This window comes from Acipenser ruthenus, chromosome 19 (genome assembly GCF_902713425.1).
Source record: "Acipenser ruthenus chromosome 19, fAciRut3.2 maternal haplotype, whole genome shotgun sequence".
In the NCBI taxonomy this organism is placed as follows: Eukaryota; Metazoa; Chordata; class Actinopteri; order Acipenseriformes; family Acipenseridae; genus Acipenser; species Acipenser ruthenus.
The window spans coordinates 5334933-5479111 of record NC_081207.1 but is presented as its reverse complement, the minus strand read 5'-3'; the positions used below and the strand labels follow the sequence as shown (position 1 = coordinate 5479111).

General features: G+C 37.9%; 2 long non-coding RNA genes across 3 annotated transcripts; one reads left to right on the top strand and one right to left on the bottom strand.

Annotated features, from left to right (window-relative positions):
• The first annotated feature begins 34365 nt into the window (after positions 1-34365).
• LOC117424574 (uncharacterized) lies at positions 34366-134394 on the top strand. 2 transcript variants are annotated; one of them, XR_004547911.3, is made up of 4 exons: positions 34371-36115; positions 94547-94668; positions 117342-117566; positions 133076-134394. It is a non-coding gene; the product is annotated as an uncharacterized LOC117424574 (long non-coding RNA). The 2 variants fall into 2 exon arrangements; XR_009307752.1 differs by lacking the exons at positions 94547-94668; positions 117342-117566; positions 133076-134394 and adding an exon at positions 65708-66216 and having other exon boundaries at positions 34366-36115.
• On the bottom strand, positions 96017-101640 carry LOC117424575 (uncharacterized). Its single transcript, XR_004547913.2, has 4 exons — positions 101336-101640; positions 100180-100279; positions 98096-98165; positions 96017-96293 (listed from the first exon to the last, which is right to left on the bottom strand). It is a non-coding gene; the product is annotated as an uncharacterized LOC117424575 (long non-coding RNA).
• Positions 134395-144179: the final 9785 nt, after the last annotated feature.

Genomic DNA, 144179 nt, shown 5'->3' with positions numbered 1-144179 from the left:
TTCACCTGGATATTAAGAGGTTATTTCTACTATGTGTTTTTTATATTTTTGAAATATATTTTATTTTATGTGTAAAGATAACATGTTAAAAAAAAGTCAGTGCCTTTAGCAAAGGCTAATCAGCAAAGACACTAAATATTTGCGGGTTTGCACAGGGGAGAGCTCTGTTAATGTGAAAGGCAGAATTTGTAGAGGCTTAGTGGTTTGTAAGTGCTTTCTTTGTATGGTTTATGCTTGGAATCTGGGGGTTAATTTCTCAGAACAAAAACCACAAAAGTTGCCTTCAGCTCCCTGGCCAATGAGTGCAGGTTAATGAATTGAACAGTACAGTATGTAAAAGAGGGAAATGTTAGAATTTCCTCAAAACTCTTGCTGTGCCTTGTAAAGACTGGTGTGCTGTCCCCCTCCAAGTGCTTTATGATAACTGGCTGCTCCAATGTGTCTGCCGGGTGTACTTGAGATTTCTTACTGCAATCTATCATGCCCGCATCCTTCATGTTTAAAATACCACAGCAGCTGGCTCATGTGGTTAAGTAGCTTGGCTCCATGTCATCATGTGTACAGCACATACATCATTTGCATTTCAGTAGCAGTTACAAGTTTCCTGTAATCATTAGTTACCAGATTCAATCTCACACTACTGTGAGTGAAATAACTTTAGGGCAGTTGGAAGGCATTGTTAACTGACTATAAGAAAAAGAACTGACTGTAATAAGATCCAAAATGGAAAATTACCTATGGGGTAACAGTATACAGGGAGGCAGTCAGCATGGTTTTAGGAAAGGGAGATCGTGTCTAACATCGACAATGGATAACTGCAAAGCATATGACATGGTTTATTTAGATTTCCAGAAAGCTTCTGACAAAGTCCTGCAAAAAAGATTAATTCTCAAACTGAACGTGGTAGGGATTCAAGGAAATGCATGCACATGGATTAGGGAGTGGTTAACATGTACAAAACAGAAAGTACAGATTAAAGGAGAAACCTCAAAATGGAGCGAGGTAACCAGTGGAGTACCACACGGATCAGTATTAGGTCCTCTGCTATTTCTAATCTACATTAATGACTTAGATTCTGGTATAGTAAGCAAATTTGTTAAATTTGCAGACAACACAAAAGGTCATTCAAAATTATCTAGACAGCATTCAGAACTGGGCAGATACATGGCAAATGACATTTAATAGAGAAAAGTGTAAGGTACTGCACGCAGGCAATACAAATGTGCATTATAAATATCATATGGGAGATACTGAAATTGAAGACGGAATATGTCAATACCCTGGGATCCTTCAAGAAGCTGCTTGATGAGATTCTGGGATCAATAAACTACTAACAACCAAACAAGCAAGATGGGCTGAATGGCCTCCTCGTTTTGTAAACTTTCTTACGTTCTTATGTTCTTATGACTCAAAAAACGATGATAAAGCTAAATATTAAGTCTTTTTTTGTTTTACAGAACATACAAATTGTCTTACCAAAAACTTGTTTTGACATTCTCTGTTTTAGGTTTAGATTTATATAACAAAATATACGCACGTAGAGCTAGTCTTCAGCGTCCAATTACAAGCAGTTTACTTCAACTTTTCTTGGATTTATATTTCAGATCAGGTTCAGTTGATTTCTTTCCCATCTCATTGTATTGGATAGAAACTTCTCTTTGGTTCTTTATATTTTATTTTCTTAGCAGACACCCTTATCCAGGGCGATTTACAACTGTTACAAGATATCACATTATTTTTACATACAATTACATTATTTTTTACACATTATTTTTACATAAAATTACCCATTTATACAGTTGGGTTTTTACTGGAGTAATCTAGGTAAAGTACCTTGCTCAAGGGTACAGCAGCAGTGTCCCCCACCCTGGGATTGAACCCACAACCCTCTGGTCAAGAGTCCAGAGCCCTAACCACTACTCCACACTACTGTGTTTGAACACACCTTACAACTTGCCGTTATAAAAGACATACAGTATATCCATTAGACTCGCCCATGGGAGTTGGCTAGAACATCTATAAAGGGTAAGACTGTCCTCGGGGAGTAAAAAGCCTACACAGTATCAACCCTTTAACCCCTGCAGAATCTGGGATTAGCGCTGGATGTTACAGGCTTTAGTTTTTTAAGATTGCCCTGTGTCAGCACTTTGAAGCTAATACACACAAGGGCCCCCAGCTTGGGACACATTTTATGAGAGGAATGAAGTAATTGTATATAATAGTACAGCACTAAATAAAAACAAGATAGTTGCAGGGTGGAGGAATTCTGTTGGTGTTCTGAGTAGAATTTGCTTGCTCTATACCATTAAAATGGATTTATTTATCTCTCGAAATTCGCCTTTGCCTTCGAAATATACCCAAGTTCTGGAATCTCAGGGTCAGTAGTTTGAAATCTTCACGAGTCTAGCAGTACACAAGGTTTGATTCATTTACTTACTGTATGTAAACGTGGGGGTAAAAAAGCTCTGGAGATGCACCATATCCTCTACAGAAATGGCAAGGAGTAGAGCCATTGTTATGTTGGACAAGACAAAAATAATAATCAATTTACCAATTAGTACAAATAATATACTATAATGTTTGGTAAGTCAATCAAGTCACCAATACCACATGCCCCAATGCAGTATCTGAAAACAAAAAATATAATAGTAATAATGTAATAAATTATCACAGTAACTGCTTTAGACTGATTTATTAAAGTTAAAAGTTGATTTGCACAGGCAGTTAATGGTATTGTAAAAGCAGTGAGGTATGAACTATATTTTTTTTTACTGTGTTTGTCTCTCTTATCGGTGAGGTGTATTTTACTCACACACAGTGATTAAGCTCAGCATGCGCACACACCTTCCTCTCTGTACTAGCTTACAGTCCCAGATTGCGTGAGGAGCTGTGATAAATAGAGAGCCGGTTGCGTGCTAAGCTGGCTGGGTCGAACAGGTAGGGCAGGTATGAAGAAGTGCTCTGGGGCCCCTGTGGTTTCCAAGCACTCTGCTTCCCACCTGCAGGGCCATCAAAAGGCCTGCCAGGCAGCTAAAGTGGGAAGCTGTGATGTAATCGGGCTCCCGAAAACAATCGGCTCTTTCATGGCATGTGATAACAATCAAAACAGTATGTAAGCCTGCCACGCAAGCAAGCAGATATACTGTTATGGTACCTATGAAATAAATAAGTAAAAAAAAAAAAAATATGAACATGATTTTAATAAGGGGGTTACCCAAAGCATATTTTGTTTTTAATATCCTTTAAGGTGCTACAGTGTTAGTAGCACCATCATTTCTATAAAAAATGCAACTTGCCATATATAAACTCTTTCTAGCACATTTCTAAAATCTTTTTTGATAGTTAAAAAAAAAAAAAATCCATGCAAACTTCTGCAAAAAGTTTTATCAATTGGCTCTTTGTGTTTTTAATTGAGAGCCAACAAGTCATTTGACTGACACATTACCTGTTTACACAGCAGAATCTGACAGTATAGCCTTGTGTGTACAATGTGCAGTGTGCATGACCTGTCAAACAACTTGTATTTGATCCATTGCATGCTGTGATGATCCAAATCAAGATCAGGCAGTATACCAGTTGTATTCTATGGACAAAAGTAATCCAAACCAATTAGCCATTTTATCAGAGCAGATGTTATCAGTTTGTGACTGTGCTTGGTTTGTAATACACATTTGCACTTGTAAAGTGGAAGATACCATTCAGGTTTCCAGTGAGGGGGGAGTGATGCCACAGAAGACGACCTGAGGGCAACTTTAAAGCATGTTTGTACATTTTGTCCGGTAGTGATTTTTCATTCGCTATGTGCTTCTCAAATTCTGTTAGAAAGAAAGTCATGTTCATGTCAGTAAGTAATATCTAAAATGTGCTATGCTTTCTCTTGGGAACATTTCATTGCTTGTGGTTCCATGGGGTCAATTACAGTCACTCAGTGGGAATGGTTCTAAATGACTGGTTTCTAATCTGGACAGTCATTAGTCATTAAGTTCTATAGGCTGGTTGGTTACTGGGCAGGAAATACATTAGTTGGCAGAGATGCCACGCAGTTCGAATTAGATATTCTGGGGGGGGGGGGGGGGGGGGGGGGGGAGGGGTTGATATGTATCATTAAAATGCACATTATAAAAACTTAAAAAGCATAGTGTAGCATGGCATTGGGTGAAAAATGCTTTAAAAATGTAAGCTTGCACTGTGGCTTTGACGTGGAATAGATGTACAGTATGCAGTGTAAGGGTTTTAACCTTTTAGCACCTGAAAGTCCCATATGGGTATACCAGAACAGGACAGGAACATTAATACTCCAGAGAAAGCAAACTGTGGTTGCTCACTTCTTGTGTTTAACATCATGAATGAACACTGTGGTAAAGGAAGGGGAGGGATCCCTTCTCTTGAAATCCCGGATTGCTGTCTGTGAGGAAGCTTGCGGCTGAACAGGTGGTTTCTTTCTGTAATTAATGTACAGATCCACATTTGACGTGTCAAGAAACACAGAAAGTGCTGCGAATAATGGTGTGGTTTAAAATTGCCACAGACCACATGGATTCTGGACTGTGTTAAACACTCTGTTCATTTTAATAAGAGAGTTGAGTGAGTTGGAAGTTGATTATTGTAGGATACAGATGTGAATCAGATTCTATCAATGGGATCTGTAGCACTGTCATTTCGTACAGTGCCTCATAAGTACAGCAGTCATTTGTGACAGCCTTACAGTCACCCAATGAGATGAGACGGGTCACTGTGGTCTACACCAGTAGTGCTGTATTAAGGGTTTCCTCTGGCCAGGACTCAACCTATTCCCAAATATCCTGTCATTAGGGAGCACCCGTCTGTTGCTGGGTGAGATGTTTAAACTATGGCAAATGATACTTGACTTACTTTTACAGAGTATTTTGTTGTTCTTTTCCAGAGCTGATGCGTATAGATTTGTCCAGCCCATTTCAGCACAATCCTGATGTATACTGTATGTTTAGCTGATAAAGTGGTAATTGTCAACAAGAAAGTAAGCCATTACATATTAAAGTGATCCTTTATCTATTTAAGTTGTAAAAGGTGCCAATACTAATGAGCATCAGTGGATGCTGCATATTTCAGCTTCAGGTTCAGGCACAGTCTTCCGGTTCTCATCCTTTCCATGAGAAGTTTTTGTTGTTACTGCTGGGTCAAAGGTTAGAGGTCACTCTGGAGGGGGTAGGGGCGCCTGCCCCATCAGTAAGAGCTCTTTTTGTTTCTCACAGAACCTCTCTTTCACAGGCTCTCTCCTTTCCCGGACGTTAATTTGTTGTGGTCTGGGGATGGTAATGGCCTCTTTGCACTGGAGCAGAGGAGGAACAGGCCCCAGACAGTAGACTCACTGTTTTCAGTAATGGATGGCTTTTCCTGCTTTGGGATAATGTTTGAAGACTCTTTTTTTTTTTGTAGCTGTTAAGAAAATTCCAGCACTTTTTTTTTCCTTTTGTGTTTCTTTCCAGTTGAGGAAGGACTTGTGAAGTTGTTTTGGAAAAAAGTACCTAAAATAGAGCAAATGCAACTTAAGGTTTTGGCAGGAAATAGTCTGCAGGACTGTTTTGTCTTTATATAGTTCTTGCTTGTAGGATATTTACAAGATATCCTTCAGTAAGTGAACAGTTCTGTGTGTTTTTCAATTCTTCTTGACACAACTGCCCAGTTATAAGTTTGCACTACTGCAACCCAGTCTGGGCCTTCAGACTGATGTAGCTGCAGGGATGGAAATAAGACCAGAAGGTTACTTGCATAGCAGTTTCACCCATTCCAGGTTTTGATATGAGTTCGATTAGCCACAGTGTATAGGTAACAAGGTCAGGATAAACTCACAGTGACCAGGAATGGATCAAAATGCTATGCAGTGGGAGTTTTATTTGGCAAGGTCTTTACAGCTTAGCAAATCCGTTTTTGAGTTGTACTAAATAATCACAACACATAAAAGGTACATAAATCCCTTTCAGATTAAAAGGAAATATGGAAAAATAACAGCAGCAGAAAAAAGAACACCTGCAAGCTGTATCATATACTTCCTTTACCTCTGCTTAATCCCAGTGTTGGGCGTTATTGCCAAAGCGACCTGTTCCTGAAAGCATGTTGTTTTAGATTCCATTAAACTCTTAAAATTATTACCTGACTCTGTCCCTGTAGACTTCAAGCAAATCCAAAATGTCACTTTCAAGAAAGTAGCTTTTTCTTTCTTTCTTAAAACTGTGTTATGTTAAAGGTATGCCTTTACCCCCCCACTGTAATTTACTGCATCCATAATGCTCTACTTATGTAGCATATTATTATTACATTGATTACATTGTTTTAAAAGGAAATGATAATACCGTAATGAGAAAAAGGCAAACAGAAAGTTTTTTTTATATATATCAGTTTAAACAGTCACTATGTAACACTGGTATTGTAGAAGCATGTGGTTGCGGTTCTCAGTGGGAGAAGAAGAAAAGACTGGCAAAACCAGTTATAACTGTTGTTTTTATTCAGCTCTTTCACTCATGATTTTATAGCAGCTTCTCTCAATCAGGCCCAATCAGGAACAGCAACAGAATGCTGACAGCATATCTATGGCTGACAGACTCTTATACCCTCTGCCCCTCCCCACCACGACTAACCTCTCACCAGGGTGCCAGTGCCCAATCAAACATTCACTACATGCTCCAATCACGTAGCTCGGGAAACCAACCAATGGCAACAGACTCACATGCGCAGGTTCACTTTTGGTCACAAACAGGCATTTAAAAGCCAGTACACAAACACGTTTTGTAGAATTATTTACATTGCAAACTCCCAGCTCCCCTTCTATCCCACATCAAGTCCAAAGTGTCAGGCATAAGTTGACAGGCTAGCCCACCATTACAATACATAATATCCCCAACACTTTTTAAAGCAGTTTCCAGAGTCAGTTGTCAAACAGAACCTGAAAGTCACGTATTAATTAGTTCTATAAGTTATTGTGTGACACCAGTATAGAATATTCCTATCAATAAACTATTATGATATCAAACTATGGCAAGACATGGGCAATTACACGTCCATTAAAAGCAGATGTGGGAAACTGCATACTGAAAGCTGGAAATGTGGAGTCTGACAGTCTGATGGCCTCAATGTAAACAAACCTGAAAGAAAGCTGTGCAACGATGTTATCAACGATTTTATTGTACAGTGACAAATACATTTTCTGAACGTCTTCAGAGGATCCATCTTCCAGTCTACGTTTCTTTGGAGGTGAAGGAATGTCAGCAAGGGCAGCGGGAGCAGAATTAAACACCTCTTTGAACTGCTCTTCTTTACGCAGATCACCAATCCTTGAAATCGTTAACTGAACCTACAAGGTGCAGTAATTAACATCAACGGCTTTTTTCTGAAGACCATCGTACAGAATGTCAGTGATGTTGAAGATATCACGATAGGAATATGCCAAGAAAAGAAGCTGGAAGCCGTTCAGTTTTGTGTGATATCCTATGGCTTGTTGCCTAGATTCTCCGTCCCCACCATGGCCATCGAGAATCTCCTGAAACACTTAACAAAGTTTGTCTCTTTCCGAGACAATGGCATGTAAAACTCTGCTGCTAGATGTCCACCGAACTGCACACAGTGTAGGGAATTTTTCTGCCCACGATTTGGTCCAGCAGCTCACTGCGTTTGCTGGAGTGTGTAAAAAATGTGGCGAAGCCTTGTAAGGTTGCAAAAAAGGTACGCGTTTGTTTTATACACTGAGCCCTTTGCTGGAGATTTAGATTTAATTTGTGGGCAAAACTGTGCACAAACAGAGCTTGGGGTGCCTCTTTTTTAATGTGGGCTTGCAGACCTCCCAGTTCACCATCCATCACCGCAGTGTCATCATACGATTGAGACACAAGTTTCCTTTTGTAGACGTATTTCAACAACTGTGAATCCACCACCTGCTTCAAAGCAACTGCATTCCGAGCTGCGCTGACATCTTTAAAACCCATGAATCTCTCCTGTGGGCTCCCCTTCCCATCCACGTAATGTAACACAATTGAAAGCTGGCTTAGTTTAGAAATGTCAGTTGTTTCGTCTATCTCACAAGCAAAGAAGCTGCTCTCTCCAATCTCAATGTAGGACGTTATTTCTTCAGCCACGCAGTTGATCAGTTTGTTTTGGATTGTCTTAGACAGGCCTGAACAAACTGCTGCATTTTTCTGCCAGTAAACCTTTAACTCCTTTTACATGCTGTTGAGATGAGCTGTGTTTAGTTAAGCTTTGCGATAAATTTTTCCAGTCGCTGTGACCTTCGCCAGACCAAATATGTTTTTGGGTGGAAAGCAGTAAACAAGGCCAGCTATGTTTACATATTTATACGCATGATTAACTGTCCTAAAATATGTAATTATTAATAATAACATATTTATTAATTAATTAAAAAAAAAAAGTTTTTTCTTTTATGATTCTTGGTGAGGCTGTGCCTCACTTGCCTGTACTAATGAACCGCCACTGCTCAGATCCACTTGACTGAGGTTAGGCCCCAGCGGGGGATCCAGCTGAGGTTCAGATATTTTTTTTTTATGACCTGAAGGATTCTGTCAGAAATCTGGAAGGAGTGATGTGTTAAACAGCTGCATCTTCTCTCCACCCCAGTGTTAAATTAACTGAGACTGCTATGATCCAGTAGCTTTTTCCAACCGGCATCTTCCCTCTTCAGCATTACAATTTGCTGGTAATGCCTATTATTAGTGCATGTTGCAACACTGTTTGTTGATTGAAAAATATATATACATATATTACAGATTCATTACATTTGTCAGGAATGAGTCTATATGCTTGACAAAGGGAGAACTACAGCACAATTACTCATTAGGTTGGGGTCCCCCTGCAAAAAGCCCTTGTCTGTTGTGTTTGGGTATTGGTTTGCTTTTCTGACGTTTAAGATGGGCATTAGAGATCGTCAGTCAGAACTTGGCCAGAGTTCTGATTCCAGCTGAGTTGTAGCATTGGGTCGAGCCCAGCAACAGGATTGTAGGGAGAAATTAAACTGGCTAAGCTAAAGAGTGGACTTGCAGTCAACAGCTGTACAGTTTCACACCTATTGTTGCAGCAGACTAGACCATTTATAAATGGACCAAGAGCTTCTGCATTAATCGCCTTCACTGGACCATGGGATTGAAATCAAATTGAGGTCACCTTTGCTCGAAAGAGGATATGCTGATTTGGCATCTTTTTCTCGTCTTTAACTGGGCAATGATATACAAAACCTTCCAAGTCAAATGTGATCAAACAACATCCAGGCAGATATTGTATCTAGTCTTCAGGCACTATATCATCCCTTCTGAGGTATATGTGGGTCTGAATTATGTTTTGATTAAGAGGTAATGTCTAGACTTCACAAGAAGTCTCCAGAGGTTAAACTTAATGAACTAGTTCAGTTCTGACAGTTGCTTCAGACTAGATGAAAAATAGAATTGACTTTGGTAAATTTAATGTTTCATCTTTTAGGTGTGTGGTGCGGCTTATATACTGATACTGGTGTACAGATTTGACTTAAGGTATGGGGCAGAAAATGCTTTAACAATGATTTTTATTTTTCTATGACAATTACATATGTATTTATTGCATATATTTAAATATTTTTTTTACATGAATTTAAGTAGAGTGTTGTCTTTATGTTTTAAAGTTGTTTACATTTGCTTGAATAAAGACGGTATGCGTCTTATACACAGTTGCGCTTTATAGACCAGATATTTGTGGTAACCAAATTTGTTTCAACCTGACGGGGAAAAACAATGTAATTAGCATTTGATCTCTCCTTCAGTGTGTTGCTCATGAATGAAGCCATATAAAGCATCTCATACTGTTGTGAGCTGAGCAGTTCCTGTCTTGAGTTGTTTAAAGACTTTTGATAGATGACATAAAATCTGCTTTTAATGAAAGGTTTCAATGCTGCTGTTAATGAAGACAATGCAAGTTCATGTTTCTTTCCCATGAAGCATAATTCACAAACTACCACCAGTATTACAGTATAAATACCTTTTTACATCTACATTTCGTATGGTTAGTGTTTCTCATTATTCACCTCAAAAGTCCAGTTGTCAAAGTCCAGCAGACAAAAAGAAACAATATCTAGACACCTTGTTGAAATGTTTGTCGACTTAGTTTTATATGGATGAGTGTTTTCAAAGTTGTGGATGTATTTGATTTTTCATCATAAAGTCAATGAAGCAGACGAAGGGCAGTCTTGCATTTTTATACTGTCCTCTACCAAATACAACAGCTATCTGAGTTCAGCTGGATGCAGATAGCATATAAAAACACACACAAAGAAAGCTCACATACTGTACACATTCACTCACATCCTCACACAGTACATGCGCATTCCCTCATTCGCATACAAGCTGCTGCTGCAAGCCTTTCCGTGACTAGCTGTCATTAATCTTCCTACTCTAAGGGCAGGATCTTGACTGCGTGCCAGCAGCAGTTGGGGAAAGCCAAAGAAATCTTCCAAAAACAGAGCTACTTTTTTCGTTTCCAAACCGTTCCCGGCTCATGCCTTGCTGGCCCCCAGGGCTTAGCTGCAGAACAAACGATTTTCTCTGGATGCAGCCGAGTGCTGCAAGCACAAAGGCACAGTCAAACAAACAAAATCGTTAACATCAGTTAGAACAATGTTGTTTAATTGCTGCCCTGGCTTGTTTTTGCTTGTACGGTGTCTACTGTACAGTGGACAAACCAGTTTTTTTTTCCCCCTAAGAATTTTCACACTATTGATTTTTTTAATGCAAGGTGTTACAGAGACCCCTACTAGAGCAGGTGGCGTGGCACAGCAATCATGTCACAAAGCCGCTGTTGTCACATTTAAAACACGGCTTATAATTTCCCCTATGGGCAATCACGAGAACAAAAACCCAATAAAGATAAGTGAAGGTTTCACAGATTGCTAATAAAACAGAACTATTGCAACTTGCCTCAGGTAAAATAACTTTGTGTCATATGCCATTAAGTTCCACTTAAGGTGTTCTACTAATCCATGGGTATCATTTTCTTTTGTTTGACGTGTTGACTCTTCCGGCTTAGCATTGTTCATTTAATTATGTATTTGAAGACACTGTAAGATACAAGTTACTTGCTGACTGTTTGCCAAAAAGACCCCAAAAATAATCTTGCACATATATGATTTTTCAAGCATGAACAACAGAAAAGATGCAGTGACAGCTGTAAAACAGAAACCATTTCTATCAGTTATGGATATAACTCAGTTTGGTTCTGAACCAGGCACGAGCAGTGAAGTCAATACATTTTAAATGGAGTGTCGAACTGGTGATCCCAAGGCAGGACTCGGACATCCTAGCTCTTGGGCTTGTGTGAATAACCTGCCTCCTTTTCAAGATCAGCTGCTGCGGTTAGGATTGTCACGATACAGGGGAAGAGTAATTGGAGCAGCAACATGACTAAACAGCCAGCTAACAAAACCACAGCCGCTGATTAACTTCCCACTACTCCTCAATTAGAACACTATGTGTCCCAGTACTGGGAGTTATAGAGACACACGATTGCAGGCTGTATGGCTGGTTTCACAGCCCCTGATTAGCACTAAGTATCTTAAATTACCTCATTGAACTTAGATAGTGTAGTCAAAATGTGTGCTAAATGGGGTCTCTGAAACTAGCACAAAAACGTTAATTATCTTATTAAAACACAATGTATTCAAGAAGTCAACATAGAAGGCTTTCTGGTAAAATAAATAGATGTACAGTATATATATAACATTAGCTGTTTTGACAAACCAAAATCTTTTGAAAGAAGAGCACTGTAGTATTTTTACAAACACAGTAAAATCCATTACACACACACACACATATATGTGTAATATTATGCAGAGTTGATACTGCAGATACTGCAACTGTGGCTGCCCTGTCTTACCCAGCAATGACTCAGCTAGAAAGATCAAGTCCAAGATAGACAGGCAGCATGAAGTACAACATTGTCCAAGTCACCTACTTCTGTACCAAGGCCACACAATAAACGTTCTATTACCTGTGGACTTTTGACTTTGTTTCAAATCTATTTCTGATATAACCCAGGTGAAAACAACATTAGCTCTAATAAAAGCATGTTCATTAGAAGAAGGAAAAAAAAAACAAGCTTGGATCCATGTCCGGTAATTTATGTGGCATAAAACACTTAAGTTGTATAAAACAATAGAGGGTAGTTTCTGTTGCCAAGGAATACGTTTTATGGTGCATATACACTTTGTGGTGTCGAGTGGTGGCTCCATTTCTGTTACCTTATCTCAGCAGTTGACATCTCTCTTTTCTCTTTCTACTATTGTCTGTCGTTTTTGAAAGGCCCAACATTTTTTGAGATCTTACACCCGCACTCTTTATAGAGGAAATACCAGCATGTCAGTGCTCCTGGTGTTTGGTACTACAGCACATAGCAGATTATTGTAGCAGTACTTGACATTATCTTTGCTGTCTAAACATACAGGCAACACTTATCAGACCACCTTAGACTGGATTGCATTTTTGGGGGGAATAGGGAGAAAGAACCTTACTATGTATCCAAATACTGTTTGCGAGAGCATCTGTTGTCCTTTTGGCTGGGGTGTGATGCGCACTGTGAAATTTCTTTAAACTCTGCATCAACTTGTTTTACACACCTGTGACAGGGTCGCTGGGCGGTGACGTCAGACAGAAGCAGGAACTAAAAACACTGACACCAAGTACTGCAGTTTCAAGATAATAGAGACGCGGCGGCGCCGTTTTTATTAAGCAAAAATAAATAAAACATTTTAACAAAAAGACTGTGCTCACAGAGCAAAATAAAAGTTAAAACAAAACAAATCTCGAACACAAAATAATAAATAATTCAGGTCAGGCTGGGCTGTAGCCTTCACTGTTCCTGTATTTTTTTTCTTTTAGTTTCGTTTTCACTCGCTCCTCACTCGCTCGCTCCGCTCTAACACTGTGTGCAGCGAGCTGCAGGCTTTTATGCAGGTGACCATCTCCCAATTTAGCAACAAATTAATCACTTAATTAATTCGGGAGATGGCCACCATCTGGAAGAGGTTTTCTAATTACTGTGGACGGGGCTACCCATACACACTACTAAACAAATACAATAACAAAACACGGCTACGCCGTCATAAATAAATCATAATATAAACAAACACAAAACAATAATCTGCACAGGGGCGGCGGGGGAGACCCCGTTCTAAAAATAAATAAACAAATCAATGTACAGGGCACCTCGTCCTGTTACAACACCTATGAACCCAAGTATGCTGTTTAGGTGAAAAAAAAATGTATAGGGCATTATTATATTTGGGGTAGTGAATCAGTCATCCTGCAATCTCACAAAAAATAAGTCTGCAGGACAGCATTTTCAAAGTTCTTTATGATTGATAAAATATTTCCTGTTTCTACCAGTAATGCCAAGAACTCTTCTGCAGCCATATCTGTAAGTGTGTTATTTTTCTGTCTCGTGTTATTTTATTGTCCTGTTTCTGCAGGTACGGGCAGCTGAGCGGGATGGTGGAGCCCGTGGCGGGGGTGTTGGGTGCCTTTGCTGTGGTCGTGGCTGAGCCACTGCACCCCTATGCTCTAGCTTTTGCTGCCAGAGCCATGGTGTACGTGGCAATGGACAACATCATTCCTGAGGCACAAGTCAGATGAGAACTGCTGCTGGTCCTGTGTTTGGACTTGTATTTTAAACATTATGAATGCAGAGCATGTTAATCAGAAATGTAAAAATGGTGCAAGCATTGAAGTGCAGCTTTGTAAATCTGCTCCAAACATGGCAAAAGAAACCGAATGAAACAGTCCTTGTGTTTTGTAGTGGAAACAGAAAGCTGGCCTCCTGGACCTCCATCCAGGGCTTCGTAGTGATGATGTTACTGGACTTCGGGCTTGGCTAATTCACAGTTATCCTGCCAGTTCCCAAACCAGGAAAGCTTACCCAGCCTTCTTCAGTGAAAAGGACCAATCTCTTATTGTCTTTCCTTCATGCAATTTGTTTACTGAAAAAAAAATGCTGGTTACTATTTTATAGTGGGCAATTGTAAAGGTGTTTATTATGGTTATTTTGATTGTATGTTATCGTTATCATTTATGTTTTATTTGTAAACCCATTCCATTTTACAGATGACTTGATGGGACAGCTTGCTGTTAACTATAAATAACCTACTGTACTGTGCGGTAAAGACTTCTGATTGCTGTACAGTAGAGTCACATCCATAGGGAGGCCCCATTCATTTATTCTGTCACATGTTACCTCTGGAGCAGAGACCAGAATAGTTCATGGCTCCTTTTGGCTGACCAGAGATCTGTCTTGTATTTATCTGTGTTTATACTCATTGTGTTTTTACAATACCATCTGGTCTATGTCTACATGAACTGTAATAAAATGGCATCTCAGCACCGTTATGAGTGATAAAGAATATGAATAGACCACAGTATAAATTAGCTTCTGCTGTTCAACTCAGATGCATTCAGGTTGGGTATTTCAAATCCTGCACTGGGGTCTGCACACTCACACATTGAGTCAGCTTATCAGCCTGATATAATTGAGATAAAGTACATTATGAGCATCCCACTAAAGGAGAACAAGGTTATTTTTTAAGAATAGCTCCATACATACCACACTTTATGTAGTGAAACAATAACATTTAAGTGTATATTATTTTCAGTCATGAGCGTAGGGTGGCGGGTGGATAACAATATAATTTCATGCACAATCTCCCACTTACTCACAGCAAGCCAAGGTAATGATTGTATACATTTAAAATATGAAAGGATTTAAAGGGCTGTTGTAGGATACGCTTGCTGTGATTGATGTAGTGGCAGGCTGCCAGACCATGTAGTTTTATACCAAACAAAAGCTGTCACAAGTGAATTGTGGCATCTGATAATAGTATTTGTTTTCAACCAGTTGTTTATCTTTGTATTACCAGTGGAAAGAACAATATAAATATGTCTCACTGAGACAGACGCACTAAGCTCCAGTGCAAAGATTTATATCATTTTTTGGAAATTGTAGATTGGCTGCAGGAAACGTCAAATTAATATTTTAAGTTGTTTTCATTTTTAATTTTGCACTGGAGCTGGAGCTTAGTAAATCGGGACAGCTATTTGAATTCAGTTCTAGACGGGATAGTCCAATTAGGGGATGGTTTCTTTAAAATGATAAATTTAGTCATATTAAAAAAGGGAATGCAAAGAATTGCATATTGGAGGGCGTGTGTGCTTGGGCTCGGATAGTGAGGTACTCCAGTCCAGCAAAGACTCCCAGCATTTGTCTAAGTTGTTAAGGTGAGCATACGAGAGGAACCAGGTTTAGTCATTTATTTTGGAAAGGGGAGGTAATATTGCATTAAGTGCTGCCACTGTCATAATACGCCATTTAAGCAGTCCCTCTGCCGGCTACATATAAATAAACTAATACATGTTAACAGCTTCCATATTGAATGGCCACAAATTTAAAAAGTCTCTTCTGATTGACCAAATGCAAAATGTTTCTCAAAGTAGGAGCCAAATCAACTCCGGGAGACATGCTTCATTGTTTCCGGAAACACAGAAACATTTAACATTCAGAATCATGTTTGCTTAGCAAATAAACAGGCCAGTCGGATTAATAAAATACAGAAAACAATAAAGTAATTGTTTTATCTAATTACTAGCGATGCAGTGGAGTAGTCTCTTGCTGAAGCTCCAGATCAGTGTGGGACAGCCTTACAACATATCTGATAGGCAGACTCATAGGCTTTCACATTTCAGTTCAGAAACTAGCTATACTGGGGTACACCTGTCACATTTATATCTCATATTGTTCTCAATGCTTCATACTGTATGTAAAGAGAAGACAGTTTTATGGATTCTAAAATGAAACATATGGCCATAGTTCTTCCCCCCCAAATGTGTGTTATCTATCTGAGCTTGGACATCATGATGCTTATGCTTGATTTGTCTCTACCTTTTTATGTTAATAGTGACGTTAATAGTTACTCTGTGATTTTGGTTTTGTAGATGATCTTGGTGCATAGTATACTTGAATAAAATACTTGCTTTATATTTAAAACTTGTTTTTGTTACCCTAAATTCACACTCATTTGCCCAGGTTTACTGTGACTGATCTATAATAATAATTGCTAAAGGGGTAAAACTTTCATGCGTATTGTTTCTTACTAGCCATTCTGACCACCACTAGTGTTTAAGCTTGTCATCAAAGCATGTCGAGGGAGTTGCTGTACTCAACTCAACTCAACAGCAACAGTGAGTGACAAATAGGACTCCTACGTGCACTCTTGTAAAACCAACCCAGAGAAAATCACTGACAAGATCATACAACACCGTTAATAAGCTGCGGAAATGGAGAGCTTCCAAAGAAGTGAAAGCATGGTGCTTATCACTGACATTATCTGTCATTCCTCTGATAGACTGCTAGATCAGGGATGGCACTCCCCCGAGAACAATGAGGAAATAATCCACAAACAACGAGAATGTCAAGGATTTAATGTGGCACACAACAGTGCTACAAATGTAAAAGGCACAATTTCAATTTTGACAGCACAGGGAATTTAGTCAGGCTCAGGCTTCCGAAAAATAGCTTTTATTTACAGTTTAATCGAGGATATCTTCGAATTGGGAACAATTCGAATTAAGTACACAATCTCGTCTTTCCTCATATGCTACAGGAACCCACAAAAGCGTGTTTATCGTGTGTTTACTCTAAAAAGCACTGGATGTTTTCAAGGTATTAAATTAGTACTGGATGTTTATAAGGTATTAAATTAGTACTGGATGTTTTCAAGGTATTAAATTAGTGCTGGATGTTTTAGTGGTATTAAATTAGTACTGGATGTTTTCAAGGTATTAAATTAGTGCTGGATGTTTTAGTGGTATTAAATTAGTGCTGGATATTTTCAAGGTATTAAATTAGTGCTGGATGTTTTAGTGGTATTAAATTAGTGCTGGATGTTTTCAAGGTATTAAATTAGTGCTGGATATTTTCAAGGTATTAAATTAGTGCTGGATGTTTTAGTGGTATTAAATTAGTGCTGGATGTTTTCAAGGTATTAAATTAGTGCTGGATATTTTCAAGGTATTAAATTAGTGCTGGATGTTTTAGTGGTATTAAATTAGTGCTGGATGTTTTCAAGGTATTAAATTAGTGCTGGATATTTTCAAGGTATTAAATTAGTGCTGGATGTTTTAGTGGTATTAAATTAGTGCTGGATGTTTTCAAGGTATTAAATTAGTGCTGGATGTTTTCAAGGTATTAAATTAGTGCTGGATATTTTCAAGGTATTAAATTAGTGCTGGATGTTTTAGTGGTATTAAATTAGTGCTGGATGTTTTCAAGGTATTAAATTAGTGCTGGATGTTTTAGTGGTATTAAATTAGTGCTGGATGTTTTCAAGGTATTAAATTAGTGCTGGATATTTTCAAGGTATTAAATTAGTGCTGGATGTTTTCAAGGTATTAAATTAGCTTTTTTTATTTGCTTCTTGTACACTTTGGGGATTTCCTAAATTAAGTATAGCCTGCCAAGACAGGTCCATTTAAATTGGAAAATCTACAAAATAGAGGAAAATGTTAAACTTAGTAAATACTAAAGTATGACCAACAAGCTTCCAGAGTTGGTTGTTACATAATGCTGAATCCAGCTTGTTTCAACACCTGGGAAGGAAGGTGTCACTGGTTTACGAGTTGTATAAACACAATTATGTATAAAATGTAAACAAAATAGCAGAGAGCCCATTTAATGTTTCTAGTGTTTGATTTATTCTTTTTTGCTTTATTTAAGCAAAGACCTTAGTTGAAGCTTCCAGTGAGAAAGAGATATGGGTTTATTGTCATGTGCAATGTGAAAAATAAAATTAAGATCTATGTACTGTAACTCTGCCACATTGAGTTTTTTTTTTTTTAATAAATTCCTTTTGCCAAACGAATGCTATTTATTTATTTTTTTTGCCTTATTTTGTTAATAAATGCTCACTGGTCTTCTTGTTTAAGGACCATGAAAAGATACAGTGAACGATTTAAGAAATAAACAGAAACTGAATGGTTTCTGTAGAGCATTGAATTTATGCTATTCAGAAGTCAAGCAAGAACAAGTTCCTGCCAGTCAAAATTCATGAATGTATTCTTTGCATCATTTACACAATCGATAGGTAACATGTTTTAACTTTAATTCTGATAACACTTTCCTCCAGTGTGGACCTTTAACCATTTAAATGCCAGAAACCTGTAGGCGCCTGTCTTATTGATTCTGAGAAATGATGTGGACATCCTTATCCTTTGCCACTTTATCAAGGCGATTCTTTCAGAATCATGCATGTTACAGGAATCTACATTTGCACAAATACCTGAAATCATGCACCGAAGTATAGATTTCCCCCAAAGTTACAATATACTCAGGAGGGGTACTAGACTAGATTATTCCAGCGGTACTGCAAGCAGGAGCACAAGGATGCACGTGGACAGAGGCTCCATACATACTGAGCAGGGAATTCTTCACATTTAGTTTCACAGCTGTATTTCTACAGTATCCTGTTGGACCAGGTATTCAAGTCCTGCTTTTTACTGGTTTGAAAAATAATTTTTCCTATTACAAAACTTAAACATCAAAGCTGAGTCAGAGTGTCTTGGAGGGGGGGGGGGGGGGGGGGTCGGAGGGGCCCAAGGGTAATCTGAGAATTGTGGTTTGGGTGTTTTTTGAACAGCTGAATTATCTTTTGAGTCAGGGCCTTATTATACTGTATCATTATAAAGTATATGTATTCGGTGTAGATCTATTAAGCATTTCATCTTTTTCTTTCAAGTTTTGTGGTATCCCGCACTTGCTTATTTTAGTGTTGTAGGTCTGCCTGCATGTTTCCCTCCTTGTTATTCTTCCCTCATTCACCCCCTGTTCAGCCTTTCTGAAGTCCTGCGCTTCAGGCTTTGGAATTCCTAGCTCAGTGGTGTTGTTCTGCCTTTGGAGTTTTTTTTACAATAATAGGATCCCTCAGCACCTAACATTTAGGCTTGTTAACACAACAGCAAATAAACTAAATAAATTCCCATATTTTTATGATGATGCACAAGGACACAAAACAGATGAAGGCATTTTCTCTTTCTTTTGTTTAGCATTGTTTAAAATGTATCTGTAGATATTCACTCAGATCCCATGTATAAAATTAAATTTGGCAACAACAGCAAAAAAAGAATCTTCGACAGTTTACCAATTGAACACCACCTATCAACAATCCATGTGTAAAAATGCTTTTTAATAGCTTCTTAAATTGACCTGCTCCTGGTCTATTATGTCCTTTTATTCACATAAGGGACAAGTAAAGTCCTCTTCAGATACTTTTAACGGACCCAAAACCTGCTACAGCCAAAGAAAACAGCTCCCCTCCAATATCTTCCTGCCTGACAACAGCTCTGAATGAGTTCATTGGAGGCTGTGTGGTCCAGTGGTTAAAGAAAAGGGCTTGTAACCAGGAGGTTCAAATCCCACCTCAGCCACTGACTCATTGTGTGACTCTGAGCAAGTCACTTAACCTCCTTGTGCTCCCTCTTTCGGGTGAGATGTAATTGTAAGTGACTCTGCAGCTGATGCATAGTTCACACACCCTAGTCTCTGTAAGTCGCTTTGGATAAAGGCGTCTGCTAAATAAACAAATAATAATAATAATAATTGCACTTTCAGACAACAACACATTTGGACAAAGTAAGTATGAAGACCCTGATTTTGAGGAGTTTAAACACACACAGCAGGAAAGGTGAGCCATTGAAGGTCAAAGCTGAACCACTGTATTTGTATTCTATATAAAGCCACTGAGTTCAACTTTCAATAGCATCTTTAACCCTCAGAATAACTCATCCATAGTAGGTGTTGAAATTGAAAAACTGCCAAGAGGCAGGCCTGCCATTGTTACGTTCTTTAGCTCTTGTACTGAGTTCTGATTATAGCTGATGAGTCTTTTCTTATCAAGCTTTCGTGATCCTGGGGGAATTGTAAACATCTATTTTAATCTTTTTATTGCAGCAGTGTTTCTAGGAAGGGCGAGTTTAAAATGAAAACCATTGTGTTCTGTGTTTAATCTTTCAATGCTTTAAAATGTAAACACTTACTCAACCTTTTAGTTATACAGTCCTTTAATGGACCTTGTTCCAGCCTTACTGTCTGGGAGTTTTGTGGGAACACAGGCTGCTAATCACTATTCATTATGTGATTAACAATTCCAGATGGATGTCGTCACATTACAGTATCCAATGCCGTACAGCTAAATTGTATTACCAGACATACAGTATAGATGCTATAGTACTATAGTACATACACATATTGGATACTGTACAGTGTAGTTAATCTACCAGCATTTTGATGTGTATTCAAACAATCATTTCACTTCCATGTACTGTACTGCAGATCAGTGGTCCTGGTAGTATTGACAGCAGCCCATGTAGATACTGTGGTAAACAGTAGTTCTGCTATTTATGTCTCGTTTGGAAATCCCCATCAGTTTAACAGCCTTCTGAAGCATTTTAACCTACAGTACATGACTCCTAAAGGACTGCTTATTATGACATTTATTCTTTCTCGTCAGAGAGCTAAAGCAAGCTCTGATTCAAACAGTTTACAGTATACTCCTGTTTCACGGACAGATTTTGTAAGTGTAAATTTTACTACAGCAGGGACGGAAATAAGGCTCCCATTGCAAAGCAGTTTGGGCCCTTCCAGGATTTACTTTGAGACTTTACATAGAAAATCGTTGCTTCATTTGAAATGGATTTTATCTTAAGAATATATTATTACATTAGAGTAACACCATGTCATTGTCATCAAGTTCAGGTTACTGTCATCGATGAAAGCTGCAATTTAAGTGAATAGCTGTTTCTGTGGGTGTGGGGGGCTGTAAATGAACTTTGTGGGCAATTTGTCATAGCTTGGAACAGTGCTACAGTGGAAACTATTCCGATGATTTGATATTATCAGTGTGGAGTAGTGGTTAGGGCTCTGGACTCTTGACCAGAGGGTTGTAGGTTCAATCCCCAGTGGGGGACACTGCTGTTGTACCCTTGAGCAAGGTACTTTACCTAGATTGCTCCAGTAAAAACCCAACTGTATAAATGGGTAATTGTATGTAAAAATAATGTGATATCTGTATAATGTGAAATCTTGTAACAATTGTAAGTCGCCCTGGATAAGGGCGTCTGCTAAGAAATAAATAATAATAATAATATTATGCTGACAACTTGGCTATTGTTGTTATAATTTTAAAACATTTTTTTTTTACGATGTATAGTTTTGGAATGGCATTTTAACTTTTAACCATACTGTAGCTGTGGGAAATCCTGCAAGTACAACTGCCTTCTCTGTACAGGTAGACTGCGATTTAAATGTCTCAGGCAGCAATACTATGCCAACATTTCCCTTTACAAAAACATTATATTCAGTATACTACCATTTGTTTCTTTTTTTTGCACACACATACCGTACAGAAAAACAATAAGCTCATTCAAACTTGTTTTAACTGGGCTATAACCATGGCAGTTAAACCATTTTAGACTCTATGTGGAGTTTATTTTAATTATATGATGACTGGGTATTTATAAAGACTTATTTTGAAACTTCATGCCAGCCAGATTCCCAGAAAACAAGCCGCATACCCTAATTATAGATCTAGGTAGTTCCAAACATTGAACACACAGTACTATCTAAAGCAGAGGTCATCCTCATTGGAATAATAAAGTGTGTGCATTCTCTGAACTTAAGCCACCATTTTGTCTGCAACTGGGACCGCCTGAAAAGCAATTTGAAATCAGGCCCATTCTTTTCCATTAGCAGCATTTGAGATTAAACTGATTTCACTTGACACTTTGCTAGCTCCAGTACCATAGTAAAAGCATGTAAAAGTGTAATAAAGCTTAGTGAAAGCACAGAAAAGCAGTTGGGATTTGTCTAGGCAATAAGGCGTGGGTCTATGGGAAATAAAAGACACTTGCAAAATAGGCCCTATTTTTTGCCATATTTAGACTAGATAAATGATATTGATTGAATTAATATATTTACTGCTACTATGATACACTAAATTATTATTTAACAAAAATCTAATAAATACAGTTTTAAAAATGTATTTGATCCAATACATCACAAAAAGAACATCTTAGATTGCCACCATTTCATAATAAAAGTTGATACTGTGTGCTACAGCAGCAGTCAGGTAATAATTACTTCCACCTAATACTTTAAACAAATGCAATGCTTTGCATTAGTCCCACATAGATTACAACAACTTAAATGCTTTAACAGCAGCCTTGAAGGTAAAACATTTCTAATTCAACATACTGTAGCTTTACCAAGAAGTTAATAGGTAATGATACAATATGAAAGTGTTTAATGTTATAGGGTAGGTACACCACTCTCTCACTGTAGCACAGGTGTGATTCAAGCATTTCTATACAGTATAAAGGGGCCGTTATTATACTTCTGTGAAGATGAGATCAGCAACAGCAAATGAAACTGGACATAGATGACTTAACACATTGTATATGAGACGTGCAAACCGTGCCCATTTCTATTTCCTGGCTACCTGCAAAGAAGGATATAAAGCCGGAACATTGACTTTTAGTTTGGCCTTGTTGCTTTTGCAGTCTGCATGTTGGTGCATCACCCCACCCTTTTTGGGACATGGATTAATATGTATTTGATAAGTGCCCTTTATAATATATCTATTGTATGAGCTTATTTTATTATTTTTATCTTGACAGCATGCTTTTTGTGATTTTACTGGGCCTTCTGTTGTCAAATTTCAAAGGCTCCCATCACTTTGAGTCATTCCAGGTTTTTCTAGGAGCTCAATTAACCTACAGCCCCTGATCTCAAAGTCTAATGACCCTGACAACACAGCTGCGTCTTGATGGCGCTGCTGTGTCTCAAAATGTCAATTAAGCGAGGGAACACTTCATATACAGCTATGGCCAAATGTTTTGTATCACCCTATAGGAATAACTAATTTTGCTTCATAAAGTCGGATGAAACCTGCTGAATAATGTTGTGTTAACATAGTGAATTACATACCGCTTTGTAGTTTTCCCTATATTTAATTAAAAACTGATGTGACATTTCAAAATCTAACATGAAATACTGTGCTACCATTCTGGCTTCCGGTAAACTTTTGTGATATAATTTTGTAGTTTCTTTGACACGATGTTAAATAAAAAAACTAAAATGATGTTAATATTGTTTTTTTTTTCAACCTAGGCCATAGCAGTACACTTCACTTCACGGTTTGAGGTGTATGATTTTAAAAACCAAAAAAACTGATTGGAGAACAAGTGACATAACAGAACTGATATCATAGACTGTAGGTGGACAGGAGCTGCCCAACGTATAGAAGAGGAAACATTTTGTGTTCTGACTGGTCACCACTATGGGAATCTTGTAAATTCAAGTACAAGTTCCTACTCAGGTGCTTGAAGAAAAAAATAAAAAAGGAAAAATACTGTATATAAATCAATGAGAAAAACTGCTACTGTAACAGTTTTAACAGAAGGGAGCACTGATGTGCCTGGGAAGATATGCTCATTAAGTAACTGTTTATGTTGCGAACCGCCAGTAGCCCTTGATTGAATAGGAGGATGTGGATAGGATGTGTTTTTTCTTTTCTTCTCCCATCAGAAAAAACATTCTGAACTGCCAACATGGTTATTAAATCCTTAGGGAGGGCAAATAAACAGAAAAAAGATGAACTTGAACCCCAAGTTTGAATGTACAGCATTGACTTTATATAAAGTAGTCAGCAGAGTGCATCCATTTGGCACAGTCCCATTTCAAAACCAATTAACCACCATGTGAACTAAGGGAAATTGTGACTGACTTGAATGCCTCGTCTTTGAACTGTCACTATTATGAGGGACATCCACGGTTTTATATCAAAAGTCCTGTTTGTTCCAATAAACTGATAGCCCATCATTATTGTCAGGAAGGTTACAGTAGAGCCACATCACCATATCCAGTGGGTCGGGAAGGTTGCTTTCACACAATGTCTTTCTAATCAAATTTTTATTTATTTATTTTATTTATTTACTTTCAATAGCACTTCAAGACTACATCTTCCAATTCTCCCAGGCTGTGTCTCCCAGCAGCTTCATGCCAAAGTGAATGTGCATGTTCTGTGCTCTTAGATGAGGTAAAATGCTCCCAATGTGAATGTGTGTTGTTAATGCAGTGTCAATTACTAGTGAACTGGAATAGGAGGACAGTGAGGTAGGTGTGATTCTAGCCAGAGTTAGCTAGTTTCAGGTGGATAACTCAGCTTAATGTAATTTCCATCACAAATGGCAGACATTGGCAAGGATTGGATGGACATGGAGTGAGTAGCATACACATTTATCACACCATACATTTGTTTAATTCATTCGGTGCTGTGAATGGCTTTATCATCCTTATGAATCACGTATGTATTGTGTATAATCATGGTAAATCAGTATGTCTCAACTCAGGAGTAAGTATACTGTTCTTACAGAGTCAATATTCTTAGCTTAAGTATTCTTTATCAGGACACACAGCAGAGACTAATGCTATTCAATAAAGGCATTGCACAGAGAATAATGAATATGGTTTAGATGCACAGTAAGTAGTGTAAGGGTCAGTGCTGGCTTGGATCTTACCATTCCAATCTCCCATTGGTCAGCAACCTTAGTTACCATTTTGAAATCAAGAAAAATATGTTTGCATCTGGAGGAGTGGGTTAGAACCCGATTTCGATCACAAGTGAAATTACTTTGCTGGTCTCAACTTACAGTAGCCCACAGTGTGCATCAGATCACCACAATCAAATCCCACAACAAGATTAAAGGTGAGATTTAAAGTACTTGGAAGATGTCCATGAATGGCAAGTTGGGGTCTCTTTGGAGTGCCACCCCACATCATGCCTCGCTGTTCTGACTTAGGACTTTGTGGTGCCATCATTTGGTTAAATCCATACCTTAATGGTTAACTTCAACCCAAAACTGTGGACTTCTTTGTGGAGAATCTTAGTCTCTTATTTTGTTTTATTATTAGTTATATGTGGGGGTGGTGGGTTAGCTCGATATGATTTTATGCTACAGCACAGCTCCTTGTCTTCCACTGCTGAAGGGAATTAATCCCAGGTGAGCTGCTGCTGCAGTTGCCGAGTCAACGGTTGATCTCACTGTTTCCTGATAGCTGCTGAGTCAGAGCTCAGGAATGTGGCTTTGTGAGAAGAATAAGGGAGAGGGTTGCCTTTGCTATGCATCTGTGTGTGAGAGAGAGAGAGAGAGAGAGAGAGAGAGAGAGAGAGAGAGAGAGAGAGAGAGAGAGAGAGAGAGAGAGAGAGAGAGAGAGAGAGAGAGAGAGAGAGAGAGAGAGAGAGAGAGAGAATATGAAAACGGGGCGGGCCTCTCCTGGGATTGCGTGCAGACATCAAATGTTTACCTGAAACAAAAAGGGGAAGGTGTTAAAAAAAAAAAACGCTGGCTGTGGTCTAGAGGAGTAGGCGGGGACCCAAAGCAGGAGCTTCGCACGCAACTTAACAATACTACCATTATAATACACACACACACACACACATGCAAAGGAGAGTGTTACACAGACTATAGTACCTGAGTCACAGCTTCTTAAGAAATCCAACGATCAACAAGTGAAGCAGATTACAGAATGAAGCTTTGTAACAATTAACTCATTGAGGGGATACTGGCTCCATCGTTTCTTAATGAAGAACATATAAACAGTTTGGTTATACTGTATAGTCATATGAATACTCCACATGAATTACTAAGTGGAGATTGTTCTCAATATGGTAAGACTATTAATACCCCTGCTGTGTGTGTTTTAAGCCTATGGCAGACAATGTTTGTTTTATTTCTGGATTGTACCACCCCACGTTTTTTAAAGTTGCATCTGGTATAACATATAAATAAATAAATACAGGGTGAATGGATTGTGGCCCACTCACTATACCTCACCCTCCCATCATACATATTCTTTAATGCCCCCTCTCACACACATTTAATACATTTGTTCCGTGTTTTGAAAATGTAGCTGGATGCCGCATGGTAAATGTCAGGTCTGTGGGGTAGGTGTGTAAACCCCTTTCCTACAGTAATGGGATGTGATTGTTGCAAATCAATTATCCTGATGGAGAGACTAGCCAAAATGTTTGTCAGTACTGAACCCAAGAATATTAGTGTTGTCATTTTTGTGTATTAGTTGTAATTAACTAAATGCATACCTGTTTATTACAACCATTGAAAGTGTTAACTGGAGATTCATGAAAAATGATCATTACAGTCGGGTACACCTTTTTATAGGTGGCCTTTACAGTGAGGTTGTCGGATTACTTTTCTATGATATTCTACAACATTAATGTGGATGAGTCTATATGTCTGTGTGTGTGGAAAATGCTTTGAGTAAATATTGAATAAACAACCTTGCACTGTACACACCCTAGATGATCTCTGATCAAGCAGAAAATCTCATGGTTTATTATCCATTGTTTAACCACTATACTATAGACTACATACTGAGTACAGCCGTTGTTCTTGCCTATGCATAGACATGCAGCAGAAAACTGCTACAAACTCCATTTCCCCTCTGATTAGCTGACAGCAGTGTCAGTCAGAGGCCTGATTGGCACCTTGCGTGTTAAGGAGAGCTGGTTGGGGATGGCCCGGGGCCGCGGCAGTCTGCACTGTGTGTGTATAATAAACAGTGTGTGTGTGTGTTAAAAGCACCAACAGGCTCTGACAGATCGGGCTTCCCAGTCAATAGCAAGGCTGCTATGAGAGTGCAGATACAATAGGCAGCATTGTTCTGCCTGGCAGGCCCCGGCGTGCTATGAATCTGCTTTACCTGAAGACTGAGACAGGTGTATCTCTCCTAGTCACGCATATACACACTGATAGTAGCCTGACTTCATCCAAACGGGAAACTCATTTACTGGATAAAGGATGAGGAGTCACTGTTCTGAAACTGCTAGTCCAGGGCAACATTTTCTAGACTTCTTGTCCCAGACATTTGTTTATTTGACGATTATTATTTTTCATTTTATAATTGTGTGTGATTGTACACTGCAGTGTATAATTGCTGCTGGTATCTATATAACGCCTCCACAAATGAGATGTTACATCTATGTGGGTACAGTATGTCAACAGAAGGAGACCCAATTTCTATGGTCTCTTTGTGACTTGCACAATATTTTCAATGTTGTTGGTCTCGTAGTTGCTGATCAGTGATACTGCTTGTTTAAAATTAAGAAATAACTCACTGTAGTGGATATCATACTTAAGGTTCTTTTCTTCTTAATATTTGCCACTGTGAGTAATGTAACTTTTTTATATTTTATGTTGCTTAAGTCCAGTTTGGCTTGAACTTTTGAAATCATAATGATGCATGAGATGAGAGAGTAATGATGGACAGAAAATTGGCACAGCGCACAAAAACAGAACAGGCTGTAAAAAAAAAACAACAAAAAAAAACATCTTAACATGAATAAACAGTGCTGGTATCAAACTCTTTTACATAGACACACCTCAGGTAACAGTTATCACCAGTCTCTGCTTAAGTAACCCATGCATTTTAACCTGAAATGTGTCTTTTATTTTATTTTTAGCGTATAAAATAAAGTCACTCTTGTTTACAGGATAGCACTGGCAAGGAAGTGTAGCTTTGTGTGGGAAATTTGAGGAAATTCTAGTATCTAAAACATCTGTGAAATAATTTGATACGGGCACCACATGTGTGACTTCACAACACCATTCTATTGTTGTTTTGTTATTGTAAGTCAAGGGGGCTATTTTTTTTTTTTACAAATAACAAAGCTGGTTTAAAATCAAAGTAAAGGGGTCTCCCGAGTGGAGCTTCCATTAAAGCTTTCCACTTGAAGTGCAGGATGTGCCCTGTAGCCTGGACGTCTATTCAGGACCCTGGACGGTAGTTCCCAGGGGGCAGCACACAATTGGCCGAGCGACCCCTGTAGTCTGGCCGGGCGCCTGGAGGCTTGCCTTAAAGCTGCCCGAGAGTTGTGTTGTCCACCAACGCATGGTGAGCCCGCAGTGTGAAAAAAAATGGTCGGCTGATGGCACACGCTTTGGAGGACAGCGCAGAGGTGGTAGTGGTGAGCTGAGCCTAAAAATAATTGGTCATTTCAAATTGGGAGAAAATAATAAATAATTGGCAACGACTAAAAAATTATATATATTTATATATACTATATATACATATGTGTGTATATATATATATATATATATATATATATATATATATATATATATATATATATAAAATCCAAGTAAATGCTAAAGCCCTCAGGACAGTCTATGTGGTAAACCTGCATTCTGCAGATACATTACCTCTATATAGTCTGAATCCTGAAGCTTGTGAACGACTTGGGTCATTCTCTGACACGGGGATACAAAGTCTAATACAACATTCAAACAAAAGTCAAAATATGTACCAAACAACTTTTCCCTGGCAAATAAAGCTGTCTATAAATCAAGTCAACAATTGTTTAGTTTAAAACAATATATAAAATTCAAAACTACTGTAGTATGCAATAAATGATGAAAGCGACTGCCAGCATTGTTTGAAAGAGAATGTTTATACATGACTCTTAACATGTACTGGCTCTTTTTGTTTGCTTTATTGTTATTGGTATGTTGCAATCCAAATTTTGATTATGAGTTACTTTGGACAGACATTTGGTCACACTTTTAGCAGAGAATGACCCATATAAATACAGCCCGACCGATAACTCAAGGCCCACTGTCAAATGCTTAGGACAATCAAACTACAATCAAGTCATGAAAAGAATACCTCCCAACTGTTTCAAACAAGTACTGTAGTTGTCAAGCAATAATCAATAAGTACAGGAACTCAAAACCAATTATTTGCTTCAAAAGTTATTAAGTCATGGAGTCCTTTAGATTAGATTAGACCAGGCTGAACTGATCTGGAATTCCAGGGTTTTTGGAACATCAAGTATAACAAATAGTTCCCAAGATAAGTACATCCTTTTTTTGTGTCTTATAGCAAAAACCATAGATAACCCTAGTAAGCCATCTATGACCAGGTCCTCATCAGCACACTTTCCTACGAGAAAACATGGGGAAATAATGGGAGAATATCTGATTTGATCACCAAAATCTTATCAGCACAACTTTGTAGGAAGTATTCAAAGAATTACAGTTTAGAGTATTTTTAGAGTATGGAGATCAAGGTTACCATTTTGTTTCAAGTAGTCCCAGAGATACAAGTAAATCACTTTGAAGTGGTAATGGACACAGTAACTTAAGCGATCCATACAAGCACCCCTGTGGAAATTTGAAAGCTTAGGTGTGTTGCATAGAAATGTAATACATTCATAGACAGCAACAGTCATCGAAGCAAAGAATACACCAAGAGAAACCAAGTGCTACTACCCTACTATGCACTTTATAGACTTAAAATTATGTAAAAGACGAATGCAAAAAAAGATGTGTACACAATAATTGTCTATGCAATAAGCACAGAGGAATGAGGTATTTAAAAATCTGTGTGACCCAGCAGTCCAGCTGGTGTTCTGCCAGGTCCCTCAAACACACAGCAGAGTCTAGTTGTTATGAGGAAATAAAGCAGATGTAGGTGAACGTGGTTATGAACTAGACAAGTTTACAGAAAGGTTAAAACAATCTGCTGTCAACTGAAATAAAACACCAGTCAGGGCCTTGTTTATTCACAACACCCTCAGTGTAAAAATATTTGAAATCCAGATTATTCAGTATTACTGTCTTGATTAATGGGTGCGGGTAAAGAGCTGCGAAACCAGGAAGTGATTGAGCCAAAACAAAATAAGTGTCAATAAAATGTTAAGAAAACCCAGGTTTGTGTGAGGAGAGTGTCATTATGTGGTGTTAACACTAAGAGGCTTTTCAGAAGGGGTCTGGATCGGCATGTTTCTGGTTCCTACAGAGCACACCCTTTATTCATATTTCATTCTTTCCATACATGGTTTTGCCTGAATAACTGTTTAACAAGCCCTTTATTACATGAGTAGTAGGCTTAGCTATGCAAAAGCTGCCTACATAATATGTACAGTTGACCCTCCCTATCTTCTATGGTGTAAGACTGTTTTAGGCGAGGCAGATTCCTTCTGTTCACATTATATTATTGTCATGAATCAGTGCGTTTTTTTAAACCACACACCCTCAAGTGTTGAAAATGGAACAGGTTATTTTCTCAGCTAAAGAGTGTAGTGTAAAAGCTGGGAGGGATGGGTCATGAAAACCATAATCCCCTGCGATTCTGTGTTATGTCAACCTAAATAGATAAACAGCTGTTTGACTCGCTAAGCAACTCTCCATGATTATAAATTCAGTTTTATACCCGAATATAATTATAATTTAACACAGCCCCATAATTTATTACAAAGTTGCATAATGCTTGAGTCTAGTTCCTACAAGTGAATAGGATGTTGTCATGTGACTTGTTTATCATTTCATTTAAGGAGACTTCCTCTCAACTCTATTCGATCATATCTGTAACCTTTTCTCATATTGTAACTAGAAATGACCATTTCACAATATCTGCTTAAAACAAACACGTGTTTGTTATTTAAAACAAATACAGTAAAGGAATACTAATAATGATAATAATTTAGTGGATATATATTTGTCTTCCCTGTCACCATGACAACAGCTGATATACAGATATTGGCATATTTTGTTAAAGAAATCTCCCCAGCCTTTTTGTGTTTTCGTGCCCTCGGTGCTTCCTGAATCTGGAAGCTGGTTAATGAATAACTATAGCGTGATATGGGCAGGCTCTCTTGGACTGTTTAACCACTGGGGTTTGTTCAGAGCTACATAAGGAAACATTTGTTCTTGTGCTATTCAATAGAGCCTTGTGCCGGAGGTAGGGGAAGATCGAGCAGGACACTAAATAACAAGGACTCTAAAACCAGCACTGTCTCTGTGCAGAATAATGAACCTCATATAGTCTTAATCATTCTCCCAATGCACTAGCTTTTGTTTGCAGAAGAGGTTTGCTTTTCTAGAAATGACTACATCCATTGTATATTCAATGGCACCATTTCAATGGCAAATATTAGTTTACTTTTAACTGCAAATACTACTGAAGCAGATCCCAAACACAAACTCATGCAAGGATGCGTGTAAATGGAATGTACATGCTAGGATCGTGGATTTAATAGATGTGGCAGAAATTAGAAATGCACGTGAAGGGAGGGGAAGAAACTTTGTTTAACTCCTTGCAAAGATAAGAGCATGTGTCAGCTCAGATTCAAACTACAAAGGTTAATTTAAAAAGCTTAATTGTGTTTATTGTGAGGCCAATTGTATGGTCTCTGCATGGTGTGAGAGCTGTGTGAACTGTACTACAGTACATAAGGAAATGTATCCTCTGCATGTGTGCCTTCTGTCTTTAGGGGCTGCAGGTTAGATTCCTGTATCACCCGCTTTTATTACTAAACATGGCTGTCATTGCAGGATTTTTGGTCCATGGTTCACATGAAGAAAAAAAAAACAACATTCTAGTAAAACTAATAACTGACAGCGTTGAGTATATTCAGCTATCCAGAAGTCAATCAATCTGATTGTCAATTAAAATGGAACATGCAATTTTAGTTTTTTAATCTGACTTACAATACAAAGGTTCATAACAGGCAGCGTCATGCTTTTAAAGCAGGCTAGGTACTTGCAGTTTTCAAACTTGTTACTCTCAGGGTGAGTTAATTATCTATAAAATTGGCTAACCACATCACTTCCACCCCTATTAATCCGATTCTATGGTATTCCCTTGAAAAAACAATATTTGATGCTCATCCACAGTGCCTGCCTGTATTTGTGTATTGTAGATACCTTGACAGTGCAACATGATTTTAACATTGGTGCGATGGGGAATTGGCATACTTTTGAACTATGACTTAAAGATGATGTCATCAGTGAACCAAGCGTGTTTTCAGAGGAGTGCTGTCCTTATGATGAGGCATACAAGTTAACAGTCAGCTCTTTGGCCCATATTCTTAGTTCTCATGGTGCCTACCTTTCACAGCACATCTATTGCCAGCATCCGAATATGAAAAGAAAGTATGCAAGAAATCAGAATGAGCAGAAAAAGTTGTAATGGCCAGCAAGTTTTGAACATGTAGAAACGGTAGAAAAATGATATTAGTCACAGCACATTTCAATTTATTGGGCATAGTTGTCTAACATTGTCACAGCTTCCACTGTGGTCCATAAGAAGCTTTGTCTATAATTTAGAATGATGAATGGTGTCCTTTTATACAGTAGTCTACGAAAAAGATTATTATGGCCATGTGGAGCCCATCCTATCGAAAGTTCAGTGTTCTCAACTTTTCTTTTCCAGCCATTGCTATTTAGTCCCAAAATGACTTCATAATCAGCCTGGTTGATGTAGCACGAGCAGAAAGTTTTCAACTGTCTACTTGCAGAGGATATTATTAACGATGGTGTTTACAGGGCCAAGTCCTTTAAAAAACTGCATTTTTGATCAAATAATGACGTACATGAAATGTAATACTCCCTTTACTCTGTATTACATTAAACCACAGGAATGTGTCACAGAGCCATACAAAGAGTAGAACTTCTGTTGACCGCAATCATTGTCTTGTCCTTTAATTATGTTACACAATGACGGTTATCTGTTTTAATAAAGTAAAACCACAGTGCATGTTAACTACCCACTAAAAATGTAACAGTGTGATAATACCATATATACTGTATATGGTCATTTGACAACCACAACTTTACTGTAAAAACTGATAGTTTACCTTTCTCATGGATACGCTGACGCTGTGTTTTTGTATTGAGAGAGGAATGAAATTACAGGGCAACGTGACTGGCAAACTGAAAATGTACCCCGAGTTCAAGTTGGCCCATACAATGAATACACTTTTTAAAAAATATATTTTCTGATATTTTTGTAAATGCTAATTTTGCACAAATTAAAGCTCAGTAATAAATCAAGGAGCCCAATCAATAACAACAATCTTGCTTTTATGCAGTCTCTTATAGGTTAAAAGTTAAAACATTTGAAATGATGTACTGTAGTATGAACTGGAATAAGATACATTAATTGCAATGTAAGCCACGCCTATAATAATAATAATAATAATAATAATAATAATAATGAAGAAAAATGCAAATGTTAATAATGCACAAGTAGAGTATCTAAACTGTTAACTGTTGTGAGCAATAATACATTAAATTGATCTGTATTGGATTACTTATTTAGAACATCAAACAGGAGAAGAAAAAATAGAGCAAATTCAGTTTTTGCAATACTGAAAAACAAGTATTAGCAATTTTAATAGATTGAATAAGGCGTGTTTCTGCGTTTTATAGCTATATGGGTAAGGGTGTCTGCTAATAAATAAATAAATAAATAAATAAATAAATAATAATATACACATCAAATTGATGTCCTAATTCAAACCAAGCAATCTGCAGAATTGTCCAAAACCGAGTAAGTTTGATGCTTGATTGATGGTTTTAAGCTCTAGATGGGGCCTATCTACCTCAAATCTTTCTTGCCAAATATTCCTTCCATAATAAAAACCCCATATATGTCTCATTAATTAAAACGTTAGTGCCTTTTTCATTCTCAGCAGTAGCGGCAGCGGCAACGGCTGAGGAATGCGAGACAGGAATGCTGTTTTGTTAAGGAAGGGGGTTTGATCGCTGAAAACAATGTCTTTGTGTTTTCTGCCCGAGCTCTAGTCACGCAACGCTGTGTGTAAAAAACTTTCCAAAACTTTTCAGCTCTGCACACAAGAAAGTGATCAAGTACCTGCAATTGACAGAATCGCGTGCAAACCAGGTACCTCTGCCTTGCTTTGGACGGCATCCAGACAGATGCGCGCGGTAAATCCCGGAGTGGATTCTTTTAAGGCTTAACCAGACACACTTGTAATGATTTTGCCCATTCTGCATGATTACGTATACAGAGACAAACCTCAATGCTGCATATTAAATGAAAGTAAAATGCATAAGATTATATTTTATTGTTAATTTCCAAGCTTTTGTGTGAGGGTTTTTTTCGTAAACATATGTTACAACAAACATAGTACTTTATGTCATAAATGGGACACACGGTGTCATATGGAAGCAGTGTGTAACTAGTTTTATAACATTAAAAGTTAGATTTTCCTTTCTGACAAAAAAACAAACAAACAAACAAACAAAAACAACAACAACAAAAAAACAGGTACAATTACACCGAGATAAATTAAGTTGGCCCATGGAATCCGATCCTGTTAGTCCAAAACTCCCGTCCTCGTTTTCTTAAAGTATTATTTTTTGCGTGCTAGTAACTTCAAAGATTCCCGAAATAAATAGAGCCTGGGGGGCCAAGTAAGACTTGATGGCGAGGTACGAGAAAAAAGCGGCGCTTTCATAGTGAGGTGATTCACAGGACGGATACTCACGCTTACAAGCAGCAAATAGTATTAACACTATTATAGACAGTCTAAACCATAAACCATAGCGTGACAGGAGGTTATTTCTGTGTTCTTCATACTGGAGTTTACTCAGCAGCAGACACATTCACAGAAACCAACATATGGTATTGTTATACACTGCATATTGTTATTTGCTGTTTGTGAATAACCTGGTGTTCTTTCATATTCAAATATGTATTCGTTCGAACTTTAGTCTCAATACTAAGTAACAGCGACATATAATACAACAGTGTGATGATTCTGAGAAGGCGAGATGTTAGAATTGACAGTATGTAAAGCGATATTAGGGTTTTAGTCGTGTGGTTTTGTTTGAAATGCATCTGGTCCCAAAGCAATTAAAGAAAGGAAGTAGTTTTCCATCATCCAATACCTCGAACGTCTGCCAACACGTTATTGCTGGCTTCTAAAGGGAATTTACATTCATTTGACAAAACAAAAATAATTTTGTGGTTCACTTGAGCATATGTAGTTTTTTTTTTTTTTTTTTTTTAATGCAAGCGATAAAAATACATGCATTAATAATATTAAGCATAACTTAAATGCTTTTGAGATACTAACATATAATGCACGATTTCGTTGCTTTAAATCTTAGCATCCTGTACATTAATTTAATTTAATTTAATTTAATTTAAATATCACATGCATTTTAATTATTGTTATTACAAGGGAAAGGGAAATAATAATGCTTAAACGTTTAACTGTTTGGGTTATAAAACTACAAATCCCGTCACCCTCTGCTCCCACATGTCAGGTGAGCCTGGTGATTGTAGTGCGTATTTAAACTGAGAATGGCACAGTCTGTAGCAGAGCGCAGTTATGATAGATGTTGAGGGAGGTTGCTGGAGCGCTGTACACGAACAGATGCATGAAACCGCTGTAAAATATCGACCGGATGACGGACTCTGCTGTATACACACGGATAAATTGGACAATGGGATGATCTGCTGTATAAAGCCGGGATCCGAAAAGTTTGGACATTTTTCATTTGGGATCTTAACATTATGGATTTCAGCACTGGATGTTCCGTAGTACCTGTGTGGTAACATTGTTAGGCTACTACTGTAACCCCTTACTGGAATTGTCTAGTCATTACATTTTTGTTTTATTTCAAATCAACAATCGATTTAAACATTGCAATGGATGCGATGTTTTTTTTCTTTCTTTTTTTTTTAAACGATCACAACAGTGTGTAAAGGTTTTAAATCTCAGCCATGCGCTGGTTTACACAATGTGTCGGCAAGATACCTGCATTTGTAACGTTTTCATGGATATAACTTAACGAATCCGTGGACCCTATAAGTGGTTCACGCGTTCTAATTACTATAACATATGATACGGTGCGGGAGGCACTGAAGATGACCAGTATTCACTGGAGTCATGGGTAACCTCAGTTTCTACGGATTACAGTCAGACTGTGGGAATGAATTTTCTTGATATCTGACTACATTATGTTGTTCAATTTACTTGGGATTATTTTCAGGAAGTTGTCGCTGATGCAGGTGTATACCTGGGGTTCGAGAATATCCACGTGTGTTAAATTTCACAATATACTTCACATCTGTGGATAGTCACGATCATGTAATCTACGGTATATAAAATATACATGAAATGGAATAATACCTTAATCACCATGTGGATTTAAATGGACAATCAAACGGATTCACCTATTAACAGGTAAGCATTTATTTAGTTGTTTTATTTATTTATTTATTTATTTATTTATTTATTTATTTAAGAATTGCCTTTACTTACTTTTGGTCAATTTGTGTTGAGATGTGAGAAAAAAAATCATTACAAGTTGCCTGATTCAGCAGTCTCCTGCTTTCTGTAGTGCATGCATTTTCACGAAAAATACATGTATACTAAAAAGCACACTCTTTGATTAACATTCGTCATGTATGTGCAAGATGAACTCTTCATATCATTTAAAAAAAACAACAAAAAAAAAACTTCTCAAACTTCACCAGGTTGTTTAAAATTGGGAACATGGGGGTTAAGTTTATCAAAATAGCAGGTGTTTAAATGTGATTTTTTTTTTTTTTTTTTTTAATGTTATTTCTACACAGTAAGTTTTGCACTTGTTACTGAGTGCATGGTTTCGAGAGATCCGTTAGTTTTGAGTTTAGTTTAGTTGTGAAACAGCGCCTACAGACCGAACAGGGGAGTTTTTGACTACAGGATAGAGAGCTTGGTATTGGATGTTGCACTCGCTGTATAAAAATAAAGCACCGATGGTATAATGGTGCGTTTACACTGGCCGTTTTTAGGATGTCTTTGGGTCATCTCAGGTCTTTTTTCTGCAGTGTAAACTCTGTCCTAAGTTCTAGCTGTCCTAAAAACGGCCAACTATAGACGTGGCTCAGCGTCAGCTTAGGTCCATCTGAAAGGCAGTGTAAACTCACGCACGACGTGAGTGCCGCTCGGCTCCTCCCCCACGGAATCTAAACAGGAAGAAGCTGTAGTGCCGTTGCAGCGTCACAAAAAGAGAAGAACGACTTCAGACACAAGCGTCCTGAATATTTGAATTTATTAACTGTTTATATGGGGAATATTTGTAAAGTCTGTTTTATTATTAAGTTGTAGTCAAAAGTGTACATACCCCAAATTTCCGTACATTGGGCTATGTAAACTTTTTTTTGCTTTAACAGGTGCAGACGCCAAAGAAACAAGTGTAATATTTGAGTAACTTATATCGGTGAGAATTATTTTAAAAAAATGCTGTCAAATAAATTTATACAAAAACTATCCTGGATTGTGTTTTTTTCCAGTTATTTTATTGTAAACCACTTAGTTATTGGTTTAGTTTCAAACACGCGTTACACACGGTTTTCTGTTTGTTTTTATTGTTATTTATGTAAAATTATATATGAGAGATAAATAATCGATAATGATGAGATAATATTGGTGAAGAAACAGAATAGAGTGCTTTTGAAAACAAAAGGGTCTTTATTACAGTAATCAAGAGCAAGTTTATTTACTCAAGGTGAAATCCTTCACATAACAAATGGGTCAGGAACCGCTATGTTGTGTCAAACTGTCTAAACGAATAACCATTTTTCTCATAGACTGCAAGATAAGTATATATTTAAGATGAGTCCCTGCAATATGAACATAACACTGTATTGTTTGTTTGTAATACCACTTTGCCTCTTCCGCCTTTGTGGTTTGGGGAGGGGAAAACTTGTCATCCCTTCAGTGGTCATTATGATGTCACCGAGCATGCATTGTAATTTAGATGGTATGCGTGGGCATTCGGACCTAAGCCGGCTTAGGGCACAACCGCAGTGTAAACGCTAGGTGAAAAGTGATAAGAATCTCCGATCAGTTGGACCTGAGTCGGCTTAGGTCCGAGGTGGCAGTGTAAACGCAGCATAAGATTTACTCGGTCACTGTAGCTTCATCAATAATATATTTTAGCCAGCATCGTAACCAGAGCTGATATTTTACTGAGGTCAAACTTAAAGGTTTCAAGCTATAGCTGGCAGTATTTATACGACTGCTAGGTACTTACTGTTCAGCCTCCAAATCTTTGTTACACGGCGAAAATGAAGGAGTCGTTTGTACTTTACCAAAATTGTTACATGAGCATCAGCATTGACGATGCAAAAAAAAAACCGAGGAGACGACCTTGGTGTCCTCATAGCTAGTGACGGCCATGATTTTAGCACGTCCAAGATGCAAAGATTCTGCTTACAACGTAAAATGCACAATTTGTGTAACACGACAAAATCGACATTAACGTTGTTCCACAATGTTAGCATAGTTTTGAATTCTGCATAGAAATTAATCTTGGACTACCTAATGTTACTATAGGTAATGTCGTCCAGGTTTGGTACTAATCGTGGTGGTCTGTGAATTTTGTTAATATCTCTGGGCCGGTGCATGCACGGTGTATTGTTTATTTACAAGCATGAGATTTGGGGACTGTAATTGACTCCAATTGCATAGCAGCTGACTCCCTTGCAGTCTTTACAGTTATAGATTAGACACACCTGAGCATGTGACTTGCACAGTGTGTTTACTTAAGCTTGTACAAAACCTGTTAAAATGAATCCCAAAGTCTTATAAAGTATAGTTTTAAAGCATTTTTTCTGAAGCAGGACACTGTCCTCTTGTTTATGTAAGTATTATTGAATAGCACCATAAGACAGGGAAATAATATGTCCTGTTTATTCTTGATTGCTTCCGTTTTGAGGGGAGCAGGGAGGACTATAGTAAAAATAGACAGCTGGCGGGATTGCTGCACCCATGAAAAGCTAACAACATTGCTCTATCTGACTTCTAGAGAAAGAGGTAACTGCATCTTTGTTGTCTCCTCAGCAATTGATGTTAATAGGCCCATGCTAAGAAAAGCACCAAACCTTTTTTTTTTAATGAAAGCCCTCCTTTATGTGGAGCTTTTAAATCCATTCCCTGTGCCCCAGCCTCCCTGTTAGAAGTCTATTTATTTACTCGATTAGAGTTCTTTAGTTGCTACTTAAGAGGATTTGCTCTGAGGGGTGGACTGAAGGTTTCTGTACAATGAAAATGTTCTCAGACCTCAGGAATCCTATATGTAGTGAGAGGCCACAGTTCCTATTGAAAATACATTGAGGAAATGTGCACATATTGGTATGACATCCTGTAACACATGCATCCGGTGTTAGGACCTCGTATTGCACCTGCGGCACTTTACACACTGATAAAATGTGTGCTATGCACCTGACAGCAATTTTGTGCTCTTTTTTTATTCATTACAGCTAAAGCAAACATGGCTTATTTTACTACTGAAATCCATCATAAACGTATGTTGTCTACCTACTTATATGATTATAAAGCTTCTAAAACTATATTGAAATGCTTTTCAAACATGGAACACAGCCGTTTTTCTCATAGAAATCCGTCTTTGGTCTGCCAGTATATGTGTGCGTGCGAGAGAGGGAGTGGGTAGGCCAAAGAAAACATAATAGCACTATATTTAGATGGGTTATATATTTAATCTCTTACCTATGGGTGTCTGTGTCTGTGAATACGTTTCTATGAAGGACATCTCTCCAAGTGAAAGAGCTGCAACTGGCCGGCTCTCTTTCGAGTAGTTTCATGTGGTTATGACAGGTGACGCTTGTGTGTGGGGATGTATAGGAGCAGTGACCTGGGCTGAACAGACCAGCATTAATCTGGAAACCCTGTGACCCCTGCAGAGCCCGCGTTCTCCAACACAATGATGCTTTGAGCCTGCTGAACTCCTCTGTAGTGGTCTTGCGGGGGCTGAAAACTTAGACAGACGGCATCTAAGAGTGTGTAACGGAGCTGGCTGTGAACGAAAACACAGCTCCTCCACCACACAGCGCTTTTAAAACAGCACTCCTGCTTACCCTGTCTGTCATAAATCTGACAGCCTAGGCAGCCAAGAGCACAGTTAATGGAACAACATGAGGAAGCAGGTTTGGTTGCAGATGCTAGTCTGGCAATAACCATTTATTTTGTATCTCAACCACTGTGGGGATTCTATACAATGTAAATCTCACAGATCGGCGATTTTTATATTTACGCTAGTAAAGAAAATAAATGGTTCGTAATAGTATCAATGCCCACTGCTTTGGGTATGCCTGCCTTTTATTATAAATCGGATCTGGTGTGCTTGTGTTCTGTTAAATCCCCTGATCATTGCTGAATCGGCCTAGATGTGCACCCGAAGTTTTAACATCCCTGAATTGCCTGCTGTGGATGGTTAATCCTGTTAGGAACTGTGAAATGTGCACCGACAGCTTAGAGGACAGGAAAACACCTTGTACGTTGATCGTTCTTTTTCCGAAGCGAACCCAAATATTTTCAACACAAAAGTGGTTAACCAGAGAAAGCAGACGGCCATCTGAGGGATGTGTCTGAGAAATAATGGCAGCATGACATTTACACCATATACCACCTTGAAGCTGAAGAGTTTACATCTACAGAACCCCTGAACGACCCCAAGAAGAGAATCCAAATTATTTAACAATCCAGATAGCTTGGCTGAGAGACTAGAGCCAGGCATTATTTCCCAGTTTAAGAGCTGGGGCCCTGGGGGCAGGTTTCAGTGCAGGTTTGTGCCCCACATTCACAACTCTCACCGCTTTATAAAAAAAAACCAAAAAAAAAACAAACGCACAGTGAAAGAGGACTATAACAAAAACAATTTCATGGACGCAACCCAAGACCAGGGGTTTAATCCTCTCTCTTCTGCAACAATGAGAGCCTCGCCCCAGCTATTGAAGCTTTGCTATGCTCTATAAAACCCAACCTGCCAGAGCGCAAAAAGCTGCTGCTGAAGGATGCTGTCTGGGGTACCAGTAATTTCGAAGAACGCACGTTTCACCCAGGACCTCTGATACGCAATTTGTCTAAATTCAAAATGTGCTGATTCTAGGTCATGTTTTGTATTTAAAAGGTGCTGAGTCTAAGCTGGACCAGAGGCTGTTTCCTTTCTGTTGTGTATTATTTGTGTGTTTAGCAAGTAAAGAACCTGCAGTGAGTGCTTACTACTTGACATCAACAGGTTGTACAGGGGGCAGTGAGTTCCAGCTCTTTCAATTGACTGATTAAACAAGTAATTTTTGGCCTGCAAAAGCAGCGACCTTCTTATTATTAATAATAAATAATCTTGACTGGTTTCATTTTTGCCACAAAGCTGTGACTTTCTTACGGAGGGTTGTAAAATGTTTAGAGTGAAGGTATCTATCAAGCACCTTCAATAGCCTTTCTGTACATTCTTAAGACATAATGTATCTCTATTTCTTTTTTTTTCTTGCAGTTTCTTAGCCTTAAAGAATTCCATCTATTGTCGAGTCTCAGGACAGAGCCCCTTCTATGCCTCAGTGTAGTGGAGCACACTGGCTCCCTCTTTTTACCTCCCCCTCCCCCTTCATTAAAATCTTCTCTGAACAAGTCTTCCTTTCTCCTCTGAAGAGGGACCCTCTGTCTAACGCCAAGTGACTCTCGGGGGTAGCATTGAGGGTCAGACACTTGGTTTACAAAGGGAACTGAAGTGTCAAATAAACTCGGTCAGAGCCCCTGAGACACACACATTCCTTTATTTCGTACCCCCACTGGGAGACAAAGACGGACTTTGTGTCAGTGAACAGGCCCTGACAAAACAGTGTTTTAAACAAGGAGAGGGTATGGGGCTGTAAATCACTCTCTCCCTCTCTTGCCACAGCATCTGCTCAATGTGGGAGGTATCCATTGATTAAGATATGGCTAACAGGATGCAGCTTAACGGTGTAGTAAGGGAGTAGTGGATACTAGGCAGCATCATTAAATCTGACTATTGATAAGCAAGCAAATTAATTGGTGATAACATTAAAGACCAACCCTTAAATTGATGGTACCTCAATTTAACCCCCCACCCCCGAGCAATCCTGTAACTTCCTAATGTCAGTGTGTAAAATGTAGCTATTTGTCTACTGCTGTAGCAGCACAAATGTACAATGAATCCAATGTCTCTTCCAAGTCGGTTTAGATAATGCTTGAGTCAAGCATGGACGTTGTCACAGTCCAGCTACAGGTTTTAATCTTCTCTCTCTTCTCACGGTCTCTCCTGTTGGAGTCCCGCTGTGCCTGTCGCCCTGCATTCATTAGCTGTGATTGTGGATTTGGTGATACTGAATCAGGTCTTCCAATATTCATACATGGACCTCCCAAATTCCAGTCACTTCAGGAATTCTGATTAGGTATAGCTGAACTCCTGCAATCTGAGATCGGATCATTTGAACTTGTTGTGGATAGAGGGTCAGGTGCAGTTCAAACTCGCAGTCTGTGAGACCAATCAGACTTCAAGCACTGCAAAGTTTCTGTTTGTTTTCCCAGAGTGGCACGGCATACCCAGGTGTTTCTTTAGCAGGTCACTTGATCCACTAAACACTTGGTCAGTAATTGGGACCGGTAGGTCAACTTTCACACAAAGCAGTAATAGATGCTTGTCCATGGGTATCTTCTGCTCTGCAGCATCATGTTCTAAATTGGTTAAGCCACATGGTTTTTTGGAGCCAATACTAACTCAAGCTGGACAACCAAGCTAGTCATTGTCACAGTCTGTTGATTCAAGGCATTCTGCAAAGCAATGATTCAAACATGATGTGAAAGACAAAGGCTACCAGAAGTCTTTCTGTAAAAGGTGTTTAGCCTGTTATAAAATGGCATAAACATTTAGACGATGCATTGATTTTAAAAGACTAAATGGATTTAAGTAAAGGGGAGGGGTCTTCAGCTCATTCAGTTGGCAAAGTTACTTTTAACATGTACAGTACAAGGATAGATTTTTTTTTTTTTAAATAATGATTGCTCTTTAATCTATTTTCTTAGCAAAAAAAAAAAAAAAAAGCCACAAATGTTGTCTTTTGCCAGTGTGAAACCGCTTTACTTCAGATCTAATAAAGTACAACAGAGTAGCAGAATCTAAGCAACTTTTTAAAAAGACCCCCTTTTTATTTATTTACTTTGTTTTATTTCTAAAGAGCGACTCTAAAGTGTGTCAGAACAGGAGAGTTGTCATTTATTAGCTGAAGGGGAACAATGTCCGGCTTGTCTCCTGGGAGGCTGGAGCCCGTGGAGCCGGGGGAGGGTGGTTGGAGATTCGGCAGCGGCGGCCGAACGAGAACAAGCGGGCATCTGATAGAAAAACTGCTGACCCTTCGGGAGGAAAATAGCACCTTTGTTTCGAGGTGTGTGGGGGAGGCGGGGGGGCTTTTAAACCAATGTAGATTGTTTGCCACAATTCCACGTCTTGGTATTAAAGCTAAACTAAAACTTGAAAAAAAAGGCATATTACTCTCACAGTAGAATACAATTCACTATACAGTAATGCCATCTCAGTTGAGGTGTCACCTAGAACCATGTGTATTGCCGTCTTCTCTCTAACCTTTTTGGGACCGGATCTTAATCAAATTACAGTTTGGGGTACCGACCATAATCTCTGTACCATACTAAAAAAATGTATTTTATGTATAGACACGATGGTTCACACACTCGCCTCAGAATTATGATATTGAATATAACTATAGCGGCTATCGGAAAACATTTAATTAAAATTGCTTGGTTGGGAATGGCAAAAGTCTACTGTAGTGGAGTTTTTTTCAGTTTTTGTATATACCTCACTCCCAAATGTACATGAATTTAGCAAATATATACAGAGGCATAGTACTGGTTTGGTTCCATGCTAACTGTTTTACAAATTCATTACAGGTTTAAACTGCTGCTATCTCTAGGCACTGTGACGGGCCCCCTGGGAGGTTGTTTGAGGTTTAGTAACTGTAATTTGAAAATATAGATAAACATTTCTCAATTCTTCTGCCACTCACTCGGACGCTTAACATTTATCTTGGCTGCTTGCCGGTCACGTAGGCGGAGAAATAGTTGTATTTATTTATTTTATTTATATATATATATATACTTTTTTAAATGTTATATCGTTCATGAAATTAAGAAAAACAAGGAGCAGATTGCTGATTTCCTGCAGGTATATGACGATAAAAGAACCAAATCTGGGATGGCTTGGAGGGGGGGGGGGGGGGGGGGGGTGAGGGAGGCAGTAGTAGGCTGCTGGGTTGCCAGTTTAGATCACCAACTAAAGTATGTGTGAGTCATTATTGGGAAAGATAATTAGTCTGTCCCTATCCCCCTATGAAGCAGAGGTTTCACAGGTCAAGGATGAAGCACAAAGAGGGAACACATTTCAAGAAGTGCAATATCTGTAACTGAAAAGAATTACATGTACCTGTCTCTGCTTATCGTATACTGTATACTATGCACTCTTTAATGAGTCATTTTAATAGGGGTATCTGTCTCCAGATATCTTTTACTAACGACAAGTAAGAGACTAGGATGAATCTGGCACCATACTGTTGGTTTCTCACTGTCGTGACATATACAATACATAAGATGATAGTAGTGCTTAATTACAAAAGAAAACAATAAAAACATGAATGAGTGAAAACCCTAAACCATTGCAATTATTACAGAATGTTACAGAGACCATGAGTAGGTATTGGAAGTCCATCAGTGTTGTGGTATCAATTAGCTATGCTGGCTTGCTTTACATGAAATTTGTCTTTCTTTTGGATAGCCCTGTGGGCCAGCTCTTGGCTTCCAGCCTGCAGGATACTTTCTTTCCAGTCACCCTGTGAGCTGTCAAAATGCAGTCAGTTTTCGTCCCACCTGGGAGCTGAGTGCTGTCATTGTAGCGGAAAATGTCAGGAACCTGTCAGGAATGTGTCCAGTGATACAGGCTCTCGGGCTAGCTAGATGAGTGGAAATTATTCCTGACAATGCTGACTTCTCAAGGCTGGCTGCGGTGGGTACTGTACACGTGTGTTATTGGGTATAAGAGCCATCAATCTCGCACACATACCAGGTGGCATGTTACACTGGCAGAAGATTGAAGGCATGGCAACTCCAACCCCAGAGGTACCCATGTTGACCAATGCACCATTTAGTTCTCCATGTCACACCCTTTACACTGGGGTCCAGCTTAAACCAAACTCAAGGCAAAATAAAAGAAAGGTTGACTGGATTGCCTGCAACAGCCTTTAAAATGACAAGGTTTGGTTCCAACCAGACCCTACAATTGAAATGTATATTACAGCCGCAATTGTAGAGAAAAAAATAAATAAAACACATGGTCTTGATGGTTGTGAGCATTGCCTTAGTGGAAAGTAATGTCAATTTTCTATAAACAATATGTGTCACTTGTCTGGATTGATGTGTGTGTATATTTAGGGCTTCTGATTTTTCTTTTTAACCGATAAAACACCCCCGATACAAAAAAAAATGAAATCGGTGGATAGCCAATAAACACCGGAAAAACTGTGGAAATGGTTAATCAATTCACATTGACTTTACACTTTTCCCATTAAAAAATAAAACCTACTACAAAAATAATAATAAATACATTTCTTAGTGCTGCTGGGCAATGTCCCGCCTTCCTGACTTGTATCTATCATTGATTCGTTCTGAATACTTTAAACTCGCCCCAGCTACTGAGTGACAGCACATTCCTACATTTCTATTGGAGACTCCGCTTGCGAGATTTTATACGAGATTACATTCAAGAATAGAGGCTTGTTAGCAGGATTTAAAGCTGTATTACAGTTAAGATACAGAGGATTTAAAACCGAATTGTTGCAATGTTTAAAAAAATGCCTACACACAAAAACCCCAGAAGAATGTGCCTGTGACCATCGGGGGATTTCATTATGGAAGACAGTAAAGGTACAACTTAAGTGTGCAAGTACTGTCGAGTTACTACTATACATATTTTGACAGAAAAAAAAAACGCTCAAGCATTTTGGAAAGTAAGCGAAAACACTAATTTCATACAGTATATCAAAAACAAAAGCCTTGAAAAAAACTATTTACATAACTCAAATAGCTAAAAAATAAGTACCGAAAAACAGAAGCCCAATGTATATTTAATGACTGAAACAGCAATGGATCTAAATCCTACCACCTATAAATCCTCCTGGTTTTATTTTTCTGTATTAATTTATACACCCTGTACCGTTAAGGGCCCTTAAGTCGGTGATAGAGCTGGGACTGAAACCCAGAATCTCCACGCTAGGTCCTTCGCTGTCGCCACAAGACCATACCCTGATTCCTCATATCTTAAGGTCCAGGCCTAGATAAATGACTGAACATCCAAGCCTACAGCCTCCACTGGCAATTTCTAGGAACTTGCTCTGGAATATCTAGAAGATGGATATTATCTACAGAGCTGGATGGGGTGTCTGGAGGAGGGATTCACAAGTGCAGGAAAGTGAAAGGATAACAGAAGCAGTAGAGGGACCTGTTCAGGGGCTGTGCTTCCGATTTAAAGTCAGGTGCTTTTTAAATGAATGAAAGGAGCTTTGCTAGTCTCTACCTGTGTTTAAACCATAGCAGGCCATAAATGCACGTCCTGTCTAAACAGCCCTCCAGAGTCCGGACCTCGTCCGACAGGTTTCCCAGGAGTGACAGAGCCCTCTTTGTTCAACAGGACCAGCTTCAGGCAGTAAAGAGGGAGAGGGAGACAGAGAGAGGCCCATTCAGGTTCTCCGCTGTCTGGGACCCCCAGATTGGGGTGTGGAGGACTGCCAGATTCTTAAAAGCCCCTCCGAAGATTATTTATTTGCTTTAGAAAAAAAAATCTGAAATGTTATTGAGGATAGAACAGGAGGTCAGCCTGTATTTTTCCCTGTAGGCTCGCCTCGCTATGTCCTAGCGATACATTTTCTCTGAGACACTTGTGTTAGTGTTGGAAACTGCTGAACCTAGGATTTGTTTTGATGTAGTGTTGGCGGTATATAAATTAATAGGACTGTAGCCTTAGGCGTGAAATAAACACACTTTGTAACTCAAGGTCAACTGGTCATATTAATCATATCATATTAATTATATATATATATATATATATATATATAATTATATGTCTGTTCATGATAAACTAATTTTACTGTAGTATGTGTCATAAACATGTATGTAGCAGCAATATTAAGTAATTACACATGACTTCTTGAATCCATATTGAATTAGCAAACATCTGTTTGACACATTCCAATTAATAAATACATCATACACTTTAATTTGTAATGTTAATGACTGTATACTGTTAAAAAAAAAAAAAAACTACAATATTTTTCCTCTTCATATGTGTACTGTAACCCTACTATTGATTGGTTTAAGAGTCTTGCATTGTAGAAATAGTTATCCTGCTTGAAGATTTCATTTGTACAGGCAGAGAGGTGCAGAATGGTTAACTTTTTAGAAGTATGGATTGGTTGTGCTGTGTCTTGAAGGCTCAAAGGAACTTCAAAATATTTCCAGCTGAAGAATGTTCTTGTCCTGAGAGCCCTGGCTTTTGTTTTTTCCCATTGTCTGTCCAAGTTGGATAAACAGTTATCTTGTGAGCTCTAACATACCTCACACTCTGAAATGTCACATTCCTCATCTCCTGTGGTCAGTGTAGGCCCCATTGTTTCTCCTGAAGCCTGGGAGATGGTGTTAACTTTGTTGCCATGGTAATATAAAGGGGAGGGGTACCTGTTAAATGTGAAAATGTGAAAATTCCTTCTGTTAAAAATTGCATGACATTCTCGCAGAAAGAGCCCTTGCCTGTTGGGGCAGAGGTCTATGTAGCTGAAAATTACCAGTTATTTTATGAAAAGAAGAAAGTCACAAAATAGTGTGTAAGAATTTGGATGTACTGTAAGAGCCCTTATTTACATGTGGCTGGTATGTTTGCTGTTCTTCAGACGTGTTCTTCAAACAAGTAAATCTTGAAAATCTTTCATTTACTTAAATGAATGTCCAGCAGTCATTACCTGCTAGATAATTGAGGCAGTCGGGTGTCCTGAGGCTACAGCTAGCCAAACAAATGCTTTGTGTAGGAAGACATGTTTAAAATGTGTTTTTAGGCTATGTTTTGGTCTCGATCATTTAGGCTGTTTGAAATTTTTTGTCACGGTTTAAAGAAAGTCTTGTTAGTTTTTAGAAGGCATCTAATGGCTGCTCTAGTCAGAACTTCATTGGCTTAGATTGGCTGTGAGCTTTGTAATGTACATTTCAATTTACATGGGAAGGCAATAACACATATTGGTTATAAAGGGTCTGTATGTGAGGCCTGGATGGCCTATAATAAAACATTATTACTGGGTTTAGGTGCTTCACAGGTGATGAGAGATTGGGTGCAAAATGAGCATCTGTGACCGCAAGAGAGTTTAAACTGAGCAATCTTCTAAATGTGAGCCAATGGGAAACTCTACATGTGGCATACTGTAGTAACCCAAGAGTTGCTAAGGTTTTGGAAATAGAGAACACCTTATACTGAAAGAAGACTCCAACTAAAATAAGTGGAGGTAAACCATGAAATGGGTTTTATTGTGCGGTTCTGTGTTCCTGGGTCTCAACCCTGAGTGGAATGTTTCAAGACTGGAACACAATCCAGGGGTTCTGATGACATCATCACCCAGGAGACCGGCTGTTCAGAGCCCGACTGCATGTAACAAGAGCCCACATTGAACAAGTCAGCTGTTACATTATAAAATGTGATGTACGGCTTATGGAATTTCCTTCTTGAAATAGGCAGCAGTTTTCCTCAAGAGTGCTTTCATGTTCCTGCTTGGTGGCAGTCTTTTCAGTTTATTTTCTGTTCTTTAAGTGATGTCAACTATAGCCGTCTTATTTCAAGGGTTTATTCTGAGAACTGGGATATGAAGTCGGTAAACTTGAGATTGCATACACACCCCTGCTATACTAGATCAAACCCAGCTCCGGTACCAGAACTATATTGGATCTTGTTGGAATAGTGCAGCGGTTTGAAATACTAACTTGTTCAGGGATAAAAATAGGTCTTTCATTGCATAACAGTTTGATCCATTCCTGGTTTTACTATGACTTTAAGACGCACCTGAGCTTGATACCTATACACTGTAGATAATCAAGCTTGTATTAAAACCTGGAATGGGTGAAACTGCTATCCAGTAGGAGTCTATATAACAAATCAGGCATTCGTTATTGCAAATTGCAATCTGTGTAAAGTCCTGTGTCCCAAGCTTTTCCCTACGTCTTACATTGCAGTGCCATACTATGGTTTACTTTTGTGTTAAACATACCTTGCTTTTTTCTTGACATGCAGTCATCCTTTTGTTGGAGTTGTTACAAACTTAATCCAGTTGATGAACATTTAGATAAACATTTGTTCATTTCAGACATGCAGGTCCCATCAGTATTTAGATTCTCAGTTTCCACGTAAACATTAATAGCACCATTAGCCTGTTGCTTCAGCTGTTTTATATTCTGCAATGATCTCAAAATGACCTAATAGTTAAAGTTAGGTCATTCAGTTCAGAAAAGTTCTAGGATACTGTAATTCTGCCTGTGGTTAAAACACACAATGCCCAACCAAATTTCCGCAGGTGCAGACCACAGGATGTAACAAGGTCTGTACTTTGTTTCAAAACCAATTGCAGCAGGACTGAAAAAATTGAGTTGGTTATGTCAATATATATTTTGATGGCTTTTGCCAAGAGTCTATTGCTTCAACAGATGAGGTTGGACTGCATTCAAGGAACTCCTCCCCCCCCCCCCCCCCCCCCAAATAGTCGGGTACACTGGATGCTAAAGCTGTGCTGTGAAAAAGTTCACATTGAGTGCATGTAATGAATGTCTCAGAGCTGTTTTTTAGTCCACAGCGGCCTCTGCTGGACAAAGCGATTCCTCCTTCTCCGTACTGACTGCTGCTTTGGCTTCAACATCAAGTTGTCATATCCACTGTAGCCACTAGGGGCTGACTGTGAAGGAAGTTTGGCTTAGATGACAGGGGTAGGGATGCTGGTCCTGGAGGGCTAATCCACTGTTTTAGCTTCAAAAATACCACCTTTAGTGTTATTAGAACATACTGTTTAATACAAAGGAATTCACTGTCTGTGTAAGGCATATTCATAAATCTTTTACTCATAAGTTCTCCTCTTAAAAAAAAAAAATAAATAAATAAAAAAAAATAAAATTGATATCCATGAAACTGCACCTTTTTATTGAATAAAGTATTACACTATCCAGTATCATAACTGTCATAAAAGCTACTAATAAATGACCATACTTTAAGCTATTTAGCTCTTATTTCATAATCACAACTACATTCTAGTACTCAACACCTTAAATCACTGACTTTTATTCATGAAAACAGAAACTGACAAATCCTCTTTAAATAACCCATGAATTAAAGCTTTGTGACTATGAAGTGTAACAATGCTGCATTTGTGGCGCTGTAGCGTCCCCTGCTGTTGGTTTGTATAGTTGCATGGAATTCAAAAACACCCTTGTTTTAAAACTATACTCCCAGAGGTTCCCAAAGTTTTGGTCAAGGAGGGCCACTTAAAATTCACCTATAATTTAAACACCAATATGTGCAATAAATATAACATACCTTTATATATAGACCCAAGACATACAGCTGCCTTTTCATTTTTTGGTTTCTGAAATTAATTTTTTTAGATTTGATTTTATGTTTGTATTTATACTTTATTGGCTGGTTTCACAGACCCAGATTAGCACTACTCTTGGTTTACCTAAATTAACATTGGGTAGTCCCGGACTAGTACTAATCAGGGTCTGTGAAACCAGCCATTTATGTGTGTGTTTAAGGGGACATCCTAAAACGCTTACTGTGGCTTCATGTGCTTAAATGGAAAAGGAATGCTTACAAACTTTGCAAATATCAGGCTTAACACTTCCCAATACTATCCTAAAACAAGCATTTGGCCCACGGGCCACACTTTGGGAACCCCCTGCTCTACTCGGTACACCAAAGCCAAAAGTGGGAACTAAGTCTGTAGCATTTTGGCTAAATGTACTGATACTATATTGTTTTTCATATCTTTAGTTTTGAAACTTTTTTGGTTTTTTTTTTTTTATTCTGAACAGATTGAACAAAAAAAGAAATCCAAACAGACTGAATACAGAATTTGACATGCCAACCAAATCAACTTTGAAAAGAAAGGACAATCTTGGATCAAAAAAAAAAAAAAAAAAAAAGTACACTTGCAATGGTACTTTGAAGCTTAATCATTAAAAAATATGTAATCCTGGGTATTAATCTACACTTTGTTATTCATATCCTGGCACTCTGGTATATTAAATATTAAAGTAAAATGTGTCTAATTAGTAAATCAAGTGAACTTTAGTTTAACAGAAAACAACAGTTCAGACAAAGGCATTATCATTTGGTTTGACAGACCCCCGATTAGCACTAATCTTGAACTTGTCTAAATTAACATTAGATAGTCCAGGGTTAGTGCTAATCGGGGTCTGTAAAGCTAGCCATACAAGTTTAAACTATTAAACGAAGATTGACAATCTTACTCATTCTGTCCAATCGGTTATGCTCGGTTATGAATGCTGAGCAGCCAGCAGAGACGGAAATGTGTTCTCAATGTAAAACGGTGACCTCTAGTGTTTACATCTATAAATAACAACTCTCAGAAGATTTCTAGGAATGCTGGACTTTTTACAGTCCTTCGTTTCTTACCTTGTGCAGCAATATTAATATTAGTATGTTAGCAGTATTGTATATGTTTTATTCCATAAACATGTCTCTAATCTAAATATGAAATAGTATTCTAAGTGAGCGGCATCTCTTGTGCTTACCCCATTTATGTCCATCTGATGTTAATCTCATCAAAATTCTAGGTAATAAGGAGATTTAGCATAGCCTCTTCAGTCTCTGTATTCTTTTCAATTGAAGCTGTATTGTTTTGCTAAGAAAGATAACAGCAGAAGTGCTAATGGGGTGAAGACATGACAGACGAGAAGTAAAGTGAGAGGATGTCGAGGAAGGATCTTGCTCTTGAGTTGGCCCGGGGACTAAACCTACAACTTTTTTTTTAAACACGTTTGTCATCAAACTCGCACATTTACAGCCTGATAAACAGTATTCTCAACTTTTGTAGCTTCTAGCGTAGAACATCAAAATGAAGAGACTTAAATGCATGTCATTTTCTATTTCTCATTTAACTATCAAAATCAAACTTCCCCCGTCAATATGATCACTTTTGACGTGAGGCTGGTGATGATTACATGTATTTATTGAAGCTCTAGAAGAGGACGCAATACTAACATTATTTCCAGGTTTAAAAACACAATCAGGGTATCCAAAAATGGGTTTACAGTGGCGTGATAAGTGAGCACACAGGCATGGCTAGAGACTAGAGAACTAGGAGGGGCCATGCAGACGTTTGCAGCACAGCACGTTTGCTGTGTGATGTCCTTGGCTCGTGGTAGTGTAACTGGTTGGACCTGTGCTAATCATACCGTTCACAAGCGAAGGACCAGGCATCGCTATTCACTGCAGGAGCTTGAGTTTGCAGCCTGATCACTCTTCGGGTCAGGAGCTGTAGGTTCAGAGACAGACCTGTTCATGGATCAGTGAGATTAAAGGAAGGAGTAAGACCTGAAGCTTTTGCTCCTTCTCTCCCTGCATGTGTAAGTGTATATACTGTATCCCTGTTTAATTCTTCTGGAGGGATGGTAATAAATACTTACCTCTGGTGAGAGTGTGTGTGTTTTATTCGGAGTAGTCCTGCAGAAGATGGTAACCCTCTAAACGAATACCATTGCCTATAAATACTATCAGGACTGTATTATGGACCACACCCTACTTCCACAGTATGTACAGTAAATATGTATTTTGGACAGACAGACAGACATTCGGACAGATTCCTCTGATCCCCACATTCTAATACCCTGACTTGTTGCATAGAAAGGGGTGTGAAAATGTAAATGCGACATACCCTTGGTCCACTTGGCTGTATATGTTGTGTTGTAATGCACTGTTGATGGGTTTGTGTAATTGCTAAATATATGCTTTCTGTCTGCTGGGATTCATTTCACAAAGCTACAGTGGTGAAAATTAGTATGTTTATGACATTTTCTTGGGATATTAATAATTAGTCAATCCTCTGACTTGTGGAGTAAGGAGGACATTAATAACCTGTTCAAAAAGAAAATAAGTAGGTTGTGTGCGTTGTTCTTTCTATAGGGGATTTAAAGGGAAACAATTGTAATGCTCAAATTGGCCACATGATGGCAGTGTTTCTCCATGCAAGAGCAGTTACACCACAGATTTTGCAGCATAGAATTGTTCCAGATTTTGTATTCATTTGTTATTTCCACAGTCATTCTAGTGTCTCTCTGTGAAGACCAAAGCTATGCTGCGTTTCTACTGGTATCAAGTGCAATTCCTCCAAAACAGCACATTTGTACTGAAGAATTAAATACTGCCATGCATAATTCATTATAAATGTACCATCTTACAGATACTAATCTGTACATGGCTGGAAAACTTGGAGTAGGGTAGCAGTGATAGAAAACAACTTCTGAGAGACCAATAAAGGACCTGCATTTTTTTTTTTTTTTTTTTTTACAGCTTAATAATATACAAGTCTGTCTTCTGTTGGCACTCAACTAGTTGTATGCCTGGTTACTGAAGTTCAAACAGGATCGAGACATTATTGCAGGTGGCATGATTGATATGGCTGAGTGATGCATTATCATTGGCTGACAGAAATAGCCAGGGTATAAATACTGCATAAACTCTGCAGAAGCTATTGTGTACCTGTGTGGAGCGACTGACAAGTACAACCGTGCAACAAATGGGTCTCTAAACCAAAAAAAACCCCAAAAAGCTCCTTAAGAGGGGCGATTTAACAGATGTGTGTGTGTGTGTGAGCTCTTGTTATTGTAGTAAGAGGCACAGTGCATCCAAATATTTAAAGATTAAGTCAAGTCAAGTCAATAGATGAAGTCAAGCACAATAGTTTGCAATAGTTGTCTTGCACACAATAGCATACCTACAATCTAGAATGCTTCTAGGTTAAAAACGTCCTTATTTTACTTTTGAGCATAGTGCTCCTGCTTGTCTGTATCCTAGCTTTATCCTCCCCTTGTTACACTTTAAATCTGTATTTGAGTTACTGAACACAGTTTGACATTACCACAGTGCCTAGCTCCAAGTACTGTAATAAGTCACAAAACCCCATTCTGTTTACTGTTTCAAGATATTACATGTTTCTCTAGCTAAGAGCTTATAAAGCATATCCTAATATCATAAAGTATTAGTAAATGGTAGATCATAGATATACATTTTGTGAGTATTCAAATATTGATAATGCCGATTTTTTGGTTTTTGGTTATTCTTTCAAAATTGAAATGAATGTTAAATTATTCTTTAATTGTGAATTGACCAGGAAAACTAATTTAATGATTTGTGCCATATATAAAAAAAAAAAAAAAAAAAAAAAAAAACACACAGAAAAACCCGGTGCCCCACCAAATTACTTTTATAACAAAGGAGAGGGAGTTACTTATTTTAGATGTCATTTCTGTATTAGTTTCTTCTGCATAATATCTTTTTGATACAAATTGAAAAAAGGTGGTCATTTTTGACACTGAATACATTTCAAGCAGTGTTTGTTTGAATGTTTGTCCTAGCACTAATATATATACATTTGAGTGTACAAAGGAGTTTTCCAGTTTTATCAACGTTTTTTTTTTTAAGCATAATTAAACACATGGGCAAAAGCTTATCGAAATCTGGCCCAAAATGTTAATTCAAGGTCTTTTTTTATTTTTTTTTGTGCTGTGCTTAATGAAACTTGAGGTGTCTCAAGGAATTCTCCTTTTCTGTCGGTGTAATGTGTGCCAGCGAGCAGAACGATGTTGGCCGAGCCAGGCTCTTGTTCTATCAGAAGCCTTTCATTCCGAGGCTTATTAGGGCAATCTCAGCTGTGCACAGGCATGCACAAAAACAGGCACACGGGTCCTTATCGAGAACACATTTCTGTTGCACAAATCTTATCGCTTCCTCACTAACTGTATTTTAAATTAAATAAGAATGTGTGGCTTATCAGTTTGCTGTTGCACCTTTTGCTTGATTTTATTTTATCTTACATTTTTCCCCTCGACTCTGTCCTTCCGGTACCTCCGTTTGGTCTTTTTGTTGCTTTCTTTAGAATCCTTGTTTTTTTAGCTCTAAACTGTTTATTAAACAGGCAAGGATTCCAGTCTTTTATACGCACAGATTGGAACAACAATTGATCCCTGTTCAGCTCTGCCAACTTTTATGTCTACAACCCAACTAGTGCAGTAATAAAAATCTGCTCTTGTAATAGTAAAACAGGCATATGGTATGCTCTACTTAGTTTAGGTCTACTGAAATTAGGATTGACTGTACTGCATAGTATAAAATTATTTTTATGAAAGTAGATTTTATAATATAATGCGCTAGTTTGTAAAGTGATGGAAAAAAATGCTGCATGCTCCTAAAGTTAAGGACACAATATATGAATTATGCCAAACAACTTGGGGCTCAATTCAATCAACTATTGCTTGATTTGAAAATTGTGCGTTTTTCAAGTGGAGTAAAATAAAATACATTGAGATGAACTTCTTTCTTAGTTGCATGTACTGTAGAAGCTATTAAATTCTATATTTCTGGGTCTTTCCACAGTATGTGTTTGTCCTTACTGTCTACCTGTAACATTCAAAATAAACAGTGGATTAAAAGCTTGGGACTTAAAACATTACTTACACATCATCTTCAGTTTCCAGTACACTTTTTTTTTTTTTTTTATGGATAAACATACCTAGTAGAACGAGCCCAAAAGAAAGCTCGGAAACTCTTCAGCTAAACCGTTTTAAAAATTATGTTTTACTTTGCAAGCAAATTGCTTCTTCAAAGCTCTTAGTAAATTGTTGTAATGGTTATTTTTCTTCTGTAGTGTAGATTTACAGCTCTGATACAAGAGCCATAGTTCCTTAGTAATTATCATATTAATAACCTTTTTGGCACAGCGATTTGCTGTGTGATATTTACAGAAAAGGATAAGGTACAAAGTCTATGCAAGTGGCTTTTATGAGTTGTATTAACTCTGTGCTGTCAGAGTGACCTGTTGAGAAGGGCAGTGACGTTTGTGGTGAGATACTGGACAGGAGGAGAGTAGTTTGCAGGGCTGGGGTCCAATCCCTCTTTACAATGAATTCCCAATTCCTTTGATGGAATTGATATTTTAGAGAAATAATATGTGATTTGTTCAACTGCTTTCATTTGAATTTAATTGACTAACAGTGACTTCAATGCAAGTAATTTGTTGCCACTTTTGCAATTGCAATTTTGATCAATGGAATTGGAATTGATTTTAGAAAGGATTTGGAAATAGAATTGGAATTGAATAACCAGTATTGACCCCAACCCTGGGGGTTGGGGTAGGTAAAACTTTTAAAAGTTTAGTTATGTTCTGTTTAGTTAGGCTTGAATAGAAGTAAATACCTGTGTATGTTTGTAGTGTTTTAGACAGAATTCAATTGAAGAAACAGTATTGTTAATTAGCAACTCTGACAGAAGTTTATGATTTGACAGAACTGCACAATAAATGAATCCGGGTTTATGAATATGATTTTATATACAGTAATGTGGGACTCTGTTGCAGACTCCGTATTGCTCTGCAGTATAATTTGTGTCATCTGTGAGTTTTCTTACTGCTGCTGGTATTACATTATTTATTGATTTATGAGTGTCGGAGACCTTACAACAGTAATAATCATACCGAAACAACATACATTTTACATTGGCAATAAACTGAAAGGTAATTTTACATGCTTTGATTGCTGTAAAAAAAAAAAAAAAGTCCAACCCTTTTCTGCTGTTGCGTAAGGTAATGTGGCAGTTTTGATTGTTGGTAATTTATGGATTGAAGATTTATAGCCCGCATTGATTGGTATGTTTTTAATTTAACAGGAAAAATATAAGCAGGCTGCTGAAAAAAATCTGCTTTGAACTCTTATCAGTTTACAGAGTGACATACGATTTTGTTAGGAAGGGTTTTGTATGTTTTTCTTGTATCGTTTCAGCAATGAAAGGTCCTGTTTATCTCCAAAGGATTCACACATGTAATACAAGGTGCTTTAGGTAGCTGCAGTAGTTTTATAGAAGAATTTCCCTACTAATGGTTGTTCGCTCAATTTCAAGTCTGTAATGTAATTATCTCTGTATCCAAAACTGCAGAGTAGTGCAGGTTTTATTTTTATATCTCTAGCATTACCGTGTAAAAACAGACTAAACCTGATGATTTAAAAAAAAAAAAAAGTATAAAAACCAAGGAAAAAAAAACCAAACCTTTAGCAGCAAAACTAGATCCAACAAATACCCACCCCCCAAAAATGAGGTCCACATGTTTCAGTGTTTGACAGCTTGTGTTTGTTTCAGTGCTGGGCTCCAACAGCCTGGCTCATTTAAAGAGCAAGAAGCTCACAAAACCTACCCTTTGTCATCGTGTGAACAGTGGATCTGAACTGATCTCTGTATTGTTTTTTTTGGTCTTGCTCTTCTGCTTTCACTTGTGCTTCCTGACAGGAAATTGACATCACGCCTCCGTTCTAAACCTTGCCCCTTCATTTCCTCTTTTGCCTAGTTTTCCACTGCCCTTCCACAGGTCTAACTGAGCTGGACGGTCTGGGTGAGGTGCAGGTGGGGGGTGTTTCCCCTGACGTTCAGCTACACCTCAGACAGTACAGTTTCGTATCTCATACCCAATGGGCCCAAACTGTGCTGTGCGGAAGTACATCATCGAAAGACATGGGCTGAAGACAAACCGTTTTGAAAAATGGCGGCTATAAGCGGAGGCTGCGTTCAAAACAGACCGACCAATGTTGTTGCTTCGTGGAACTCGGAAGAAATTACAGCTATCCTCAACATTTGGGCAGAAAACTACATTCAAAAGCAGCTGTCAGGCACAGTTAGAAATGTAAAAAGTGTTTGACAAAATCCCAGAAATACTACGACTATATCTGACAAAATTACAGTGGAACGCAGACCACCATCTTTAACTACACCTCACCCAGACCATCCAGCTCCGCTATACCTGGGAAAAGGCAGTGGAAATGAGGCATTAGTGACTCGGTAAATCTGAATTTAACTTGTCACCAAAGGGTGTTTTTCTGCTGTTGAAAACGGGTGACTGCTAATTCAAGTTGTTCACCATTCACTTGTATTGTTCTGGGGATTACTGGCTGGTAAGATACAGGTTCTTCTGGATTGCAGTCTCTCAGTTCTGAGTGCAATTCACACATCCATTTTATAATAATAATAAATAATAATAATAAACACGCTAACGTCAAAAGCTGTACAGTAGGCAGAAATCGTACTTTAAGAGATGGTGCAAAGCGGTGTAGAAGTCTAATTCTCTATTTTGTGTGTTTAGGGTTTAGAATCTGGCTCTGGTCACATGTGAAAAGTTTATTGGTCTCTACATCTCAACACCACCACACTATTGGCAGTCTCGCTTGGGAAGGCTCAGGATGGGTTTCAGGGGGGTCAGGCCATGGGTGAGATAGCGTGCCTCCCTTTTCATGAACACCCAACTGGAGAATAAATAGTAACAGAAACAAGCACTTCCGTTATGTGTTTTAATTATTTTGTATTAAAATGAGATTTGAAGATCTCCCCATTGTGGACTCACCCACACAGCCCTCATTACATCTCCAGTGGGCTGCGTTTGGATTCGGGCTGCCCCAGTGGAGCCAAGATGTGAACTTCCAGCCTCCTGATTACCGATGGCCAGCAGTTGAATCCACTCTGCCAGCTTATCTGCGTTCTGTGCTTCAGTTTATGAGTTAATGATGTTAGCAATCGCCAGTCTCTCTGCCTCTAGGGGCCTTGAATCCCTCATGCTGGCCAACTTGCAATAGACAAGGCCAATAAAGTACAGATGTTACTGATTGAAAAGTATGAGGATTTTGTCGTCTCTCTCTCCCCCCCCCCCCCCCCCCCCCCCATTAAAAAGACAAAACAGCCAAAACAACAATGTTAACTGAACTGCTGAACATACAGACGAGAAATTGGAAATTGAAGGAGTGAAACCATGATAGATGTCTGGGGGATGTCGGAGGTCTCTGGAAAGGTTTAGCCTTGTGAATTGTGCACCAGTTTTAAATTAAAATACTGTAAATGCATACAGATATTAGATGAGCGATCTGGATGTTTAACTCTGACCTATTTATTAGTATTTTAAACCCTAGAGCAATCTTAGCCTGACTGGTTTGGTTTGCAATGGCAGCCTAATGTGAAATACATACTGTATGTTTTGCCATCTATTTAAAAAAAAAAAATGTATTGACTATGAATTTTCTTAAAATGGAAATCTCCTCTTTTGCTGTTATTTGCCAACACAACATTTTATAGTGCAAGATCAGTGTGATTCCTTGCTTTGTACTTTTGGGCTCCACACTAGTAAAACAATGCATTTAATGACTTGAGCTGGAGCACTGTCTGTTTCCCCAAAGAAATAATGCTTATTGTTTTAAATACATGTTTGCCAAGACCCCCAAGTCTCTCATTCTTCTTGGTTCAAACAAAAACAGAGTTCATATACTTCAGCTGGTTTGAAAGATGGCAAGCCAAAGCATGAATTAAACACTAAAACATAAACATGCATTAAAAGGTAATCTGTTATTAATTACGGTGTAGGGCTGAGCAGACGGCTTCAGCAAAAACCAAATCCCAGTGCGCTAATTACCTGAGACTCTTACTTTATTACCTACCTGCAATCACTTAACAAGCTGGCCGTGGAAAACTTAGGAGACCAGATTCAACTTTTGTTTAACTGAAAAAAAAAAAAGAAAACGTGCCTATAGCAGTCTTAAAAGTTTGTTTGTATAAAATACAGCAGTCCTGGACTGTGTTGTGTGTTTTGCACTATTAAGAGCGGGCTTGCGGTGCCCAATACTATAAAACACTAAATTAGAATCATTGGGCCTGGTTGTTCTCAGAAATTGATCCACAGAAACTTTGCACCATTGTTTTAGGAAAGGGAACAAAAATGTCACCTGTTCATGTCCCAAAAGAAGTAACAATTAAAGTAAAGGGGCTGGTTTTGCAGTGGGGTATTCTCTATTAATTTACATGGATTTTGCTCTAAATTGTCTTACAAATCCTAACCTTTTATAAACCTCAAATATAGACACATGCATTTTTGATTAGTTTTTCAACATACATTAATTTTTAAGCCCATTTTGATTTGTTTGCAGATCATGAAACCTGTTTTCAACAGAGTGGGTTAGAAGTGCATTCTTATTTTTCAAATCCTTGTTTAATCTAAGAATGTATAAAAATACACTTAACAGTGCTTGGAGAAACATTCCTTGAAGTCTGAACTAAACTGCATTTTATATTTTAAAATATGCCAGATATTTTGTGTAGTCCTTTTGAAATGTAGGAGGGTGTGACATGTACTTTGGGCTTGCGTTTACTTGAAAACCATTTGTAGTCCTTTTATTGTCAATAGAAATTAGTTTGTACTGGGCAACTTGAGCGTTTGGGTTGTAAAGTAATTGATTTTGCATAGGCCTTGTACAGCAAGTAACCTATCATTTTTGGCCTGAAGATAAAGAAATAAGAGGCCATAAAACACCTTACAACGTCTGGCTTTCTGTAACACTGTAATTAAGTAATAAATCCTATTGTAAAATACAGATCTAGGGGAGATTGTTGTATAAATGCATCTAACATTAAAAGATGGCTGTATTCAGCCATATAACCATAAAGAGAGGTTTGTATATTTACCAGTAATAACACATTTCTGCTGTTGCTTACTGTTGGCTGTTGTCACCAGCAAGATGGTGTAGTTTATTGGTTCCTTGATGTCACTGGCAGTTCAGTTGTATAGTGGATAGGTGTTATGACAATGTTGTGTTATGCATTGTGTTCATCGGATATGTGCCCCAACCCTGTGTAATGTAACACTGTTGCTATGGCAGAGGGAGACCACTTTTAACTTCAAAAGCAATCCTCCTGCTTCATGGGAAAAAAAATAAGCTACTGTAGTGCTTTTACAATGCTAAAACAGGGACTGCAACCTAAAGTATTTGTTAATTTCTGCAGAAAATACATTTTATAAAAGCAGTAAGAAAGAGGCACATACAGTAACCATTGCAGCTTGTTTTATTTTCTAGTTGTTTCTGCAAGTAATCTGCCCCATTGTATTGAGCATTTTGCCAGGCCTGTTGGCTGCTAAAGTCTGCCATTAGTTTGAAGAATCTTGTTGAGGGTTTGTTGGCTTCACGATGTAGCACTTGGTAGCCTGGCAGCAGGAACATGTGTGAGTGAGGACTGTGAAATTTACATACATAAATGTGAGGTCTCGCTTTCCCCACATTGATTGAGGAAACCTGTCCATGAGGTGTTTGGTGGCTGGTGGATCCATGTGTCGTACCAGCTGTTTGCAAAGACTGCATTCATATAGCAGCTCAGGTGGCCTCAAGATGTGTCTAAACTAGGATGGAAAAAATAGGAGAGCGCATAAACACAAAACTGCATGCTTCCTTATTTCACTTGAATCAGAACTGGTGTTCTTAATAATTATATATATATATCCCCAGTATATATATAATCCCCAGTGGGGGACACTGCTGTTGTACCCTTGAGCAAGGTACTTTACCTAGATTGCTCCAGTAAAAACCCAATTGTATAAATGGGTAGTTGTATGTAAAAGAAATAAATAAATAATGTGATCTCTGTATAATGTGAAATAATGTATAATGTGATATCTTGTAACAATTGTAAGTCGCCCTGGATAAGGGTGTCTGCTAAGAAATAAATAATAATAATAATAATTATATATATATATATATTATAAATTGTTTTTGTGGTGTGGTCCTGACCCAAACACGGACTCTGTTTAATTAATAAAGTCGTTTTGTTCGCACCTGAATCCCGTCTCAGTCCCCTGCTTTGAGCCTCGAGAGTAGGGGTCGTTACAGTATTTTATTCACGTATACCGTCTTAACACTAGCCACGGAAGTCATTTTGACGGGTTGAGGTTTTCAAATTTAACTTGCTCTGCGTGTCAGATTTATGTGGTTGGCCGTTTTTATGACTTTTCTTAAATAAATACCCTGACGGTGCTTGAAATGCAGGACCACGAAAATAAGGAAGTTATAAGCCCGACCACCTAGCAACAAAGCCGTAATTTTGACAGACTTTAATACATGTTTTTATTTTGAATATAACCTACAATATTCTTTATATATATATATAGAGAGATATATATATATAGATATATAGATATATAGATATATAGATATATAGATATATATATAGACAGACAGACACACACTCCTGTAATCTCTACTGGACCTGGCAGCCATCAATTCCTTGTTTTATACAGGAATGCACACTGGGAAAATATCAGTAGGAGAGATTTCACTTTTGTTTTTACAGTTTTGTATGTACATATACCTGTTTACACACTTTCTTTTAAAATATTATTATTATTGTTATTATTATTATTATTATTATTATTATTAATTTCTTAGCAGACGCCCTTACCCAGGGCGATTTACAGTCGTAAACAAAAAATACATTTAAAGAATCACAGTACACATTTATATTTGGCAAGTTAGAAAATAAATGTATATGTTTATATGTTTATTTAAATACAGCATTTCGGCTGTGCAGATGTTTGATATGATGTGCTTGATTAAACTTTTGAGTTGTATCGGACAGTTGTCTTTCATTTTAATATTGATGTTTAAAATGTACCGTCATAATGACTGCCGGCGGTGGTTTTACAGCGGTTGTAGTGTTAACGTGGTAATTTCTGTGGCACACGTGTAGAATAATATTGTCTGGCATTAGGTTCGAGTACTCGAAATTAACGCTCGAGTACTAGAGCACTAAATTTCTCAATTCCCACCCCTAGTAGGTAATAATTAATAACTGTTTTCTTATTATTTTTTTTTTAAATATCTGTATTCATATTGGAATAACCTTGTTTTCAGAGCCTGTCATGTGAGCAGTATTAACTGTAAATTGCTTACTGCAGCATTAGGTGTAATACAGATTAAAACAAAACAAACATAAAAATTCTATTGCACAAGCAGCCATGTCACAAAAACATAATCCCATTTAAAATTACTCCCAGTTTTGTTACAATAAATAAACTTTGTGCCCTTGTCCTTTAGTGACTTGATAATTATTCTAAATTGTGTCCTTTTTGTTTAAAATGTAAAAAATGGAGACCTGTAATGTTCCAAAATGGAATGCATGTTGATTTAGGATTTAAGATTCTTACCATATTTGTTACTATTAACAAATATGCTGAACTGCTGCATTTTCCAAAATGTATGAACATGTACTTAACAGTATAGGTTAAAAACTTCAGATGTCTAATATGTCTATTTAATATGTATTATAATTATAAAATTACTACTGACTAACTTGGTTTGTTTCAGAATGTTAACAAAATAAGGCTTACGAACATCATTTGAAAACTAGATTTAAGTGGCTGTATTCTAATTGAGACAATCATTTTAATTTTAGTTTTATTTAAAAAAAAAAAAAAAAAAAACATTTTTTCTTTTTTTTTTCTCCTTCCCAAACTTTAATTACAGTATGGAAATAAAGGGGGAGGGGAGGTTTTCCCCCCAGATAACTTTTATTCAGTATTGAAAATACAAGAGAAGTGAAAAAGCAAACAGTTGCACATTAATATTGTATGAATTATAACCCATCAAACTGCATTGAATTAAGAGTTGATTCAGTTTATTTCTAGTTCTGTCAATTAAACAGGTGTTGAAAATAAGTAATTTAGCTTTAAAAATCACCCCCATAGTGACCTTAAATATTAAACTATTGCAGAGAAAGAACTCTGTAGACCTATTATATAAAACTACTCTGTAATTTATTTTCTGAACGAGAACTGTCTGTCTTTATCATTTTTTTTTTTTTTTTTAAATTGTTGGTGATTTTGCACAGGATTGTGGGGGCGCCGAGAGTCTGGTTAAATAAACACAATCTAAAATTACCTGTCTGTAGAAAACTGTCAAAATTGGTTTCTGCTCTACTTTTATCTCTGCAGTCAGTGGAGTTCCCCTGGAATCTAAGTTTGCGATTCCACTTTGTTTTAACCTAATTAAATATTGTCAGAGCCTGATCGCTTAATGGCACCTTTGTTTGTGGAACAGGAGATAAATGAAAAGTTTGTCTTTCAAGCCAAGGACGTTGGCAGCGGTGCGAAGGGCGGGCGGGCGGGGGGGGGGGGGGCGGAAATGGGCACTTTTAACCCTTCAGTGTCCATGCAGAACTGGGAGGTGAGAGACTTTAGCATTGAAATCGAACCACAAGCCAACCCGCGTCTGTACTGAGATACTACAAGTGATGTCGATGTTAATCAAGTCCTTGTAAACGTTTCCCACAGTAAAAGCATAGCAAAGTTTAATAAAGCATAGCAAACGCATGATAAAACATAGGTAAGCATTAAAAAGAATAACAAGGTATGGTAAATGCATCATATAACCATGGGAAAAGCATAGTAAAACTGCTGTAAAAATACTGTTGTAAACTTGTAAGGGGTGGCCTTTTATACAAATTTTATAATTTCAAAAGTTTTATTAATTTTGGTTGCACTGTTTATTGATACAAATAGATATTGTCCTCTTTCTTTCTATCATGGTTATCCTAAATGGCTTTTAGGTTACACCAGATGAGAACTGACCATTCCAATAATTTTACAAAGTTTGGAAGAAGCCATGTTAACTGCAGACACAATAAAGGCTGCATTCTTGCCCTGCATTCATTCACTCGTTGCAGTGGATTTGACTTTTAAGACCTGCTAGCAGACCGATTCAGACAAAGTGTAGAGTCATAAACAGTGTTTGAAACGCTGGTAACAAGAAACCCAGAACAGCCAGAGCACAGTGTTTTTGTTTTACAGCAGCCCTCCCCACACAGACATATTAATCACACAATATCTGATGCACTGCTGGAATTATTTCCTGATATTAAATACTAAGTCAGGGGCGATTTGTATGTGTCAAACTCCTTGCACTAAAATAAAAAGATCACACTGTTGAAGTGATATGCACTACAAAAGCTGCTGAGGCATTTACCTGGATGTATAATTATTATACAATGAAAGTGCAAATGAGCTGGTCTTTATTTTAATTCCACACACAATAGTTACTAAATCTCTACAGAACACCCTGTTACTTTCAAAGCATTTCCACTACATGCTGTTGCTCCTTTTCTAATACTGGTATAAGAAATCATTCAGAATGTTTCTAATTGAAAGACTGACACACTGGTCATAATGATTGTGTTCTTTTTGGAGCAGGACTACAGGTCATACTGCATTGTCATGCTTCTCTGGGCTTTACTATGCTATTACTTTGCTACCATACATATTGCACCATTCCTTTGCTTTAAGGACAGATTAACTTTGCAGAGACAGAAACCGTTGATCAGAGGAGAGAAGTGAAGAGGAGAGGGGGTAGTTTGTGTTACTAATAAAATAAATTGCTGCTTACATTTTGATACTGCCTTGGAGCGCGCTAAGCTGTCTGCGTACAGATGGTGTTTTGGAAAGCAACTGGCTAACTCCATGGCAGGTAAGGATATACAGTACAAGTTTGAACAGAGCTTGCTGCTATATTATTATTATTAGTATTATTATTATTGTTATTGTGGACACTTTTTTTTTTTTTTACAATATTTTCCCCTTTAACATTTGTCTGTGATCATTTTGAGATCAATTAATTATACTCCATGGAGTATGTCAGATATAGCCCCATATAAAACTACTGTTTCAAACCTATTTAAAGAGTTACAATAATTAGAGGTCTGAGCAGCTTTTCAGATGGTGAATATATTTGATTAAATAAACACTTACAAGAACTAGAAAGAAGCATCTCATCTAACATGGTTTTTTTTTTTTTTACTCCCATATACAGACATTTCCATTTGCCTGCCCTCCTTCAGAGATTTCTTCAGACAAAACAAAGATTGGAGAAGGAAATTAAACTCAGTAGTCCGTCACCCACCAAGCCGCTCTGAGATAAACTACCAGGTGGGGCCCTGGACTCCCCACTGTTAGTTCACCTTTCCCCTTTCCAAGGGGCAAGCAAAACCCCTACTTTTTATAAGTTACTGTTTTTAGAGTCCAATTCAATTAACGTTTTTGCGGGGGGCAATTTAGGTTTGTGCAATGAAATGGGGCAAGTGTACAGTGAACCAGTATTTATTTTAATTTAACAACATATCAGGCCTGATGTTGAAGCCAGTGGAATGAAACAATTTAAATTGTAAAACTAATAAGAAACAGAAGCAGTTAAATTGTTGAGAGTGATTTTCTAATTCATTTTATCTCATGTCCCTCCTGTAGTGACTAATATCATTCCTTTTTATAAAGTTTACTAATGGAGATTTTTAGTTGGTTATACAATAAATGTATTGTGTTTTACCATGTTTTCTTTTCTTTTTTCTTAACCACACTTTGCCATGTTGTCTTACTTCTCATACTTAAGTATGCTTCACTGTGCTTTCAGTGTGGTTTACTGCTCTATTTTACTTTTATATGGGTCATAGTGGAATTAAATGGATATGAATACCAGTTACAAATGTCCTTCCTTAAGCACCATATGGAGAAAATCTCTGTCCAAACTCGCTGAAATATTTTTCTTTGATTTATCTAAAGATTTTTTTTTTAATGCATTTCTATTTGTCATAGCCTTGACCGTTTGGGACATATTTATTATTATTATTAATAATAATAATAATAATAATAATAAAAATAATAATAATATTATTTAGTATTTTTTTATCGTATGTTGGTATGTGTGTTTTGTTTATGTAATCCATTGTTATAAAACATGTTACGGGCTGCAAAGCAGTCGGTATGGGAAGCAGCTGGTTGGTCAATAACTGGAGGTACTGTAAAGTGGGGACAGGTTCACTCTCCAGGGGAAATGACCAAGGAAGTGCAAGACTACCGGAAAATAAGATTTGCAAACAGAGATTTATTTTAACTTATGCATGTTTGCTATGTGTTTCTTTCAAAACTGCATACTTTACAACTATAATGGTGAATGCATGACGAGTAAGATTTATGGAAATATAATGTGAGCTACGACCACTTTAATGTCACAAAGCTAGGCAAACTTAATATAAATGAACCTCTGAAATTGCTGCAGCTAGAAACTGATTGATTTGCCATGCAAAATACACTGTGGTGTTTATTAAATCTGACCTTGTCCTTTGATTAAAGCTGGGAATTTTGGACCAATTTCTTGAATGGACAGAAATTTGTAACACTGGGGTGTGTAAAACAACCACTTACCCTTTGCATATTGTTGACTTGTATTTATTGTATTTTTCGTGTGTGTGCTTTTATGTGTATTAAGCATCAGGCTGGTGCAATTAAGATTTGGATTTCAGCACAAACGATTCTCCCCGTGTACAAAATAAATATTTTTCTTGAAGCAATACTGGTTCTGTGCTGCTGCAGCTTGTGTAATTTGCTGCATTTAGGTGAAGGAATTCAAAGTGAAGTTAATCTCCACCCCCCCCCCCCCCCCCCTTCAAGGATTATGGCAAGCATGCTCTATCTTGTTTTAAAGACATAGGCAACAAAGAGGTGCCAGCTAGGAGATTCTCTACTTGGTTGGTGTGCTGACCTTGTGAGTAGACACCTGAAAGCAGGGCGAGGGGCATCTACATGGGAACTGGAGGTTTATTAGCAGGAAGTCTGAAAGTATACCAAGGTAAAAGCTTAGTAAGTTCTGTTTTAAGTGCAATGACAGAATGATTTGAAGGCATCGTGCAGTAAATGAAATAAAAGGTGGCTCAAAATCCAAGTAAATCCTTTATTCATTGTTGTACTTAAACACATTCTTAATAACTGCCCTTGGAAAGAATTCATTACGGTTATGCTGAAAACCACAAACCTATAGGCCTGGAGGGCAGCTATGCAGAATGAGAAGACAAATAGAACACACACAGAACAAGAATAAACTATAAAGACTGCAGCTACATAGAATGACCAAACGTTTAGTCTTTTGACAGGAATAAAGACAAACTCCTCGTGTTTTTTTCTGCCTAGCGTTAACTTTAGTAAGCCATGTTTACGAAGTGTCTCACTTTCAGCTTTATTACTGAACACAAATACCAATGAATCAAGAATTTCTGATAACAAGCATTTCTAAAATCTACTGACATTTATTTGATTAGCTGAAATTCTGATGGGTTTCTGTGCCAGAATTTGGCTACAGGTTCCCAGGGTCAGATCTTAAAGCTCTACACACTAGAATGAAAACTTGCCAATATATTGAAGGACTTCTGGACTAAAGCACTACCAACTATGCCCATTCAATTTATGTGCCGGTCTCGTCAAAGCTTTCTTCACACATGAAGCTCAGAGCATTTCTAGTGCCTGTTTCCTTGAGGAGTAGCATGAGCAACAGGCAACAAAGTGCAATAAATTACATTAGAAAAACCTCTTTTAATTGCAAACCAAGTGCAGCCTGCATGGATCTTGTATTTCTGTAGGCGATCCCAATGTGCTACACAGGAGTAGTGCAGTCCGCTGCTTGGTGTAACGTTCAGATTTTTGTGCTGAAGGTAATCATCTGCAGAGGCAGAGAAAGAACAGTGTAGAGACATTTCTGCAGTTTGTCTGAACCCTGCACATTTGGTTGACAAAGCATTTACTGCTGTACAATTAACTAATATTTCTAAAAAGAAAATGTTCAAAAGTTTCAAATTAATAATTCAGGGGGTTACTTTAAGAGCACATAGTGTAGATAAGAAAAGTTTGAGAACAAGAAAAGGCCATTCGGTCCATCAAGGCTTGTCCTTTGTTGGCACACCATTTTCCCCTGGAGTGAACTCATTTGAAAGCACAGAATCATTTGTTTTACTGTTCCCAGTGTTTTAGCTCCTACTACTTCACCTGGTAGGGCAGCAGTGTGGAGTAGTGGTTAGGGCTCTGGACTCTTGACCGGAGGGTTGTTGGTTCAGTCCCCGGTGGGGACACTGCTGCTGTACCCTTGAGCAAGGTACTTTACCTAGATTGCTCCAGTAAAAATCCAACTGTATAAATGGGTAATTGTATGTAAAAATAATATGATATCTTGTAACAATTGTAAGTCTCCCTGGATAAGGGCGTCGGCTAAGAAAAATAAAAAATAAAAATTCCATGCACATTGTGTATAACTCTGTGTACATCTTAGTTGTTTTTTGCTAGTTCTGTAACATTACCACTTTGTTATATGAATAAATGGTGCACAGTACTTGGCAATGCTTTGTGAATATAGCCATTGATGTTCAATTGCAGATTTTAATAAAATGATTCCAAATTACTTGTAGCCATTATAGAGCTTATTGCAGTGTTCCCATAGCAGTGTCAACTATCAAGTAAGATGTTCCGAACCTGTTTGACTCCCAACAATACCCTTATAGAGAGGCAGCACTCTTAAGAGGAAATCTCGTATTTTTTTTCCCCATTTCTCCCTAGCAGAGGGTTCCTCTTATTGCTGTTGTCCATCCTGCAATCTTTACATGGCTAAAATACAAACCATGTGTTTTCATACATAGAGAGATCTCGGTGCTTTTTAAAACAATGAACTTGCAGCGACCTAGGATTGTGGATTAATTTCAGCTGCATATTATTTATTTATTTATTTCTTTATTTAATTTCATTTCATATCCATATCTTTTAACTCTTTTACCTCCTGGGGAAATTAGTGGAATATTTCAGTCCAGCTCCCAGTGCAGTCAGCGCTGACCGCTTTCAGACAACAAAGGAGGAGAGACTGACAACTGCTTTTATTGAAAAGCTGTGTAACCAATCTCAGAAAAAAAAGAGGTTTCCTGTAAAACAAGTAATTGGTATTTTATATGCTTTTAAGTTATAGGTGCCTTTGTGAATCGCTGCCAATAGAGATCCATACTGATCTTGAAGGGGCCACTGGCTACATAACATAATGACTTATATTTCCCTGCCAAATGTGATCAGAGTCCCATATAAGCATGCTAAGAAAGTCACTCTGTCTGGTGTATCATGGGTTGCTCACGGGTAAAACTTTCAGCAGTAATTATGGGGGTTACTACAGTGTAGTCCAGTAGATGATTATTATGGTATTACTTTACATAGTATCTGGTAAAGAGAAAAACTTTGATACAGGATACGTTTCCATTATAATGAATTTTTTTTAAAAAAATCCACACTAGTGTACACATACTGCACAGCAACTGTTGCAGCTATTGAAGAGTATTGGCTGCCATTGTTCTCTCTTGCAGCCAAACCTTGATGATGCTCCGGTGTATGTATGAGAGAACCCTGCTGTGGAGCATACCTACACTCCATTTCGCCACTAAGGTCATCTCTTCCAGTCTCACAGCCACCTAATAAATAAATAAGCAATTCCCCCAGTTTGTCACATCACACTAAGGAGAACCAATGTGCTGTTGACGTCAGTTTTGCTCAGGCTATTTTAAGCCAGTTTAAGACCATCCTTGCTGTTTGTTCTTCCACAGCCTGACTTCACTGAATTCTAAGGGCCTTTATATTCAGCAAAGCCAGACAGTGGAAGAAATAACAGTGGTGTAAACTTCTAAGGCTGGCCTAAATGAAACGGTGAAAACAGGGGTAAGTAAGCCGATGGTAATAATAAACCCAGTGTAGTGTACCCTGGCAGTGATGGCAGTAAACTAGGAGCCCTGTGCATTCTTTCACTGGAACAGGTTAAAATGTTCTCCTTTTACTGTTGGCCGTCTGGCAAAACACTAATCTGTCAGCACTTGAGGTTGGATTTATTTGTACTTAAAAAAAAAAAAAAAAAAAAAAAAAAAAAGAAGAAAAAATGGCCTGGATGGAACTGGTGGGGTTGCAGACGCACTTTGCAGCACTGGAAAAATGTGCCTCTGGCATACGAATCAACCTTTCTAAATATTTCACCTCCCTAATAAGCACATTTAATTAAAACTCATAAAATACAACACAAATATAGCTAGCTTCAGCCTGGGGAAGTTGCTGTAAAAGTACTCCATACCCAGTCTCTCGTGCACTAACAGGGTACCCTGTTTGCTCTAGAGTCTAGCATCCAGACTGCACAGTGCAAAGGTCGACAATTATCAGTGGATCACAGCAGAGAATGCTTGACAAATCAAAGGAGAATGTAGGGATTTCTGACTCTCAATATAAAGCATCATCTTGAGATAATAAACGCTGGCTGTCTGGAGGTTGGTCCTGAGTCAGCGTTTGGTTTTATTTATTTGTTTAACTGCTGTGATATAACTGTGTATACCATGGCAGAAAGCACAGACATGCATGGTAAAGCACAGCAATAACAGCAAAATTATATGGAGATGCAAGATAGCCAGGGATGAAAATTGATATTCACTTTCCAGTAGTAATGAAAATGACTTTTTGTGCAATATTCAATTTGTGTACAGTATGAATGAGAGTTATGTGGAAAAAAGTAAGTTGTTTGTCGCCATGGATTTTCCAGATTGTACTGTACAGTACTTCAAGTTGCTGAAAAGAATGAATTAAAAAAAAAAAAAAAAGTAATTTTACCTTCCGTCAGTCACTGTCACATGTTGCTCACGTGGGGCTCTGGCAGGTATTTTAACTGTGAGGTCTTTACAAAGAGCAAATGTTTATATAACAGAAAATGCCCCCTGGGAAACAAGTCAACTCTGTGACATAAATGACAGGGCCTTGTGTAACCTCACAAAAAGTTTGGCCGAGACTTCTACTGTAATTTTTAAGCAGCGGGAGGTGGTTGCAGGTTTGGGGGGGAAGGACGGAAGTTTTTATTTATTTTTTATTTAAAGGTGAATGGATGTTTTGTTCGAGCACTGAAGGTTTGACTCAAGGGAGGATGAGTTTCACTTTTGTGAACAATGCTTAGTGTTGTATGAGCTGAGAACCCACACTCTGAACATCACGTTTATGACACAGGCTGCCACCTGCAAAGACTATAGATCTTCTACTTGAACCTCTTCAAGAAAACACATTGAAAGATTAGTTTTGGTGTGCGAGACAAAGCATCCTTTATCCTGACAGACCACAGCACTTTAAATACTGGGGGAATTACACCTAGGATGTACTGTGCTCTGTTTTAATCACATCTGCACCTCCACCCACACAAATTGTTGTGTCAACTAGAGTGCACAGTCCTGCACATTTCTGCATATTTACTGTTTTTAATTGAGCAGTAAAGCATTATTCAATTTGATTTATGTTCGCGGTTCCTTTTATAAGATTGACAGTTTTGTTTTTACTTTCTCACAAAACTTTAAGGAATGTTTTTTTAAAGATGTTCACTTTAGATTAAGCATTGTTTTGAAAAGGGACGTCCAACCTGCTCTAAATCTATTGAAGGAAGGTTTCATGAACTAAACTTTAATTTATCAAAATCGGATTTAAATAGTAATTTTGTGAATAAGGCCTATAATTATCAAAGCAATCAGGCCAAACCCTATTCTTAGTATACTGAGCATGTGTACAGGATTGCACTGTCTATATTCCTATTTAGGGTTTTGTAAGTATTTATATAAATACAACGGCATAGATAGAATGTGCATGTGGCTGTATAGGCATGTGTGAGGCATAACACACCAAACCTTTGCTTCTGTGTGAAATGTGTTATAAAATATAATGTTACAGAACTATTAGCATTGGAATATCAGTGTGATATCCAACAGCAATCTGTTTTACCTGAGGCGGACCCCAAGAGTTATTAAAGGAACCTGAGACTGTCATGTATTTCATGTGAATGTGGAAACAGTTTAGCATTGCTTTCCTTCCCCTTGCCCAACAAGAAAACGTGCTTATTAATCTGATACTGATGGACAGCAATGCACAGCCAGTTTAAGATTAAATGTTTCAGCCACCAAACCTGTGTCGCCTGTTGTTTACCTGTAGAGGTGCAGCTCCAACTGCGTGGGCCTGAGGAGCTGGGCCTCAGTCATAACTCAGCCAAGTCAAAACAGGGCGAGAACAAAGAGGCCGATGGGAGCAGATGTGATTTATAGGAATATTGCAGCAACAGTTTGTTTAAATAGGATTAACTTGAGTTTCTGGATCTCAGCTTATAGTTCCAAACCTCCTCCCTAGTAACTTTAAACTGAAAGGGGAACAAAGTTTAAAAAAAAAAAAAATACTTTTACTGGTTTAGATTTTGATTCAGGGTGTTTTTATTTAGTATTGTCAACTAATAATGTTTACAGTTGGAAAGTTTCCTCCTCAATATGTTCTACTTTTTTTTTTTCACCCCTAGTTGTAAGGGTATTGTTACATCAGGGTATAGTGGTTAGTTCACCCCCCCCGCCCCCTCTTTTGCTTCAATTCATTGAACACTGTGCTGCATGACAAATAGAATCAGCCCTAACCAGATAATGCTAACTTGCTGCAAGTGATAAGTCTCTTTCTACAGTCTTTGTTTGATCACATCTGTAACATTCTTCATATACTATGGACTTTTTATTTGCAAGGAAAGTGATTATTTTTCTTTTTATGCTGGTCTTCCCTGCAGATCACTTACAAGGACTACCGTGAAGGTGCTTGAACATAGTATATACATGCATATATGTATGTCACTTGTAACAGAATCTAGGTCATGATGGCCTCTTTCTTTCATTCATGAGTTAAACTCCAGATACCATAACAGTAATGTAATTTGAGTTCCTTGATGCGTTGCAAAATACTAATTGAAATGCAGCAATGAAAACCATACCCTTTCAAAAAGAATAGTATTTGCACCTCTGTTGCGGGGTTTGGTTTTCCTGAGCTTATTTGCAGACTTTTGACATAACTAGACTTGTTCTAATTACATGTACAGTATATGACAATCTGCATCAACATAACCTGTAATGAGGCATTTTGTGCATTTATCTCCTCGCACAGTGATTTATTTCCTGTACATTGCCTTTGACACCTAAAAGACAGGTGTTAAGACCCAGTGCAGACAGACTGGAATTAAAACCTTCTGCAATATCACGTGCCTTGGAAATCCATTTGTTTTTAAAAGACACTGCTTCAGTCGTTGGTATGAACGTGATAAGGTGCCGAGTGAAAGTCAGTGGTATAGCACTAGGTGATACGGAGGCTGAGTTTTGAGTTTAAAACCTGTTGATGAATCAAACCCTAGGCCAGGTCCCTGGTGAAGCAGATTTGAAGCTGTTGACAAATATGGAGCCTGCTTGAAATGTGAGACGTCTTAGTCCTATCTCAAGACCACCCATGGAATCGTTCCGGTTGCATTCAGGAGCAGTACAGTAATGCTGCTGTTTGGTATCCCTTAATGCTTCATCACTACTTTTCTGCATGATTGGCACAGTGGTAACAGGAATGGATGTATCATTTAACCTTCGATGTCCTTGGGGTTCATTGCAGTCTTTGATCAAGGATCTGATGGAGACAATCTCACACAAGTGGAGATACCTAACAAGTTTGAAATGGGACACATCCAGATTTATCTCACAACCCAGGAAGGACTGCCAGTGACTAGTTATAATTGTCTCTTTCATCACAAGTGAGATGAATCTTCATATCTCATATTCAGTCTCGCATTTCATGTAATATAGTTGAAAAGGAGCACACACACACTTTTTTTATTGTTTTTTTGTTGCATGAATACCGTACTTGTTTTTTTGTCAGCAGAAGTAAGGAAAGTTGCAATAGAAGTTCTAAGTAGGGCAAGGCTATGTTGTGATTTAACCACACAGGAAGTTTCTGTTTGCTTTGTCAATTTGCTGATTTGGATCCTTATGAATGTTTGCAGAAATATTTTTCATCTTGATAGCTCAGGTCCTGTTTCTATGGGTCCCCTCGTCATTTGTTAAGCTTGATTAGTTGCAGTAAAGTTTATTTGCTCAGTAATATTGTAGTGATTCACAATCTTTGTATGAAGTTGTTTTTAAAGGGGACGAGCTATAGAGCCAATTGTGTTTTACTGTTTTGGAGTTTTACAGTAAGTAGGAGAGGTGTCCAGAAACGCAACAATTCCATGTCAAAATAGGTTAGATTGAAGATTACTTTCATGTTTTGCATTCAAGCTGTATTCAAAATGGAATCTAAAAGGATTGTTTTGCCATTCTAAATACATGACTCTGAAAGTTTCAGCTCAATCTGAATGGATGCTATCAAGGCATTTATTTAATGCAAAATCTACTTTGGCTTCTAAAAAGGAATTAATGCTGATTCTAAACCCGCTCTCAAAAAATCACAATAAACAGTTTACCAAATTGAACAGTATGAGATCTATAGATATTTAGCTGTAAAAGGAATGTTACTTCAATTGCTGGAAAGCATAGGTCTTAAACGAACAATATGGTTTATGAAAAAAAGTTAAGCAAACTTCTTAAAACCATAAACCAGCTAAGAGCACTTATGAATAGGAGGGGTTGTTTATGAATAAGATGGCTGGGAAAAGAAGCGTTTTGCCTGTAGGTGTGCCAGGTCTGTTGAGGCTTGCACATCGAAGGTGAGATGGCTACGTGAGCCCTTTTAATGAGAGGCTGCTGCAGGTGAAGACATGACAGCGCTGCGCCTGCAGATATGCGGTTGAGCTTAAAACAGAAAATAATGTGGCAGATGTCAGACATTTCCCACACTGGATTGAACATTACTAACAGGATGAAGACACCGCCAAGTATGAAGGGGGGCATTTGAGGTTTGGGGCACGGCATTCTTCTCTTGGGCTTTTTTTCTGGCAGCTGAAGGCTGTCAAAGGAACAGGATAAAAGTTCAAGGTTAGAGGATAGGTCTAATCAGATCACTGCCAGAGTCAGAAGCAATGCCAAACCAGATTTTCACTCAACTTGCATGGCCAGTTGTTTTATTAAGATTTTACTTGAGTTTGCACCACAGCATAAAAAAATGTTAAAGAGCAAGCAGCTTTGCGTGCGTGCGTGCGTGTGTGTGTGTATAGAAGGCTAAAGTGATGTCCAGGAAAATAATTTCATCTAGGGTTTCTGTGATGTCATAAATTATGAAACCAAAGGTTGAGAAACCCGAGATGGATTTGTTTTCCTGTAACTCACTGTAGAGGCCCATCTAGTTTTTATAATACATGGATACCCTTGTGATGCTAATATTAAAGAAGACGAGGTTTTTTTTTTTTTTTTTTTAAATGTAGTGTTTCAGTGCTATACAGATGTTCTATGTCATCATCCGTTTCTCCAGTTTCTGTGAGATACGAATGTACCAATTTTACTTTTTTTTAAATTTTTTTTTTTTTTTTTTTTTTTTAATTTAACGTATTCTCATTTTGTTGTTCATTAGTGAACCTTTCTGTACTGTGGATGTTGTCGAGTGATTGAAAACATGGACATTTTGTGTTTGAATTGAAAGTGATGGTCTCGGAGTTAAATGGGTCAAAGTTCAAGTATATTTTCCTCTAGAGGAATTATCACTTTTTGACGTCACTACTGTGGTACTATGCCTTTTTTTTAAATGGCTCAGGATACAAATATAGCCTTCATCCATATATATATATATATATATATATATAATATATATATATATATATATACACAGTCAAACCTGCTCATGTGACCACCTTTATTTAGCGACCCTCTGGTCTAAGTGACCACTTTAAATTCCTACCAATGATATCTGTGCATTTACTTAACTGTATTAAGCAACCAGTGAGCACAATTCTCTTACCCAACACCAGATTGAATCCATAAATAAGTAACCATTTTATCGGGCTTTTATCTGTAGTCAACAAATATACTGTAGCGTTTTCGGTAGAAGACACGCTTGGTTCTTGGTTCCAGTAATCGTTTATTTCAGACACTCTCTCGCACCCACCAGAGACCAGCACTCTGCCAGCTTCACAGCTTAAACACACAGGATACAGCAATACAGGAACACTAGAACCATGACAACCAGAACAACAACACTGAACGGTGTGCAGCGCCTTCTTATAGCTTAGACCCCCCCCCCCCCCCCGTAGACACACACAGCAGAATTACAGTACGTGGGGAAACACAGTAGAACAGCAGAATTACAGTATAACAGAAATGCACAGATCATTACAATACTATTAAAACAACAGCGCTCTTGTAAAGGAAGAGAAAAAAAATGGAGAAATGAAAGGTCCTCACCCTAGATGACTATTAAAGTTATTGAACTTGGAAGACACACCCACACACATTTCCTTTATATTTTATGTTGTTTGCTAACATTCTGAGAGGTCCTTATCATTTTCCCTATACCTGTGTTTCAGCTTATCTGAAGTTCCGGAATAGTCTTTCTTATTCCATTGAAATCATGTGACAATGTGACTTTTCAACCTAGCAGATGGTGCGTTCCCGGAGATCATTCTGTGCAGAATCTGACCAATTTAGCCAATGATCTAAGAATGAGCTCCGTGAAAGCACCCATTGGCTAAATTGGTCAGATTCTGCACAGAATCTGCGCAGAATGATGTCTGGGAACGCACCCAGTGAGTAGCTGACATAGTTGAAATGTTGTATTGTCACATGATTTAAACGGAATAAGGAATGAGGTTAGTACCAGCATTTGGGATTCTCCAAACAAACCCAAAGCCAGGTAAAGACCTATTAAGAGAAAATGAATAATAACTCAATGGGCAGCAGTTGAGCAAGGTACTTTACCTAGATTGCTCCAGTAAAAACCCAACTGTATAAATGGGTAATTGTATGTAAAAATAATGTGATATCTGTATAATGTGAAATAATGTATAATGTGATATGTTGTAACAATTGTAAGTCGCCCTGGATAAGGGCGTCTGCTAAGAAATAAATAATAATAATAATAATAATATTGGAGTAGCAGAACCTCAAAATATTTTAAAAAAGCAATTAACATGACATTTGAAACTACTCATTTGTTTAATCTTTCAAAACTAAAAATAAAGAATTTAACTCCAAAGTGGTGTCACAACCAAGCTGCAGTATCTATTGTATCAATTTCTGAGGTCATACTGCTTGACTATTGAAGAACGTGAAAAACAATAATTGCTGCAGGATAGATGTCTAGTATTTATGTTAATAAAAATGAATTATTTCCCTTTCCTACCCTTTAATACCTTTTGACAGATTCTTGTTACGTAAAGATTAACTACTAATCCACATTTGTCTTAAAATAATAGACATGTATATATATATATATATATATATATATATATATATATATATATATATATATATATATTTTAGCTCAAAGAGCCAGCTGCCCAACGTTTCGATATGTTGTACATATCTTTCTCAAGGGAGCCTGTGTTTGAATCAAAACATTGGAGGTATTTACAGGTTTTTGACGGCATGACAACTACTTGTTATTGTTTACATTCAAATCCATGATTTATTCTTACATGATGTAATGGTGTTCTATATATTGTGACATCATTTTTACTTCTATCTTTTGAATGTGTATTAATTCTAATTAACATTACTTTATATAAACTTATATTTTTATTATATCATGCAATGCTGGCACTGAGGATCAGTCTTGATTTGGCCTCCCCAGCGCATCAGCATGCACAACTTTTGAATGAATTTTGTTTATTTATTATTATTATTATTATTATTTATTTTTTAGCAGACGCCCTTATCCAGGGCGACTTACAATCGTAAGCAAAAACATTTCAAGCGTTACAATACAAGTATATTTATTTAAATGTTATATACTTATTGAAGTGAATTAGTTCATTCTTTTTTGTTGAGTCACGCTGGCATAATCGTGTTCAGTCTATTTATCCATTTACTTTCTTTTATTCTTCTATATGTCGCATTCTCTAATTTTAGTTGTTCTAATACTACAAACTTTACATCATTTATGTCATGTCCTTGACTGGTGAAGTGCTGTACTATTGGTTCATTAATTTTTTTATTTCTAATTAATGAAAGGTGGTTCTGAATTATTTTATGTAAAGTAGTTCCAGTCTCTCCAACATATTTAATTTCATCGCATTTTTCACAGGCTATTCCATAAACAACATTGCTATTTTTACAGTAGGTATTAGTTTTTAGTGGATATGTGGTGTTCTTATGTTTAATCTATATTTTTACTTTTGTCCATGTATTTACACACTTTACATCTACTGGTACACATGTTCATAGAACCTATTTTGTCAATTATTCTTTTACTTTTTATATTTATTCACTTCCATTTATCAGCCTGGGAATTGCGCCCAAATTTAATGCACTACCCGCCATTTGAAAAGCCTTGGATAAACTGGACATACTTACAGAAAAGTTAGAAAAACCACACTGAGATCCCGTAATGACACCAATGTATTTGTCTGAAGAAACCACTATGCAAAATACACGCCTGCATTTGTACTTGATGAGTTTTTAACCTAATCTCAATGAAAGGGGTCAAAATCTGTAATGGCAATGTATCAACACAACACTGCCCTTTACAAATACGTGTGACAATACCTGTGATTAGGCAGCCTGCAATACTATTTCTGTCCTCTTAAGGAGCTGGGGAAACACAGTGGCAAACCTTGGGGGATATTTCATTGTCGTAGTTACAGTAGATGGGCTTCCAGGCTTGTGGTTTTTAAACAATACTTGAAAGAACTTTTTCATGTTGCGTCTTGCCCACCTTGGTTTGCCAGGGGATTTAAAAAAAAATAATTAATTTTCTGCATGGGACTAGCCTGAAAGCTAAAGCCTGACTGGCACAAATTTGATCCTCTGCTGTTGGTTATCCTCCTGAGAAAAGGAAGGCGTCATAACTTCGCTACCCCATTGCCCCGCTATAATACATGTTTAAATATGTTTTTAAATGCAGTACAGTAGGGAGTCCTTGACTGTTGCAGGAATTAAATGCCAGAAAGTTTCTCTCTGAAGTTTTTTATTTGTTTTATTTTGCTTCTATTCTTTTTTTTTTTTTTTTTTTTTTTTAATGTTTGTTTTCCTGAGGCTACCGCAGCTCATATTTTAGGTTGTGTTTCTTTTCTTTATTACGTTCTGGATGCAGAACAATACTTTGGTTTGGGGAGTGTTCTTGGGATTTGACACACTTTACTGGATTAGAAGATTGGATGCAGGTGCCTTTTTAACCCATGAGTGTCACTTGTATGTCGCAATGACAATAATCCACAATGAAACACAAATACCGGTTAGACAGAAAGTTAAGCCTGTAAGAGGGGAGTATAGAGAGAGCACAATGGATCAGTTACTTGGCAGGAAGGAGAGTGAAGGTTAGGAGTTATATATTTTTTTATATGTATACATAATGTGCATTTACTTGAGAATGCATTGGCTATAGTGAGGTTGAATTATGAATCTGTGTAGTGCATATATAACCAATATTTGTTCTTTTACTGAACTTGCATTGTACCAACTGATATTGTTATTTTAAGGGTATTGGTACATAAATAATATTATAATGCAAAGTAGTACCTAAGAGTGAAAGATAAAGAGGAAGATAGGGAGTTGACCACTTGAGCTCCAGAGGTAAAATAAAGGACCCCAAATTTGGTACCAGTAGTAATGCCTGTGTTTTTTTTTTTAAATAAACTTATTTTTTAACAGTAAAAACATTTTGTACAGTGAAGGGGGTTCATAAGAAATAACTCAAACTTTTATTCTTAATAATTTGGTGTGTGTGCTCTGTATTAATAAAACAGGTCTACCGTTTAACTTGAGGAATAATAATAAGAGAACCTAAAATAAGCCAGGAAAGCTGTGTTTTAACTGCTAACATCCCCATTTTTTTGGTAAATTTGATGTTCTACTGTATCATTAAGAGCACCAGCGGCAAAACCAAACCTTCAAAAGTGCAAGTTGTTGTTGAGTTTCTTATCTGGTAAGAGAATGCTGATTTTAATGGTGTTGCAGAAGCAGCTCTAACATCACTTTAAGATAATTTTCTTGTTCTGCTGCAGCTTTGCTGTGATAAGTGTCTGGAATTGTTTGTGTGTTTTTTCCCGATTTTGTGAGAGATTTTGATTTCTACCATGTCCCGATCGGATATGTTCACATAAACATCATCTGTGAAAAGAACATCTGTTAAAAGATGTGTGGGTCCACATCTGCACAGCTCTGCCGGAGATGAAAGAGGTACTATCCGTCCTTGGGGTGGACTCAAAACACAGAAAAAGACTAGACATCTATAGGGGACCTTTTAATGGACACTTCCTTCACCTGCTGTTCCTCTAGATTCCCTCCAGTGCCATTTTCTGACTCAGCCTATCACATTAATCAAGTTAATGGTTTCCCTTGTGATCTTTTGCTGATACTAAGGTATATTTATCTAGTAAAATCTACATTTTATGTTGCATGAACGTTGAAGCATGCTGGTAGGTGCAATACATGAATACGGACTGTTATGATGTGGAATTGTGATAAAGAATCAATGTCCTAGGATAATTCTTTAACAGCAGGAATCAAACTTAATAAGTTACTAAAGTTTAAAACTCTCTCCCGGAATAATAATTTTAAAAAACAAACAAACAAAAAAAACACATGAAAATGCATTCATGTTAGACAATTCCATTTTATATTTGGACATTTTTATATAGCTACCCCATGATGAGCCCTGTCAATATTGCGTAAGTAATACAATGTCCACAATGTAAAAAGGAGCCGATAATTTGCATAGATAACAAATACAAGCTTACGCACCTGTATCAATATCCTGTTACCACTACAGTGTGGGACCATAAAACACTGAATTTTGCATGAGTAAAAAAGTAGCATTCCCCAGTAATTTATTCAAGTTCTTTTAGAACCAACGTGAAAAAACAGATAGTAACCTGATGTACAAACTTCCCCATATTACTGTATCTTTATGGTATTTCATTAGTTTATTCCCTTTGGTCTGTTAATCTCCACAGTGACCAAGTAAGTGTGGAGTAGTGGTTAGGGCTCTGGACTCTTGACCGGAGGGTCGTGGGTTCAATCCCCGATGGGGGACACTGCTGCTGTACCCTTGAGCAAGGTACTTTACCTAAATTGCGCCAGTAAAAACCCAACTGTATAAATGGGTAATTGTATGTAAAAAAAAAAAAAAGTGATATCTTGTAACAATTGTAAGTCGCCCTGGATAAGGGTGTCTGCTAAGAAATAAATAATAATAATAATAATAATAATAATAATAATAATAATAATAAAAACAGATAACTGACTTCCTGCCTCTCGACCTATTATTTTTGGAATATTATAAACTGTGTATTTTCATAATCTTAAACAAATAGGCTAAATGTGGAGGTGTGTGTATGTGACATCCTCTTTAACAGCTGTATTTCTAGGAAATCTTAGTATACACTGTTACACATAGCGAAGCAACGAACAATGAACATTTCTTGGTATACAGACTTGGTCAAACTTGTACTTTACTTGAACAAAAGTTATTGTATTTCTTGCTCTTATTGTATTACTTGTATTGTAACGCTTGAAATGTTTTTGCTTACGATTGTAAGTCGCCCTGGATAAGGGCGTCTGCTAAGAAATAAATAATAATAATAATAATAATAATAATAATAATACAGCATTCCTAAAAGAGAGGCTTCCAGTAGTAACACTGTTAGACACATGTTTTGATATGTTATGGTGTAGATGACTTTATAACAACAAACCTTCATCAGCTACTGTACTAGGGCCCTGGCGGACAACTCCAGCCCTCAAGATCCATTCCAGTCTGGGGTTTTGCTCCAGTGATGCTCTCAATTAGTTTGTTGGCCCTTAGCAGATAATAAATACCTGAGCTGGGTTGCACCAGCTATGTGCAAGTTCTTACTTAGCTTAATTATAGCATAAGTCTTTATTATTATTATTATTATTATTATTATTGTTATTATTATTATTATTATTTGTTTATTTAGCAGATGTCTTTATCCAAGGCGACTTACAGAGACTAGGATGTGTGAACTATGCATCAGCTGCAGAGTCACTTACAATTACGTCTCACCCGAAAGACGGAGCACAAGAAGGTTAAGTGACTTGCTCAGGGTCACACAATGAGTCAGTGGCTGAGGTGGGATTTGAACCGGGGACCTCCTGGTTACAAGCCCTTTTCTTCAACCACTGGACCACACAGCTTTACTAACTTTGGTTTTGCACATTACTAAATTGACACGGTAGTTATAACGTAAGGCTTAGTTGTTACTTAAATTTTACTTACCTTCGGGTAGGTGTAAGCTATTCGTAGAGTCACATTCCAAGATGGCACGGCAGCTGTTACTACCTGAACTTCTGTTTGAAGATGATTGTGTTCAAAGTTTTCAGCGTCAGCTTGTTTTGCGAGACCGCATACATCCTCTTGACAATTACGATGATATTGACCTTTATGCCCGTTTTTAGATTAAGACGTAAGCATATTTGGAAGATCACTGATGAACTCAAAATTAACATCAAACATTCATCTTCCAGAAATGGAGCACTCCCTCCATCTCTCCAGGTTTGCCTCGCTTTAAGGTATTTCGCTACCGGATCTTTTCAAAAACCTGGTAGGCGACTCGATACAGGTGCATAAATCCAGTCTGCAGAACAGTCTGTTTCGTTGCACTCTCTCTGTGTAAGCTGTTTCAGAAGTATCTATACTTCCTCATTGATACCAAAAGATTGGACAAAACGTGTCAGAGGTTTTTTCAGATCGCTGGTGGTGTTGGCAGCATAGATGGGATGCATATAAAAATAAAAACACCTTCCATGCATGAAGCAGAATACATCAATTTCCACTCTTTGAATGCACAAATTGTTTGCGATGCAGATTTGTTAATCACAAATTGTGTTATAAAGTGGCCCGGATCCAAACATGACGACTTTTATTCTGAAGCATTCAAATCTGTGGGATGAATTTGAATTTGTTGATTTTACAGGGAAATTACTTAGAGATTCAGGTTATCCATTTAAGAAAGTGGTTAATGGTCCCTTTTCTCAACAAATACCACATAAGCAATTTCTGCAAGTAACAACAGTGTTATTATTTGTTTATTTAGCAGACACCTTTATCCAAGGCGACTTACAGAGACTAGGGTGTGTGAACTATGCATCAGCTGCAGAGTCACTTACGATTACGTCTCACCCGAAAGACGGAGCACAAGGAGGTTAAGTGACTTGCTCAGGGTCACACAATGAGTCAGTGGCTGAGGTGGGATTTGTGCCGGGGACCTCCTGGTTACAAGCCCTTTTCTTTAACCACTGGACCACACAGCCTCCTGTCTGTGTGAACAGGAAAGGTCTGCAGTGTTGGCATCCCGACTCAAAATGCACTGATTTAATTTGAATAATTTAATAAATTAATCTTTAATATAAAACATTCCCAGCTAAATGATATATGTATTATAGGTACCTGTAATCAGTCGCCTATACTACTACTAACAGTTTAAAGCCAGGCACTATGACTAGTCGGTTGTACATTCAATTTTATTATGTTGAGATGTTTTTGATCCGCAGCATCTGCACTCCAACATCCTCAGTGCTGATTGGTTACTGTAAAGGGAACACATGATCGACTTGGAGTTTCCACTCTTAGTAACAAACTAGCTAAGTTCTGCCTTGAGTATGTGTGATCAAACCGAAAATAGGACAGCGCTTAGTTATCAGCTAAGTAGGAACTACTAAGCAATTAGTGAAGACTTTACGTGTTAACTTACAGACAAACTTACGCATAACTGGTGCAACTCAGCCCTGGCCTGGAATGGATCTCACGACTTCGGTGGAAAAAATATTATAAAACTATGGCTATTTCAATCAAGTGCAAAGGTTGTTCTTTGCTATGCCAGAACATTCATCTGTCAGTTCTAGGTTTTTGCCCATGGGCCATTTTATTTAGTGTTGAGTGTTGGTTATGGATAACTATGGATAAAAAGGTGGATGGTCCTTTAAACTCCATCATGAAGTTTGTATGTTGTGCAAGGAATACACATGCATTATGTGTAAGTAGGGGAGTTTATGACTGTTACCATTACCAAATTCCCCCAAAAATATGTATATGTAATCTCAGGACTCCTCTGTTTCCTGTTTGTGACGTCCGTGACATACAGACTCTATCCGCAGCGTGAGGTTACAGCCTCTTGCTCCTCATCATCTTAATGCCGAGTTGCAATGACTAAGGGATGGGTATGGCTTGCATGGAATTTGGCAGCCTCTTTGGTTTAGGAAACTGGCGTTAAAAGTAGGATAGTGGTTGTGCCAATCACAAAGTTTCACAAACAAAACACCCTCATTAAATCAAGAATGCAGACTCTGAAGTCATCCAGCGGTGAACGTGGGAGGATGTTAAAAATAAGGTGATAAAGCTGACAGAATGTACTTCCTGAAGCTTGAGTGACAGTGATCTAATTTAGCTGTGGGAACTCAACCCAACCTATTGTTACGCCATGCAGTTATGAAGAGGACTGGTAAGAGTTCAGGAAGTTTCTTTTTCTCACCGTTCAGAATTCAGATCCGATGCTTGGGGCTGTCCATGCTGCTCAGCATGATACCAAAGTGGAAGCAGGTCTGCTCCTGTGGCATCGGCAGTATGCCACCGTTCTACTTGTTTTCAGAAATGGAGACTTGGGTATATTTAAGGACATTTTTTTAAAGTGTTATAAGGTTTAACCATGCTTTGAAAAATCAGAATAACTCTTAAACAGTTTAAAGTTACCATATGGACTGCAAACAAGATATTACGTTTGCTGTATCCCATGTTGTCTGTATCGCATCAATTTATTTTAAACATAATTTCTTTTGATGTTTGTACTCTGTTTAATGCGGTACGGATGGAGATTACAGGATACAATGAAGGTAAAGTAATGCGTTTCTTGTGAACACTGCAGAGAGTTCTGTAACACCTTAAGGACTTTGCCATACCCATCCATGGCTGTAGTTAACACAGTTTTAATTCAGCTTTTGAAACAGATTTTACAGAATTTATCTAACTGTGGTATAGAGAAGTTATGCCCAATAAAATGAACTAGAAAAGACTATGTCACTGCCCCCATAACTATTATAAAAGAAATGTGTGTGTAATCCAGGCCCCAGTGCCCCGCTCCCAATGCTGTCACTATACTTGTTTGAGAATGTGTTGTATTTTTTATGCTCATCTCACTGATACTCATGTCCCTGCACACTGTGATCACATCTAACGAATAAAACAGAAATGAACAAATACAGGTCACTTTACAGGGAACCGGTGTAGCATATGTATATTGGCAGGCTATTCATTTCACAAGCTGAAGTTCCTGTTCTTGTTCATTCTTGGAAGTTTCTTATGTCAGGAGGTCACAACTGTTAATAATGTCATCCCATTGCCTTGTTTGAACCATCTGTCTTGCCACTTGTTACAGATTAACTCTTGGTCTGGACCCCACCTGCATGCACCTTTTATAAAATATCACTGCTGAATATACAATATATACATACAGATATACATTGTATACAGAATAATAAATTTGAACCTTCTTGCTGAGTCATTACAGGTTCATAAAGCAGACAGTGCTGTTTGTTCCTTTGGTTTTGGCACACAAGAAAGTGACATGCCTTGATGTTCTCAGACCTCCTTGCTTCAGTTTAGGCAGATGGTGGTCAGCATCTGGGAAGTGGCCAAGCGTTTTAACCCACAACCTCCTGCATGACCACCTACTGGTTTATCTAAAGGGTGAATCCACCACAATTATTCATCATGTTTCCAGGGATGGCCCTTTTTATATCGGTTAAGGAATTTGTATCCATGTCTGGACATACTGTACTGTGGTTTTTGGGTTATGAATGTATAGATCTAGTAAATGGAATAAACATCAGGAATAAATACATTGTTGTCCTTATTTTCTCCATGGTCCAGCCATCAAAGGTAGTCAATGGACAACTAGGGCCAGACTCAAGGTTTTATTAGCCAAGGGAGAGCCTCACAAAATTCATTTTCTTTAGTTTCAATTTGAGCTCCTTTTATGGCCTCAGTTCAAATATGTCATAAAATTGAATGTATTAATAAAAGTCAGTGTTGACTCCAATAAAGTGTTTTTCTTCAATTTGTTATAACAAGTAACAGACACCTACAGTACTTCAATGTTCACCAGCCAGATAGAGATCATTTTAAACACTTGTGCATTTTTTTGAATGCCAAAATTCTTTATCTGTAAAACGACACTGATCTCTGATATTAAGTTAGCGCCACAGAAGAAATTAAATATACTAGATTATAGGTAAAAATGCTGTAACTTGACTGAAAATCATATTTGCCTATAAATCAAAAGTTTGATCCACTGCTAAATGTGACTTAGCCAGGGCTGGTTGGTTTCTAGCCAGCAGTATGGCATATCTTAAAAGATTGTAAAAATGTCTGTGGGACTCATTTCACAGTGCCCATGACACTGCAGTATTAACACAGGAACTCCTGGTTTAAAATCGTTAGCAATTTTTAGAGTGAAATGGCAAGTAGACAAAGGTTTTGGCTAATGCCTTCGGCTGAAAAGCATTCAGTTAACACATCATTTGAATAAAAAGAAAAACATTTAACCACATTTATCACTTTTTGTCGAAACATGTGTCTTTTTAAAATATAGCTTGCAGATATACAAAGCTTTTAAATAAATGTCAGAAAAATAATTGCTGACCTTAAGACCTTTTTTTTATTTATTTTTGCCTGTTACGGTCTTCTCTAAATAGGATTTGTAGCCTTCCATTGCATCGCAAATCAGTTTGAGCACTATTGAAAGACTTTACAGCTAGCTAACAGCATCATTTGAGCTGCATGCATCAAGCAAAGCATTCCAGTGTTACAAAAGCGGTTGCAAACAGTGTCAACAAAGAGCTTGTTCAGTGAACCGAGACCTGCGGTATTGGTAGCATTCTGTGGGTAAACTTGCAAACAATGGCAGTGCCTCTTTTCATACTTGTTTATGAGCACCGGCTTCAAATACATACATATTGCATCCAGTCCTTCCACAGCTTATTCAGGCTCAGGAGACAAGCCCCACTGGAGGTTCTTGCTTCTGTAGGCTTGGTGCACAATGGAGACGTGGCTAGTGCCATGCCTGACCGCCTCGGTTATCATTGAACTGCAGGACTCTATGTGCTTCTGTTCAAACTAGAATAGACCAGTTTTCACTCTCATGCTTCATTACCACCAAACATTTACTCCATTTTGTAAGGTATAAACATCGAAAAGAATTGTAGCCGGGAAATAGCCGACTATTTTAGGTGTTTGTTAGTCTTGAGAAGTGTGGACGATATCAGCAGTCATTCATTACGTTGGGCCCTATTTGCCAAGTAAACGTGAAAGGAATAAAGCAATGTTTACAGTATAAATCGAGCAAGCAATTGCCAAGAACAATCATTTTGTTTGAGTTCTACCATTTTAGTTTTATTCCTTTTGAAAATTTGCCTTTTGAACTTCTCACTTTCTGAGTTGACGCTTTCGGAATACAAAATGCATTATGCCTTTGTACTAACTTGTTGACTTAAATATAATTGATTGACATAACTTGCAATTAGATGGGCCATACTGTCGCTTCCATAGAATTGCTTTCTGTGGTTTTAGTGAATCATAGGATTAATAAACTGGAAGGTTGAAGGATAAATGTATATTTGCATAGTGTCTTTTGTTTCGAACACCCCAAAGTTCTGTAGATCGCATTATAATATAAAACAACTTGCCCTCTCAGCCATATACTTGATTCACTGCCTTTGGTGTTTGATGTCACATGGTCCTAATGCCCAAAGCAGATGAACATCGAGGAGAGCAGACAGACTCTTACAGGCACACTTCAGTTTATCAACTGGAAAAGTTTGTCTGCTCATGTTCTCTGTGAGTGTTCATTTTTAAACTATCTAAGCCTTGTAAAGTCTTGTATATCACCATCAAGATGACGTATTGTTCAACTTTTCACAAATCACAGAAAAAACTAGATTTAATAATGGGGTCCTAGAGATATTTGGCATTATTATTATTATTATCTTAGCAGACGCCCTTATCCAGGGCGACTTACAATTGTTACAAGATATCACATTATTTTTACATACAATTACATTATTTTTACATACAATTACCCATTTAAACAGTTGGGTTTTTACTGGAGCAATCTAGGTAAAGTACCTTGCTCAAGGGTACAGCAGCAGTGTCCCCCACCGGGGATTGAACCCACGACCCTCCAGTCAGGAGTCCAGAGCCCTAACCACTACTCCACACTGCTGCCCTATGCTAATACAATGTTATATGGGCATATTCGCTTTAGGCAATGTGTGTTTTTTTTTTTTTTTTAAATACGTCATTCATGCAAAGCTGTCAAAATAAGAAGACAAATGTACAAGCCGATGAACAGTTGGTTGTATCAGAGGGAAGCATTTTCAGATAATTGCACCTTTTTTTTTTTTTTTTTTTAAACCCCATGTTTAGTAGCCTGCAGTGGAAGGTGGGGGAGCAGTTGTTGCCTCGCCCCTCGTTTTCTCCACAGGTAATGTCTGTCTGCAGTCTAGTTATTATTAAAATCTTCCTCCTGCACAGGCCTGGGGCGATGCCACACAGAGGGTGCACATCTCAGCATTGCTTTCCACTGAGATCATGTTGCTAATCCTGCTCTTGGGCAAAGATCATTCAGGTGGTGCTAAAATCAATAAATGGAACCAATTACAATGTTACTGTTTATTTGTTTTACTGAAAATGATGGGAACAGCTCAGTGGTTAGACAGTTGGAATGCAAGGTCTAAGCTTCTGTAGTGAGTTTGAGTAACTTGGTAGCAATAATGCCCACTGATTGCAAGCTAGCTACGGCTGTGTTTTTTTTTTTTTTTTTTTTTTTTTTTTTTTTTTTTAAACTGGTACGCTGGTTCATAAACTGCTCTGTTCCTTTTTGAAAAAGGTTTCATGGTCCCATAGTCGGAATTCTTTTTGATTGATTTGATTTCTGTATTCAAACTGGATTGAAAATTGTTCAAAATGCATGACACCCAAGGAAACCAAGCATTCAGATTAGCTTCAATAAAAGTTTACCGAGTGTGTTTATTCCAAAAGGACGAATTGATTTCAGTGTACTGAAAAATAATGTATTTTTTCTCATATACATGGTCTTTTCAGCCAAACGGAGCGCTGCCACTTGGCCAGCTGCAACACTTACCTTTGTATTATGTTCCCTAATGTTGGCCGCGTGTAAGAATTACCTTGGTAACTAGGCACAGCTACGAGATTATTCCTTCTCTGATGAACGCTTTTCTGAAATTTAGTTGGCTGTAAAATGTGGTTGGGCTGAAAAAAAATAAAAATAAATGCATGATGAATACAAAACAGTTTTAACACACAATACTCCCCGCAGTGTGTCCCAATAGACTACATTGAAATTATTCTTGTTAAAAAAACTGGCTGTGCTTTTCTAAACTAGCTTGACAACCAGCAAGGAATCGGAACATTGGTGTTCCAGGTCACAGCTAATGATGCCCACCAGCAAAACACAATTTGAATTCTCAACTGAGATACAAAATCGAATTTGCAAGGATGTCTTTTCTCCCTGTTGGCCAGGGTGAGTTTATGCCGATTGGGAATGAATTAAATTACTGAAGTTCATCTCCGGATCTGGCATACGGATACAAAGCATATGAGTTTATTTTTTTGTGACTGGCAACATTACCCCCCCGCCCCACCCCTCCAGTGTGCCAAAACCACAAAACTTTTTAAAAGTTTAAAAACAAGACATTGAAACTCAGTCTTTTGGAGAGACTGCATTGAGTTGGCAAATGTCAAGCACATTTAAAGACTGAAACGAAAAAAAAAAGATTAAATACCTCTATCACCCCCACTGTGAAAAACATAATTAAGGTTCCCAACTGTTGTAAGTGTACACTTTCATAGAAATGCATAGCTTGGCATTTTGTGCAGACAGCTTATAAGGCACAGTCACAGAGTTAAATAGAGTTTAACTCTTTGCACCCTGAAGCAAGACTGACTTTAGTAAACCCTATTAAAGAAATTACACACCTGATACAGATCTGATCAATGTTTGCAGGTTACAACATCCCATCGTTTGTTACAATGAAATATATAGATTTCCTAAGGATCAGCATGTAAGTTAGTGACCCTATAATTACCCCTAACCATGGTTTTAAAATTTCTTACCTCCTATTAGCATTAGCAATATTATCCCCATTATTTCAATGTGTAATGTGTCATTTCAAAGGTGATGCTGAAGAGGCTGCTTCCTGGCACCAGATCACTTTTTGTGTTGTATTTCAAACTTAGTGGCCTAGATGTAACCAGATCATCAAGCGAGGGTACCTACAGTGTTGTATCTGAAATATCCTAAATTTAACATTTAAAACACAGATTCTCAATGCAATAAAAGCTGAACCAGGAATGATGTTAATAGAGCTGTAGAGTAGTTAAAGATTTGGTTAGCGCTCCTTGAAGTGAGTTATCAAAGTGCTGAAAGTACATTGGTGTGCTGCATCACTGAGTTACCAAACTGTTCAGTGAGACACTTTTAAATTAACTGCAAGCAGCAGTAAAAAGGCACAGTGCCTTTGTTGTGGAACAGAAGAGTTCTACCGCCATTGTTTGCAATCCCTTCTCTGAATTTCATACAGGCTGTGGGGATGTTTGCTTTATATCAAGAATGGGCAAGTTCTAGTTATAGATATCAAGTAGAGAACATAGTGACCCTAGGTAAACTGTGGAGCTCTGTGTCTTATGACTTGTGTAAAATGGGAAGGAATTGATATTATTGAAAAGCTTCCTCATCCTTGGGCATTCATTTTGTTGTGTTTTTTTTTTTTTTTTTCATTAAATAGTTTTTGAAAGACAATGTCAAAGGTTTGCCTGGAGGGAATAAAAGTTGTTAGTGCAGCTATGGCCAAAGGTTTTGCATCACCCTATAGAATTAACTAATTTTGCTTCATAAAGTCGAATGAAACATGCTGAATCTTATGTTAATATATTGAATTACATACCGCTTTTGTAGTTTTCTAAATACTTAATGAAAAACTGGCGACAACTGAAAAATATGACTTTTCAAAATCTAACATGAAATACTGTACTACTATTATGGTTTCTGGTAGACTTTTGCGATACCATTTTGTAGTTTCTTTTACATGATGCTAAATAAAATATCTAAATTATGTTCATATGTTTTTTTTTTCTTTAATTCTCAATCCTAAAATTTCTAGATGATGCAAAACTTTTGGCCTTTGAAAGGGTTTACATATACAGTACTTTTCACTCAGTTTGCTGTCACTCAAACAAAAGTTACAAATGCACTACTTCAAATAAGTAGAAAGACTTGTTTTAAGATATTGTCTTCTACCAGGAGGGGCAGATACACTACTGATACTTAATTACCAGCATTCACTTTTCCCTAAGGACTAACATTAGTCTAAGGTCTCTCGTTACCCAGTATTCGGATTGAGGCTGGCAGAAATAGTTCTCTTCAAAAAAAAAATAAAAAAAATAAACCAATTAGCATGTATATGCAAATGAAGCAGAGAAACTGAAACGATACAGCCACAAAAAAGGAGAGGAGCACACAGTCCTGTTTGTCAGGAATACATTGCTAAATTTATTTTTGTTATTACAGGATGACAAACAAAAACTTGTGCTGAAAAAGCACGCAAACGCTTGCCCGTAATAAGTAAACAAGGACTGCATTTGTATTTTTCGTATTTCTGCATACTGTAATGTAAATTCTTCACCTTGGAAAGGGCTAAGATTTACTGGAGGGTGCAGGTGGAACATGCATAAAGACATCACTTCACTTATATGAACACCTTATTGGGTTTTGGGTCACTGTCCCACCTTGTTCTGCCCAGACTCCAAAGTTTTATATAAAAGTATATTTTTAAACAGTATAGTGTAAAGTTCCTATGCTGCCATCTGATTTCAGTCTAATTGAAACTTTACAGCTTCAGGGTTTACCCACATTAATTCATGTTGCATATGATAAACCTGATGAAATGCCTCTATTACCCCACTGAGAAGAATGATAATTACAAGGTTCCTGGGTGTTGTGCTTTCAAGATGTCATATTAACACATACTTTGGCATCCCAAGAGACAGTTTAGGAGCTGCTAGTGATCTTTTTAAATTGAGTCTTTTATTTCCAGGGCTTAATTGTTCAATTATAGCCCACTAGTTTGAGTGTGTTGGATTAGGCTTCCCTGACAAAATTGTGCATGCATGTTTTATAAAGCAATATAATTGTATATGTCGACCTGCCTTGAAACCATTAAAACAGGCTACAGTACTTCTTTTGAACCACATATACAGCTGAAGATGAAATATACATTAACGAAGACTAATCATATTGGTCCATATGGGGAGCAATTCAGTTTCACTGACATTTTTAACATAATGTTTATAAAATACATATTTGTGTTTTTTTTACTGGAAATAACTGTAAACCTAAAAGTGTTTTGTACTTTTTAAGAATGCTTATTGTTTAATAACACATTATTGTAGTGCACAAAATATATGCCTGTATACACTTTGTCGTACGAGAATGCATTATGTTCACAGTATGAGGTCTATGTTGGATTTCTAGGAGAAACTTAGTGAAGTACTGTATTTTTAGTTAACCTTCATTTTCTGTAGCCCTTTACTTTTATAGTGGCACATTTTTCAACCACCCCCTTCTGCTTAAAGCATTAAATACAGCAAGTATCTGTTTAATTGCTATATTGCCTTTTAAAACATGTTAACAATACAGTTGCACCATCCGTTAGGTAAAACTGTATAAAACTTGACTTCATATTCTAAAACAAAATATTGTAAAGCAAACGGCATTCTTCTTGCGTGGTACTTTCCAAATTGTTTTCCACATTTCGTTACCTCTTAATGCAGTCTCTGGGGTAAAGTCAAATCTAGCTACAATCTTATTTAATCCCATTCATGTGAGGTAAATGACACGTCCAATAGTTTTCAATTCCTACAGTGGCCCTTCCCCCTTTACGTCATGTACCTGTAACATCAGAGTTCCAAAATAAAGTCCTTTCAATTCAATTAGAGCATTGGCCAAAGCTAGATGCCAAATACCCTTTTGTACATAGATAGTTACTAGGCTGTCAGAAAAAATGGTGCTGTGTTGTGCACTGAAACCTTTGTTTGTTTGTTTTTTTACAAGTTTTACTATTTTGTGATATATTTAATGATGCATGTTTCTCTGTAAAGACATACTTGTTTTGAATGTGTTTTTCACGACAGCCTCCGGCTGCAGAGAAGCCGACGGCTTTTTTTTATACCTATGCACAGTTACCAGCACAGATCATGCCAGCATGCCAGGAAACGGGTGTCCTACTTGTCTGCGTAACTTTTACATAAGGAATACTTAATTTTAATAGGGATACCCCTTATGGGTTTTGAGAAAGTAAAGTTTAAGATACTTACTTTTGTAGTACACCTTTTATTTATTTTGTATTATTTATTTATTTATTTATTTATTAAACCTTTTTTAAACCCACAGTTTCTGTTCTGAAACCTATACACATATATTGCTAAAGAATATGAAGCAAGGTATACCTCTAGAGTAGGGGCTAATGTACTGTACAACATATGTTAGGGTATAAGCTTCCATAGGTGCTATAGCATTATTTACAGGTATAGTTTGGCTAAGTGCTGTATAGGATACATCCTGTAGCTCTAGGGGGTGCTATAGACTGAAAACCATTTTTTTTTAAATCAAAATGTAAAGCACTTTCATTTTATATTCTGCATACCTCAGAAAACATAAGCTTTAAATTAAGTTTCAGGTCTTATTTTAAGGAAAGCCATGTCTTACAGTACACAATTATGTGAATACTATAATACAGTCATTTAGGTGTGTCACAGTAAAGTAACATACACTTTTACAAATGCACAGATTTGGTTTGTTTCTTCATTAACATTGACATATCCTGTGTAGGGTCATCCTGTGCTTGGTTGCAATAAGGTAGCAGAAGACTGAAATGAGAACTGCTCGAAGTGACTCTGCATACAGGATTGGAGGGCTGGGCTGCATTCACGCATTGGCTTCAGAGGCGAAAGGTCAGTGCCTTTATCCGTGGGACAGGCTCAATCTGCCACCCCATCCACTGTTCAGGGTCCTTTAAAGTGCCCTGCTTACGTGGGGCAGGCTAGATCTCGATTTTAAAAATTAAAACGGAAAAGGTTTTTACTCTGCTGTGTAAGCAGCTTATATGTGGAACAAGAAAAAATACTTTGAGCAATAATCCCTCATGCCACACATCGGCTAAAGGCAGTATATTATTTAAAGGAGCAGTTGCCCTGCATAAATCAGATACAAATTGCACAGCCTGCTGATAAACTGCACAGTACATGAGACAGTGGTGAGTGTGTATCCTGGCACTGCCGGCTGGGAGTGGGATATGAGATTAATCAAAAGGATCCCACAGCGAGGGGTGTGGGGGATGGAGTGCTATCCTCCTAATCTTCCGGAAAGGTTGAAAAATGCCATTACCTACAATAACACCAATTTTACTTGAAACATTTAGTACAGTGTCCCTGTAGCACAGTGATATATACGGCACCATGCTGCTGCAGTGGATCTCCAGCATGTACTGGTTCACAGTGATACCAAAATATGAACTGTTGGCACGGTGGTACTATTGCAGCTTCCACTGCCCTTGGCAATGAGACCTTTGCATTTCTATTGCTGTGTCGGTGTGTATTACTTATTGAAGTTCAATTGGTTTACTGTAACTTTCATTTCATTTAACTGTCAAGACTGTCAGTCGGGGTTCACCTTCACTGAGTGATGTGTCAATTGAATCAAGATTGTCTTGCTTCACTTTTAGAAAAATCAATTTAAGCCCTCAATACTTCCTTCAAGGGATAGATTTAGCTTCTAGTAGTGTATTGTCCCAAATGGTTATTGTCCATGCCAAAAAGGTGACAGTGCCTGTTTGTGAGACAGAGAGAGAAAACAGACAGCTAATTATGTACCAATAAACCTTGCCCTCACATCTGACTCTGGTGTAATTGTTAAAGATAGCCCCCAGCTGTAGATAAGCTGACAACTTTATACCCATGCACAGTTCCCAGAACAGATCAATACATCAAACCTGACAGTTGTGTCCTACTTTGTGTAAAAAAGGCAGATGAAATATAATTTGTGTTTCACATTAATATCTTTATCCATGTCCCATACATCTATATATTTATTTATTATTTTAAAAGATCTGATCAACACTAGAGCTGCACAACTGTAAAGGGTGCAATCTGAACACCTTCTCTGGCCATATTTACAGAAATAAAGAAAACTGTTGCAACTTTATTTCAACAGTTAATGTAATGCCTGAAAAAACTTTGCTGTATTTTAACACTTCTAACTAGACATTAAGCCTACAGCACTAGATGGAGTCCATAAGGCTTTAGTTGATCAGAAGGAGTAATACAGTTTGTGGAGTTCAAGTTCTTATTCTGGCTATGTGAAGTCATTCATCTTTACTCGGAATTCTTCCGGGAGCGTTGCATTGGCTCTGGAGCTCCCACAGGTTATGGGACAAAATCGTCAAGTATTTAGTCGCCTCACAGCGCTACAGTGGCCCCCACTGGCCAGGTTATTGAGTTCCTGATTGACGATTGGCTTGGCGGAGGGATCGAAGGACGCCTGCTGATCTTCAGTTGTCCTGAGCTGTTGTGGGGAGTTGCTGTGATGAGGGTACATACATTAATTGGGTTAAAATAATTGGACACTATGAAGTTGTTCAATCTGTGGGGATTAATAACATCCAGCCAAACACAGTAGAGTTTCAGAGAACTACGGCACTAAATATCCAGCTCCCCGTAGTTTCAGGTATAGCTGTATGCGAGTTCAGAAAACAAGAGGTATGCTATACTATAATAATCATGAATGAACTTTCACCCAACTAGTTTACAGAAAGGACACAAAACAGCTAGAAGATGAATGCGGCTGTCAACACATTAGTCAAATATTAATCAATAAAATGACGTTGGTCACTTTTTAGTCAGCCTGTCCTTTTTTTGTGGTTTCTGTCAGCAGTTTTAAAAGTAGTCTCTGACATCACCTGTGGTTATAATCTGTTTTAGAACCCAGAGAGAGACATGCTTTAGTGGTTAGGTGATTTTTTTTTTTCTTCTATTAACTCCTAGTTGCTTTAATTCCTAGTTTATTTAAAGTCTGTTTTGAAGCCATTTTATAGAGTTTGACATACATGAAACTGTTTTAGACAGTTTGAGTCTTTTTTTTGACTAACTGCTTGTGCGTACAGTAGAACCTCAGTTACAGACACCTTGGGAATGGAGGGTGTTCATAAGTCTGAAATGTTTGTAACTGGTTTTATTAAATGTGGACACCTGCTATCTACACCCTCAATCTGGAAAAGAATACAAGGATACAGCACAGTAATACAATACTTGTATTGTTATGGTTTTAAAATCTTTAAAACAGTATTAGAAATAGAAAAAAAACCGTGGCTGTGCTTTGTTTAAAACTAAAATGTTCCTAGTAAAATTGCCTGTACTTCCTTTGAAATCTGCCTCACCTTTCTGGATACATTTGTTGGTACAGCAATTTTGCCTTCTCCGTAACCAGTATGCCACTTATAGCAGGGCCTGTGTGGTTGCATTGCACTCATGATTGAGTGATTTGCATACTTCCGGTTGTAAGTGGGGTGTTTGGTAGACCGGTCAGTTCTTAACTTTGGTGTTCGTAACTCTGGGGTTATACTGTACATCTCTGAAACTATCTTTTACATAGAATACAGTCAGCCACGTGAAAAAAATGACAAAAGAAATTCACAGGCGATTTTATACCCTCACTGTTGAAGTAGTTTTCCACCTACGGTATATCAGTAGGGCATAATTAGGTTCTTTCAGTCTTAAATACACAAGTGTCTGGGGTTCATCATTAATTACAGTACACATTCATACATGACAACATAGTTTTGCCATATTCCTTGACCTCCAGTGTTTCAGAATAAGTATGCATCATACAGTGTGAAGGTCAGTTGAAACGGCACATTCAGTGATGTTACTGTGAAACTGAAAGATGATTTAAATTTAATTTACGGTACATTTTCCGTTTACATTCTAATAGTTGGTCTAGTTGTGCTGCTCTTTCATCTGAATGAAACACGTTACTTTTTTCTGTGCAATACTATAGGAAGGAGTTAAGTCAACTTAAAAGTTGCTTGAGGCAATAAAGGAAGTGAGTCACAGGTTAATAAACAAGATGCTTGAAAGCCAGCCTGACAGCACCTGTCTGCGGTGCACAGCTAACTATAACTCAAGGTATTCATACCTATGGCCTTGTGCATTAAACAAACCCCCCTTCTAAACCAGCAGAGCTAAACAACAGTTACTGTAGGCCATGCATGGATACATTTCCTCATGACAACGCTCACACTCAGTTGTGTGTGTGTGAGTGTGGATTTGTCTGCAGCTTATTTTAGTTAATAAATATTAACAAAGCTAGTGTCTAGTTAGAGACCTGTATTCACTCAATGTCTTGCATAAGCTTCCTGTTTTCAGACCATTATCCCCTTTATAACTGGCAGCATCTGAAAGAGAAAAAGAAAACAAAATCTGTTAAACTAGAATTAAAATCAAAATTGCCAAATTTACAGCTGTACAGTATTTGTTGTTGGTGGCTTAATGGTTCTTATGTTTGTCCTTGTGCAGCCATTGAACCTTATATTGTTATACATTCAAATGTTTGGTAACGTGCTTTGAGGAGCTACTGTTTTGTATTAAAGAAATCTAAGTGTTTATTGTTCTGCTTTATAGAGCTGGTATTCTGGCATAATTGTGTGTTGATACTGGCTTGTTTCCATTTAATATTCGGTTGTTTTTAGGGCGAACTTAAGCATGAATTGCATTCAAAATGCTAGAGGAGCTACTGTATATGTACAGTATATGCAGTGTGTAGATATATGAAACCTTGTAGTTTTGTAAGGGCTGTGTTGTTTGTATTGCAATTTCAGCATTCGGCAAACTGAAATGTGTGTATGCTGTGGTACCATGCAGACACACAGTGCACAGATGCAGAAGTTGTGTTTGCCTAAATACTGTATATGCATTGGTGGTACAAAACTATAAACAGAGACCTTATTGACACCTTTGAATTTTTAAATTAAGTTGCATGACAATGGTTATGTAACATTTTAAGTGTTTTATTTCATTTTTGGTACTTCAGAAAATGTTATTGAGTGTTTATGATCTAGCAAAGCATATTTATATTTATTGGGAGACAGTAGCAAAGGCAGAACCATATTTTCCTGTACAAATATATATCTCTTGTCCACCAAATTAACAGTACAAAGGTCACTCTTGAAATCAGGACTTAAAGCATGTGTTGCAGTAAGAATACCTCTGTTAAGAAAGGGGAACAAGACTAAAAGGCTAAAATATGCACAAGAACACAGAAATTGGACTATGGAACAATGGTCAAAGGTGCTTTGGACTGTTGATGGATGGTCAACGACACCTGTGCCTTGTGCCAGTTCTGTTGTCAATTCAACGCTTGTCTTCTTTCTATTCCTTAAGGATATTATCTTCAAGTATTGCTCATCCTTGTTAGACAGCTTTTTGGGTCTTCCAGTCCTGGGTTTGTCAATTACAGTTGATATTTCTCTGTACTTGTTAATTATGCTTCGGATACCACACCTTGAAAATCGAGTGATGCGAGCTATTTCACTCAATGTTTTTCCTTCTTTATGCAAGTTAAGGTTGTTATAATAGTAGAAAACACTAGTGGATGCTTTGAGTAAATTGCTGATGCTCATAATGCATCAGAGTAGAAAAAGACATTTTGCACAGCAGTATATATTACGTTTAAGAGGATAGCTGCTGCCCATGATATGTTTAGGCCTCACCATCCATGTAGCTTCCTCCACCTACTGTACATTAATTAGTAGTTTTTATTTGAGGAATTGTAGTGGGTAGCTGTCTCATGAATTGCCCATTACTGTACTGAAGCCCCCTTTTTCTTTCCCATACATCAGTGCCCTTTCAGCCCAGCAGTCTAATGATGTCTGTGAAAGAGTAACCAAAGGTGATGTGCTGCCTTAATCTCTCTGGGGCCTTTTGACTTGGAAATGTTCTGTGTTTGCAGCTTCATTTAGTTGCCGGATATGGGAGTAAACTGTTAACTCCTTTAGGTCAGCCTGTGCTCTATTTATCTTCTTTTCCAAAGGCCCACTGTTGACTCATCTCCATGGAAATGGCTGGGGAATTTGTTTTTTCCGATGCATTCAAGCTCCCCTTACCCCCATCCCACAAGCGCCAAATAAAACACATTTCAAAACCAATCACACTGTATCCAGTCGGTCATGTTGTTGTGTTTTTTTTTTTTTTTTTTTTTTAAATCAAGTAGCCTCAAAACAGAATGTTCAAATTGTTGGAAACTTCGTGGGGGAAATCTGTCTGATCTGTTCTGGAAAGCTGATGTGGATTCAGCAATGCTTTGAGTGACTTTTCCATGACAATTGCAGTATGAGTATACTGAACACTACTTACACTTAAGGCTTTGCTTAGCACAGGAATTGTGTGATTAAATTATTTTAAGCATGTTACCTTGTTTTCTGCAGGGTATATATTTATGGAATTAAAAGGGAATATTGCTAGAGAGGAGACTTGCAACTCGAACAGTGTAGAATATAGAAAACGACTGCAGCTGGAGGGAGAGAAAGAGAGAGAGAGAGAGATAGGCAGTAAGAAGCTACAGCAGGAGCCCAGTTCAGTTACTAGTTTTATCTGGAGGGAAACATTGAGTGAATGTGGAGCGATAGCCAAAGTTAGTACTGAGTAAAAGAACAATGGGAGACAGGTGTCAATAGTTGAAAATAAGTGTCTATATTCCTACTCAAGGCTTGAACTTACAGTACCAGTACCTGACTAGACTGGCTTATGATTAGGTTTAATTTTTTTTTTTTACACCATGCCAATCTTCTTTTACCCTTTTTGTATATAAATGTAAGTCTATGCCATGACTCATGCACAGCAATCTTCAAAGCCTTTCTGGCATGGTTAGTTCTGTAAACACGACAAGTTTAGAAATAAGTGAAACATTACACATGGAACAAAGCAGAGAATCGAGAGTGTTCTGTTGGCATTTACCTGGGCCGCAAGAAGCTCACCTGATTGCTTTATTTATGAAGGCTGACGTGTGTTTACTGACCTGTCACAATATATTAGATTGTTTCTTAGGAGGTAAATAAGCTTTGCTGTTCTGTTTCTGGGTCTTTTGTGTTGCTCTTCCATCTGGTGCCCTGAGTTTTGTACACCTGGTGTCCTGACAAGTATCAGTAATGTATTAAATGCCCTGTGCTTCAGTTTGAGTGTACAGTAACATGTTGACCTGAGTTCTTGGCATGTGTATGAGTATGTGTGGTCAGGTCTTGAACCAAACTAAGGGATGCATTCTCAAAGTTACACTTTACTCCAAGTCATCATTAGTGCAGTTTCTTCCCTTCAGTTTCTGTTATTGGCATTTAAAGAAAGAAAGAAATGGGATGAGGGTAAAAACACATGGTGGCATATAAATATTTACCCATTTTAAAATGGTGCACCTCCATGCTCGGTGGATACAGTTTTAATAATTGATACACCTTCTTACAGTAAGTGTTATTTTTTTGCTGATATGTTGCACCAGAACACATTTATTAAAAAGATTCCAAATGTGACCATAGTTATGTGACTCTCTGTTAATCAGCTAATAAAACATACTTACATCAACACACTTGAATCAACCAGAATCAAGATGTTTAAGGTTTTCTCGTCATATTTTTGCTGATGAAGAAAAACAAAAGCACTCAAACAGGGAAAGCACCCCTCAGTCCGCTGACGCTCCCAGTGTTTTACATGCGTGAACTGAACTAGATTTACCGGTCTCTGTGGTGTCTGTGATCCAGGAAGTCTGCAGCACTCCTACGTCAGCTCAACAGCAGTGGTTTAAAGACCACTGCCTCTCAGCCAATACACTGCGAAGCCACTGCAGCAGCCTCCGCCACCATGCTTCCTCCTTCAAGCCATGCTTCACCCCCACGGACCAGCACTGCCACCTCAACATCAGCTGAGCTGTGTTGTAACAGACATTCCGGGAAAGGCTAGCTTTGTGTGGTTACCAACCAAAGCAAGCGCTCTCCACAACGACACTTGATTCAAAAGAAAGCTGTTCATATTTTTTTATTGTATTGCCTTTTGATTTAGTTTGGTTTGGCTTATATCCTCTTTGAGCCTGGGTCCACAATGTGTTTAAATATTTAAAACTATTGTGTATAATGTTGAACAATCGATTCAAATAATGATTTTATTATAATATTGGTTACTATTTTATATGCCAGTTGTATTCTGAGAAATTGTTGCGTTGAAGTGAACAAGGTAGAGAAGTACTGTAGATGTTCACACTTGTCAGATCAATCACCTGACTTCTATTGATAAAGTATAGTTTCTTAGAAAATGCATATCATTACATTTAAACAATTTAAAATGTGCTCCTCCATAAACCTATAGGAGGCAGAAGAAACATAGCAGAACATGTATCCTGTGGAACAACAAATGATAGTCAATGGATTTGTTTTTCACAGTCTTACAACTTCTATTTGTTCTTCATACAATAGAGAGGTAATGCACCAGCACTTTTCTCCCCATAACTCTGTCAGTATATTTATATACAAAAACCAAGATCAAAATAAAACCATCACATCTCTAAAGAAAATAGCCAAAAGGAAATTACGATATGGAAAGATTATTATTTATTACTATTATTTTATATCTACTACAAACACTGAAAAAATCTCTCAATGCTAGAAAGGGTTACAATTGCTTCAAGAGATCCCGGTATGGAGTCATTTGTCCTTTTATTTCGTATGATCACAGGATTCTTTTTCTTTTTGTTGCTGCATGCAATTTATTTTGATTTGCAGGTGGTCCTCTTTTCTGCAAACAGGGCTCCTTTTGAATCTCAGAACACCTTTGACTTTGACCTTGGCACTTGGCTTTCAGACAAATGTAGTCATGTAGGACGGGATTAAAGCCTGGGGTGGATGGGGGGGTGATGCTGTGGCGGTCCAGCAGAAAGGGTTGGAATCAAAGACATGAGTAGGAAAGATTAAAAGGGTTAGCTTGTTCTGACGAGGCTGAATTACACCCCAGATTGCTTTTGTACTCGGCAGAAAAGCCACCGTCTGCTATGTTGTCTCTAACCCCAGCAGGTAATGCACTGTGGAACAGCACGACCAAGTAAAGAAAAACTACTTGTTTCAGCACTTTCCACGTCGAAACAAACAAAAAAAGAGCTCTACTTTTAATAGGGTGTTCTGGACTCACAACAGAGGAAAGCAATCGACCACACTGCAATGCATCGCTTACTCTCCCTGGTCTGTATTTTAAAATAATTGTATCCAAGTTAGGTAGGGTATACTATTAAAAATAATTTTAAACTACTGAACTACTTTCTATAGCAATTCCTCCAAACCTTGCTTCAGCAAAAAAGATCCATTAGGATGTAGTGGAGCATACTCTATGATGTCACTCTTTGATAATAGAAAAACAAGCTGCTTCTCTTGCTTTCAGAAGTTGTTGTTTTATTGTTCAGTAAGGTGCAGTGAAGTGACAGTAGCTGCGTATTGTACTGTATAATGCCAGCGATTTTACAGGATGTTTTCTTCCCACTATATATGTATAACGGATATTTCTGCTTCTGCTTAAAGTTTCACTGTCCCCTTTCCATCCATTGTCCTTTTAATCCAAATTAGCCAATTTCTATTCTCGGTAATAACTGAGAAGAAAAGTTATTTTTAGCCAACAGGAGATCAAAATTTAATCATTTTCAGTTTAAATTTGGGCCTTTTTACAAACGGTACACTTCAACACATTTACAGGCAAACATACAATTAAGAGACACACATACACAGGTGTCCTGCTTTTTAACGTTCTTAGCTGGAGCATCATTGGGCTACGGCATCGTTTAGTTCAAATAGGGCTAGGTTTTAATTTCGTGGGGTTTTTGTACTGTTTTCTGTGCGACAACATGCAGCGTCTCTGTTGAAATTAGTAACTTAAATGTAACAAGTTGAGTCTTGTTTCCCCTGCTGGTTAGATGAGGAAACGTGATAAAAGTGCTGTCAACTCTGTCTCCTTTGTACGTTTGGTTAAGACGTTTGCTTGGGGGCTTACAGTATAAGTATCGCCTGACAAATATTAACGTTCTTAAACTAAAGCTAAAAAATAGAGATGGAAAGAAATACTTCCACTACCTCTTCTGTGGTTTCAAACTACTGTTTTTACTGTATATCTGTCTGTTATGTTAAATGAGAATTAGCTATTCACTAGCCGGGGGGTGGCAGGAAATCCATCAGCTCTGACCCCAACACTCCCTGTTCCACTGCTTTCAGTCTGGTTCCCAGAATCATGTGTTGTGGATTAATAGGCCGGGCTGGGGAAGGGGTTTGTTTTGGTCGTGTTTTACTTTGTTTAGACAGCTTGTGGTGGCTGCAGGACCTGGGGGATTGCAGTTGTGCATTAATATGGTGTAATTTGCTCTGGTCCAAGATCTTCCCTTTGCCTGTCTCTGCTCCCATGCTGGAGCTGTGCAGCACTACATGCTGTGTTTCAATGGTTTGCATTATTAACAGGTTTTTAACTATTGCTGCGCTTCTAGTTTCTATTTTTTTTGTGCTTTGGGATAGCCCAATCATGAAGAGCATTATATTTATTATTCTGTCTTTCCCCTGACCAAAAAAAAAGAGATGACTTTTGGCTTAAAGCAATATTCATGCTTGTTTCAATTTGTGGCATTGAGCAGTGAACCCCATTTAGTGGATAAATATGTGAATTACATGACAGAATAATGCAACACATAACATTAGTTCAAGTTGAAAGAGAGGAGGAGGATAGAATTATACATATGGAAATGATAAAGATGAATACATCTACCTTTTTAAAGTAAACCTACAGGATTTTGGCCTGCTGCTTCTGTAAATGGCTATTTTCTAAAATACTAGCCACTTACTTGTCTTCAGAACCTTTATGTGTTCAAAAATATTTACAGGTTACAATCTGACTGGGGCAAATTTTGCTTTAGGCAGTAGTTTTCTTAGTTTTTCTGTAATCCTTTCATCCTGTATAGTTTTCAGTTGAGCTTAAATTTTTAGCACATTGTTGCTATAGAACCGACTGAGAAATTCCAGCCGATTCTGAGAGGCATAAAACAAACCATGCCATTCCTGTACCATGTCCATCTGGTATTTGTATTAAATATTAATGTTTTAATTTCAAGTGAAATTGATAAACATTTGAAATAAGAAGCAGCTGTCCAGAACCCTTCCCATAGGATTGCCATACCCTCTATTAACAATTTAGACTGGAGCTGTAATTTGTTTATTTAGGTTTCTTGCTCTTAAATCCCATGTATAGATCCGAGTTCTATTAGTCATTTTACCTTCTCCTGCTTTTTCCATCTATTTCAATAAAACAGATGGCATCTGCTTTTTAATAACACATGTTCAGAGATGTACAAACGCTTATCTTTCAAACTGTGCACAGTCCACTGGGAGACTCTGCATTCTAGCATCAAAAGAATGGCACAATAGCACACTTAAAATATACCGCACTTAAAATATAAATATAGCATGACTTCATTAGTAATCCCTGGTTTACTTTTAACGTCTTCTTTAAAGATACATTTCAATTTGTTAAGCCAGTTTAGTTCCCATGGTAGGCAGAATTCCATGGCAACAAATGAACAAACGTTATGTATCTCTATATAGTACTCTAAGATTTTATTTTTTTTCCTCAAATGCTGGAAAACTGTAAACCTTGTTTCATATTTTTGGTCCAAATTGTTTCCTGGCATAGTCTTATCAGAGGACTTAGGTGTGTATTATAGGGTGCATTTCATTTTTAGGTTTTGGTCACATGGGTTAGTTCTGTACCACTGATGTGCCGATGTAATATAAAGATTTCTGTGTTTTTTTGTTGCATTGCGGAAATGGTTAAATACAGAACCGCAACAGAATTGCGTTTGACTATTTGCCAGAAAGCTGGGTCTCAGACTGTCAACCAAAAGTGTATTGACTGTGTGCACAGTACTGTATATGTGTGAATGACTGTATGCCACTGTTTGTGCTAGGAGTGTCTGCGAGTGAGCTTATGGGTGTTTGTGTGAGAGAGAGAGAGAGAGAAAAGGAGAGACCGTGTGTGTGTGTGTGTGTGGTCAGAATGAACGACTTTAATGATAATCAGACGCTCGACTGGGTGGTGTAAGAAGGCCGCTTGTGGCTGGTTTGAATTATTGACAGGAATCTGGCGGAGGAAAGCCCTTGCCTTTCCAAATAAATCTCTGGGCTGGAATTCGGTCCACTAATTTACATTCAGAGTGAAAATAGACTTTGTCCAGATCCAGTTTTCCCTTTTTTTCCCAAACTATCTCTGGGGAAGAATTAAGGAATGTGACGCATTTGGTACAAGACTGAATGTGGTATTCGATTTAATAGTAATAGTACAGGTATGAGTTTCTTCTCACTACTGCGATGCTGGCAGTATTGTTACACTTTTTTGTAAGACAGTCAATACCTGTACTGTACATGTAGATACACTTTTGCTTGCAGCAGGTAAAGCACCTAAAGGTAAAGTGAGTGCAGTTTTCCTCTTACAGTACAGCATGTTCCTGATGGAATTTCATATTAAATAAATAAATAAATAACACAAAATAAAGCTGTCAAGTTGTCAAGAGATGCCATTTTGTAGATTCTTCCAGTGTCTGCCTGAGTCCTCTTGATTTACAACCTCCCTGGGCTGATTTGTTGGAAAGTTCTAGAGCTCTGTCACTGGGAAATAATAATATATAGTTTTTACTCAAGAGCCAACTTCCCAACGTCTCAGTATGTTTAACAGGGAAAATGTGTTTTGAAACTTACAAAGTACCTCCACTGTTTTCAAACACACTTTCCCTTCACAAAGGGAAATATGTCATGTACTTTGAAACATGTCATCAAGTCTTAATTGCAACTAAACAGTTTAAAAGCCAGCCCTAAAGTTAATAGACCTGTAAAGACAAGCATGCCTGTCTTTTTTTTTTTTTTTTTTTTTTAATTTAGTCGTTGCCAATTAGTTTTTATTATTTTCTCCCCAATTTGAAATGCCCAATTATTTTTAGGCTCAGCTCACCGCTACCACCCCTGCGCTGACTCGGGAGGGGCGAAGATGAACACACGCTGTCCTCCGAAGCGTGTGCCGTCAGCCGCCCGCTTCTTTACACTCTGCAGACTTACCGTGCAGCCGCCTCAGAGCTACAGTGTCGGAGGTTACAGGCAAGCCCGTAGGCGCCTGGCCAGACTACAGGGGTCGCTGGTGCGCGGTGAGCCGAGGACACCCTGGCCGACCTAACCCTCCCTCCCCCCGGACGACGCTCAGCCAATTGAGCGCCGCCCCCTGGGAGCTCCCGTCCACGGTCGGCTGTAGAATAGCCTGGACTCGAACCGGCGACGTCCAGGCTATAGAGCGCATCCTGCACTCTAACAAGTGCTTTTACTGGATGCGCCACTCGGGAGCCCCCAAGCATGCCTATCTTAAGCAGTGCTTCTACATACAATCCTACTGATGTCAACATTCTAAAGGTAGAACAGCCCCCTGAAGTCATGAACGATAAGCCACTCATATGTGCCCTGCTGGTGCCCAGTGGGATTCTTGAAAGGCTTCCACCTCTGCCCCATCCCTGCTGGAAAAGACATTTGAATTGATCTCCCGTCTGTTCTGTGTTAGCCTCCCATCCCCTCTCCTTCTCTTCCCCAACCATCAAAGACAAGCAAGGCTGAGCTGGTCTTGCATACAGTGACATTTGTTGTCAAAAAGCAAAAACCTGCAACCTCCACTCTGCCAGAAAAAAATAAATCTGCACATCCGAGGGCTGATATTCTATCCCAGCTCTGATAAGTAATAGCAGGAGGCCAGGGCCGGAGGTTTTTTTTTTCTCTTTGTTTTTTAAAGGGAAGCTTTGATACATTTTAGCAGGATGTCAGGACATTATGAAAAAAGAAATCCGCTCTGTTTCAACACCTTTTCACATTCCCTTCCTACTGTGTATTTGTCCAAGTGTCTCGTGTCAGAGACGAGAAGGTCTGTTTCAGCAAGGGATTGGCAAGTCGGCTATGCCCTGGATTGGTTTGTAGTAAACCGGGGAAACTGGCTCTGTGCAACCCCCAGTGTACTGGTTCTTGCAGGCTAGACAAATACAGTACTCATGCATACATTACCATATACATGTGCAAGGGTTTCAAAATGTCAATGCAATACAATGGCAGCTTAATTATTCCTACAATACTATATTCAAGGGGGTCCATACTTGAATGGAGAAACGCATACCATAACCTCCAATACTTTGAAAGGAACTTGGTCCAGTTAAATAAATAATTGTGTGTGTGTGTGTCTATATATACGAAGTTGAAGGCATATGAAAGAAAAGTGTTTTTAAAAATGTACACAAAAGGTTTAAAAGATTAAGAAGATTCCTTTTCAGCTGTTTAAAAAGAAAAGTAAACACAGCGCAGTAAACTAGTTGTTCAAGATTTGTAACTATACAAAAATTCTGTGGATGGTGTGTGTGTGTGTGTGTGATATATATATAAATAAATAAAAATGAGACAGCAGGGAGGGGGTTAAAACCTCTCTGCAGTAAAAACATGTGCGGAATGCACATTTGTCTTGTTTAATTGTTTTTCTGTTAATTGTTTTATTGTTAATTATCACCTGCACCTGGCTGTGATTGTAAATTAGAGCCAGGTGCAGGGTTTATAAGGAGAGCAGTCAGTCTGCTCTGGGCTGCTGGGTAGGAGGCAGAAAGAGGTACTCTGCTTCCCAGCAGTCGTAAGGTAACGTGTGTGTGTGTGTGTGTGTGTGTGTGTGTGTGTGTGTGTGTGTGTGTGTGTGTGTGTGTGTGTGTGTGTGTGTGTGTGTGTGTGTGTGTGTGTGTGTGTGTGTGTGTGTGTGTGTGTGTGTGTGTGTGTGTGTGTGTGTGTGTGTGTGTGTGTGTGTGTATGTATGTGTATATGTATATATATGTATGTATATGTATATGTATATATATATGTGTATGTGTATATATGTGTATATATAATATATATATATATATATATATATATATATAATGTGTGTGTGTGTGTGTGTGTGTGTATATATATATATATATATATATATATATATATATATATATATATATATATATAAATGTGTGTATATAATATAATATAATATAATGTATATATATTTAAGTGACTCTTAGAAAGATCCCTTGTCAAAATTTTTTCTTTAGTTCAACAGAAACAGCTATTTGAAAAATCTTTTAAAAGTGAATCCATGTAGCATGTAGTTTACCATGGTTGCCCAGCATAATTTATCAACATTAATCCCCTACACACCACCAGGGCAATAAATGTACAAAAAGGAGCAACCCTGCCTCCCCCAGCAGTTTACACAATTAATAAAAAAATAGAAAAATGTACCAAAGCACATTAAATACCATAATTATAGATCTATTCAAGTCGGTTCTGACCAAACTGGTTGTAATGTATCTGTAAATCCCTCTGTGTCTTAGGGTATTGCATAACTGACAAATGCTCATGCAATGCAGTACAGTCCCATAGTTGATATAACTGTTGAAGCATAGATGCAAGTTCTAATATCCTGGTTTCTTTGAAGACAGATTACAATTGTCTGGTTTGCATTTATATACTAGATATACAAACTGCTGCAAGAGACTATTATCATTATCTATGCTATGCATAACCTGTGGATTGAATTGGAAAATTATGAAAGTATTAAGGGAACAGCCAGCGTGGCCAAAACTATTGACAAGAAATATGTGCTTAAGATGCAAATGAAGTTTGTAAATAGTATCCATATGTCTGTAAAAGATTAGATGGCACAAGGCTGAGAGAATGATACACAACACAGTGAACTGAGTCAGTGGCATTGGAGGAGAGTTTATAATGGGGAGGTCAGTCACAGACAGATCTTTTGGCGATTATGTCATAAACCACTGTTTTCTGACACTCTCCATGTGTCCCTCAATGCCTTTCGACTGCTTTCAATAGAAGAACACTTTTTTTAATTCACAAACCATTTAAGAAACTGATCACTGAGATGTCAACAGCACTTCCCTAATGTAACTGTTTTGGCTTGTGTGATTTCTGGATTCAAAACACTCACATGAGAGTAATTGCAAAGCATTTGACCCTCAGCATGTAATACAATAAGCATCACTTCTTCATATTGAATTGAACCCTTTTATCCCGTCTGGATTTCTCTGTTTCCTATACTGCACACTAGTGCATTTAGACCACTGTAACTAATTTATACCATCATTAATCTGCACAAAACGCAGCAGAAAGCAAGGAATCTGAATTCTGCTTTGTGGTGAGGAGGTCTCCTGCAGATCACAAGGGATTAAGAACAGCCCTCGAACAAAGTTTATATGAGCCGTTTTATTCAGCTATAAACTATTCAACCTATTTAACTTTGTATGCTGTATTTTCAAGATTTTATTAACTGCGTTTTCAAGATTTTCTGAGCAGTTACATCACTCAAGGTAAACAAATCTGAATTCCTTTGTTGTCATGGAGCTTGACACAGGTGACTTACTCCACCTGCATATTGTTGTTTTGACCCAGAGACAAATGCTCCAGGTTATCCCTGTAGCGTAATCCGAAACTTAGTTACTATAACATTTGAAAAATGCCATTTAGCTTCCCAATAAGACAGGACATTTGCTAGGAATTTGCACTGCAAATTTATTCCAGAAGGTGTTTCTTATACTGACTGTTAGAAGCTGCAGCTATAGATTTAGGAGACCCAATTTCACGGTTATAATTCATGCTAAGACAGGCTGTTGTGATGCCCATAACCCATGCAGTGTGAATTCACATTTGAAGATGTATATGATTGATATAAAATGGGATTGATTATCCCGAAGGATGGTGGTTTGTGGTCCCCGCCAAAGATCTGTCTCTGCCGGCTATGTAATGGAGAGCAGTAAGTAACTGTGATCCCGGGGATGATTGAGGCATTCCGGTGCTCTTCTATAGTAGGGGGACATCTTTCCAGCTCATCCTCCGTGCTGTCATCAATCTCGCTTATCTGCCCTGCAGCGCTCAGTAACTCTGCAATTCAAACTGGGGCAACAGGGACCCAACTTAGCATTCTTTGCGAAGATATCCTAAGCTGTGCCATTGCATTGAAAGCATATAGTCTGTCCTAAGAGTATACGTTTTTAAAGGATGTTTTATGTGTCTGACAAAAAATCTCTTACAAGGGCTATTTACAGTAATACGATAAGAAATCCTTAACAAATGCAAAGTGATTCATAGTTATGTACCCATTGTCAGTTCTTATTATGTTTGTGTTTTTTCAAATGTCCTTGGAAGACCACTGCTATAGGGCCATGCTGTAATTAATATTTGTGAGAAGCCATAGTGGCCATGGACAGTCATGGTCAAATACATGGTAAAGTATAGGGATGCATTTTGGTAAAACGGAGTGAAATCGTGGTAACAAAACAGGTGGTGTTGTAAACCACTGTACAGAAGGAGCTAGACTCATCGGAATTGTTGACAACAGTGCATCATACAAAACGTCACCAAAAGCATTAAAAAAGCACCAGGTAGAGTATACTAATATGGTAAAAGCATGGTAGAATATGTCAAGTCATCTTGAATAGGGTGATGCTGTATACTGGACTGCAGCACAAGTAATTGAAAATACCTGATGAAATCCTTCCATTCCAGCATATATCATTTCCAAGAGTGTGGGTCTAATACTTCCATTGTATTTTTGTATACATTTTATTTGATGCTGTCTTGCTACAGGACTTTAGGCTAGGGTACACTGGGTGGGGTTCCATATACTAGGACAGTGCAAACTCTTGGGTGCGTCGAGAGAGAAAAACAGAAACCCTGGTTTTCCTTCAGAAGCAGTGCCAGCCAAATGAATGCGATTTTAGAGATTTTTATTTTGTTGGAAGATCTCTTTTTTGAGTCCATCATGTACGGTATTATAGCACTCAGCTGCTTTTATTTTATTACACCGAGCTGTGGAACACTGATCCCTTACGATTTGCCAACCTTAAGAAAACACAATGTGGCACATGGACCGCGGTATCGATGCTATGCTTCAGTGGGGGAGGTCCCTGGTTCACTTCCCACCTCCGTCTGTGAGAAACCCTGCCTGCGGAAACCCAGATTGTTACAATATCTTAAAGAGGTTTGGTTGTAAATTGGATACCATCCTAGCTGTCTAACAGAAGCCTGGAGTACTGGGTATGCCTTCAATAAATTAATGAGAGTAAAATAAAATTGATACACTCTTCCTCATACTGTAGTACCAAATCACTTCCTGTGGTAAAGGCCCATTTCCATCGCCTGCCAATAAGGGGCCGTCCATGTGAGTGGTACTGTGTCTGTAAATTGTCCAAGACTTTTTTTTCTTTTTAATTACTTTTTGATTTTTATGCTTATTGCTACAATATGGCATTGACATTGTAAAACACTTCTCTTTTTTTAGGAACTTGTAATTAGGCCTACTTTTATTTCTAAATTAAAGACAAGCCAAACTGCATACAGTTTATATGCCATACTGCCATAATCTTATATATATGGGATGTTGATTTTAGATACATTGAGTTATCCGTAGTTTTAAAATAAACCATTAAAAGGGGAAGTGTTCTGTAAATATCATGAGCAGCAATGCTCTTATTGAGTTACTGAATTTGAGATTGGAACATACATTAGAAGGGAGGGTAAGCCTTCTGATGACAGTATTTGCAGAAAGAGAAAGCTGTTAGTTAGCATGCAGTATCTATCCAGTCCAAGAAAGGTTAATCGCCACAACTCATAATCTGCCCATAACATTAAATAAGGATGTTAGCCACAGTGTTTTAAACATGTAACATCAACGGTGCTTGATTTAGTTTTTTTTATGGCCAACAGGCAACATGACTTCATTAACTACAAACTTTCAAGAAGAAAATGGTTAATGCCCAAATACTGTGCTTGCATGTCTCAAGACAGCAATATTTTCAAAAAGCGATTAAAGCGATTCAGGTGCTCCTAAAGCTGTGAAAACTATGATTAAGTGTAGATCTTCTGGAGGACTACAAGGCTGGGAGGTGTGAAGGTGGGTGGTCTTCCTTCCATTTTCCTGGGAAGTGTTCATTGTAGGAGAAATCCTCCTCCTTATATATATATATATATATATATATATAAATTAGCTCAAAGAGCCAGTAGATATATACAGTAGATTCCGCTTATTAACAACCTCTCGGTTCCCAGAAAGCCCCTGTTTTCAAGTGTATTTATATGGAACAACGATATATACTGTAGGTGTACAAATATGGCACTGAAAATACACATGTTTTAAATGTTAGTGTTAAAAAATTAACACGAGAAACACGAAATACCCAAACATAGAACTGTTTACTTCATGTGTGTGTAAAACTAAATAAAAGGGAGTAGGCTTAAGTAGTACTACACAATGATGTACAATTGTCCTTACAATGAGTAAAGCAAACATAAAAAATGTGTTGCACTTACAATCAATTCTAAAGACACTTTTAAAATCAGAAATTGTCCAACATTGTCTGCTTTTTACAATGTACCACCTCCCGCTGTAAATCCATCTCAGTTTTGCGTGCAGCTTCGTAGCCAGTTTTAAAGCCACGATTCTGCCTCGGTCTGCTAGAAACACGCAGTTGCGAAGTCAGTGTGTTATAAAAGCTGCATGAAGTATGTGCATAAATCATGCAAGTGCGCTCTGTAGCACTGGCAACTAGTAATAAAGTTGTCAGTAAGCGGCGTGCAGTTGCTAAAATAGGAACATTAAAGTCTATGGGACGGGATTGGTTCCTGGGAAGATGTTGTGAATAACCGAAAGTTGTCTATCAGGGTTGCTAATAACCAGCATCTACAGTGTTAGTAGGTTTTTTTTTTTTTTTTTTTTTTTTTTTTTGTCAACAAGTTTCCGCGTGTGCTGTTTACTGTTACAGCAGAGGTTTTTAACAACAATTAAGATTTATTAGTTGTTTATTATAGGGTGTAGCACTTTTCCCACGCTCCGCAAGGCGCGTCAGGTGTCCCTGTATTTAAAATGACACACTGTTATTAAAGAAAAGCCTAAGCCTAATTATTAAGGGAGTAGAGATATGTGCTGCAGTTTATTTAGGGATATGACTTGGATAAACTATACTTCAACATAAAAAAAATAAATGAAGACACACTAAGTAAACACACAACAATAGTCTGGTTGAAATTGGGAGTGCCCAGAGCAAATCTGATAGGCTTCAGACTCCAGTCCAGTAAAATGAGAGCGAGCATGGGCTTGGCTCAGCGCTGTAATCTGATTTGGAGGGGGAATGAGTTGCCTCACATGACCGGTTTAGCAGAAGATTGGTGCAGTGTGCCAGTTTCCCCTGAGGAGAGGGGAGGGAACGTCAGGCCAGATGTGGGTGAAGGCAGGCAGGCAGGAAGGCAGGCAGGCAGCTTTTTAGATCCTTTAGGTGAGGGTTTTTGTAGTTTTCAGGAGATGTTGTTTTTGTTTTGTTTTTCTAACTTAGTTTTTGTTTTTTATTTGATACTTTTGTTTGAGGATGTCACATCGCTGCCCAGAAAGGATACAGGAAGATCACAAGCTGGTTAGTTTAGTGTTTTACCAGGCTCTTGTTCCTACCAGGGATCTGTTATTGGTTTTGAAACAGTAGTCAGTTTTCAAATTTAAACTTGACTCAAATTGTCAATACTTGTCCCTTAAACAAATGCACCATTTCACAATTACTCATAGAATATTGTTTAGATTTAGACCAGTCTTTAATCAACAGGAAAGGAGAACAACAGTTGTCAAAGCTTGAACCAAACAATAAGTAACAGGCCTATCAGTCTCCTTTGTTTGTTTGTCTGTCATTTTGTAACATTAACATTGTTGTGTTTTTTTTTTCTTTTTTAGGAAATAGTAAATTAAATATTTAGAAATTATGCCCATAGTCACCTTCATTGTAATATTTAAAATTTTGAACATATTTCATATATTTAAAATTCTACACAAAGAACGTGCTTGCATATTTTCAACACAATTCTAACATATATAAAATGTATTGTCAGTAAAAAAGCTATAAACCAATGACAGATTTAACTCCATATTATCTGGCCTCACCTAGGCTGTTTCCACTGGCAGCACAGTGAGAGAGAGAGGGACAGAGACAGACAGGGAACTGTTGTTTGAATAACTGGACTTCACACAATTTTCATTTTCTTGTTCATGAAAAGCAGGAAGCTCATTAAAAGCCCCCCAGTCAATGCTGTTGTCTTCCGCCTTTAAGGGGAGCGGTCGGTGTAAGAAAGGAGAGCTGGGTCTAGGAACCTGTGTGCTTTCTAACTGAGGAAACGCACACAGAGGATGTGGTGGTGAATGTTCTAATCCCAGCTTCTGCTGTTAACGGGAAGTTTTACACAAGAAGAAATCTGCCTCCCGCAATCCTGATCATGGCAGTTATTGCAGAGAGCAGAGGGGGCTCACCATGACCTCAGATACTAATCAAAGCCAGCTTGGGATTAGAGTTTTTTTATTTTTTTCATAAGGGCATAACACAGCTAGAATTGTCACATCAAGCAAATGTTATGTCATTCAAACTCGTGCATTTAACCATAGTAGTCTATACTAAATTCTTACAGTTTTGGGAGTGCTCCAATTAAGTAATTCACAGCATATTAAACTATGATTCCAGTTCAGATGATTTGCAGTATTGTGAAAAGGGAAATAATTGAAGGGATAAGTAGAACCCTCAACCTCTTCCACTAACCCTCAATTTTGTGATTTTTCAGTAGAGCTATTTGGGCTTATGAAGAGTTGAAGACTGTTGCAGACAGTCGTTTATGTGCATACTGTCTAATTTTGGGTGTAGCTAACTGGGTTAGAATTATGCTCCTGCAGTTCATTCATGTTTGATAAGAAATTTGGGTTAGCATGTATTGTAAGGTGCATTGCTGGTTTATATACAGTACTGGATTCTCCTGTCCTGACTGAAATATATTTTTGAAAGTGTTTATCTGATTCTGTGATTCTGACATTGATAAATACATGTCTACATATTTGTATTTCTTTTTAGTACTGTTATATTGCGTTTGGTGACAACAACAAAAAAAACTAGACTCTAATAATAAGTAAACACAGACTGCCTCAACTTTCCATTTAAAAAAAAAAAAAAGTGTTTCAAAGACTATTTTTTAGTTGTTTTTTTTTTAACTCCACAAACGTAGCCTGAATAGAATAACAGCAAAAACACACTCTTACTTAATCTGCAATGTTTTGTTTACTGTGTTTTTTTTTGTTTGTTATTTTTTGTACATTCCAGCCTCTCCGTTGAATCACTTCACTTGAGGTTCTTAAAGCAAGTTGTTTGTTGCTTGGTAACACTGCATTAGTTGCCCGGGTGACCAGCAAGGTTCTTGTGACACTTAGAAAAGTAAACGATACCTAAACAGGCCCGATGTAAAGGGTTCCCTGCGCGGGTGTTTGCTATATTACATCATGCTCGTAATTTGACATTGTAGGAGACACTTCACCTGGTTTCCCATGAGAAAGCTGCAAAAGAAGCCCTGTCACTTCAGTGTGCCTCCGTGAGACACTTTTTCCCAGTAGAAAATGGCTGTGAATGGAGCCACTTTCCCTTTCTTCTTGTGAACTACAATGGAATAAGCTGAGACCTGTATAATTAATGAATATAAGGGCAGGCGAGTGTTTTTATTTTCCTACAGCAGCAATTCCAAATCTATTTTACATGGCTGTCCTCAATTCACCTGGAGAACCAAACCTTTGTCCTGGTTTCTCCCACATTAGGAAACAATTCAGTGTCATCAGCCAATCAGCTTCCAGCTCTAGCTAGCTCCAATAGACGGTAGATGCCCACTGGAACATCTCTGCACCAACTGAATTAAATTTAAAATCAATCCGTGTGTACACTGGCTTTTTTAAAATTACATTAAATACCACCCTAAAATGCCTCCTGTCTCACCATGTTTCTACCTTCAGCCAAAGCCTTTCTCTCCTGAAAATGCTGCCACACAGCCTACTTGGTATACATACAAACCACTGGGGAAAAAATACGCTTGGCAATTTAATGGTTAACATCAGCGAAAGAGCCAATCTCCCCAAAAGGTACAGAAATCACTGTGTGAGAGCAACAGCTGTTCAGCTTCTACCTGACGCTAGTCTGGAGACAAGAGAAATCATAGCTCAATTCGCAACTATTGGACAGCAGATGTTCAGCAAAAACACAATTGGTCTACAATATTATCCTCAACTGGATCCTCCAAACAAGACTCAAAACCAACCATCAAGCAGTGAATCCTGTTCCTGTCGCTACTACGCCAGCCAGTCCACTCCCTGTCAGCTCCAATAACAAGCAGTTCAGACTCTATCGTACACGGACTGTTCAGTAATTGCGCCATTTATTTCTCAGGCAATGCCCAGATTATAAATTAAGGTTTAAAACCCTAACTAAAATAAAATTTGATTTACTAAATAAAAACTCGGGGATGGTCAACTATCATACGGTAGAGCCATCACTGACAGACATTAATTACCACTTAAGTAAAATATGTAAATAAAATGTTGATAAGAATCTTGCAAATTTCATTTAGTCGCGCAGATACCATATGACTTTGCTAATTTAATTGAAACTAACCTTATTTCTACAGGTCATCTCTATCCTATCTGCAATCGGTATCCATGTTATTAAAGAGAAATTAAATGGTCATTAACCACAGGCCATTTGCCAGCAGTGACTGTCCTTGGATAACCGTAGTCCGAAGAAGTTGCATGATGGACATTAAACATAAGCCTTGCATTGACTGGCCATGAATGACACTGGGTTGTCTCCGGGTCTTGTGCTGCCAAAGAAATGGACAACAATGACAATGCAGGTAAGACTTTGAGAGACTTCCAGTTTCTTGGTCTGTTTACCTCTCCTAGTTTATGTTTCCTAAATGTCCACAATATTCCTAAATATGCATATGTGCTCTTTTGAGCCTCTTCACTTAAACCAGCCAGTCAGTGAAAAATTGCTTTCCTGTGTTTAAAAGAGAAAACATCTAAAATGCACATAACCACTCAACACTAAGCAGATTCTATTACACACATATTGGGGACATATAATGCAGTAATTAATAATGTAATTGGTTACTAGAGTGTAATTTTAATGTAACTGCTTTGTAATTAGAGTAGCCATGTACAGCAAGTAACAAAGTTAACAATCAATAACAACACAGAGTACCCATTAATTACCATTGTCATGGAGTGATAGTAACCATTTGTGTGTTTTATGATCATTTCAGTGGGATAATTAGAAGACATAAACACAGCTGTGTGCACAGCAGTATCAGAGCCTTAATTATGAAGTACTTATCAAGCAATTCTAAAACAATTACCTAATGATAACAGTATAAAGACGAGAAATGAAGTGCAGTTTATAAACCATTCCTAATTAATTACTACAGTATGTAAAATGTGCTGTCAAATGGGAAGCCTTGCCAATGTGGAGAGACACGTGTCTGCTTTCGGTGGTGTCATTATTGGTGATTTCAGATATGTGTGTTTCACCAGATTCGACCGCTCTTGGGCATTCACGGGTTTACAATTCTGCAGCACCCTTTACAGTGTTAACACATTGATACTATTCAGTTAATGCAACACAGACTCTGAGCATTTTTAGGCTGTGCACCAATTGGCTGAGGTCCCTGGAGAGGGCTGATTTTATGTATCTGGAACTTCTGAACAATGCCACTTGTTCCCGAGATCGGGTTTCATTCCAGGTACTGTACTCTTCCGATATTTGCGTTAGTCTGATTAGGGAGTTATTACAACTGTTTAAATGACTTACCTGTAGTTTTTATTTTCATTGTTTAATATCCTGACAACTTTTTACACTTACAACTTTAAAGTCTATTTGAAATCTCTTTTCAAAATGTCTGCTCTAGTGCACTGGTATTGCAAGGATTATTGGCCACATTGTCAAACAGTAACACAGCAATAACGATCCATGATGTGGTACGGAACAGAAAAGCCAGAGCACTTGTTAGGTTTTATTTTATTTTTTGTATTGCTCTTCCTGTAGTGATTTTAGAGGACAGATCTCAAACTCGAGTGCACTAGAGCAGTCATATTGAAACAGATTTTAAAGTTGTAAGTGTAAAAAAAATTGTCAAGATATTAACCATGAAAATAAACATTACAGGTACATTATTTACACAGTTGTAGCAACACGTGGGGATGTGTAATGCTATATTTTTCGGAACCCCACTACTTACTCTTTTTAAGACAATTCATGGTACAGTTTCATAATCTTAAATACATCATCTAATGCTGATTTGAAACAATTCGGCAATTAAAATAAAACAAAAAAGCTTGAAACTGTTAGAAAAATCTAATTAGACTCAGGAATGAGAAGGTTAGTAGCCTTTTTCATTTCAGTGTGTGATTTAACATTCACAATGCAATATGGAATAAAAAGGGGCTTTATGCTATTTAAATATTAGGGTTCAAATTTGTTGTGAAATACTTAACAGGGCATTTCTTTTTCATTCTTGATATGAGATGTTATGGTATAGCAGCTAATTTCTGAAATGTCCTGATGTTTGGAAAGCAATAGGAAATGTGAGTCTTGGCAACATTCAAAGGAAGGGAAAATTTAAGATGGAATTAAGGTTCTCTATGTGAAACAAGATGACTTACTCCACCAAAATACAACTGACAACTTAAGTCACAGCTGTTGAGGAATGGTAGGCCTGAAAAACAGCCAGTGTGAATAACAATGAAGTCAGTGCCTCATGGAGGTTAATTGAGTGGTAGTGTAACAGCACATGTGGAGATCTAGAAAAGGACAGCTTTTCAAACCACAGGTATAAAAGGTGAGGCTTCAGGAAACAAACTTTAACTGACCCCTGTGGCCCGCATGTTGGGAGCCTTAATCAGTTTGTTTCCCTCTCAGTCAAAAAATATAGCATCAAGTGGGGTGGGGGGTTCTGAATACAACGCAAGAGAGATAAGATTGGCTGCCAAAGTGAGCTTGTCTGACAGGTTGGGGCCTGACGAAAGGGGGGGGGGGGGAGCGATGGAACGTGGCGCCTTGCAAGTTCCACAACCTTAAAAAAAAAAGATGATTGATGTTATGACAGGCCTTTCCTTCCCTTGGGTAAATCTTAGTTCATATCAGGTATTTTCTCTGGTCATGCAATTACTCCGTACAAGGAAAACGACACTGACACACCTATAGACCTGACCATTGGGGAGGAAAAAAGGATATTGATATGATGTCATAGTATTTTGTAGGCCTGCACATCATTACAATTTGTCAAAAGGACACGTAGTACAGTATGCTACTGCATAATGTTGTTCTTAGTCACTACACTATGGTAAAGGTAAAAGTAGTAAATTACAATTACTGCCAATAAAACACTTTTGAGAATTGGTAATCAGGTCTGGACTTGTACTCCAGTGAAGTTATGTACAGTATTTCACTGTGAAACAGGTGAGCCGTGATTTTATATCTATAATAATAAAAACAATAAAAATGTTATGTTCAATGATATATAAAACAATGTAATTCACAAAACAATTTATTTAGTTAGGTGTTCCTGGTATTTTTTTCTCGAAAGCCCTATTCATTATGAGTCGAATGAGGTGCTACACATGATGGTAGTTTCTAAGATCAGCCCAAGGTGATTTTTTTTCCAGTCAGGGTCACCTTTTCACTTTAGGTTGACCTTTGCCAGGTCACAGCTCGAAGGGGAAATAAAAAAAAATAAAAAATTGCATTTCCAAACGCAATGGGCCCGAAAACCCCCAGGTGAATTTTTCTAGCAAAATCTAAGACGGTCGGGCAACGGTTCTGGTTGAGTTGGTATGGAATGACCCTACTGTATTTGGTCACACTTGATTTTCAGATAGTCATATATTTGAAATGGGATTACATTTGTATAATTGCACATTTAAAGATGTTACTGCAATGTAACGTTTAGCAAATGAGATTAGGTTTTATTTGATTTGTACATTTTTATAGTTTATAAATAACACAGAATGAACTGTTAACACAAAACAAGCTGTTTGTCAGCTGCTCATTTGTCATTTAATTGTATAACTTCTCTGCTCTGGTCCTATTTGGTTGAACTTCCAGGCATAAGAGGCTCTGTGAACATTACGTTAGACCTCAATTGTATTTAGCCAGATAAAGTACATCGTAAATGATCATAGGTGCTCTATTGTTTGATTGAATCTGTCCCTGGTTGAAGTGTGTTGAATACAGTAACGGGATGGTACGTTCCAGTCATTAATAAGGAAATTGGACAGTTCTTATTTTCTGATATTTATAGAAGACAACTATTTTCTGGTGCTTGCAGTGGACCCCATATTTCTTCGGTTCTATCAGACACCACCCAGGTAGTACTGTATTTGGAAGGGGCTGAAGCGAGACAGGTTTTCAACATGAATGAGCAATGCTGTCAAATCCACTTGGAAAAACCCCATCTGATCTGGCAGCTAACAGTGTCTGGTGTGCATATACCCAAAAGAGCATGGATGACACATGCTGTCATTAGGGATAACATAAGATAATTTATATTATTAGACTGTGTAATTGTCCCTAGCCTGCAATAAAAATAAATTGTGAAATAATGTTAGCAGCCTGAGGTGCTTTTGAAACTGTCTAAGCATCACGATGAATTTGATGGGGTTGCTGCATGGTGCAGCAGTTGACAAAGGGAGACCTGTTGGTTTTTTTTCCTCCTGCACATATCTCATAAATCATCTCCTTTTTAATTGGCAACTTCAGGTTTGTCTGTGAGTTTCTCATGCTAATTGAGTGTGAAGGCGTCTGTTCTGGCGTGATTCATTGTGGGAAAGGTGACCTCACCTGGATCTTCGCAGGAATTAATACATTCCGGAGCCATGACCAAGGGCACCACCACATTGGCTTTCTACCTGTTTGTTTTAGCTGGACTGTGGACTTCGAAAGATGTCAAGAGGTGGTCTGACACAGGAATGCATTCTATCAATAAGAGAATCAAGCACATTTATTTATGCATTCATTTATTAACTTTCCACTGAAAATTATCAGCTTGGGGCCCTTGTTCTGTAAAAACATGTAAGAAGTTACATCCGTGAGTTCCTGACTGGGATGTCTAGCATTGCATGTATTGCACACTGTTGTGTATCTGCCTAAAGCACTACAGGAGTGAAAAATATAGCACTTAATCTACCCGGAGGATTTATAGTAAATTTAGAAGGAATCAGAAGCAACTCCTGGTTTAAAACAAGATTAGAAATAAGTGGTAACAGTATTAACCGGCAATAATTAACAGTAATGATAATTGCTGTAAAATATTGCAAGTTGCTATTTATTACCTTACCCCTTGCCTCAGTCCTAATGTTGACTAATTATTGCTAACTGTCTTTACTGGTAAACCGATAAAATTCTTACTGTTAATTATCGACTGGTTAATAAACAGCTCGACCGTTGGATAAAACAGATAAATTTTTGCTCCCTTGTGCTGTTTTAAAAAAAAAAACCAAAAACACACAAAACACTTTTGGCTAAAATGACCCCTGTTCTGAGGTTTTGTTTGATTAATTCAGTTTTACTTTCAAATGACTGGTACTGCTGCCCTGCCAAAACAACGCAAGACACTGCATTCCTTGCGGGAATTGTGCTTTTACTGACAGGTGGACACGCCACCACACCCAGCTGTGTACGACTAGTATCAGTGTCATTGCCTTAAAACCCTGGGGTACAATGACTACCCACTACCGCTGGTTCAGATTAATACGTACTTGCCATCTGTTTTGGCAGGATTCAGTGAGGATTTGGTTCTTTACCAAATTCTGGTGAACTGAGTTTGCTGTTACTCAATACCATTTCACAGTGGTGTGAAAGAAGAACAATGTGGTGGTTGCAGTACCTTTGGAACCTTATGTCATGGAAAAAGAGATGCAATTTTTAGATCATTTCCCCACCCAATGTCATTCCATGCATGTACTAACCGTCACTGCTGTCTCCAATTGCTTATTGCACGACTGTGGTTGAAGGTAGAATTTACCTTGCTGATGCAGTATAACTACCTTGTGTCTTGTTGCTGTGCTCAGTCTTGCCATGGCGTATGACTTTTGACAGTAAACTGTCTTCAGCAACCTCACCTTGTTAGTTGAGTTTGGCTGTTCCTCACCCAGTTTTATTCCTCCTACACAGCTGTTTCTGTTTAGCACTTGTTTGGTATAATTGTTTAATCATACACCTGACTATATGCCTACAAAATCCCTGACTTTGTGCAAGTGTACCTAGAAGAATTGATGCTGTTTTGAAGGCAGAGGGTGGTCACACCAAATATGGATTTGATTTAGATTTTTCTTCTGTTCACTCACTTTGCATTTAGTTAATTGATAAATATAATCTATTAACATGTCTATTTTTGAAAGCATTCTTACTTTACAGCATTTTTTCACACCTGCCTAAAGCTTTTGCACAGTACTATGTGTGTGTGTGTGTGTGTGTGTATATATATATATATATATATATATATATATATATATATATATATATATATATATATATATATATATATATAATCTATCTATATATCACACCCCAGAGACCAAATTGCAACTCTAGACGTAGAGATACTAGTATGTCTTCTGAATGTACAATCTGAAGTGTTAAGCATATTTCCCAAATTAAATCACCTCGATACGCTCAGTGGTTGTTACAAGCAGGTTTGACTGTACTTAAATTACAGCATTTTCTCAGAAGAAAAGTCCCCTCACTCCCTACCGGTTTGTCTAGTTGGTCAACGCCAGTTTCTGTTTATTCTTTATCATTAACTGTGGTTGTTGTTAGGTACAGTAGCAGCTCATAACAGCAACCACTGACAACCTGCAATTAATAATACTGATGGAATGAAAAAGCAGTGAATAGATAGCTCCTGATGACTTGCAGCTTGGGGTGTGTGGAGGGAGGGAGGGGGGGGGGAGGTGCATACTTCAGTCACTGCAGTTTTAGAGAAGGGAAGAATGACATTTTAAGCACAATATGATTATGGCAATAATACCTAATGCTATAGATATTTCAAGAGTCTAAGGTTAGTGAATCTGATTTACTTGAGAGAATCCATCATGTTTATAATTCTGACTCACCTATGATAGTAACTCTTCTTCTTATCTCTAGTCCCTCTTACCTGCTTTGACCTTGATTTTTTTTTTTCCTTGACGTTGTACAATATTTGACTGTTGTACCAGTCAGAGCATTAAAGACCCTTTTTAAGTATTGTGTTAAATACAATGTCTGTATGTATATAGGTCTGCCAAATTTGTTAGCCAAACCTGTAAATCACACATGCAGTCTCCCCACACCTGGTGTAATTAATTGCTAACATTATATAGGTTCAGGTAGCAGTGTGCTGTCTGTCTGCTCTGCTAAAAGAGTCTGGATCTATCTACGGTGTAGACAGATCTGTTTTTAAATACTCAACGTCAACTACCAAAGACAGTTTAATACACTGACCTGGGGAATGTGAAGATAACAGCTTCCCAGTCCCACAGAGCCACACCGTATGGGTCTGTCCAAGGTTGAGATCAATAGAGGGGAATCTCAGCACTGAGACTGGCCCCACTGTTATGAATTGTGCTTGAATCTGGAATTAGGAAAAATAATAATTGGACAGTCACTGGTGCTCTCAATTCAATTCTACACAAACTATTAACAATACGAATTAACTAATTAAGTTATCGCTGGACACGCTGTTAGATAATTACTTGATGAATCCCTACGTTTTAAAAGCAAACCTGTTCAACATGTCAAATGGGTGATACTGTGCCTTTAAATGCTTGTTTTCCACGTGTATCGGATAAACCATGGGAAAAGCTGAAAGTCTGCTTCCTTTCCAAGCATCTCTTACTGTCAACCAAAACCCCAGCTCAATATTGTTCAGCTCTGCACAAAATATGATCCCAGTGGGGGGGTTGCTGGTGTTGGTTGGGTCATTGTTTTCTTTCTCAACTCTTCAAAACAACAAAACAAAAGAGGACCAATCAGCTTTCCATTGCAGAGCATTGCAAGCCCGTTATTCTGGTATGTGACTTTTTGACGTGTCATTCAAAAGTTTTAGAAGGATTATAGTTAAGTTTGGGTTTCTTTTTGTTTTTAAAGGAAAATAAGTCATTGTGGTTTAAACAGGGGAGTGGGTTTGACATCTTTTATGGTACTACCTCCGGTCAACAATATTAGCATGTCCTCAAAGCTTTTTCTGGACTTTTTTTTCTTCTTTTTCTCACACACGGCTAAGGGGAGAAAATGACCTCTCTGCAACTTTCAATTCACCACACTTCTATAGTTTTGAATGGACCGACTCAACAAAGGCTGACATCATTTTCTCAGGAGCTGATTGGTCACCACCACCCACGGGATGACATCATCCCTGCCCCTCTGTTTCTCTTACCATAGGATGCTGGGTTGCTGTGACAACTGCATTTGCACAAGTTAGCTGCCCACAGGAATTGGCATGCCATTATTTGGCTATTATTAATGAATGTGGGCAGGGTTGATCTTGTGTTTGTGGTAAACAGGCTTGAGAGCATACTGATAGAGAAGGGAGGTGTCCAGTGAAGTGACTGATTTCTGCAGGGTAAACTCTGTTTAATGTATTTGCCAAAAGTATGAACTATGAATGTTTGTATTTGTGGCTTCTTAGATTTTGTATTCTATGTCTGGGATATAGCATAGTTTCGTCATTTATTTTCCTTGATGTTGACTAGCCTGGATATTGCTTTAATCTTCAGGAATCAGGTCTCATACAGACTAACAAATTGTATTTTCCAGGCCGTTTTAGGCCATCAACATAAAAGTTAAAATACATTGATCATCATATGTCTTAAATGGGAGCAATATCAAATCCAGACATAAATGCTGGTTTGACCATTAAGTACCAGTTTGACATCAGTAGTGGTACTTTTATCAGGAAGGTGACAGAAAACTATTTAATGTTTATCACAGGTTATTTATTTATTTATTTATTTATTTTTTTAAGGAATGGGGATCAGGAGTGATTAAGGGCCACTGTGTTTGGAAATCCTGCTGCAATTAATTGTCCACTGAATTAATTGGATGAGCCTTGTTTTAAAGGGATTTGCACTCACCAGGCTTTGGGCTTTCTAATGACTTCGTCCAATCGCATGATAGGAATTAGAAACCAAATCATATTTACAAATCCCCCTCCTTCTCAGCTGAGACTAATTTATGAACTTCAGGCTTGATTTAAATTCAGAAAACAATGTCGGTTCTCATGAATGCTTCTTTTCAGTGTAATATAGTCCAACCTGATAAAACCGAAATACAATGAATAAAACTAATAGAAAGATTCCATTCCAAAACGGTGATTTTGTATCTGAATGTTTTAAAACAGTTTTTGCCAAAAAACTCAATGTTTTCTGAAGCTTCTCAATAAACATGTAAACTAATTATCTGTTCCAGATTGCAGTTTGGGCAACTTGGTTATGCCACACACAAGAAGAGGAAGAACTAATAGCCTGTCAATTTGGAAGTTTACCACAGTGATTACACTGTAAATTTGCTGTTATGTTTAAACTTGCCAGGTAATGCTATATTATGTGAGGCATAAAAAACTATTACCCATTTATTGAAGTTCAGTTCAAACATCACCTAAGATCTCGGTATCACACACAGCAGATACATAATGGGTTGCAAGAAACAAAAAACAAGACCTATATTTATTTAGACTGAATGCATTGGCTACTATAGCTGTAAGCACACTATAGCTTTTAGCTTTATATGTTTTTTTGGGGGGGTTTATTGGGATGACAAAAAACTCCTGTCATCGGGGATCAGTAACTAATGCATTTTTAAATTGCTGTGCTACTATATCTTTAAAGTTGTGGCACAGGTGACTACCGGTACAATAACACTCTCCCCCCTGCAGGCTTGGGTCTGAATAATGCACAGACCACACCGTATGTGGAATGAGTTGGCCAGTTGGCCTCAGCAGTGTCCCACAGTGGACAATAGACCACACTGCAACAAGAGGGCAGCAGCAGCAATTACAGTGCATTGATTAAGCACACAGATACAGTCTAAGCAGTGGAACACCAAGTAGCAGGGTGGAGTAGTGGTTAGGGCTCTGGACTCTTGACCGGAGGGTCGTGGGTTCAATCCCAGGTGGGGGACACTGCTGCTGTACCTTTGAGCAAGGTACTTTACCTAGATTGCTCCAGTAAAAACCCAACTGTATAAATGGATAATTGTATGTAAAAATAATGTGATATCTTGTAACAATTGTAAGTCGCCCTGGATAAGGGCGTCTGCTAAGAAATAAATAATAATAATAATAATAATAATAATAATAGTAATAATACTAGAAGGCTTGGAATTGAATGTCAGTTCTGCCCATGTATGTGTTCCCATCTTTCGAGGTAGTAGGAATCTACCCCCTTTACCGCTGCAATCAAAGCCCCTCACTTTTTATTATTTATCATCAGCGGGACCCAGTAGAAGATGCAGATTCCTGTATAATACTTCTACTTTAGTGCCTGAGACCCATGATTGTAATACGCTGCTGCAGCTATATTTTACTATAGTGCTCCATCTCCATGCTGGCATGAACATGAGATATGTTATCAAACAAGGCAGCCACGACCCACTTCTTAGATGGGGGGGGGGTAAATTTTATGAGGCAGTTACAAAACAAGCTGTCCTCAAGCTTGGGTTTGTGCGCACTTCTTAATCCCCTATTGAACCACGCTGGGGAAGGAGGGCAGAGCGGGGGTGGGGAGCAGGCCAAGGGGTAGCCTGACATCCATGGGAATCTGGAAAGCTATTCAGCAGTAATTATCGGCATCAATGCGGAGTGGAGCGGGAGGGAGGGCAGAGAAGAGGGGTGGCTACCGTGGAAACTGTTGAGTGCCAAAGCAGCTAGAAAAGAGAGAGAGAGAGAGTTCCACCATTATTAAAACTGACAAATACTTTCAGATGAGTGCTTGCCCATTGCCACTGGCGACGTGCACCGTTTGCATTGCGGAGGCACAATGGGCCACTTGAGTGTTTTGAGTTGAAAAAGAAAAGGAAAAAAGGGTGGGAATGCGATAGACATTTGGGAAGAGATCTGATCCTGAATACGAGATGATATGCTCCCCCCCTCGTCTCAAGCCAGTACTAATGCATTGAGGGTGGCAACACCTGATACATGTTGGCACTTTTTTAGATTACAAAAAGGATGTAACTTATGTGAAAGCCTTTCACTGACTATTTTATATTGAGATATTAATCAACGGTCAAATATTTGTTTTTCACTTTTGATTATTAACAGACTACTGAATCTTGTCTCAGATATGGTTCATTGTAAGAGTTAAGTAGATGAATATTGAAAAGAGAAATGTGCATGCAACAGTTGTGTCTCTAAGTGTATGTACGTATGATAATACAGCGTGGCCAGTTGGAAGCAATTGCAATAAATACATAAATCTGCACATTTCATAGAAAAATTATTTACAAATCCTTTGTTAACCTTATTGCTATATTACCAGTACAACCTAATAACCTACCTACCAGCTGTAGTATTTAAGTGATAAAAAAAGAAAAGAAAGATCCTTGATATTTGCAACACCTCAAAGATTCAAGCTCCCATTTTTACACAGTAGTTCAGGCTGTCGATTTAAATGGTTGACACAGAAATAAAATGGTCTTGTCATTAAAGTTCCTTAAACGATTGCCAAAGAACAAGAGTGGGGGCCCCAATACCCTGTCCAGAGCCTTCAAGAACTACCCCCCACCCCAACATGGGGACAGGGGCCCCTTTTTACATATATCATATATATATATATATATATATAAGTCCCTGACATTCCCTAAATAGACCAGATATTTTTCAACACTGTGTCATACATCACCTTGACAAGCAATTGCAAAGGATGATGGGTATAAATTACAGCCACAAGTGTTTGGAAGGAGACCACTGAAAGTGATTCGTCTGTCCAAGTTTGGCATTAGTGGCAGCTCATGTTCAGTTTAACTGCCGTCTGTTCATCAATCCCACATTCTTATTAACATAGCTCCTTCTCACTTTCTCACAAATGGTTTTCCTCTTGAAGAATCAGGGAAATTATTACAAACCGTTTTGAAAATTGAAAATTTTCCAGCTGACAAATTTTTATCCAGCACTGCTGCATTCACCCCCCACCCCCCTCCTGCCTTTCCTCCCTTTAAAACCCCAACAATATACAGTATAAAAAAGAATCTCCTAGTAACGCAATGGGATTTAAACTCAGTTGGCCATATTCCTAATATTTACAATGTGACCATGAGTGCACTGATTTTTAGCAAGCCAGTGTTCTAGGTAGCTCTGACTGAAGTACAACAGTAATATATTCCAGGATAGCATTTGCACTATTGAATCATTTACATAAGTGTGTGCTACAGATGGTGGGTCGTTCTATTTGTTTATCCTGGCTACAGATGCTTCAGTCTTTCATTTCACGGCACAGTGCACTAGGATTGTATGGTAAACTGTTTTAACATTTAAACCACAAGATCCACATTTTCAATATTAAAAATCTGATTTTTGATATCAGTAATACTTGTTGATATACAGTCACCTCCAAAATTATTGGCACCCTTGATAAAGGTGAGCAAAAAAGGCTGTATAAAATAAACAACACAGGTAATGAGCTATATTTTATGCTCAAATATATGGGAAAACCATATTCTTTTATTCTAATACAATTGCTCAGAGTTTTTTTTTTATTAACAAGTAATACATTTTTTTTCTCAAAAAGATAGGTGTTAGAATTATTGGCACCCCTAAAGATTCTTATAAATAAAATCAAACAAAATTAAATCTGCATTCTACTTCTTTGAAGTTCATCTCAGTCTTAAGGAACTTCCATGGCTTCCTGTTTCACTGGGGTATAAAAATGAGGTAACACGCATATGAAATCCATTTGTCATCCATCACCATGGGGAAAGGCAAAGAACTCACAAATGAAAAGAGACAAATGGTTGTTGACCTTCATAAATCAGGCAATGGGTACAAAACAATAGCTAAAAAACTAAATATACCACTTACCACTGTTAGGGCAATAATTAAGAAGTTTGAAACCACTGCAACAGTGATAAACTTGCCTGGTAGAGGACGCAAGTGTATCTTGCCCCCACGCACAGTGAGGCAGATGGTTCGGGAGGCAAAGGGAAATCCAAGGGCCACAGTTGGAGAATTACAGAACTTGGTGACCCCAAGATGCAACCAAGTCTCCATATCTACAATTAGACGCCACCTCGATGCCAATAGGCTATTTGGAAGGGTTGCCAGTAAAAAGCCTTTATTGAGAGCAACCAACAAACGTAAGCGCCTGGAGTTTGCTAAACGGCATTGGCACTTCGATTGGAACCAGGTGATATGGTCAGATGAGACGAAAATAGAGCTCTTTGGCCACGCACACCAGTGGTAGGTTTGGTGTCGACAGAAGGATGCGTGTGCAGAAAAGAACCTCGTACCTACTGTAAAATATGGTGCTGGATCTTTGTTATGGGGCTGTTTTGCTTCCACTGGTCCTGGGGTCCTTTTTAAGGTCAATGGCATAATGAACTCTACCCAGTACCAGGACATTTTAGCCAAAAACCTGGTTGCCTCTGCCAGGAGGCTGAAACTTGGCCACTAGTGGATCTTCCACCAAGACAATGATCCCAAGCACACATCAAAATCCACAAAGAAATGGTTAATTGACCACAAAATCAACATTTTGCAATGGCCATCTCAGTCTCCAGACTTGAACCCCATTGAAAACCTGTGGTTTCAATTGAAGAGGGCAGTCCGTAAGTGCAGACCGAAGGATATCAAGGATCTGGAAAGATTCTGTATGGAGGAATGGTCCAAGATCCCTCCCAATGTGTTCTCCAATCTCATTAAACATTATAGAAAAAGACTCAGTGCCGTTATCCTTGCAAGGGGAGGGTGCACAACGTACTCAAAATGAGGGTGCCAATTATTGTGACACTTCATTTTGTTTGGAAATAAATTTCTAATTTGAGAAATGTGTAATTTTGGTTGATTCCATTGAATCATTAATAAAGTCAAATATATTCCACATGTTGGAAAATTACAATATAGCTCAGTACTGGTATTATTTATTTTATACAGTCTTTTTTGCTTATCTTTATCAAGGGTACCAATAATTTGGAGGTGACTGTATGTCTTACAGGTAATCTGTAATCTTATCTCATATCAAGAATGTTAAGATTTGCCTTTAGAAGTTTGGTGTAGTCATGTCTAGGATAAAAAACAACAACTGACAGTACAAAAAATTCATTAGAATACCAGGCAGCAGAATGGTTCAGGTATGATTGTGGTTTGAGTCCATATCTGAGGAATTGGATGTTCATTTAGAAGGTAATTGCAGCCCTATTCACTGGGTTAGACAGTGAGCATTAATGCCTTTAAATGAAAGCGAAAAGAAGAATTCAGTGGCTGCTTGGCTTGGGTCTGACATTACTATTGGCACAGGACAGCCTCGTTGGCCAAAAGCCATCAGGTGTTTCTATATGTCATTGCCAGCCTGCATGACCTCAGATTCAAGCAGCGTTCCCTTTCCTCATTTCTTGGAGGCTGCATTTACTTGTTGACGCAACAGGTCTGATATTAAAAAAATTTGGAAGCAGGACTTAAAAATAATAAAGCTAAAGCTGTATAAAATGCTTATGGCAACAATTACGTAGTCACTTAATCATTAAAAACAGAGTGTCCTGTACGTTGTTTAACTTTCTATGAAAGGAATTCCCCTACACCTACAGTAAAAGTCCATGTTGAAAACATTAGTTGATGGTTATCAGGTAAACTAAAATACCAGTTAGAAAAAAAGGAGATTCCGTTTTTTTAATTCCCTTTTTTAAACAATGTCATATCTATCACTGCAACTGACAACCGGAGCATGCATTCTTTTAAAATTAGCAAATGAAATGATCTCATTGTAATTTTGATGGGAGTCAAATATAACTCAAATCTAAAGGTATGTATTTAACCAGGATGGAACCCTCGAGATATACGTCTCATTTTGAAGGGAGACCTGGCAAGAGAAGGCGGCAAGAAATACCATAAAATCAACGGCAAAAAAAGACAGGACAAAAACACTTCAAAAACTTGAGTTGCCGTACAAATGACTGCCATTTCAAACAAGATCAGCTGCACACATTCATTTGTAAAACAGCAAACTGGTTTCAGTAATCAATATTTTATTCACGTTTAATAATAATAATTATTATTATTATTATTATTATTATTATTATTATTAATTTCTTAGCCAACACCCTTATCCTGGGCTACTTACAATTGTTACAAGATATCACATTATTTTTACATACAATTACACATTTATACAGTTGGGTTTTTGCTGGAGCAATCTAGGTAAAGTACCTTGCTCAAGGGTACAGCAGCAGTGTCCCCCACCTGGGATTGAACCCACGACCCTCCGGTCAAGAGTCCAGAGCCCTAACCACTACCCCACACTACTGCAATTGCATTGTTGTAATCCCTTAAATTACTGTGGTATACCAGGGTAAAAGCTCAGCAAAGAATTAAAGAAAAAAAAAGAAACAAGCATAGTAAATCACAGGTAAGGGTTACTGTAAGGCACAGTAGATGCATAGTATAAGCATGAGAAACGCATGATGAACAATAAAACTATGGTGCAATTACTATGAACATCTTAACACTATAAGCAGCATGTCTTTTCATGGCAGTGGGTGGGATTTCCTCACTGCTTGTTGGATTGACCACAGATGATATTTGAGACCCCCAGACCTCCGATTGCTATTTGCAACAGTCTGACTGAAGTCACGGGAGGGGAGTCTGTAATTGAGCTTGCCCGTCGTTTGGTGTGAAACTCTGGGTTTCCTGTGAAGCTGACTTGTGGTCCTTATAGCACGTTCCAGCCCGACTGGATACACTCTGTGGCTGCCAATCACAATCAGGTTCCTGCTGCTGCCTGCCGCCGAAATAGGAAATTAAGGGAAAGAAAGAGTGGAATATCTTTTTACTCCACAGACAGACTCTGGACCTCTTTTGAGAGTATTTTCACATGAAAAGTTGAAAAATACATTTGGGATACCATTGCAATACCAGTGTTTTGCTTGCATATTACCTCTTCAACTTCTGCTGTATAGAGACCTCCTGAGGTAAACTTGGAAGAATGCAAAAAGTATCGCAACATGAAACAAATATTGCACAGTAATCCTTATGGTACCAGTTTTTACATTTATGGATGTGGAGAATGCAAACTGTTTAGGGATGTGGCTTGTCAAACCGTTTTCATTGCTTTATAAAAAGCACTTTAGTTTAGTTTGTGTCATTTTGTACCAGCACTGAACTCTGTGTCTCTCTTTCTCCTGTAGGTCTGATTACTTGTCTGTGGGATGCCCTGTGCTTATACCCGATGATGCAGCTTGATTTGCGGGGAAGAAGACAGCAGGGCCTCCTGTTCTCTTGGCAAAAACGAGTCAGTCCAGAAGGTGTTTGAACAGGAGTCACACAAAATGTTTAGAATCCAGGGAGTTTCCAGACCTTGATCATTCATTAACATATTGGGTCTTATGCAGGGAAAATCCCGTATGAAAAATGTATTTAATTGAAATGCAATATACCGCAAGTGCATTTGATTACATATTAGATATGTGGTAGGACTTCATTACCGAATAACAGACAGCAACTGGGATACATATATGTAAAACTGAGGTTTTTTTTGTGTTATTTTATGTTCTCCAGAATGGCCCATAGACTCATGATTTTTGAGAGTGTTCCTCAAGATTTTTGATTTCAGAGACACTTGCCAACTCAATATCCAAGGATCCAACAGGATACCCATCAATTGCTGGAAATAGTTAATGAAGAAAAAAAGTAATTGAGATTGTTGATTATGCTTCGGATACCACACCTTGAAAATCGAGTGATGCGAGCTATTTCACTCAATGTTTTTCCTTCTTTTATGCAAGTCAAGGGTTGTTGTTTAATGCCCATTTTACCTCATGGGGGGGAAAAATAAATAACAGATACTCAATCATTCTATACCAGTTTCAGGTGCACTGTACAGTAGTTCAGCCAACACATATTCAACAGTAACCCTGCCAAAGCATACAGGAGCAAGGTGGTCAATGTTCAGAGCCTAACCAGGATCCTTTCGTTGTTGAACTAGACACCACCAATGCCCTCTAGCTGTCAGGCTACAGTTCAGGAGTTGCTGATAAACCCTGACAAAGTGTTTCATCGAAACTGATTGTCCTCCTCTTATCTCTAGAATAAACACAGTGGCTTCGTTTATCCAGGACCTGGGGTCAACCGTGTTTGTACATTTGTGGAAAAAATGTGGTTTCACACACACGAACAAAAAGTGAATATGTTTAGAGAGACCGATGTTTGCTAAGTGAAGGGAGAAGGTTTAGACTAGGTACTATGTGTATATGGTTACATAGATGAAATGATGTGTCAGTAGCCGGAAAACTTGCAATGTGAAATACACCCCATAATCCTTAATGACCTACATGAGATCTCATCACCAGGTGCTGGAGGTAATGTCTCTATTCACCACAAGGAGAACAAGGGAAACTACTTTCTCTTGTTTACCTGTAGGTCTTTTAAATGTGTATTCTGTCATCAAAAGTAACTGTGGATATGTAACTGCAGACCTCCATAATAAAAATAAAGAATAATTTAACCACCACAGCTCTGTAATGTTGTTTTCTTTTGTATGTGTATTAGTTTGTCCAACCCCATAAACTTGGTTAATTCCAGGGAAATAAACAAATTCTAGTCAGATATTATGATTCAGTGTGGAATGACTCTGTGGCAGGTATACAGTGGCTCTCAAAAGTATTCACTCCCCTTGGACTTGTCCACATTTTATTGTGATACAACATGGAATCAAAATGGATTTAATTAGCAGTTTTTGCCACTGATCAACACAGATAAAGTCCATAATGTCAAAGTGAAAAATACAATCTGCAAATTGTTCTAAATTAATTACAAATATAAAACAGAAAATAATTGATTGCATAAGTATTCACCCCCTTTGCTATGACACACCTAAATAAGATCTGGTGGAACCAATTGTCTTTAGAAGTCACATAATTAGTTGAATGTCCACCTGTGTGCAATTAAGGTGTTTCAAAGCAAATCCAGAATAAGGTTCTTCAAAAGCACCAATCAGGGGTAGGATATAAGAACATTTCCAAGGCATTGAATATCCCCCGGAGCACAGTAAAGACCATTATTAAGAAATGGAGAGAATATGGCACAACTGTGAATCTGTCTAGAACAGGCCGTCCTCAAAAACTGAGTATCCGGGCGAGAAGGGCACTAGTCAGGGAGGCCACCAAGAGGCCTATGGCAACTCTAAAGGAGTTGCAGTCTTCTACGGCTGAGCTGGGAGACACTGTGCATACGGCAACAATAGCCCGGGTGCTTCACAAAACTGGCCTTTATGGGAGAGTGGCAAAAAGAAAGCCATTGTTGAAAAAAACTCGGCTAGAGTTTGCCAGAAGGCATGTGGGAGAATGAGACCAAGTGGAAGAAGATTCTATGGTCTGATGAGACCAAAATAGAGGTTTTTGGCCTCAACGCTAAGCGCTATGTTTGGCGCAAGCCTAACAACGCACATCATCCTGAGAAAACCATCCCTACCGTGAAGCATGGTGGTGGCAGCATCATGCTATGGGGATGCTTCTCTGCGTCAGGGCCTGGAAAGCTCGTGAAGATAGAGGGCAAAATGGATGCAGTAAAGTACAGAGAAATCCTGGAGGAAAACCTGCTGAAGTCTGCAAGAGACCTAGGACTTGGGAGAAGATTCATCTTCCAGCAGGACAATGACCCCAAACATGCAGCCAAAGCCACAACGGAGTGGCTTAAACACAAAAAGGACAATGTCCTGGAGTGACCCAGTCAAAGCCCGGAACTCAATCGAATTGAAAATATGTGGAAAGAGTTGAAAATTGCTGTTCACCAAAGGTCCCCATCCAACTTGACGGAGCTTGAGCAATTTTGCAAAGAAGAATGGGCAAAAATTGCAGTGTCCAGATGTGAAAAGCTGGTAGAGACTTACCCAAACAGGCTCATGGCTGTAATTTCTGCCAAAGGTGCCTCTACCAAATATTGACTCAAGGGGGTGAATACTTATGCAATCAATTATTTTTTGTTTTTCTATTTGTAATTAATTTAGAACAATTTGTGGATTTTATTTTTCACTTTGACATTATGAACTTTATCTGTGTTGATCAGTGGCAAAAACTCCAAATTAAATCCATTTATATTCCATTCCATTTTCACAATAAATTGTGGAAAAGTCCAAGGGGGGTGAATACTTTTGAGAGCCACTGTATCAGTCATTCATTTTTTTTAAATTTAATTTGTGGAAATTTTAAAACAGTTTGTGTGAACATGGAGTTTGAGAGGTTGCCCTGCCATAGCTATGAAAAATACATATTACATTATAAAATAGATACATAGATAGGAAACTTAACATGATACAATTGTGCACACAGTGACTGAAGGGGATGTACAGTAGTGTGTTGATATTTTTACCTTGAGAACAATCAAACTTGGAAACTCCAGGCATTCCTGACCAAGTGACAATGACTGACTTGCATGAGTTTAAAGGAGTCATACCTTTAAGGTTTAGATTGCTGTTTCGCTATTGCTATTAGCCTTTGAATGGCACAGGGCTGGGTTTCAACTGTGTAAAACATATGCTTTTTTTCTTATTTTTTTGAAAGTGGTAAGAAGTTTATTTAGCTTTTTTCTAAAATCCTTGTCAAGCAGAAAGAGTTGGATTTATTGTTTTTTGTCAAGGGTTTCATTGATAAACATCAGGGCTTAAATTTAGAGAAAGGGAAACAGGTAGTTACTAGATGAAGTGAAGGTAACATTTAAACAGAAGATATTTGAGAAGCATCCTGTGAAAGAGATCAATTTTTGAATAGAATCTCTGTATGGAACCTCCGTAGCCAGTTTGTTTGTGATTCTCTTTGCGAAATGGATGTTCCCAGAGTCTTCTTCAGTGGACGAATGGATAACCTGTTGCTGTGCCTTTTTTATAAAAGCTGTTTAAAATTCCTTTACTGTTTTTTATTGGCAGAATAAAAAACTTACTAAAAGGGAGAGCACACCTTCCAAGCTCACAGCTAAAGTACTGTAAGGAGAAACTGAAAGTTTTTTTTTTAATGAAGCATGATTAAAATAATGAAGACTGAGATTTTTTTTTCCCCCATTTTTAATTCAGTTCAATGAAAGCTTTGTCTACAAACAGAACCTACTTGAAATTTATCCCAGAAAGCTGATGCGGTGTGATTGTTATCGGCAGGCCCCCAAATCGCCTGGATCCTCTCATTTTGCGATCTGGTAATTTAAACTGCAAGCTGCTTATTAGAAATTCTAGATAATAGTTAAATAATAAAAGTAGGAGCGTTCCTCTTTTTGCTATATTTCCCATCCCTCCCCTTTCTGTCAAGCACCCTGGCTTTCCATTGTCTGCATTTTTTTCCTCAAATATAATCAGGTTTTATTATTTTTAAATTACCAGATGAAATGGATATCTCTCTCTTTTTCAAGCCTGCCAGGTAATTATAATAATAGGAGAAGGGAGACAAAGCAAAGCTGGTATTGGTTACAGAGCCAAGTTGCTGTGTTCTCTCTTCTCTCTCTCTTTTTTTCATGAAATGAGTCTCATAAGAGAACCTAGCCTAAACTGGACTTAACTAGCAGTTGTCTGTTGTTTGCTAACTGTTCCGGCTGGCAGCCTAAAGACTCAACTTCTGTTTTTTTTTTTTTTTTTTTTATGAGAGCAACTATTTGTTTAGTTCTTCTTTAAACATTCACAATGTAAAAGAAATGACCTTGAATAAATGCTTTAACAAAAAAACTATCCATTTTGAATATACAATAAATCACAAAGACTCCAAATATAATAAATACCTGTCTCAGTGCATCATCTTAAATGTTCCAGTGATTCTAAATATAAAACTCAAGTTTATTAGTACTGAACTGTAAGATGCCTATATGGAGACTGTGAACAGTTGTGAGGGTACACAAGTACATACTGTATTCATGAGAAACACATGTACATGTTTCCAAAAAGAGATCAGCTAATAAATTATTTTTAGGGAGTTGCACAAAATTAACCATTTTCAGGAATTAAATAAATAAGTAAATCTATGCAGGAGGAGACCACAGTTATTTCAGTATTGGAATTAATGGTGCTCTGGCCTTGGAACCCTCACAAAAGCGCAGTGGCCTATAAAAGTAAATTAGCTTCTTAATGTTTTTATAAATAATGTGGCCCAGGTTTCCTGGTAAGCCGCAGGCTCTAGTTTTGGGATAGGCCCGATAGGCTCTGTAGATCTTGCCTTGCACTCGCACTGATTACTGGTCTCTCTATTGACTGTTGTAAAGTATTTAAGGCCAGAGTGCTTCCTAGTCTCAGAAATGGCAAACAAATAGGCAACCAGGACTTGCAGCCTATGGAGGCACCACCACATATGCTGAATTCACTCATTTAACAAAAAAACCAAAAAAAAAACCACTCAAAGCAGAAGTTGTTGACTGGTATCTAGTAACTTCTGCTTTAGAAGTTACATTTATTAATTATTTATAATTTAAAAGTTCACTGCTTGTTTTTGCATCAATTCAAATGATATATGCTTTTTTTCTAGTATAACATGGTTTTCTTGGAACATATGCAGTACGTGTATATGTAGGATTTAAGAACTGTTTGTTCCAGTTCATTGTGTTGTACTTAAATGATTTCATGGAATTTGATCGCTTTCCTTTTTGGGAAAAAAAAAAGGTTTATAAAGGGACTTTTTTTGCGGGGGGGTTGGGGCAATAGTCTTTCCTCAGGAAACACCTGCGGTGAAGCAGGAAAGTGAAGTTATACTTCAAAGGCCTCAGATGGAAAGAGACAGCACGTCTTGTTAGCAGTGGGATCCTCAGCTCACTTTTCCAGCTGGATGACCTGACTCAGGGGGTGAAGTGACTCACCACAGGGTCACTCGCTAAATCATTGTCTGACCTGCAACACGAAACTGGGGTCACATGGCCTTTATCCCTCAGCTCTGACCTTACAGCTGTATTGCTTCCCAACAACATGAGCTAACATGGGCTTATAACTAGACTTGCTCAAGTCAGATGTTTTTGGGGTATGACTAATTCCAGTGGACAAAAGCTCTGTTTCCTTAAGACCAACAGAGGTCAAAACTTACGTTTATACATTATACTTTCACAAATAAAAATGCAATAAAACCTTAGTTCATAAACATCTATTGTAATGGTCTAAACAGATCCATTAAATATGCCCGAGAAATCTGAAAGCGCTTTACAAAAAGTAACACGATCACCTCAGTAGCAAAACAAACCCAATGAAAAAGGAACCTAATAAAAGTCATTTTGTTGTTTGCCACTCAATCTTTCAGATGCCCTTTGACCACTGTCTTTTCATGCTGGGCCCTTCAGTCAATCTTTATAATTAGAAAATAATTAGGCCAGGTTAGGGGAAATTAACACCACTCCTGCCGTCCAAACTTCATGCCTCCTCGCTTTGTGCCAGATAGCCTTGTGCCGGATGTGGCTGAGATAATAAAGACAGGAGTGTAGGTTACACTCCTGCCCAGCTTCCTGTTCTGTGATGGGTCTTACTGATAATTACATTTGAAAAGCCCGCTGCTACTAAGCACCGTTTGCCAGACGAGTCAGGTGCTGGGCCATGAGTTGAGCGACTGCCACAGGCTAGCACTACCACCCACAGACCTGATCTCCGCAACATGTGCAGGACTTAGTGATAAAGCTCTGCGGATTAGCTCCAGAACAGGACTCCAATACCATGCAATTCCCTAGATACAGGCATCAGGGGTAGTGGAGGCGTTGCAGGTAGCTTGCTAGATGCCAAGGAGGTCACAAGACGTCATGTACTTTTAATAAGTATACTTTTATTGTTCCCTTTTTCGAATGTTTTAGAAAGTACTTTCTAGATTTTGTAAGCCTGTGTTGTGTGTTTATAAACTAGCTTATCACCATGCTGAATGTGTGTTCAGAACTGTTGCTGGTCTCCATGAAAACTACAGCTACTGGACTTTGCAACAGGACAAATCAATGTAAAGTATAGCTCCAAGACCTAAAAGTTAACACTATGGACACTGATTTAATAAGCTTGATAATAATTCTCAGAGTAAAACATATTTGCCAATGCATTGAAACACAATCACTTTACTTACTTGTGGTTCCTGCATTGCCCTTGCACAATATTACTAGTTTTTCACGTTATTCTTCTTATTCCAGTTCATCCATTTGAATGCAGTCTTACTCATTTTTAATTCCTTAAAGACTGTTCGCCTGACTGCTTAAGGTTACGTGATCGTTTAACCCTTTCATCTGACTGTGTTTCAGGAGCAATATCCTCATGAAAGATGAGAACACCAGATCTCATCCTATGCTAGCTCCTTGGGCAAACTCAAACAAGGCTGTGGTACTGTGTGAGGATACATCCGCAGCACCTCCAATCTTAGAGCAGGAATGACACTTTTTTTGTTTGTTGGCATATGCAGTATACAGTGTTAGCTTAAAGCAGAAGTTGTCCCTTCCACTCCTGGTCTTTGTTCCAACCCTGTTCTAAATTGTTTCATTGAACCAATTAAACCTCCATCCACACCCTGAAGTAGTCAATTATATAACATTGTACCTGATAAACCTGGAGTGGAATGGCTGTCCAGGACCGGGAATGAACAGCCTTGTCCATTATATTGTCCAACACACTTATACATACATTGTATATGTATAGCAATCTCCTTTCTTCCCAGTTTAACTTTTGCCATTTGGACTCCTCGTGAAGCTGCATTCCTATTGTCATTTCAATCTGCTGACATTTCTTAAAACACACATTATTATTATTATTATTATTATTATTATTATTATTATTATTTAGAAAGGTGTTATTAATAAGGAAGTGGGCAAGACATTAAAAAGCTAGAAAAAATGACTTTGTGAGGAACGGCTGGGATGGTATATTGACATCCTGGTTATATAACAATTTTTAAATATAGAGTACCACTCAAAAATACCTGCATGTTTTGAGGATCGTGTGGCTCAAGTAATAAAGGATGTCTCTTATTGGTCACCTCATGCAGGAGGTTGGCTGAGAGAACCTCAAGGTAGTAATGAGAGATGTCCTATGCAATTATCATATTATAAATCACAAAAAATGAAGATCGTGCTCAGGAACTAATATTAAACATAAAACAGTTGTTGTTTTTTTTTTTTTTTTTTGTTAGAATTGCGCCATATGTTATGTGCATGGGATCTGTACAAAGATGTACTGAAATGTTGAAAAATGTATAATGCTAATTAGCTAGATCAGGATTTGAGTTTGGAATGGGCCCAAATTCACAGTCAGATACTGGAGAGAGCGTTCCAGCATTCACAACCTGCAGGTGGTAAAGGGTTAAGGTTACATCACAGCACAGGTTTGAATAACAATCTTAAAACGTGGCCTTTTCTATCAATGCTGCTACTGTCAAACGGAGGTAGATGACATAAGAGATAGCAATGAAAAGGGACGTGGCATATCTGTCTGACTCCTGAAAGTACGCTGATCCTCTGAGAATCCTGAGCAATGATGTCACACTTCAGATGAGGAACTTGGCTCTGTTTTTATGAGTCTGAAGTCATTGCTTTCTGAATTTCTGTGGCTATTCTCTTATCCTTTTGTATTAGCAAAGCTTGCGAAGGCCGAGTCTAATCTACTTAGTGTTAGCTGGATTTCTGCAGCTTATTAAAAATGAGAGGGTAAAATGGGCCCTTTTACAGGGAATATCTGTGGGTTCCTACATCCAGTGAGCTTTTCACTTTTACTTCCCAGATCCAAGCAGCTGCAAAAATGTGTGGGGCAGCAGCAATCGGCTTGTCCTATTTAGAGGTTTAGGCTCACATTCAGTAAAAAGATAAGAATCCGTTAACCTAAAATAAACATAAATACAACTACTTTTCTTATATTTTCCTCAATTTGAACTTTATTCGTAAACCTTACTTGAATATTTGTAACCAATTGAATCTTGCATTTTAGGAATTGACCCATTGGTTTTCTGCTTCTGCATGCAAGTAATCCAAGACTTCCAACCCCAAATTGTGAATTATGAAATAAAATAATAAAACAAACAGTTTGCCTAATGCCTTCATCAATAATGACCAAGGCATTAGTCTAAAAGTTTGTCTGCTTGACTTTTTTTATGAAAAATAAAGGAGGTAACACTTTTTACATCAAATTCCAAGTTGAAAGACCTCGCAATGCCTTCTCCCAGTATAATTTCACTGTGACATTGCATTTAGCTGAAAGCCAGTAAGATACAATTGTAGAGAAAATTAACAACTCAAAACCATTCAGAACAATTGCAAACGAAAATGCTAAGAAATGTCCCTGTAGTGTGTAAAATTGGTTCAATATTTATCTGTAATTTTTTGGCTTTGAGAATCATATAGAATCCTGTTCTATCATATTATTTTCATATGCCCTGAAAATAAATAAAATACTCTATGCACATTTGCAGCTCTATATCACCGCTAACATGAGAGGCTCTCTTTTAGGGAAACCAGCACTGAGGTTTACTTCATATAAATAATCTATATTGGTTTAGTTTAAAAGCTTGTTAGATTTGCCTTCCATCAGTTTGGCTCTGAGAACACAATGGATTTTCTCATTATTAATTTATTTCCCTCTTCAATAATTATGCCTATTCGGTTTCTAGCATGTTCAAGGTTATTATTCTGTTTATATATAACACGGGCGAGGAGGACTTACAGCACTGGTTTAGGAATGTGAAGTCAAATAAAAATATATATTTGTTTAGTGCTTTCAGATGTCTGGAAGCCCAGGTTACTGTGTCTCTCAATATTCTTGCACAACTCTATAACTATCACTAATAAACACATCAATCATGATTTCATGCATCTGTAGGAACACACATATTGCTTCCATGTGGCTTCAGCATAAAACAATCAAATGCACCGGTACAATAAGAAAAAAAAAAAAGTAATAAAATCCTTTTATATATATATTTTTTTTACTATCAATTGACATAATCCTGCTCCTTAAGTCAACCTGAAAGGCAGTTTACATTAGAGATAACGAGTGTAGAAACACAGGCAAGAAACAGGTGCTTGGACCCTGGTAGGAGGGCCTAAACTACCACCAGTACCAAACTCAACCAAAAAAATACCTATAGCTTCAAAATGCTTATTATTATTATTATTATTATTATTATTATTATTATTATTATTATTATTATTATTTATAAATTTACCTTAACAAAAAATTGACCTTTTAACCATATGACATTTGGCAAATTTTCCATTCCTACTCTCTGAACCCTTATAAAATATGTTCATAATAACGGTGTGTTTCCCATTCTTGGTCGGTGCTATGGCATCCTTTGTCATACTTTACTACACTCTGTGTTTTTTTCCATTCTATACCGCAGTACCTAGATTTGATTTTCATTTTTAAGTGGGATTTACCAATGAAGATAGGATATTAGGACACAAGCCACAGAAAAAAAAAAAAAACACTATCACTTGTACAAGGATGCTAAAGGTCAGCACTTGAAACATCCATGTAAACAGTGGCTTGAAGGAAAGAAGAGACCAAACATCCTGGCTGGCAATATCTTTTGTGTCCCAAGAGCTTTTTTAAAGAAAATAATCCCAGATATGTCCCCCAGCTGAGGGGAAGCTGGTGATGAAAACAATTAGACAGTACAGTAAGTTTCTAATGGAAACAAACCCCTGCCTGGGTACAGTTTGGACCCCTGCCTCACCTCCTATATAAATTAATAGACAGTGAACTCAATGGAAAATTCCAGGTTTTGTGCACAGTTTATTTCCTCACACAGTCTCCCATGTGCTATTCATGGCCCTGATTTACTAAACCACAGTTGGCTTTGCTGTATCTGCCATTGCAATATCTGGATGCCCTCAAGGGGCTCTGTCAGTTTGTCATGGTAGTTGTGAAACGTTACATTGTATCGTACATGGATAAGTTTGACTGGCGCAGTTTCTTTATGCTTGTTTGAAGATATACAAATGAGCAAAGGAAGGACCAAGAAGGGCCACTGTATTTTTCTTGTGTGGTTTAGTTATTATATAATACATATTCTTCTTCTTCTTCTTCTTATATTACAAAGTATCATATTACAAAACATCACAATACAAAATACAATAAAATCAGTAGTAAGAGCAAATAAAAAATACAGTAAATAATTACATTTGAGAGCGATTATGACTAAGAGCAGTTAAACTTAAAAATATGTGGTTATAAGAGTAAATTCCATTAAGAATATGTAGTTAGTACAATAAATGGTTAAGAATGATTTCAAATAAGAGCAAATACAAAAAACGTGAATACGGTTACCTTTAAGAATAAAATCAGGTACACGATACAGAAAACATAATTATCATTGAGAGCAGTAG